The sequence below is a fragment of the Gorilla gorilla genome, chromosome 21 (genome assembly GCF_029281585.2).
Source record: "Gorilla gorilla gorilla isolate KB3781 chromosome 21, NHGRI_mGorGor1-v2.1_pri, whole genome shotgun sequence".
NCBI lineage: Eukaryota > Metazoa > Chordata > Mammalia > Primates > Hominidae > Gorilla > Gorilla gorilla.
The window spans coordinates 71439883-71584061 of NC_073245.2; the positions used below are offsets into that span (position 1 = coordinate 71439883).

The window sequence follows — 144179 nt, forward strand, 5'->3', positions numbered from 1 at the left end:
AACAAATAAGAAAGCAAACTCCTTACATAAGAAACTTCTGGGGCTGCAAGGAGGGGGAACCAGCTTTTCTTGTTGTAGCTGAAATATAAACATTTTTTCTTTCTGGTCCTGAAAAATTAATCTACAAAAACAGTGGGTGACACCAAAGGAATCACTTCAGGTGCTGGAAATGATTTCATTTTCTCACTCTATGATTAAAGTCGGTAGCCAAGTGCTCAGGAGCCACATCACATCTTCCTAAGCAGGAATATACCACACCCTGCTCTCCTCTGGCTTTGCTTCTGTTCCTCAGGCGCTTTCATTATCTGTGATGCAGTGAGACTGGCTCGCGGCGACAGGGAGCTGCAGAAGGCGATTACTCCGGGGGAGCATTGGGCACTGAGAGGCTGTGTGCCTTTCCCCCAGGACCCCACAGTCACAGCCTGGCGTGCGCAGGAAGCCAGCTTGATGGAGCCATCTCCGTCAATGTGACGGGAGCATTTCCAGAAAGGGTCCAGGGGGCATTTATTTCCAAACAGTCTGTGCTGCACAGGGAGAGGGGACGAGGCAACAGGTCAGCAGAGGTGAGGGGAGGACAGGATGCAGGGAACTTGTTTGTGGGTCAGGAGGACATTGTCTTGGCAAAGTTCTGCCCACTCTGTGCCCACTGAACCACAGGTGATGGTGACGTGGATTGTCTATTTTCTCTTTCTCACTTAGCCTTCCCTGGAGGAGTTTGGGCTGGAGAAATCAACCCAAACCCAGGCCATCCCTGTTGTTCAAAGTATCAGACCATTCAGACCTGCAGTCAGCCCATTTCCCAAAGGCTGGCATGCAACCCCTGGGGGCACTTTTGTTTGGTTTTTAACTTTTTACCTCATTTATTTGACATTAGGAGGGACTTTTTCTTTTTAATAAACTGTTTATTTTGGAATCGTTTGAGATGTACAGAAAAGCTGCACAGTTAGCACAGAAATTCCCACATCCCTTCAGCCAGTGAACCCCCACCCTGTAGCATCTTACATGCGCACGGGGCATTTGTCATGACTAAGAAACGCATGTGGGTACATTCCTATGAACTAAACTCCAGACTTTATGTGCATGTCACCAGTCTGTCAACTGATGTCTCTTTCTGTTCTAGGATCCAAGCCAGGGTGGGTGGTGATTTTTCATATAACTTTTTTTAAGTGCCATAATTATGGAGTTATTTTAATGAATATTACAAAAAATCACATCAATTATTATAGCTTGGGACAAATTAAATGATAAAAGCAAGTCAATTTGAAGAAGTGTGTTATGAAAATAAATAAAGATGACATGTGGTACAGCCCTTTACTTCACAGACCCACCAAGAAGCTCAGGCTTGCTTAACACCAAGCAAATCCCTAACAGGGGCCTCATGAGATAAGGACTAGCAACCCAGTACCCCTTCCATGGCCCAACAGCGCCCCTCTCCCTGTTTGGATGCTGCGGAAGGGAGGAGGGAGGTGGAGAGGAGAGGAACTTTCAGTGGGAATAAAGTTTCCTTTTCAATTATTCAGCTGATCCTTGACCCCCATTACCATGTATAATCAAAAACGGGGTGGATGCATCATGCCTTAAATAAAAACATCGCTGAGGTGGCCCTGAGGATGTGCAAGCAGATAATTGCATGGGGTGTTCATCCAATGACACTCCAGGGGGAGGTACTTTCCTATATGCACGGAGATGAGAGCGGTGGCCCTCAGCACAATGTCGCACATCTGAGGAGTGTTCCTTCCTGAGGGGGCTCCTCAGGTACAGCTTCCTGTTCCCTCGCACAGGGCTGGTGATGATCAACCTCTTCTGACAATGGAGAGAGCATGCGGTGGATGTTAGGGGAACCAAACCCCAAGAGGGAACCAGCTTCAGTGGAAAGCGGAGCGCGTGCCTCCCTGAGGCAGTTCATTGCTGAGCCCCAGAGAGGAGCCCTGGGTTCCACTGCCTCCCCCACAGGACAAGGCATGACAGCACCTGCATTGGAATATAGACTGTGCTTTGGAGCCTTTGGCATCAGCTTCCACCTGGTGTGTAAGTTTGTGGTCTCTCCAGCAAGTTCAGGGAAGTGAGGGAGTCGCAGTTCTCTGTCATTCAGCAGGTGTGGACTGAGGGCTGGCTCTGTGCCAGGCCCTGTGCTGGATGCTGGGTTCCATTGTGAGGCCAGGCACAGCCAAGGCAGAGACGAACATTCCTACAGTCGCTCACGACACCAAGCTCCACAGACCAGAGAATGGACAGATCCACAGGAACGAAAGACAGGCTGCCAGGTGCCCAGCCCTGGGGAGCCTCCGGAAGAGGAGAGAGGACCACCCATCATGGCTGACCTTGGGAGGACTTGGGTCTTCACAAATTGTGTTCCTTGGTATATATAAGAGGGTTAAAATAGACACAAGAAATATCCATCTATTCCCATTCATTTATTTGACACATACTCTTGGGGCCATGAGTTCAATCCCCAGAAGAGGATCATGATGGTGGGGGGAGGAAGGATGTGGCGAGGGGCCGTGCAGGAGCCCAGGGGTCTTGTCTTATGGCCGCTCTTGATCGAACTCCTCTGAGGCCCCAGAGGTGCTCCTTCATCCCCAGCTTGCTTGTTAGGCTGCATCGGCTCCCCAAGGCCCAGTTTCCTGCTGAGACCTAGCCACACACTTAGCCTTGAGTGTACCAGGTGGCTCCACTCAGAGTGCTGCTCCAGCCCCTCTCCCTGGGGCTTCCTGCCATGTGACTGCACATTTGGGGTCTGGAGAAGGGCCCAGGGACTGAACTGCAAAGGCGAAGGGTGTCCCTGCTCCTCCTGACCACAGCTTCTGGACTGGCATGTGTGTCTGATGGTGCAAGACCAGAGGGGCATGGCCGATGAGAGAGTTATTCTTTCTACCCGTGAGTCTCCCTCGGACACACAGGATATCTCATGTCTCCTCCTGGTTTTGCTGCTTTTTTTTTTTCTAGCTGCATGAGGTAGTTTTGTTTGAAAGAATAGTCAATGCAGACTGCAGTTTTCCGAATGAGGCTTGCTTTTGGCAAGTGAGTGAGATATCTTTGTGTTTGTTTGTTTCCTTCGGAAAAAAGGGCCCGAGAAAGCAAGTTAACAATTCTTTGGAAATGATTTTTCTTTTTCTTTGGTGACTATTGCCACATGCTTAGTTCGTTGGTTATTGGTTACGTGCTCTGGAGAGTCTATCTGTACCATGGTGCTTAGAAAAATTAGAATGGGAGTGATGGATTTTTATTTGTTATATTGAATTGATATAACTCACATACCATGCACTTCACCCTTTTAAAGTGTCAGATTCAGTGGCTTTTAGTATATTCACAAGGTTGTGCAACCATCACTGTGATCTAATTCCAGAACATTTTCAACACCCCCAAAGAAACCCCATACATTACAGTCACTCTCACTCTCTTTGTTTTTTTTGTTTTTTTTTGAGATGGAGTCCCGCTCTGTAGCCCGGGCTGGAGTGCAGTGGCATGATCTCATCTTGCTGCAACCTCTGGCTCCTGGGTTCAAGCTATTATTCTGCCTCAGCCTCCTGAGTACCTAGGACTACAGGTGCGCACCACCACACCCGGCTAATTTTTTGTATTTTTAGTAGAAATGGGGTTTCACCATGTTGGCCAGGCTAGTCTCAAACTCCTGGCCTCAAGTGTTCCGCCCGCCTTGGCCTCCCAAAGTGCTGGGATTACAGGCATGGGATTACATGTTGCTGCATGGATACATGATTTTATTATTTTTATGGCTTTGTATATTCCGTGGTGTATATATGCCACTTTTTCTTAATCCAGTCTACCGTTGACAGGCACCCAGGTTGATTCCATGCCTTTGCTGTTTGTGAATAGTGCTGTGATAAACATACGAGTGCAGGTGTCTTTTTGGTAGAATGATTTATCTTCCTTTGGGTAGATACCCAGTAATGAGATTGCTGGGTCGAATGGTAGTTCTACTTTTAGTCCTTTAAGAAATATCCAAACTGTTTTCCACAGGGGTTGAACTAATTTACATTCCCACCAACAGTGTGTAAGTGTTCCCTTTTTTTTCTGCAACCTCACCAACATCTGTTATTTTTTGACTTTTTAGTCATAGCCATTCTGACTGCTGTGAGATGGTATCTCATTGTGGTTTTGATTTGCATTTCTCTGATAATCAGAGATGATGAGCATTTTAAAAATATGCTTGTTGGCTGCTCGCATGTCTTCTTTTGAGAAGTGTCTCTTCATGCCCTTTGCCCACTTTTTAATGGTTTTGTTGTTGTTGTTGTTTGTTTAAGTTCCTCATAGATTCTGAATATTAGACCTCTGTTGGCTGCATAGTTTGCAAATCGTTTCTCCCATTCCATAGGTTGTCTGTTTACATTGTTGATTATTTCTTTTGCTACATAGAAATACTTTGGTTTAGTTAGGTACCAGTTGTCAATATTTATTTTTGTTGCATTTGCTTTTGAGGACTTAGTCTTAAATTCTTTGTCTAGGCTGACATTCAGAAGAGTATTTCCTTGGTTTTCTTGTAGGATTTTTATAGTTTGAAGTCTTATATTTAAGTATTTAATTCATTTTGGGTTAATTTTTGTATATATTGAGAGGTAAGAGTCCAGTTTCGTTCTGGAATTAGAGTGGCACTAATCACTCTATTCAACATTCTTCTGCATATGGTTAGCTAGTTTCCCCAGCACCATTTATTGAATAGGGGATCCTTTCTTTCACTGTTTATTTTTGTTGACTTTGTTGCAAATCAGTTGGTTTTAGGTGTGCAGCTTTATTTCTGGGTTCCCTATTCTGTTCCATTGGTCTGTGTGTCTATTTTTATACCAATACCATGCTGTGTTGGTTATTGTAGCCTTGTAGTATAGTTTGAAGTCAGATAATGTGATGCCTTTGGCTTTGTTATTTTTGCTTAGGATTGCTTTGGCTATTTGGGCTCCTTTTTGGTTCCATATGAATTCTGGAATAGTTTTTTTCTAATTCTGTGAAAAATGACATTGGTAATTTGATAGGAATAGTGTTGAATTGCTTTGAGCAGTATGGACATTTTAATGATATTGAGTCTTATAATCCATGAGCATGGAATGTTTTATCATTAGTTTGTTTTCTTTCAGTAGTATTTTGTAGTTCTCCTTGTAGAGATCTTTCACCTCCTTGGTTAGATGTATTCCTAGGTTTGTGTGTGTGTGTGTGTGTTGCTATTGTAAATGGGATTGTGTTCTTGATTTGGCTCTTGGCTTGAACATTACTGGTGTATAGAAATGCTACTGATTTTTGTACATTGATTTTTGTATCCTTAAACTACTGAAGTCATTCATTGGGTCTAGGAGTCTTTTGGTGGCATCTTTAGGGTTTTCTAGATATAGAATCATATCATCAGTGAAGAGAGATAACTTGACTTCCTCTTTTCCTATTTGGATGCCTTTTATTTCTTTCTCTTGCCTGATTGCTCTGGCTAGGATTTCCAGTACTATGTGGAATAGAGTGATCAGTGCCATATCTTAAAAATAAAACCTAATTCAAACAAATCCATGTTGAACAAAATATCACCATTTTACATAAAGATAGCACTGCAGAAATCTTTCACTGGGACCTCCCACCATAGTCAATTGCAGTGGAAATGCTCATTCTGGGCCCTCAGGAACCTCTGGGGTTACATGTGGAGGTTCTGCAAACACTTGTTCCATCCACATCTCCAGGAAAACGACCACCTAGGCTCTAATTCTTAAACTTGCCTGCACAGAACAACCTCATCTCTAATGCAATGTTTTTTTGCACACCTACATTTCTGGGCAGCAGGCTCTGTTTATAGGTTGTTAGGTCAATAGTAACAATTACTAAAGAGCTGAGCGGTGGCTCTTTTTTTTTTTTTTCTGTCTGCGTCTATCTCTTCCTGTTTTCTAAGGGTTGCTACCGTGACGTTAGGTAATGTATAGGAAATAATTTACTTCCTATTTCTGGGCCATACCAAGTTTTATCTCTGCTTGAGTCTCTTCCAGGTTGCTTGAAATGGTGCTTTTCTCAGTTAAACGTGGACTTGACATAAAGGCCAAGCCACAGGAGGCTGCCCTCTTTTATTTTATTTTATTTTCTAAGGCTCAGGGAGCATCTCTCTGTTCTCTGAGATGCTGCCTGCAGAGTAGGAACTGGGAGAGAACACTAAAATGCCCTCTCAGCAAAGAGTAGCGAGCTCCCTACAGAGAGTGAGAGCACGGGCTCTTGAGCTCATCTCTTCTCTGTGGGGCCAGCCCAGTGGTCCTTTCTGGACCTGTGGGTGTCTTCTCTGGGCAACCAGATCATTGTGTTTGAATCAGAGCATCACTGGCTGAAAACACTCCACTGTTTATAAAGGTATGTAACATGCTCCATGACATAAGCATATATAAAATGTCAGTTAAAAAAAAAACTCTTTTACTCTATGTTCTTAATGATATATTTATCTTCAAGCACACAGTTCAAGGGAAAATGCTACGTAAAACTGTGTGTGACCCAGTTCAAGTAATTCTCTCATGTGCTTAATACTGCTGTTGCTTTTGTCAAAATATTTACTACAATTCATAATGGCTGTCAGAAACCAGGTCCACAATCCATGTTCTACTAAACAGAAAAACATTTATAAGAAAATTTATTGCTTTATAAACTGTTTTTTTCCCAATGATGAACCTAATTAAACTGAAAGTGTGAATTGGTTAGAACATATTAGCCCAAGTATGTGTGGTATATATATATACATATATATATATGTATGTTTTATTAGGCCAAGTTTTTTATTTATATATAATATAATTGAAATATCAAGGTATTTGATAGAGCTACTATTTATAGCAATTCTACTGATCAGCCACCCAAGGGTAGCATTTTTCAATAAGATTTACAAGGGCCAATAGTCCATGTATTTATACACATATCTGACTTCCCAGTGTCCAAAATAGCAAAGAGCTGGAGGCTATCTCAGATCAGCCATGGAAGCCACGCTCTGAGAGGTAATGTGTTTCTCCTTTCCCGTAGCAAATCTTTCTGTAGGAATGAAACCAGAGATGTTATCTACCAAAATGCAATGAAGGACAGGATGCAACTTAGAAAAATGGTAACATTAGCTGACTGGGAAAAACAGAATCAACGTCAGGGCCAGTTTAAAATAATATGCCTTTTAACCACCCTCGCTTTATTGCCCCAGCTAAGAGCAAGTATTTAGGACCATACGCTAATATTAATCAGAGAGAACACTTAGGTTCTGTGGCAATGTTGGGGTCTGTGAGATTTGCTTCCTTAGCTGTGCTTCCGCTGGGAAGCTGGGGAGGGTTGGTCCTGAAGGAGGAGTGCCATGTGAGCAGGATTACCTAAAAGCACCTGCCTAGGGGGATATGGGCTCACTATCAGGCGCCGTGGAGTTACCAGCTAGAGAGACTTTTCTCCTGGTAGAGACCATGAACATCATGTAGGCAGAGAACCAAGACTGTAAAAGGGAGGTAGGGTAGGCTGTTTGGTTAGGGGAGTGGGGCAGGAACAGACACAGGGAGAGTCTACCATGTCTGGACAAATCACATCTATGGTTTTATCCAATCCTTTGAAGAAATGAACATGAGCCCCACTTTTCAGATAAGGAAAACACAGCATGGAGAGTTTAAGTGACTTATTCCAGGTTACAGGGTTTATAGGTAGCAGAGCAAAGGTTCAAAGACAGGTCTTATCTCCAGGGTCTGGGAACTTTACCCACCATGCTGCCTGTCTGGGTGTGGCATGGCAGGGAAGGCTGAGTTATGCTGGAAGGTCACACTCAGGGATTTCTGCAGAGCGACTTTGGGGCATAGGTAGGAAGCTTGTTCTCAGTACTGGCTTGTTACCAAGTGAGAGATCTTTGTATGTTTTCATTGCTTTCCTTGTAGTTCCTTTTTTTTTCTTCTTTTTTTCTTTTTTGGAGCTGTAATCTCGCTCTGTCACCCAGGTTGGAGTGCAGTGTCATGATCGGCTCACTACAACCTCTACCTTCTGGGTTAAAGCGATTCTTCTGCCTCAGCCTCCTGAGTAGCTGGGATTATGGGTGCTCACCACCACACCTGGCTAATTTTTTTTGTATTTTTAGTAGAGAAGGGGTTTCGCCATTTTGGCTAGGCTGGTCTCTAACGCTTGGCCTCAGGTGATCTATCTGCCTCGGCCTCCCAAAGTGCTGAGATTACAGGCGTGAGCTGCCGCACCCAGCCCCTTGTAGTTTCTTTATGATCACTTTGTATTCATAGCAATGTTGGAGCTTTTCCAGATATGGTAAATGGTAGTGATGTCAATTTTCCTTTGAATATACAAGGGTACATAAGGAAAAGTGAGTTGATATAAAGAAAATGAAAGGAAAATGGTCTGTGCAGAGTCGGTGTTTCTCCAAGGGTAGGCTGTGGTACTCGTGGCTAGGGTCGGTTCTAGATACACTATGGAAGCTGCAGTAAATAACATTGACTCACACACTGGGAAGGTTGTTCCTGTTTCGATTCTATTTATGTATTTATTACTTTCATAAATTAGCCTCTTTGTTTTGAGAACATTGCAGATTCACCTGCAGTTGTAAGAAAAAAATACAGAGAGATCCCATGTGTTTTTTACCCGGTTTCCTCCAATAGCAACATCTTGCAAATCACAATCAAAATATTGACAGTGATATAGTCAAGATACAGAACATTTCTGTCACCGCAAGGATTCGTCGTGGACACCCCAAATCCCTCCTGCTCTCCCCCTCTCTCTCTCCCACCCCACCCCTTAACCCCAAGCAATCACTAGTCTGTCCTCCAGTTTTATAATTTGTCATTTCAAGAATGTTATATGAATGGAATCATTCAGTGTGGTGTGTAGCCTTTGGGGACTGACTTTTTTCATTCAGCATAATGCTCTAGAGAGTCATCCAAATGTTTCATGTGTCAACGGTATGCTTCTTTTTATTGCTCAGTAGTGTTCTGTGATATGGATGTACCACAGTTGGTTTAAATATTCATCGTTGAAGGGCATCTGGGCTGATGCCAATTTTTGACTATTACAAATAAAGCTTTAGAAACATTCATGTACAAGCTTTTGTGTGAACGTAAGTTTTCATTTTGAAATAAATGCCCAGGAGTGCAATTGCTGGGTTGAATAATAGTCCCATGTTTGATTTGTTAAGAAACGGCCACCCTTTTTTCCAGAATGGCTGTGCCACTTCACATCCACACCGAAATGGATCCTGGCAACGTGGGCAGTGTTTCCAGATCCTCCCCAGCATTTGCTGTTTCACTATTTTTTATTCTAGCCATTCTGACAGGTGTGAAGTGATATTTTATTGTGGCTTTAATTTATATTTCCCAGGTGGCTAAAGGTGTTGAACACCTTTCTGTGTGCTTATCTGCCATCTGTATACCTTTTTTGGTGATAACTTGCTTCATGTGTTTGCACACTTTCTAATTGGATTGTTGTTGGTTTTTTTTTTAACTGTTAAATTTTCATAGTTCTGTATAGATTTTAAATATAAGTCCCTTGTCAGATATGTTGTTTGTGAATACTTCCTCCAGATCTGTAGCTAGTTTTTTATTCTCTTATTATAAGCAGGGGTTTGCACAGAGCAAAAAAAAAAAAAAAATTAACTTTGATGAAGTCCATTTTATTATATTTTCCTTTTATGGCTCATACTTTTTGTTTCAAGTCTAGGAACTCTTTCCCACTTTAGAAGTCCTAAAGATTTTCTCCTGTGCTTTTTTTCCCCTAAGCTTTTACAGTTTTATATTTCACATTTAAGACTGTTTTAAATATTTTGAGTTAATTTCTATATAAGTAAGATGTGAGGTTTAGGTCAAGGTTTTTTTTTTCTTTTTTCTTTTGCCTGTGAAAGTCAATTGTTTCAGCATCATTTGTTGAAACATCTACACTCTCTCTACAGAACTGCTTTCAACCTTTGTCAAAAAATCAGTTGGCCGAGGCAGGAGAATTGCTTGAACCCAGGAGGCAGAGTTCGCACTGAGCTGAGATCGTGCCACTACACTCCAGCCTGGGTGACAGAGCAAGACTCCATCTCAAAAGAAAAAAAAATCAGTTGGGTATATTTGTGCAGATTTATTTATTTATTTTTTTAATTATTCTGTTCTACTCATGTCTGTGTCTATTCTGACAATACAGTCTTGATTACTTTGGCTATATAATAAGTTATCAAGTTAGGTAGACTGATTCTTTACACGTTATTATCTTTCTTCAAACTTGTTTGAGTTATTCCAGTTCTTTTGCCTTTCTATATAAATTTTAGAATAATCTTGTCTATGCCCACAAAAATATCTTACTAGGGTTTTGATAGGAATTGCATTAAACCTGTATATCAGTTTAGGGAGAATTGACATTTTTACTATGTTGAATCTTCCAATGCATGAACACAATATGCCTCTTTATTATTTAGACTTTATTTGAGTTAGTTCATCAGTGTTTTGTAGTTTTCAGTGTATAAGTCTTGTACATGTTTTATTAGATTTACAACTACATAGTTCGTTTTTCATTTAATTTTGGTTTTCAACCATTCATAGCTAGTATATAGAACTGTAATTGACTTTTGTGTGTTGATCTTGTATCCTGTGTCCTTGCTGCACTCACTTATTAGTGTGAGGAGGCTTTTTTTTTTTTTTTGTAGATTCTTTGAGAATTTGTATGTAGACAATAATCTCATCTGCAAATAGGGATAGTTTTATTTTTTCATTTCCTGCTTGCAAGTCTTTCCTTTCCCTGTATGTATTTTGTATTTCTTTCTTGCTTTATTGTACTGGCTAAAACTTTCAGTCATCTTCTGAATGAGAGTGATGAGAGTGGACATCTTTCTTTTTCCTGATCTTAGGGAGAAAACATTCAGTTTTTCACCGTTAAGTATAATGTAAACTTTGGTGTTTTGTAGATGCTTTTAATCACATTAAGAGATTTCCGTCTATTTCTATTTTCCAACGAGATTTTATTATGAATGGGTGTTGAATTTTGTCAGAAGCGTTTTCTACATCAATTGATATAATTATGTGATTTTTCTTTTTACCCTGTTAATATGGTGGATTATACTGAGTGCATTCCTGGAATCCTTGTTCAAGGTGTATAATTTTTTTCTTATCACAGAATTCCATTTGCTGATATTTTGGGAGAGGTTTTGAGTCTGTGTTCATGAGGGATATTCGTCTGTAGTTGTCTTTTCATGCTGTCTTTGTCTAGTTTGGTTGCAGGGTAATACCTAGGTGCTTAAAATTAACTGGGAAGTGTTATTTCCTTTTCTGTTTTCTGGATAAAGTTGTGTTGAATTTGTGTCAATTCTTCTTTTAAAGTTAGAATTCTCCACATCAGGGCCTGAAGACTTCTTAGTAGGGAGCTTCAAAATTGCAAATTCAATCTGATAAATAGTTATAGTGTGATTCTCATGTGATTCAAATGATCTGTTTCCCATTAGGTGGATCATGGTAGTTTGTGCTTTTTGAGGAATTGGTCCACTTCATCTAAGTCATCAAATTTATGTGAGCTGAGTTATTTACAGTATTCCCTTAAGGTCATTTTAATGTCTGCAGGGTCTGTAGTGATAGCCCATTTTCCTCCCTGACATTGATAGTTTGTCTTCTCTCATTTGTCCTTTGTCAGTTTTTGTAGAGATTCTAAAGACCAATTTTAGGCTGGGCACAGTGGCTCATGCCTATAATCCCAGCACTTCGGGAGGCTGAGATGGGTGGATCACTTGAGGCCAGGAGTTCGAAACCAGCCTGGCCAACGTGGTGAAATCCTGTCTCTACTAAAAATACAAAAATTAGCCCGGTGTGGTGGTGTGCACCTGTAATCCCAGCATGTTGCAAGCCAAGGCAGGAGGATCAGTTGAGGTCAGGAGTTTGAGACCAGCCTGGCCAACATGATGAAACCCTATCTCTACTAAAAATACAAAAATTAGCCAGGCATGATGGCAGACACCTGTAATCCCAGCTACTTGGGAGGCTGAGGCAGGAGAATCTCTTGAACCCAGGAGGCAGAGGTTGCAGTGAGCCAAGATCATGCCACTTCACTCTAGCTTGGGCAATAGAGCAAGACTCTGTCTCAAAAAAAAGGTGAATTTTATTAATCTTGTCTAAGAAAAAGCTCTTTCTTTCATTGATTTTCTCTATTATTTTTCTGTTTTGATTTGACCTATTTCTTCTCCTACCTTTATTATCTCCTTTCTTCCGCTTCCTCTGGATTTATTATGCTTTCCTTTTACTACAGTCAAGTGGGAGTCTAGAGTCTTGATTTGAAACCCTCCCTCTTTTTCTTTTTAAACAATTAATAGCAGTTTATTTTAAAACATTTTTGTGGGTACATAGTAGGTGTATATATTTGTGGGGTACATGAAATGTTTTGATACAGGCATGCAGTGTGAAATCATCACACTGTGGGAAATGCTCCTCTTTTCTAATGTAAACATTTAGTGCTATAAATTTCCCTCCCAGCACTGCTTTAGCTATGTGCCACAAATTTTGAGATGTATTTTTGTTTTCACACGTCAGTGTATTTTTTGATTACCCTGGGGGCTTCCTCTTTGACCCATGGATTATTTAGAACTGTGTGCCATTTCGTTTTCAAGTATATGAAGCTGTCCTGTTATCTTTCTGTTGTTGATTCATAGTTTGATTCCGTTGTGGTCAGAGAACATGCTTTGTATGATTTTAATTCTTTAAATTTGTTGAGGTTGATTTTATGGCCTGGAATGTGGTCTATCTTGATGTAGCAGTCTGGGTCCAATCAGGAAGTAGGAGCCATACAATAGGCTAAATGAGAAAAGCTGATGATAAGAATTACTAACTATAATGAAGAGGGACTATAAGACATAAGGGAACTCCATGTGGCACCCTAGGATTGAGATTCAGCTTCTCAACTGAAAGAGACAGCTTCCATTTCTCCCAGCAAGGACACACGTGGAAGGAGTCAGACCTCCTTGGAAGAGATGTGATTTGCCCACTGGATAGCAGAGGAGTTGGCTGGCTTAGCAAGACTGAAGCTTATCTGGAGTTGCTGGGCAAACAATGGGCAACTTTCTGGAGTACAGGTGGGAGGTGGCAGGCAATCTACAACCAGAGACGTGGGTGTGTTATGGGAGTCTGGCACTAGTGGGACAGAAGTCTCCAGAGCTCCCAGAAAGACAGTGTGCCGGCTGTGTGGTTGCAGAAGGAGCAGATCCATGTGAACCCCCCAGCCACAGGCAGGCTGTGCAACAGCTTTGGTTTTTATGTTGTGGGGGCTGCAGACAGATTACTGCTGGGCTGAGGCTGCAAGGTTTCAGAGGGAGTGAGTCCTGGGGCCTGTGGCTGGGAGGGGGAACTCCATGGCATGTCCTCATACCCACACCACTGGCCCTCTCGTGGGCCCCTCCTGGAAACTGCAGGAAGCCTCTTCCTCCTGCAATGACCTTCCAACATCCTCTGTTGGAAAAACTTAGCACTGTGTCCACTTTAAAGGCAAAAATCTTTAAAAGTTTGCATCCTTTATCATACAGCAGGTATTGAATGGCATTTTTTGGAGCTGAGAGGCAATAAATTTCTATCTGGCACAGTCTATCCCTTTGCCTATGCAGCCCCATGTGTACCCTTTACATGCATGTGAACTTTCTTACAACAGAATGGCTCTGTATTTCCACCTAACAAGATACATCCATGCTTCTAGCAAGTGAAGAGGTTCTCACTTGTTCGAAATGAGCAGATGCAGTCATTGTACTCAGCACAGGCTGTATCAATTGCTCTTCAAATTCAGTCAAGATCTCACTGAATATTCTGTTCCCTAAAGCCTAAATTGTAAAATTAACTTCCAATAACTCATATATAAAAATTTAAAACATGAAGTAGGAGAAAGAAGTAGAGAATGATTAGTAAAGATAAAATAAAACTCATTCATATAACACACATAAAGACCATACGCAAACCCCCTCCAGTCCTCGTTTATATAATTGATCATGAAGTTGTAGTTCACATCTGTGACTTTCTTCTTCCACCACCCATTCCACATCTTCCTTGACCTCAGCTGCCCTGGGTTCTTTACCTCTTGGAATATCTACTAACTCCTGAAAAGTTTGAGTATGTACTTTTCTCCCAAATTGCAGTTGTTCCAGTATGTGGCAACAGGTCCCTTTGAGAAGGCATAAAGAAAGATTTACAATGTATCCTTTTGGCAATAGTAGAGTGTCCTTTTCAAGGGGACCTGGGTTTCCCTTCAATCAAGGGCCTGTAGGTCTGCAAACTGCCTTAGTTCTGAAAACTGGGTAAAGGGCCGTGAGTCTCCATTTGATGACTGAGTCACGTTACTTGCCACCACACTTAGGACTTTTCCTATGATTTCCTATGATATCATAGTAGACTGACTGGTCTTTCCCTCCGAGGGACAACGTGATCAGTTAGTTACTGCTAAGATCTCTGCGAGCCAAAGAATTCGGATTCCTGCCATTCCCTGTTGCTCCCGTGGCACGCTCACCTTGTCTTTGGCAATGAAGTGATGCCACTTGGTCCTCTGCTATTCTGGGACCCCCCCAACAACCACAGTGAAATGAGGGAGCCTGTCTCAATAGTGGTGTCCCCTACAGCTCTTCCTGGCCTGGAAAAAGAGCAACCACAGATCTTTTTGGGGATGCGGATGCTCCCCTCATTAATGCATTTCTCAGTGCCCTCCTGAAGAGGGGCCTTCTGGGTCTTCTTGAGGCATGCCGCTGGGAGAGTTGAAGGTTGCCTGTGATACACCCGGCCCACCAGGCATATTTCCCATAGTCTTTAGATCCCCTCCTCTGTGTCACGCCAGGGAAGCTCCAGCATTCCAGCCTCACTAAATGCAGGTCACCATCATTTCCAGATTTCAGTCAACCAACCTAGGAAGCTGTTAAAGCCACATCCAGCTGCACAACTAATACATTAAATTGAGACTCTCTGGTAAGTGCACTCCTGTCAATGAATTTGGTCCAATGGCTGGTGGTGTTTTCTGCCCTCCTTGGTATAAACCCACAGAATCCATTTGCACACACATGTTCCCTAGGTTTCTGCTGACATATTAGCCAGGGCGTTCAGCTCTTCTGGTGTGTGAGCCATTTCCTTCTGGGTCATAGTGAGCACCTGTCTCCTTGGGCCATGCTGAGATTTGACTCAGTTAAATCTAGTTGAGTCTAGAGGGAGCAGGGGCTTGTTGTGGTGGGTTCTGAGAAGGATCAGTATTCCCTTTCAAGGCATCTACACTAAGTGAAGGCATCATAAGGTTTTCCAGCTCAGGAAGTCTGGCCTCTGTGGATAGTGGAGGGGAAGCTGTTGCCACTTGTACGGGAGGCTCAGAATGACCTGGAGGTCAATGTTGTCAGTTTCTCTACATCCAACAAGATGTCCTCACCTCGAGTTTTAGGATCCCATTTTTTCCTGATTAGTGCCCAAATTTTCACATGAGAAGCTTGGCATGACTGTGAATTCAACTGCCATTTTAATTCAGTAACTTGCACCATTAAATTTTTTGTTTGATTTTCAGCAACATCAGCCCTGTGGCTACAAAAATGAGACATTCTTTGAGGGCTGTCATGGAGGCTGTATGATCCTCAGATCATGACTCAAGGTGGGAATTAATGGACCTGAGCTTGTCATTTTGTCTCTGTAGGTGCTCAAGGACACCAAAAGAAATCCATTTCATACCACATCCCTTATGGTCATCATTCCTGCCATACAGCAGGAACAGAAGCCACTTGAGCTTCCAAGGCACATGTTCTAAATTGGCACTTTGCCACAATTGACCACAGGTGATGGCTTTATTAATTGTGATGCTTTTGTACCTCACAGGTTACAAGAGTCACATTTCTCATTGTCAAGGAGCTCAGCACTGTGCTCACATCCAAAAGCACAACCACACTAGTCCCTAAATCCCATCATTAGGGATCTCTTGGGACCATTCCCAGAGACAATTCTGTAGACTTCTGTGCCCAGTCAGAAGACAGAAACCACCCAGTGGGTTATGCAGGGGAAACTTAGCGTAGGAATGATTAGTTACAATGAAAGAGTGACTATTAGGTACAAGGAAACTCTATAGGGTACCCTAAGATTGAGGGAGAGTACTCAAGGAACAATACACTTAGAAGGCATTCAGGTCTCATCAGAGAAGCTGTGATTTTAGCCACCAGAAAGCAGAGAAGTTGGCTGATTCAGCTAGACTTGAGATTGTGTGGAGTTGCTAGGCAAACAGCTGACAACCCTCTGGGGTGCTGCTGGATAGCAGACCATGCACAAGCAGAGATGTGGGCGTGCATCTGGGAGCCTGGGCACAGCAGGACAGAAGGCTTTGGAGCTTGTGGCATGCATAGAGGAAGTGGGGCTTGCAGAGGAAACGGCCACTGTGTGTGGACTCCTGGCCACGGGAGGCTAGCTGGCTTTACGCGGCTTTAGTTTCCCTGTCTGGAAGGCTGCAGACGGATTATCCCCGATCTAAGGCTGTAGGCTGCACAGGGAGCACTTTTGCAGCCTGCGGTTCAGGCTGGTTCTCTCAGATACCACCGCATAATGGTTGCTCTAGGTATTACATTTTATATATATGGAACTTATCATAGTCTGCTGGTGTCGTTATTTTACCAGTTGGAGTGAAGAGTAGAAATCTCACCTGCATTTATGCCCTCACATTTAGAATTATCTTAAACATTTCCTTTACATACATTTAGAACCATATCAGACAGTGTTATAATTTTTGTTTCAGCCACCAAACATGATTAAGAAAACTTGCTCGGGAGTGTTGGCTCACGCCTGTAATCCCAGGACTTTGGGATGCCAAGGCAGGAGGATTGCTTGAGCCCAGGAGGTTGAGGCTGCAGTGATCCATGTATGCACCACCGATGAATGTATGTGCACTCCAGCCTGGGTGACAAAGCAAGACCCTGTCTCAAAAACAAAAAACAACAAAAAACAAAACAAACAAAAAAACACCCCAAAACAAAAAAGAAAAACTCAAAAGGGAATGTTTTTACCCACTTTTTTACTCTTTCCATTGTTCTTTTTTCCTTCCTTATGTTCCAAGTTTCTCTTTTTGTTACTTCCTTTCTGTTTAGAGAACTTCCATTCTTTGAGTGTGGGCCTGCTGGTGACAGGTTCTATTTGTTTTCATTTATTTGCGAATATCTTGATTTCCCCTTCATGCCAGGAGGATATTTTCATATTTTCACCGGATATAAAATTTTGGGCTGACACTTCCTTTCCATCAGCTCTTGAAAAATGTGATACCCTTTTCTACTTGCCTCCAAGTTTCTGATGAGAACCTGCTTTCATTAGAATTGTTTTTTCTGTAGCTAAGGCATTGTTTCTCACTTGCTTCTTTCAATATTTTTTATCTTTAGAGTTCAGGAGTTTGACTATGACGTGCTTCGGTGTGGATTTCTTTGGGTTTATCCTGGTGGTGGGGGTGGGGGTGGGTGGTTCTCTCAGCTTCCTGAACTTGTAGCTTTATGTCTTCTGCCAAATTGAAGCTCCTGAACATTATTTGAGCACTTTTAAAGCCCATCTTCTTTCTCTTCTCCTTCCCAGACTGATGATAGGAATATTAGATCTTTTGTTGGTGCCATGGGTCCCTGAGGCTGTTCTTTTTTTTTTTTTTTTTTTTTAATTTTCATCCTGTTTTCTCTCTGTTGCTCAGATTGGGTAATTTCTATTGTCCTATCTTCAAGTTCACTGATTCTTTTTTTCTGTCCTGTCCATTTTGCTGTTGAGGGCATCCACTGAGTTTTTACATTTTTGATTATAGTATTTTTCATTTCTATTATTTCCATGTTGTTCTTCTTTTATCTTCTATGTCTTTGCTGGGGCTTTCTATGTTTCCTTTGTTTCAAGCATATTTGTAAGTGTTCATGGAAACATTTTCATGATGGCTGCTTCACAGCTGTCAGGGACTCCCAGCACCTCTTGCATATTGGTGTTGGCATCTGTGCATTGTCTTTTTCCTTTCAGTTTGAGGTCTTCTTGGTTCGTGGTATGACAAATGATTTTTAATTGAGACTTGGACATTTTGGGCATTATCGTATGAGAGTCTGGGTTTAGTGACCCTTCTGTGTTAGCTGGCTTCCTTTGCTACTGCTCTGGCTGGGGAAGAGATGAGTGGAAGTTGAGGTTCCCCACTCAGCCTCTGTTGGTACTCGTTGGGAAGGCCCTGTTACCTCCTAGGAAGGATAGTAGTGCTGGCTTTCTGCCAGGCCTTTACTGACATTTCCCTGTCTGGAAGAGCTAGGAATGCCTTATTATTGCCTCCCACAGAAAGAGGGAGTGGATTAACACACTGTGGCACACCCACACCGTAAAACAGGACTTGGCAAGGAAAAGGAATGAATGATTGGAGCACATAACAGCTTGGATGGCTCTCAAAGGTATTGTCCTGAATGAAAGAAGCTGGACCAAAAAAGCCGCATAATATGTGGTTGCATTTATAGGACATTCTGGAAAAGACAAACTTATAGGGACAGAAAACAGATCTGTGGCTGTCAGAGGCTGGAGGTGGAGGAAGAGATTGACCAGAGAGGGAGGCATGATTTGGGGATGTGATGGCCTTCTTCATTTTGATTATGTTGGTTGTTACACGACTGTATTTACTTGTCAAAATTCACAGAACTGTACACTAAAGAGGGTGCATTTTACTGTATGTAAATTGTACCTTAATTAAAAAAAATACATCCCATTGAGAGATGGAGAAATTTGAGGAACATGATCTCTTGCCACCTGTCAGTCTGTAGCCATAGAATCATGTTGGGTCCTAACTGACATACCTTTTCTGAGTAACCCCCCTAGACCCGCTGTAACACGCATGTGTATTTCGCTTTAGTGCGTACATTATGTCCATTTATAAAGAGTGCCTATCCTTACCTTGTAGTTCTGACGTGGGCAGTTTAAGAGGTAGGGTTAACTCATATAATATTCTGAATCACGTCAGTATTTGGGACGCTTCTTCCTACCCTTTCTTTGAATTCAGCACTGCATCTGTTTGCTATTTTCCTGGATAATTATCGTAATTATATAAAAGAATAACCATCATCAATACAATATTCTGAATTCATTATTTCGCATCATAAACAAATCTGTTGATAGCCTGCTAGGCAATCACGAATCGTGGTGCTATGTAGCATTTTATTTTGTGTTCTAAGCCACGAGGAATCAAGATAAACCTCCAACACAGCCAGGCCCATACTGGAAAGATCTGCCCTTGGCACACACGACAGCCAGCAGAGGTCACCTTCCAAGTGGCCCTCAGTGGTGGAAGGAGAGCAGTTCTGGATGGCAGTTCTCATCCTTGTGCTGGCCTTGTCTTCTATCCAGCAATAAAGCTTTAGGCTTTGCTTTCTCCATTTGCCGTGGAGGAGAGTAACAGTCACAGCAGTAATCAAGACAGGCCTCTTGTCATTTAATTAAGCATGGCATCCCTAGTATCCATAATTTCAGGTCATTAGGTACCCAGACATTGTTCTCTCCATTTTGCAGATGAGGAAACAAAAGCCCAGGGAAATAGTATACTTGCCCAGAAAGAATTTAAAAAACTATTGTTGAGCAGGCTAGCGTCTGTGGGTGCAGTTCCTCTGATTCAGTGTGTCATGCCACAAACATGCCAGGCACATTCCCACCTCAGGGCCTTTGCACTGGCTGTTTGCATCCATTGGCCTTTGCATTGCAGGAAACACTCTTACCCCAGGTACCAGCATGGCTCATTCCACCACTAGGTTCCCATGTTAAAACCAGGCAAGTCTAGGACAAACTAGGACGAGTTGGTATACAGTACACCAGTAAATGAAAGAGCTTGTGTTATGGAGCTGACATTCTTGTTAGGGATGCTCACCTGGCCCAGCTCACTTAAAATTGCACTCTTCCCTCACTGGCTGGACAAGGAAGGTCTCTCCTGGGATTGCTCGGCTCAGCTCCACATGGTCGCTTATCCTCCTGGGAGCTCATCTGGGCTTGTTCTCATGGCAGAAGCAGAGCAGAAGCGTGCAAGCTTCTTGGGACCTAGGCACACCATCCCTAATGTGACATGATGTTGCCTGGAGTTGAGGAGTGGAGAAAAAGTCTCCAGATCTTGATGGGAGGAGTAGCAAAGTGCCCTTACAGAAGCCACAGAAACAAAAAGGTGTGAAGAAGCGAGGCTGTTTTTCCGATCTGCTCACAGTACTTCTCAGTACCTCCAACTCAGCCAGTTTTTCTTTTGGTTTTGAATTTTGTCTTATTTCCTTGTTTAATCAACAGATGCGGCGAGAAGCTTGTATGTTTGGCACACGTTGTACCAAAAATACTGGAAACACTGGAATCGTGTTTAGCAGTAGCTGTGAGGGCCATGTGGGGCTGAGCCTGCTTGAGGGAACCAGGGCTTCAAGCCCTCTCCTTTCACTTGGGCATTATGAGTTGACAGCTAGGAGCATTACGAAGTGGTGGAAATTGTTATTTTCTTGTGCAGCCTGTGAGGTTGAATTCAAGTGAATTAAATTTACATGTTAAGGGACTCTGGTGTATAAACCTTTGGGAATTTCCGAAAAATCGTAGACCAGAACAGCATGGCTTGGCTCAAATAAGTGAGGAACCTCTTCAGAGGAGTTTCACATAAAAATGCCTTCCCTATTTCTCAAATGTGATAATTTAAGTCAGGCCATTTCTTTATAGTCTTATCTGAGGCTATAATTCATTCACTCAACCAATATTTATTGAACACCTGCTATGTGCCAGGTAGTATACAGGGCCCTGGGCCATCCTGGGTCGATGATGGATACTATGCAGTCATTCAGTATAATGGTTCAGAAAGAGTCTCATGCCTTGAAAAAAATGTATTAATAACTCACTCTACAGCTTGGATATACTAAAAGAAAATATTCATTTACTTTTCCATAGCTGATCGGATCTTCTCTAAGATCAGTGGGAGTGGAAGAAAAAACATGTATTTATTGATTCCATTAGGCTTTTACTTTGGCCAGGCATGTTTACAGTTCATTTGAGTATCACATGATGCTATGGGGGAGGTGTCAATATTTTTCCATTTTACAAACAAGAAAACCGAGTCCCAGGGAGGCTGTGCAGCTCATCTGAGTCACAGGACTTGGAAATGCATGGTGGGATTTGGGTCGTCCTCCAGAGCCCGCTCTCTTTTAAACACTCTATGAAATAAACACCCAGTCTCCTTATGTCCCCATATGTCGTGTCCTTTTACCCATCCTCCACACCCAGCATGAAGGACTTGAAGGGCGGGGGGTCCACCCTGGAGCCCTCATTACAGAGTACCTCTTCCCACTAGTTGTCCCCGCCCTGGCACCCTGTGAGCTCCACGAGAGACTCTGTTCATATCATGGGAGGACCACAGTGGCTCAGGACAGTGCAGCCCTGGGGCCCCCACTGCCCGACCGTGCCTCACACCAGGTCACACATGGACAGCCTGTGAAGATGACTCTTTATAGGTCCATCAATGGGAAGTTGGGGGATAGCCCTGGTGTTACCCCCGCTTGTACCTGCTCCTCTCTGGTTGAAGCCTGACCCTCCCACTTGCCTTCCTCCTCCGCACCCATCCGCTTCTCACTACAGTCCAGCGAAGGGCAGAGCTTCCTTTCACATCCTGGATTTGTTTCCTGAGCCTGCAGTAACAAATGACCACACACTGGGGGGCTCACAGCAACAGAATGGATTTTCTCACAGTGCAGGAGACCAGCGGCCTGAAATCAAGGCATCCACAGGGCCACCGTCCCTCTAAACCTTTGGGTGGGGGAGGGCAAGGGAGGGTCCTTCCTGGCCTCTTTCAGTTCCTGGTGGCTCCAGGCATTCCCTGGCTTGTGGCTGGATTGTGCCCCATCTCTGCCTCTGTCCTCGCATGGGTCTTCGCATGGCCTACCCCCTGGGTCCCTGCATCCTCTCCTCTTCTTATAAGGATACCATCAGTCACTGGATTTAGGGACCCCACTAAATCCAGTGTGATACCATTTTGAGATCCTTAACTTAATGATATCTGCAAAGACCCTATTTCCAAATAAGGTCCCAATCGCAGGTAGTAGGGGCAGGACTTGGATGCTGTTTTGGAGAATACGATTCAACCCACCATGCTTCCCTTACATGAAGCTGCCCTCACCTATTGGGCAGCTAGGCCCATATCTTTGCTGTGCCACTGTTAGAGGGGCATCTTCTGTACAGGAGAGTTCTGGGCACAGGTCCTCCCTCCTTGGAGCGTGAAATATTAAACAAAGAGCGAAGGTAATTTTGAAAAACTCTTCACTCTCATAAACAATATCTGGCTTTCTAGATGATCATTTTATTTTATTTTATTTTATTTTATTTTGAGACAGAGTGTCACTCTCACCCAGGCTGGAGTGCAGTGGTGTGATCCTGGCTCACTGTAGCCTCGACCTCCTCAGTTCAAGCGGTTTTCCCACCTCAATCTCCTGAGTGGCTGGGACCACAGGTGTGTACCACCATGCCCGCCTAATTATTTATTTTTTGTAGAGATGGGGGTCTCACTATGTTGCCCAGGCTGGTCTCAAGCTCCCAGGCTCAAGCACAGATGATCATCTTATGAGAAATCTTTTTTATTTTTTATTTTATTTTAAAAGTTCTGGGATACATGTGCAGAACGTGCAGGCTTGTTACATAGGTATACGTGTGCCATGGTGGTTTGCTACACATATCAACTTGTCATCTAGGTTTTAAGCCCTGCATGCATTAGATATTTGTCCTAATGGTCTCCCTCCCCTTCCCCTCCGGCAACCCCACGACAGGCTCTGGTGTGTGATGTTCCCCTCCCTGTGTACATGTGTTCTCATTGTTCAACTCCCACTTATGAGTGAGAAAGTGAGAACATGAAGTGTTTGGTTTTCTGTTCCTGTGTTAGTTTGCTGAGAATGATGGCTTCCAGCTTCATCCATGTCCCTGCTAAGGACATGAACTCATTCTTTTTTATGGCTGCATAGTATTCCATGGTGTATATGTGCCACATTTTCTTTATCCAGTCTATCACTGATGCGCATTTGGGTTGGTTCCAAGTCTTTGCTATTGTAAATAGTGCTGCAATAAACATATGTGTGAATGTATCTTTATAGTAGAATGATTTATAATCCTTTGGGTATATACGCAGTCATGGGATTGCTGGGTCAAATGGTATTTCTGGTTCCAGATCCTTGAGGAATCGCCACATTGTCTTCCACAATGGTTGAACTAATTTACACTCCCACCAACAGTGTAAAAACATTCCTGTTTCTCCACAGCCTTGTCAGCATCTGCTGTTTCCTGACTTTTTAATAATTGCCATTCTAACTGGCATGAGATGGTATCTCATTGTGGTTTTGATTTGCATTTCTCTAATGACCAGTGATGATGATCTTTTTTTCATATGTTTGTTGGCCACATAAATGTTTTCTTTTGAGAAGTATCTGTTCATATCCTTCGCCCACTTTTTGATGGGGTTGTTTTCCTCTTGTAAATTTGTCTAAGTTCCTTGTGGATTCTGGATATTAGACCTTTGTCAGATGAGTAGCTTGCAAAAATTTTCTCCCATTCTGTAGGTTGCCTGTTCACCCTGATGATAGCTTCTGTTGTTGTGCAGAAGCTCTTTAGTTTGATTAGATCCCATCTGTCAATTTTGGCTTTTGTTGCAATTGCTTTTGGTGTTTTAGTCATAAAGTCTTTGCCCATGCCTGTGTCCTGAATGGTATTGCCTAGGTTTTCTTCTAGGGTTTTTATGGTTTTGGGTTTTACATTTAAGTCTTTAATCCATCTTAATTTTTGTATAATGTGTAAGGAAGGGGTCCAGTTTCTGCTTTTTGCATATGGCTAGCCAGTTTTCCCAGCACCATTTAATAAATAGGGAATCCTTTCCCCATTGCTTGTTTTTGTCAGGTTTGTCGAAGATCAGATGGTTGTAGATGTGTGGTGTTATTTCTGAGGTCTCTGTTCTGTTCCCTTGGTCTATATATCTGTTTTGGTACCAGTACTATGCTGTTTTGGTTACTGTAGCCTTGTAGTATAGTTTGAAGTCAGGTAGCATGATGGCTCCAGCTTTGTTCTTTTTGCTTAGGATTGACTTGGCTATACAGGCTTTTTTTTTTTTTTTTTTTGGTTCCACATGAAATTTAAAGTAGTTTTTTCTCATTCTGTGAAGAAAGTCACTGGTAGCTTGATGGGAATAACATTGAATCTATAAATTACTTTGGGCAGTATGGCCATCTTCATGATATTAATTTTTCCTTTCCATGAGCATGGAATGTTTTGCCATTTGTTTGTGTCCTCTCCTATTTCCTTGAGCAGTGGTTTGTAGTTCTCCTTGAAGAGGTCCTTTATGCCAATCTTATTCTGCATGCCAGCCCAGGCTTCCCTGTTCTCTCTGTCTTTCTTCACTGGAAGGAATATACTTCTCAACTCCTTGATCTTGGGTGAATCCCTCCATCTCTCAGTGCCTTATTCCTCTTGTTAGATTAATAACAGCACCTCCCTGCTGCGCGGATTAGATGGCTTAGGGCATGTGTAGACCTTGGGCCTGTGGCCTGGACATGGTGTCACATAAAGGTCAGCTCCCTGTGCTGTGAACCTGCAAAGCTTAGGCAGAAGATGTCTCAGGCAGATCAAGGTAATACTGATGGGCTTGGGAAAAAGAAAAAGAGAAAATTAGCTGAATAATTTTCAGCAGATTTTTCCCATTTTGCATTATGCTGTGATCAGTGCTTATAGGTAGCATCTGTTTAATCCTCGTTATCCACATTTTACAAATGAAAATCCTGAGGTTAGGGAACTTGCTGAGCCTCACAGGGAGGGGGTAAGTGGCAAAACCAGAACTCAAACGCAGGCTTTTTTCTTCTTCCACCAAGAAGACAGGGGACGGGGATGGCTGAGCGCAGCTGGCAGGCCCTCCCTCTTGCCAAAGCCAACCTGACATCAAGCTTCTCCTTCCACACATCTGCAACCAATTGACCATCTACAGGGAAACCACGTAATTTGTGTATGAAAATTAGGCAATTGCAGGAGACACTCCTCTCCTCCAACTTGCCTAAGCTTTCTGCACACTGTGTGTTTGTTTGTAAACTCTCTTCTGGCCTGCTCCTTTATCATAATTGTTTAGGCAAAACATATTTTGTCACTAAACAGAATGAATTTGGGTGAAGTCGTAGTGGGAACTAACATGTGTTTGGCCCTGACAGGAAGCGGGCAGCCTCCCCTGCTTTTAGGGAGGCGTTGTTTCTAAGCAGCTATTCTCACCCTCAGAGACCCTTCCAGACCCTTCTAGAATCTGACAAAAGTTAGCGCTGCTCTTGCTCTCTGGGAACATTCACCTGCGCACATAAGGTAAGTTGTAATTTCCCTTTGGGTCCTGGCTGGCCTAGATGCACATTCAAGTGGGTGGGCGACTGAGAGGGGTTTCAATGTGGGGCCATTTACAAAGTGTGGGCCTGGTTCTGGGAAGTTGGGGCACCTGAGGGCTGGCAGCAGTGGGGGAGTGTTACCCACTCCAGGCATGAGAGGCCAACGTGGGAACCGTGGTTGGACCTAGAGAGGGTCACCTAACGAAAGTCTGTCCCTGAGTAGAGGGACAAAGGCCACCTTGGAGCCAGGCCTGACCTTACCCTCCTGCCTGGACTTGCCAGCACCTCCCTTTGGGCAAGCCTAGCTGGGTGCTAGTGGACTAGGGAGCATGTTGCTGCAGCCTTGCAGGTACAGGGTCTGCACCAAGGGTGTATCAGGTGAAGACTGTAAGTTAGGGAGGTGCTTTTCAACGTAGAGGACCATACCACTCAGGTGTGCGAGAGCATACATGGTGGCCTACAGATACATATTTAAAAAAATTTAATAGGTGTTTATGTTAATGGTTCGCAGGGAAAATTGATCTTCTCTTTTTGGTGATGATTGATTTAGTATCCCCACCGCCCGCTTTTATGCCCAATTATTACAAGTATTTATTTCTTTTGGCCCCCTCGTTCCTGCAATAGGCAAAACATGACATTATGGTTTATACCTTGCATTTCTTGGCTGGTGAGGATAAATATCTTTTCACATCTCTTTTAAAAAACTGTTTTGATTTAAAACAGTTTTCGAAGTTAATAGACAATTTTTAAGAGTAGTTTTAGGTTTGTAGAAAAATGAGGAGAAAGTACAGAGACCTCCCATCCGCCTCTTTCAGCCTGTGTCCCCACTGTTTTCCCTGTTGTGAGCATCTTGCAAATGAGGGTGGTGCATTGGTTGCAACTGGTGAACCCACTGAGAGACACCAAAGTCCATAGTCTACACTAGGGTTCTCTCTTGGTATTGCATGTTCCATGAGTTTTGACAAACGTATAGTGGGAAGTATTTGGTATTACAGGATCAGAACAATCCCTTTCACTCCACCCACCTCTTCATCCCCTCCTCCCCCAACCCCTGGCAACCCCTGACCTTTTCACTGTCTCCATAGTTTTGCCTTTTCCAGAAGGTCATACAGTTGGAACCACACAAGACAAAGTCTTTTCAGATTGGCTTCTTTCACTTAGGAACATGCATTTAAGTTTCCTCTGTGTCTTTCTGTGGCTTGCCAGCTTATTTGCTAGCTTATTTCTTTTTATCGATGAATAATATTCCATTGTCTGGATGTGTGTTTACTGATGTTTACTGAAGGACATCTTGCTCATGTCCAGGTTTTTGCAACTACAATTGCTGATGTTTACATCAGTGTGCAGGTTTTTGTGTGAATGTCAGTTTTCAACTCACTGGGCAATGATATAGTTCCTCTTCCTCCCCCCCTTTTTTTTTTACTTTCTGAAAATTGCGATACAACATACATAAAATATAACACTTTCACCATTGTGAAGCATACAGTTCAGTGGCATGAAGTGCATTCACATTGCATGCATCCCTTTTAAAGCAATGGTGTTCTAGGCATGAGGCTCTACACAGGTAGGGTGGGGACTGAGTAACAGCGTAAGTGGTCCCCATACGTGGCGGAGTGGGTGATGGTGGTCCAGGATGAACGGAAGTTTGGGAAACTTGTAACTACACCAGCCATCTTAGTACCCAAGTTCTATCTGCTTAACGTATCCAATATGCTTCTCCATGGCCTTCTCTTTCGGGGCCCTAAATGTAAATTCTAAAAACCTACTTGTGGCATTTTCATGTTCTCTCTTTGCCCAGGCTCATTTGTGGTTTGCTTTTGCAAAGGAGGGCTTGGGAAATTGTCACTTCTTCTCTTCAAGTTTCTCCCACCTCTTTGTTCCCCTCTCCTCCATAAAGCTGCACATTTGCGCCAAAAGATATAACTGTTTGTGGGGGGGCATTGGGAGGAGGTGGGGAACTGCACACGCGGCAGATGAGGGATGCGCCAAGTTCCCTGCGTGCGGGAGCCTGGGGATGGCAACAGGGTGAGGACTTGGCATTCAGTCCAGGTGACCAAGGAGCTGTCCCGGACCCTTCCCTCGCTCATACAAAGAGGTAAGCCTTCTAGCGAGCTGCCTTCCCAGCCCTGGCCCCCAGCTTCCCCATCAGTCCAATGGGGACAATAGGACTTGCCATCTCCTTGATTCAGAGTGAGCAAAATTATCTGCAGCCTTTTGAGGTTTTCCTGAGAAAAGCGTCGTCTCCCTCGAGGAAGGTGTTAGTCAGCTGTCATCTTGCCAGCAGGGATCAGCTGTTACTCAAAGGCGTCAATTTCGCAGTGATCACAGAACAGGCTGCAGAGAGCACAAAATGATCATCGTGGCAGGTGTGTCAGAAACATAGCGCTCTTTTCCTGGCATTTCTATTTTGAAGCCCCAAGCCTCCCACCCTATGAGAGTCAGTTCTGGGCTCCTTTTCCTCCTCCCCCTACCCCCAGGTTGGGCTAAAGTTTTTGGGGGGCACGTGATACTCAGCCCTCAGCTCCCCAGGCAGGCCCCCACTGAGACACCCCTCGGGTGACAACCCCCTCAATTTGGCCCCATTTTCCCAGTCACTTCAGGGCCTTTCTGGGTGCTCTGAAATTCGTCCTGCAGCGAGAGCTCTGTGTGTGCCTCGTCCTCCTGCCTGGACGTGCACTCCGGGCTGTTGATGCTCTGTGTCCTGGCACCCCTCTTTCCAGACTGCCCTGGGGAATGGAGCAGGAATTGCCACTGAGGCAGGAGCTGGACGGACTTATTTCTCCCTTCCTCCCTTCTGTGACCTCCCCACCCGTGACCATTATAACTGGGGGATCAGGACAGGAGGCTTGTACTCATCCAGTTTCCTTAGGGTTTAGGGCTTTTGGAATTAAAACGCCTTTACTGAGTTTCTGCCACAGGAAGACAGAAACCCTGCCCACCTATTCTCCGACTCAGCATTTAAGAGCCAACTGCAGGCAGTGCTTCTGTGTCTGATGGCTCCCTGTGGCCACAGAGCCTACCCCGTGCATTCATGCATGCAGCTGGAAATGCCAGGACATGGCTGCTCCCAGAGGCAGCCCCGATGCAGGCAGCTCACTTGCCCCTGGGGTGCATGTTCTACATGATCTCCTGGTGTCTCCCAGTGGGATTAAGCTCCAGTCACCCACAGTGGGGACTTGCTGGACATTTTGTAGCCTCCTTCACCCCCAGCCTTCCCATTTCCTTACAAGTGTTTCCTGGGATCACCTCCCAAATAAAATACTTGGAATGGAATCCTTTTCTCAGGAACCCACCCCGAGACAGCATCCCTTGCTAGAGGCGATGCATGGAGACTGCTGAGCTGACGGATGGGGGAAGAGACAAGGGTAGGAGGAAGACAGGGTGGGGGAGGAACCGGTAGTTAATAGTTCAAAATATTATGGCGTATAATTGAAAACTGAAATAAATGGAGCGCTTATTCTGTGCTGGGCACAGCACTTGGTGTTTTCACATAACTTATTTCATCTGATCCTCCTGGTGGCTCTGCCCCAATGCCACTGTTCTTAGAGATGAGGAAACAGTCTCAGGGCCACCCTCTAGCAAGATGGTTAAGCAGAAACAGAAATTCAGGCCTACTGGTCTCCTGGGGAGGTTCCTGAAATTCTCAGCTAGTAGAAAGGTTGCACCGTTGAGGTAAGCCTTTATCTTCCATTCCTATTAGCTCTTATCCGTTCTAGTAGCCACCTGTTAATCTCTAAAGATTCCTGCCTTTACATCTTTCCTTAAACAATTAGAACGTCTCAGATTGTTTTGAAGCCAGGGGCTCTTGCAGATGGCGTGGTGTGATGAGATTCATAATGAGACCAGAGGTTTAGGAGAGGGACAGAGAGTGGGTGCAATGGTCTTCTGGGTCCTCCCTTCTGCTCAGTGGTGTGCTGGTAAATGTTGAAACTGGCTTTCAGGATGAAAAAAAAAAAAAAAGGACTGACTTGTAGCATTTGCTGATTTTTGTGGTGTCAGTGCTTCCACTGTGGCCGGTTCAAGCTGTGAACATGATGCTACTGATGCTGAGGTTGGGAAGAGCCAGAGGTGTGACGTTCCACACTGCCAGGAAGCGTTCCCACCACACCAGCACATCCCACATAAATGGCCCCAAGATCCCTGAGAATGGAAGATGCCATAGAATCCTTAGCAGTGGTGAGCTCTGAGTATGTAGGAGCTGGTGTGAACTGGATGTTTCTTCCCCCCAGCTCCAAATCGACATGTAAAATCCTCACTCCCCATGTGATGGTATTAGGAGGTGGGTCCTTTGGGAGGTGGTCAGGTCATGACGTGGAGCCCTCATGAGTGGAATGAGTGCCTTATAAAGGGGACCCCAGAGAGCTCTACTGGTCTTTCCGTGATGTGAGGGGGCAGCAAGAAGACAGCCATCTAGGAACCAGGATGCAGGCCCTCACCAGGCACTGAACCTGTCTTGGACTTGAACGTGATCTTGGACTTCCCGTCTCCAGAGCTGTGTGAAATAAATATTTGTCATTTAAGCCATGCAATCTAGGGTATTTTTGTGATAGCAGCCCAAAGTACTTTTACAAAATTGAGTACCTTTGCTCAATGAAGACAATACTTTTTAAAAAATTGAGACAGTACCTGTTTACAATTGAGGTAAAATTCACATAACATTAAATTCACCATTTTAACTATTTGAAAGTGTACAATTCTATGGCATTTAGTACATTCATAGTTTTACGAACTACCACCTCTGTCTGGTTCCAAAACATTTTCATCACCCCGGAAGGAAACGTACCCTGTTAAAGCCTCATTCCCCATTCTCCCCCTCCTCTGGCAACTGCTATAATTTGTTTTCTGTTTCCGTGAGTTTGTCTATTCCAGTTTCTTCATACAAATGCAATTATAAAACACGTGATATTTTGTGTCTGGCTTCTTTCATGTAGCATGATGTTTTCAAGGTGCATCCATGTTGTAGCATGTGCAAGCACTTCGTTGCTTTTTATGGCTGATTACGATTCTACAGTACTGTATACTGCCGTTTGTCTATCCACTCATCAGCTGATGGACATTTCTGTCATTTCTCTCTTTTGACTATTTTGAATAAAGCTACTGTGAACATGCATGTACAAGTTTTTGTTTGAATACCTGTTTTCAATTCTTTGGGGTATATACCTAGGCGTAGAGTTACTGGATCATATGGTAATACATGTTTAACTTTTTGAGGAACTACCCAATTGTTTTTAAAGTGGCTGCATCATTTTATATCCCCACCAGTCGTGTTTATGGGTTCTAAATTCTCCACATCCTCACCAACACTTGTTATTTTATTGCTTATTAGTTTATTATTATTATTTACTATAGCCATGGTTGGTGTGAAGTCCTATCTCATTGTGGTTTTGATTTACATTTCCCTAACAGCTGATGGGATGAAGCATCTTTTTATGTGCTTTTTGGGCATTTGGAGAAAAAAAATCTATTCATAGTCCTCTGCTCATTTTTAAATTGGGTTGTTACAAAAATTATCTGGGTGTGGTGGTGCACGCCTGTAGTCCCAGCTACTCAGGCGGCTGAGGCATGAGAATCGCTTGAACACGGGAGGCGGAGGTTGCAGTGAGCTGAGATCATGCCACTGCATTCCAGCCTGGGCGACAGAGTGAGACTCCATCTCAATAAATAAATAAATAAATAAATAAATAAATAAATAAATAAATTGGGTTGTCTTTTGTGTTGCATTGTAAGAGTTCTTTATATATTCTGGATATATCATGCATATAATTTGCAAATATTTTCTCCCATTCCGTGGACTGTTTTTTCACTTTCTTGAAAGTATCCTTTGATGAACCAAAGTTTTAGATTTTGAAGTCAAATTTATTTTTCTTTTGCTGCATGTACTTTTGGTGTCATATTTTAAAATCCATTGCAGCCGGGTGTGGTGGCTCATGCCTATAATTCCAGCACTTTGTGAGGCTGAGGCCAGTGGATCACCCGAAGTCAGGAGTTCCAGACCAGCCTGGTCAACATGGTGAAACCTGGTCTCTACTAAAAATACAAAAATTAGCTGGGCATGGTGGCGCACACCTGTAATCCCAGCTACTCAGGAGGCCGAGGCAAGAGAATAGCTTGAATCCAGGAGGCAGAGGTTGCAGTGAGCCGAGATCGCACCACTGCACTCCAGCCTGGGCAACAGAGCAGGACTCCATCTCAAAAAAAAAATAAAAAAATAAAAAAATAAAAAAATCCATTGCTAAATCCAAAAAGGTCATGAAGTTTTAATCCTTTGTCTTCTAAGAGTTTTATAACTTTAGTGCTTACATTTGAGACTGTAATCAATTTTAAATTATCCAGTTGTCATTTATTTCTTTTTAACATTATTTGATTGTAAGTTTATGTAACGTATCTTTTAATTATGGCTGTGTTTCACAACTGGCTTGCACAATTTTTGAAAATTTAACAATCAGCTCTGTTGAGCCAGTATGAGTGGTATGAGCCAGCTCAATGTGCCGCTACTTCTATGTTTTTTATTATTTTTAAATTTTTATTTATATATTTTTTGAGACAGAGTTTCACTCTCTCACCCAGGCTGGAGTGCAGTGGTGCGATATTGGCTCACTGCAACCTCCACCTCCAGGATTCTAGCAATTCTCCTGCCGTATCCTCCTGAGTAGCTGGGATTACAGGCTCCTGCCACCACGCCTGGCTAACTTTTGTATTTTTAGTAGAGATGGGGTTTCACCGTGTTGGCCAGGCTGGTCTTGAACTCCTGACCTCAGGTGATCTGCCCGCCTCGGCCTCCCAAAGTGCTGGGATTACAGGCGTGAGCCACCATGTCCAGCTGTGCTACTACTTCTACCACACCCTGCTTAGAACCCCTTGCTGCTAATGGCTGGAATGTGGTTGTTTTCTTGGGGAATGAAGCTGGGGATGGGTGAAATGTGCTTATGGAGCTCCTTGGTGATGGGTATCTGTGGAAAAAGGATCTGGGGACCCCTGATTCTCTAGTCACGGGCCTGTCCAGAATTTCCTTCTTGCATCTGGCTTTTCCTTTGTGATGTGAAGAGCATAGCTGGACCTCTCTTGCTCCCTCCCCTAGGATTTGCCAAGCTACTCCTCCTGGCTTAGAGGGAACCAGTTTTGTCCTAACTCAGTCTGGAGGGGCTTTGGAAGCTCCACCTTTGAGCAGAGACCTAAGTCTTGTCTTGAGGCTGAGGAAGTGCTCCTTTTCCTAGTGGTGTCACCAGATTAAATACAGGATGCCCAGCCACATTGGAATTTCAGATAAGCAGCGCTCAGTGTTTCCGTATAAGCATGGCACGTGTGAGATTTGGGACATACTTATACCAAAAGTAATTCTCATGCAATATTTGGGACATACTCCCACTAAAGAACTATGCATTGTTTATCAAATTTAACTGGGAGTCTTGGATTTTTGTTTGATAAATCTGGCAAGCCTTTCCTTGCGTCAGTTTTTTTTCTTGCTGTCTTCATCCTGCAGCAGAGACTCAGAACCTCAGAGTGGGAAGGCCCTGATTCCTTGCCCGTTTTGCAGATCTGGAAACAGTCCCAGAGAAGAAAAGGGATTTGTGCAAGTGCACGGAATCACTGTGAACTTCGAGGACCTTGACAAGCTGCATGACTTTTTCATGAAGTCAGCACATTTTCTGAGTGTCTCTGCATGTGGCACCGTGCTGGTGCCAGGGGATGATGGTGGCAAACCTGCCATGGACCTGTGCAGATGGCATGTTAAATAAGAGGCAGGATTCAGACAGATCTGGGTCCAAATCCCACTTTGCCACATGTCAGCTTGCATGACAAGTTACTTCACTGTCTGAGCCTCAGCTTTCCCTTTTGGATGAGAGTACCTTCCTCTCGCTTGGGATGAGAGTACATTCCTTAGGGGATTGTCAGGCTTCCGTTGGGTGATGAAGTGCTTGGTGCAGGGTAGGGAAGATTTATTGCATGAGGAGAGAGGAGAGGTGCCCATGGTAAAGTTTGGTTGTTGTCTGCAGGTTGTCCAGCATTGTGGGCCATCCAGATGATGCGGAATGGAGGTTCCAGAACCCACCTGCCCTGCCCCTCCTGCGAGGGACCAGCCAGCTCCCACTCCTGGCCCTCCAGGGGCCCCAGGTGGCCAGGCCTCACCTCACCTGACCCTGGGCCCTGTCCTTCTGCCGCCAGAGCAGGGCCTGGCCCCCACTGTGTTCCTGAAGGCCCTGCCCATCCCACTGTACCACACGGTGCCTCCCGGGGGCCTCCAGCCCCGCGCCCCGCTAGTGACTGGCAGCCTAGATGGGGGCAACGTGCCCTTCATACTCAGCCCTGTGCTGCAGCCTGAAGGGCCTGGCTCCACCCAGGTGGGGAAGCCGGCGGCCCCTACGCTGACGGTGAACATCGTGGGCACTCTGCCTGTCCTGTCGCCGGGCCTGGGCCCCACGCTGGGCAGCCCAGGCAAGGTGCGGAATGCGGGCAAGTACCTGTGTCCGCACTGTGGTCGCGACTGCCTGAAGCCCAGTGTTCTAGAGAAGCACATCCGGTCCCACACGGGTGAGAGGCCCTTCCCGTGTGCCACCTGCGGCATCGCCTTTAAGACCCAGAGCAATCTCTACAAGCACAGGCGGACGCAGACGCACCGCAACAACTCCCGGCTGTCCTCGGAGTCCGAGGGGGCCGGGGGCGGCCTCCTGGAGGAAGGGGACAAGGCCGGAGAGCCCCCCAGACCAGACGGCAGGGGCGAGAGCAGGAGCCAGGGGATGCACGAAGGCGCCTCGGAGAGACCCTTTTCTCCGGGTGCCCACGTGCCCCTACTTGCCAAGAACCTGGATGTGAGGACCGAAGCTGTTCCCTGTCCAGGGTCCGCATTTGCCGACAGAGAGGCTCCTTGGGACTCTGCCCCCATGGCGTCACCTGGGCTCCCGGCGGCCAGCACACAGCCCTGGCGCAAGTTGCCAGAGCAGAAATCGCCGACCGCCGGGAAGCCGTGCGCCCTGCAGCGGCAGCAGGCGACGGCAGCCGAGAAGCCCTGGGATGCCAAGGCCCGCGAAGGCCGGCTGCGGAAGTGTGAGAGCACCGACTCGGGGTACCTGTCGCGCTCCGACAGCGCGGAGCAGCCGCATGCGCCCTGCAGCCCCCTGCACAGCCTTTCGGAGCACAGCGCCGAGTCCGAGGGGGAGGGCGGCCCGGGCCCGGGGCCAGGGGTCGCAGGGGCCGAGCCCGGGGCGCGAGAAGCTGGCCTGGAGCTGGAGAAGAAGCGGCTGGAGGAGCGCATCGCCCAGCTCATCTCCCACAACCAGGCGGTGGTGGACGATGCCCAGCTGGACAACGTACGGCCCCGGAAGACCGGGCTGTCCAAACAGGGCAGCATCGACCTGCCCACGCCCTACACCTACAAGGACTCCTTCCACTTTGACATCCGCGCGCAGGAGCCAGGCCGTAGGAGGGCCCCGGGCCCCGTGCGCTCCACCTGGACGCCCCCAGACAAGTCTCGGCCCCTCTTCTTCCACTCCGTCCCCACTCAGCTCTCCACCACTGTGGAATGTGTCCCTGTCACCAGGAGCAACTCGCTGCCCTTCGTCGAGGGCTCCAGGACGTGGCTGGAGCCCAGGGAGCCCCAGGACCCCTGGTCCAGGACGCAGAAGCTTCTGAGCCCCAGGCCCGGCCCAGCCCACCTGGGCTGCCGCTCGGGACTAAGCTCGACTGACGTTCCCAGTGGGCATCCCCGGGCCCTGGTCAGACAGGCCGCGGTGGAGGACCTGCGAGTCACCCCCATTGGCGATGCCCTGGTGCCCGCAGAGGACACAGACGCAAAGAGAACTGCTGCGCGGGAGGCCACGGCCGGCAAGGGCAGAGCGGGCAGCAGGAAGTGCGGCCAGAGAAGGCTGAAGATGTTTTCCCAGGAGAAGTGGCAGGTGTACGGGGATGAGACGTTCAAAAGGATCTACCAGAAAATGAAAGCCAGTCCCCATGGAGGCAAGAAAGCCAGGGAGGTGGGAGTGGGCAGTGGGGCAGAACTGGGCTTTCCTCTGCAGAAAGAGACAGCAGGGAGCTCAGGCACAGTCCCCAACCAAGACAGGAGGACCCCTGTCCATGAGGACATATCCGCAGGGGCAACGCCAGAGCCTTGGGGAAATCCACCAGCCCTGGAGGCCTCCTTGGTGACCGAACCCACTAAGCATGGGGAGACAGTGGCCAGGAAAGGAGACAGTGACCGACCCAGGGTGGAAGAGGCTGTGTCATCCCCTGCACTGGGTGGCAGAGACAGTCCCTGTTCAGGCAGTAGGAGCCCCCTGGTCTCTCCAAATGGGAGGCTGGAACTGGGGTGGCAGATGCCCCCAGCACCTGGCCCCCTCAAAGGGGGTGACGTAGAGGCCCCCAGGCCAGTTTTGCCGGACCCCAAGCTGGAAGGAGGTGCCCAAGGTGCGGGGGATGTTCAGGAGACCTGCCTGTGGGCCCAGACTGTCCTGAGATGGCCCAGCAGTGGCTCTGGGGAGGACAAGCTCCCCTCGGAGAGGAAGAAGCTGAAAGTGGAGGACCTGCACAGCTGGAAGCAACCAGAGCCTGTGAGCGCAGAGACCCCAGGTGGGCCCATGCAGCCTGCCTCTTTGTCATCCCAGAAGCAGGATGCCGATTCCGGGGAGGTGCCAGGGGGCTCAAAGGAGAGTGCCAGGCAGGTGGGCGAGCCTCTGGAGTCCTCTGGAGCCTCCTTGGCTGCTGCTTCTGTTGCCCTGAAGAGGGTGGGGCCAAGGGACAAGGCCACCCCACTGCATCCTGCAGCCCCAGCCCCCACAGAGCACCCCCCGCTGGCCACCCCACCTCAGGCTCCTAGAGTGCTCTCTGCCCTGGCAGACAATGCCTTTTCCCCCAAGTACCTCCTCATGTTACCTCAGGCAGAGACCCCCTTACCACTGCCCATTCCCTGGGGACCAAGGCACAGCCAGGACTCTCTCTGCAGCAGTGGGTGGCCTGAAGAACGGGCATCATTTGTTGGGTCAGGCCTGGGGACCCCTCTTTCTCCCAGCCCAGCCTCAGGTCCCTCCCCAGGTGAGGCGGACAGCATCCTGGAGGACCCTAGCTGTTCCATGCCACGGGATGGGAGAAAAGGGGCACAGCTGGGGGGGGACAAGGGGGACAGGATGGCCACTAGCAGGCCAGCAGCCAGGGAGTTGCCCATCTCAGCACCAGGGGCTCCCAGGGAGGCCACCTCCTCCCCGCCCACTCCAACGTGTGAGGCACACTTAGTTCAGGACATGGAGGGTGACAGCCACCGTATCCATCGCCTCTGCATGGGCAGCACTTTGGCAAGGCCCAGGCTCTCTGGGGATGTCCTGAATCCCTGGGTACCCAACTGGGAGCTGGGGGAGCCTCCTGGGAATGCCCCAGAAGATCCTTCTTCAGGGCCCCTGGTGGGCCCCGACCCGTGTTCCCCCCTCCAGCCTGGCTCCTTCCTCACTGCCCTCACTCGGCCTCAGGGTGTGCCCCCAGGCTGGCCAAAGCTGGCCTTGTCTTCCCACTCAGGGATGTCCCGGAGTCACAGCACCCACAGTCCCCACAGCACCCAAAACCCCTTTCCCTCACTGAAGGCTGAGCCGCGGCTCACGTGGTGTTGCCTGAGCCGCAGTGTCCCTCTGCCCACGGAGCAGAAGGCAAAGGCGGCATCTGTGTACTTGGCGGTGCACTTTCCTGGTAGCAGCCTCCGAGATGAGGGCCCCAATGGCCCTCCTGGGAGCAATGGAGGATGGACCTGGACAAGCCCTGGAGAAGGAGGGCCGGCGCAGATGTCCAAGGTAAAGCTGGGCTTTGCCCCAGGGCCCGGGGTTGAGAGAGCATGTTGTTATCCCGTAAGACCTCTCGTGAGGGAAGGAAGTCTGAAGCTGTCCCATGTAGCATCTGCTGTTCACTGCTTGCTTGTTCCTGAGGGAGGCCGGGGATACCATATAGACAGCAGGAAGGAATAAAGGCCCAAATGCAAACCAAAACAGAGTTGCGGAAAACATAAATTCCAAAGGAAAGAATTACTGTACTCAAGACATGAGGTGAGATAGTCTTCATAACCAAATGTAAAATTTAACTGAGCTTCCTGGTAACAGAAGCAAAAAGTAAAATGAAACACTCCATCAGAGAGGTGAGCTCTCTGGATCATTCTAAGATTATAAACCAGAGACTCCCAATAATTGAGAGAGTCTTTATACTGGGGATTCTGGAGAACGAATTACTGTTGATTGGACTCAGCCCTCTCTCTGAGGTTCCTGGGAGCAGAGATAAAAGGGGGAAGGTGGTGGATGCTCACAGGTGTTCTCACTTGGTGAAGAAATGATAATGCAGAGCTCCGCCTTGAGAGGGGGTTCACGCACCTGGTTGTGATGACTGAGGGCTTAGTCCTGCTCTGGAGTGGCTTGGGCCACGGCTACTGAGGACGGTTCTGGAGCCTCAGCAGTCATTTAACCCTTGTGGACAGTGACAAAGGCCCAGAGAGCAGAGTCTTGCAGGCTGTTCGGCTTTCCCTAGGTGGAACCCAAAGTTGTGGGGAGTGCTGTTTTCATCTTGAGAGTAGCAGGTTAGTCAGTAGGGCCCCAGGGGTGCGGGGGCTCCCGGGGAGGTGGATTTAGGGGATAGTAAAGGGGCTGGTCACCGTGTTTCTTTGGCCTCCAGTTAACACCGATGGCATAGGCTTTCCTCTGCGGATCAAGCCCAGGCGGGGTTTCAGGAGGTTCTGTCCAGGAACGCTCTGCCGTTGCCTGGTTGAACTTCTCGGGGGCTCAGCCCATTTAGCAATGCAGTATTTCCGTTTTGATTTCTGAAGACAGGCATCTTGTCTGCAGAGCGAGAACCCTTTGGAGTTTTCTTCATCATGAGGACTTTGAGTAATGTGATGCCAACATGCTTGGTGTTTTCAGTTCTCCTACCCAACAGTCCCAGGGGTGATGCCCCAGCACCAGCTGTCTGAGCCAGAATGGAAGAAAGGCCTGCCTCGGAGGGCAAAGATGTCTCGTGGGAACAGCAAGCAGAGAAAACTGAGGATCAACCCTAAAAGGTAGGATGAGTGGCCACCTCTGTCATTTCCACAAAACCCCAAGAAGAATTTACTATGGGATTTGAAAGGTATCCGTGTGCTCCAGAGAAAGAGTTCCTGTTTCCTAGGGTTTAGAGCTTCATGATTAAAGGACTGAATTTGTTTCCCACCCCTTACAACTCACCACCTGTGTATTTTTTGATGGCACCTTTCTAAGGCCAGGAATCCAGCAAATCTTTGAAATAACTGGGTTGAAAACACATCCATTCAACTTAAGTCCGGAAGAGAGAGCCTGTTAATTATTTACAGCTTTTATTGTGTTTTTAATTATGCAAGCAATGAATGTCCTTTGCAGAAAAATTAGACAATACAGATGAGCAAAGAGAAGACAATAAAACATCCTAGTAATCTCGCCACGCAGAGATAATCACCGTGAACATTCAGGCGTGTGCCCTTCTAGACTTTTCTTTGCGGTATGCGTTTGCACATATCCACCCCCAATAAACGGGAGGCCCTGCGGATTTTCCTGCCACTCTTTCATTGTGCCTTTCTTGGATTGTCTTTCTCCTTTGCTTAAAACCCTTCAGGCTGCCCGTTACATACAAGTTGAAAAGCAAATTCTCTAACCCCTGCCCCCTTTCTACCCTCATTTTCCCTGTGGTCTCCTCCTCTCCTGCTCGTCCTCCACCCTCATCCCATTCTCTAATCCACATTCTAATCCCAGATCCCTGATGCATTTATACTCCACACCTCAGTTGTCAACCTGTCAACATTCTCCCCCTAGACTGTCAGTCCTTTTTTTTCTTTTTTTGAGACGGAGTCTCACTCTGTTGCCCAGGCTGGAGTGCAGTGGCGTGATCTCGGCTCACTGTAACCTCTGCCTCGGGGGTTCAAGCGATTTGCCTGCTCAGCCTCCTGAGTAGCTGGGATTACAGGCATGGGCCACCACGCCCAGCTATTTTTTTTTTTTTTTTTTTTGTATTTTTAGTAGAGACGGGGTTTTGCCATGTTGCCCAGGCTGGTCTCAAACTCCTGGCCTCAAGCGATCCTCTCGTCTTGGCCTCCCGAAGTGCTGGGATTATAGGCGGTGAGCCACTGCACTGTCAGTAATTTATCCAAAGCCTGGATATTCTTCAAGGGGCGATCCAAATTCCTAACTCTCCCCTGTAGCTGCTCAGACCCTCAGTGGCTAGAGATGACCTCTTCTCTTTTGGTTCCCCCTCCTGCCCTGCCTCTATCGATGGTCTGCCGGGACCATGTGTCCAGAGCTAACATTATGGGGCACTTGCTGTGTGCCAGGCTTTCCCTAATCGCTTTCTGGCATGCATTGTTTCAGGAGATCCCACAAGGTACTGCCCACGATGTGGATGGTATTATTAGCCCCATTTTTCTCATGAGGAAATGGAGACACAGAGAGCTTAGATAACCTCCCCAAGGACCCAGAGTTGAACCAGCCAGTCTCCTTCCATAGCCTGTGTGCCAGCTAGTCGCTTGTCTTGGTGCACCCCAGCCTGTCCTGGGCACGCTAGAGGCCTGGCATTTTCTAGATTTTTCTTGCAATGCTTGAGATTTTGCATTTCTGACACACCCAGGTGATGGTGCTTGCGTGGCCCCCGGAGCAGGCTTGGGGGAGTGGGGCTTTCCTTTCCAGCGTCCCTCCTTTCTCATGGATCACTCAGGGTCCTGAGACAGAAGCCTGACTCAAGGTAGTCTGAACAAAACAAGGCCTCCCTGCCTGTGTAATGGGGCCTCCAAGCCTCATCATCAGCCCTGGCCCAAACTTGGTGGTGTGGGAAGGACAGTCTTCCAAAGGAAAATTTGAGTGCTGCTCTTGGAGGAAAGGGGAATGCATGCCATCCAGACGGAGGAGCTGCATGCGGGGCTCTGGGAAACAAGGGACATCGGCTAGTGGTTGTGGTCCTCCTCAGTATCTCACCAATAAGGAGGAAGTGCTCAGTTACATCTGACTGACAGTTGATGAGCCTGAAGCCTCCAGGCATCATTGGAAAGATGTGGGGAGAGGGAAGAGGATGGGTTGCCTCATTAACAGCTCCCACTTTCCCAAGACTTCAGCTTGACTAATTCGAAAATATTTACCATGTACCTGCTGTGTGCCTGGTGCCCACACCTGGAGGTGGCCGAGGAAACTTTCTTAATCCAGGGTGAGGGTCCCAGACTGGAGCCCAGGAGGCTTGGAGATATCACTCCAGGACACCTTGCAAACCCACTAGCAGCTCTTGGGCCAAACACAGTGCATGTAAGACCCTTATTAGGCCAGTGCTCTAAAACTTTTGGCACTTAGCAGCCACATAATTAGATGTAAAGATTTCTCATAAAAATCTGGATTTCTAACTTTTCTTGAAATATGGGAAGCTCTGAAGACACTGGGCCTGCCTCCTTACATGGCAACAGCCAGATGGAGATGAGCAGTGGCCACCCCTTGTGGGTAAGAGCTGTGTTCCCTGCTGCGCTCTCTAGCTCACCTCTCCCTAATGTCTTACCCTCGGCCAGCCTCTCTCAGTTATGCTCTCTGCCTGGCCCCCATAGCATTTGAGTTTGCAAATTTTGGCCTTACTAGCTGGCCTTGTGGAACTAGACGGCCTCTCCACTCAACAAATCACAACAAGAGCCCATGGATGGGCACAGGACGGGGCAGGGGCATTGCAGAACAGGGAGGAGTCTGAACAAGGACTTAGAGCTCTAACCAAGAGCTCCTGCCTGGGTCAAATGAGGAGGGAGCTGTTGAGCTTTTTATATGCACAAACATTTATTGGTTGATTATGATTTGTTTATCAGTGATCCTTTTGTTGGCTCATGACTGTCTTTTGAGTTAATTCCAGCTTCAAGGCCTTTGCACCTGCTAGTCCCTCTACCTCCACCTGCACACTCCTCCTCTTGCTCCTCACATGGCTGGCTCCCCTGTCTCAGAAAAAGCATCAGCACCATGAAGGCATGGATATCTAGGCATGGACATCTTTGAGGGGAGGTATTACTCTGCCTACCACACTGTTTATCCAACCACCCACACACATATGTTTGTAGATATTTATCTGTCCATCTGCCCACCCACCCACCCACCCATCCACTTACATATCTATCTATCTATCTATCTATCTATCTATCTATCTATCTATCTATCTATCTATCTATCTATCACGTACCCCTTGTGTTCTCTCCTCAAGAAGGAAGCGTACTTCTTGATTCATTTTCCGACTTTCATTTCAGTTGTCTTAATGTTCTACAGAAAATGAAATACTGTAGCAGAGATTGCTCAATAGTCCTTAGCTCACAGAGAATGATACAGTTCTCTTCTAAGTAAAATATTACCTTAAATGTTATATAACAATATATAGAAAAGAAAAATTTAAAAGATTATTATGTTGTTTTATGTATTTGGCACAAATCATATCAATCTGTGTTTTCATACTTTGCAAATCACCAATAATATATAATATTGCTTGGTGTCTTTAAAGTACATATAAAAGTATCATAGTTATTTATCATTTATCATTCGTCAGCTTGATTTTTAAGGTCAACATTGTGTTTTTGAAGATCTCATCATGTCAGGACATACTGATCAAATTCATTCATTCTGATTGCTGTAGAGTGTCTCATCCATGAGTGAGAGTTTGCCCTTCATTCATATGCTTCCTAATATTTGTTGTTATCAGATTTTTAAAGTGATGAATATAATTTATAGGATTCTATATATATCCTAGATTTGTATGTATTATTTGCCTGTTATATATACTGCGAATATGTTTCCAAGTCTATTACTTGTCTTTTTAAGCCCCTTTATTTATATGTACCCACATAATTGCCCATCTCTTGTCTTTTCATTTGTTTCTGCATGTCAGATCTTCCTTCTGGGATTATTTACCTCTACCTAAATCATATTCTTTAGAATTTCCTTTATTAGAGAAGAAAATTCTCTTAGTTTTTATTACTCTGTAAATATATTTATTTCATCATTGTTGTTGAAAAATAGTTTGCTGGGTACACAATTCTAGGTTGACTGTTATTTTCTCAGCACATCAAAGCTATCATTGCACTATCCATCAGCTTCCATTTTGTGGTAAAGAAGCCAGCTGTTAGACTACTCATCTGTCTTTTGAAAGTCTTTTATCTCTGGCTACCTTTAAGATCTTCTTTTATCCTTTGGTGTTCCATAGTTTTACTTTGATGTATATAGATGTATGTTGCTTTTTATTTGTTCCATTAGGAATCCACAGGGCTATTTTGATTTGTGGATTGGTGTCTCTCTGTAAAAAATTCTTAGCCATCATTCTTCAAATATTGCCTCTGTCCTGTTCCCTCTCCTTCCTTTCTGAAATACTGAAATAATATATATTAGTCCTTTTCTATCTTTCATGTCTCTTAATACTTTTAATAACCTTGTTTCTCTGTGCTATAATCTGGATACTTTGTTCAAATCTGTCTTTAAAATTTTACCAGTTTTTTAATCTACTATTTTTTGTAAAGCTTTATTAAAGTATAATTAAATTTTAATAAATTGCACATATTTAAAACATACAATTAAATAATTTTTGACATATATATATACCTGTGAAACAATATAACCAGGATCATGAACATATCTGTCAAGCCCAAAAGTTTCCTCCTATCCTTTTGTAATTCCTCCCTTCTGCCCGTCCTGAAGTCCTTCCATCCCCAGGTAACCGCTGATGTGCTTTCTGTCACATAGGAGAGTTTGCTTTTTCTAGAATTTTATAGAAACAGAATCATACAATATATGCTGTCTTTTTTTTTGCCTGGCTTTATTCACTCAGTATTACTATTTTGAGGTTCATCCACGTTGTGTTTATCAAGAACACATTCCTTTTTATTGCTAACTAGTATGCCATTGAGTGAGTATGTCACAATTTGTATACATGTTCACTTGTTTATAGACATTTGGTTTGTTTCAGTTTGGGGCTATTACAAATAAAATAACTGTAAATATTCATATGCAAACCTTTGTATGGACATATGCCTTAAATTATCTTGGGAAAATACCTAGAGGTGAAAAGCCTGGATCATATGGTAGATGTATTATTAACTTTTAAAGAAGCTGCCAAATTGTTTTCCAAAGTGGTTGTATTATTTTACGTCTGCACTATCAGAGTATGAGAGTTCCATTTCTCTACATTATTGCCAACACTTGGTATGGTAATTCTTTTTAGTTTTAGTCATTTGAATAGTTATGTAGTGGTATCTCTTTATAGTTTGAATTTGCATTTCCCTAACAAGTGATGATATTCAGCATCTTTTTTTGTGTGCTTATTTAGCATTTGTGTATCTTCTTTGGCGAAGTGTCTCTTCAAATCTTTTGCGCATCAAAAATGGGTTGTTTTCTTATTGAGTTTTAAGAATTTTTTTAATATACTCTGATTATAAGTTCCTTATCGGAGATGTGATTTGTAACTATTTTCTTTCAATCTATGGCTTATCTTTCTATTCTTTTAGTAGCATCTTTTAAAAAGCAACTGTCTTTCACTTTGATGATATTTAATTTACCTTTTTTTGTTATGTTTTTAGTGTCGTAGCTTAAAAAATTGTGTCTAAACAGCTTCAAAGCTTTTCTTCTAAATTTTTCTCTAAAGTTTTATATTTAGGTTTATAATTCATTTTCACTTAGTGTTTACATATGGTGTGATGTATGGATCGAAGTTCTTATTTTTGTATGTGGATATCTTATCTAGTTGTTCCAGCATCATTTGTTGATCTATTTGTCTATTTCAGTGCAAATACCACACTGACTTGATTACGCCGCTTGACTCTAAGACTTATTATAAAGCTAAAGTATTCCAAAGAGTGTGGTATTTGCGTCAAAATGGATACGTAGATCAATGGAGCAAAATAGAGAATACAGAAATAGACCACGCTGTGGTCAATTGATTTTTCATACAGGCTCAAAGGAAATTCAGCGGAAAAAGTATAGTCTTTTCAACAAATGGTTCCAGACCTGGGAAATTTCTCCATCAATAAGTTGAGGTGTCATCAGGCTTACCTCATCTGTTTCTCTTCTTTCATGGATCACTGCCTTTATTGCTCAGTGTCCAATACCCTGAACACTATTGTTTTGTATCTTTATTCAGTTTTTTACTTGGGATGGTAAATCTGGTTACTTTTGCAAAGTCTTGGTCAGAAGTCCCTGGCCTATTGCAGTGCCTCCTAGTTGATCTCCCCTGCTTTTATTGGTCTGCTAAAGTTTAAGTTCAATTGTTGATGTGAATTATATTTTATTTCCAAAAAGTTTTATTTAATTATTTTTTTAATTTGCTTGATCATTTTATAGTCTCTTGCACTTGACTCTTATTTTCAACATTTTTTTTTTTTTTAAAAAAAAAAACCACATCTAATGTTTTGCATCTGACAATGACAACATATGAAGTCTTGGCACATCTGACTCTGTTTTATATATTTTCTCTCACATATGTTAACTTATTTCCTTGTTTGTGTTAAAATTTTTGACTGTGAGTTGATATTTTTGGAACTTTGAGATGTGGGTTGAAGGTGGATTCCTCCAATAAATATTTGTTTTGCTTCCACTGGGTGCCTAGGGGTGCTCGTTTGTTTGTTGTTATGTTCCCCGGGCAGATGGTGGGGGTAGGGAGTATTTATTTCTAATTCACCCACATACTGAGAGTATGCCTTTCAGAGGTCTCTGCTTTATGCAGGAAAGGAGGCTGGGTCTTCCACGTGCCTCTCACTGAAGAACATTCTGGGCTTTGAGTCCTGTACCCTCAGCTGCACCAGAGCATGAAAATGGGAAGGTCATCCTCATCTGGTTTGGCAGATTCCTCAAAGTGAAAGCAATCTCACTTTTCCAGGGCGCAGCTCTCACTTGGTTTTTGCCTTTGAACTATTTCTTATCTTTTAATCAGAACATACATAAATTTAAATATAAGTTTAAAAAAGTTTTACATTTTACGCTGCATTTTTAATTGTTTTCAGTATAAGGATAAATTTGGTGGTAATCAGTCGGAGTACTGAGTCCACTGTGCTGTTGGAAATGGAGTTCTTATTTTTTAACCTTGATAATGATGGTTTTTTCATTAAGAATTCGTAAATTTTGATGTAGTCAAATGGGGCTGTCTTTTCCTTTATGGTTATTACTTTTTGGTATATCTAAGAAGTCTTTCTTTACTCTCAATTTCCTACTTTCAAAAATATGCAGATATGTTATCTTATGTTTTCTTCTTATATGAATTCATATATATAGAAGGATTTATTTTTATTTTTGTTTATAAAGACAACTATGGACCACGGGTTAAATATGGTTTTTAACTTATTTTAACCATGAGCAATGCATTATTTATATACATATATATTTGATCGACAGGGTCTCACTATGTTGCCCAGGCTGCAGGGCAGTGGCTATTCACAGGTGTGATCATAGCACACCACAGCCTCACACTCCTGGCCTCAGTGGTCTTCCTGCCTCAGCTTCTGGAGTAGCTGGGAGTACAGGCATGCACCACCATGCCTGGCTTTGTTTTTATATTTTTAAAAGCTTGTCCATATAAAAACAGAAGAAGAATATGTGGCACAGATTGTCTGTGGCATACAAAGTCTAAAATATTTATTAGCTGGACCTTTGTATAAAAATCAAGCAGACCCCTGCATTAATCCACTTTTGCCCACTTACATGTTAAATTTTAGCTTCCCGTTTATACTTGAAGTTTTTTTCAGGGCCTTTCATTCTGCTTTCATTCATCTCTATGTTTTTTGCCAACTGCAAATACCACACTGTAATGAAAATGGTTGTTTTCATTAACAAAACTACATGAGTTAAAGAAGAGAGATTAGAAAATGCAGGATCCACTTCCAGAGTGGAAATGGAAAAACGCAGAAAATTTATACTCAGAAGCCTAATTGCCCTGACATTAACTAGAGGCATAGAGATCCGGAGCACTCACCTCCTCGCCTTGCCCAAAGCAAGTGCGGGATCATGGAATTAGATTTTATTGATTAATTTATAACTGTGTACCGTGCTGTATGAAGCATGAAACATTCAGAGACTTGTTCCTAGGAAGCTTCCAACAAATGGAACAATGAATTGTGAAGCCCCAAGTGAATGGAAATGAGCGAGGAGAAGATTGCAGGTTGTATGGGAGAAGGGCACTCTATAAAACCCTAAAATATACATTAGTCATTGAAGGGGAGAGTGGAGAAGAAAAAAATCCTGGGATTTGAGAATGCAATTCTGTTAGCAGATAGTGTTTTTCCTTATGGAGCAGATGTTTATCTGTCTAAGCCATGTGTCTATTCACTTTAGTCATCACACAATTTACTTATTCAATGAGATAGCACTCTCAGTAATGAGAGCACAATCTCTGCAGTGAGGTAAAGACAAAGACCTACAGATGTGGCCCTGAGTCCACGTGGCCTCTGCTGCATGTGGCCCCCACCACACGTGGCTGAGACTCTTTGTCACGTCGGCCAGAGCCCCAGAGCTTTGACAGCAGTCCCAGGTCCTGCTTAGCAGGATACAGAAGCTCTGCCATCCACACCTCCACTGCTCTTCTCTTTGCTTTGTTCTTCTCTGTGGGGTCAAGAGAGGAAAGTGAGGGAAATAGCAGGTCAGATCTCATAGTTTCGCCCCAGAAAGGAGTGTGTGTGGAGTGGGCTGTGTACACCTGCAAGACCCACTCCTTGGGTCTACTGTCCTTCCCTGAGAGAGCCTGACAAAGGGGGCAAGGGGGTGACGAGTGTATCACCCTCACAGCCGGGTGCGGAGGTGCAGCCTGACGAAAGTGTCCTGGATGGGGCCCCAACAGCACTGGCCACACCTTGAGGGGACTTGCATGGCTGGTGATGGAGATGAGCTTGCAAAACCTTCCTAAGCCAGGATGCTGCTTCTCCAGGAGGGGCTGCACACAGAACGTTTTGGGAGAACCAGGAGAGAGAGAAACGTACCCTGCCCATGACTAAACTAAACAGTCCTTTGAAGACATTGCCAAGGTCCACTTGGGCTCTTCTCGAAGGCAAAAAGTTTGAAATTCCACCTTGATGAAGTGCGAATTCAGAGGCTGGGCCTTTCCTAGCTCTCTCCTTGTTATTTTGCTTGAGTAGAAAGCCCCCCGCTTGCTAATTTTCTGAAAGTAAAACCTCCCTGCAGTTCAAACTGTGCTGTTCTTAACACCTGCAGGTGTGTGGCAGCCACCCACTGACTTGCGCAAAGGTGACCCAGCAGCAGGTGGAAGAAGAATTCTCTCCATGTGCCACCCCTTCCTTCCTCCCTTTGTCTCTGCACTTTGAAATCTCTCTCCACCCAGGCCTTGCAGGATTTGGTTCAGGGGTTTGTCGCTCCCCACCCTGGCTCAGATAGCTCTTTCAGGAACCTGTGTTCTTGACAACTGCTTCAAAGAACAAACCAGCCACCACTGCCTCCCCCACCAAACTAACCTCCCCTCCCCCCCCCACCGGGGAATGACAGCTCCTGCCCCAGACAGGGGAGGCAATCATGCCCAGTTGAGGGGAGCTTCTCCCAAACACAGAGGCCGGAAAAGATGAACAAAATGTCACTTTCTCATTGTTGCTGCCAGGAAAAACCAGCGCCCAAGAGGATACTGCATTCTGCAGATCTTATTTAAAATTCTGTGAGCGGCCCTGGTGATTAGGGGACTGCGGCTGGATCTTGGCGGTGGCTCAGATAAATGAGAAAGGAAAATAGCCGGTTCTGAGGAGCACTGTGGAGTAGAAATATTGTAAACTGAGGCTTGTAAAGGGAAAGGATTACTTGTGGCTTGACCAGGCAGTTAGAAGCAGTGCCAAGATTTTCTAAAAGAGCTTAAGGCATATTGCAGGCCTGGCTCTTCGTCTCATTCTTTTGCCTATATAATGGGGGTGCTATACTAGGTTGATGGCCTGTTTGTGGTTGCACATTCCTATTAGTAAAATAATTTGTAGCCTGCACCTATTAAATGTGTATTTGTTCATTTACAAATTATACATATATTCTACTCTATGACATGAAACAATAGAAACAAGAAAGGACATGAAACAATAGAAATAAGAAAGACTAGATGAAAATAAATGTAAATAGAAGCTCTAGTATTTTTCTTTCTCTACTGTCATCATGCCTTCCCTCTGAGATGTGAATACTTCGTGTTGAAGACAAATAAATCAGATGATCTGGTAGGGCTCCTCCAGATGGAAGGTCTATGAAGAATATTGTCCAATATGGTGGTCACAAATAAGAAAGACTAGATGAAAATAAATATAAATAGAAGCTCTAGTGTTTTTCTTTCTCTACCCTCATCACATCCCTCTGAGATGTGAATACTTTGTTTTGAAGACAAATACATTTTATTTGAAGACAAATAAATCAGATGATCCAGTAGGGCTCCTCCAGATGGAAGGTCTACGAAGAATGCTGTCCAGTACGGTGGTCACTAGCCACACGTGGCTATTTAAATTCATTAAAGTGAAATACAATTTAAGACTCAGTTTCTCAGACACACTAACTACATTTCAAATGCACAGTAGCTACATGGGCCTAATGGCTACTGTATTTGTCAGTGCAGATTACAGAACATTTCCATCATTGAAGAATAAACTGTTGGACAGTCTGTGAAGCAAGTAGTCAAGACCACGTAGCTTAAAACCTAATTGCAGCAACTATCCTTGACTAAGCCCTTGCTATGACTAAGCATCCTGGGAAGCATTTTGTGACCACCTCATTTAGTTCCTACAACAACCTCTGAAGCTAGGCGCATTATCCTGGGGAGGTGGGGGATGAGGTATGGAGGGATCAGGAGTTGCTCAGAGCTGACCAGCTAGTTAGAGGTTGAGCCCCGTGTTCTCCTGGGCACCCCACAGTGACTTTCCAGATTTTTCCAGGCATGTGCTCTCCAGGCTGGTTACTGCAAGCATGCTTCTCTCTTCTACAGGTACAAAGGGAATTTCTTGCAGAGCTGTGTTCAGCTGAGAGCCAGTAGACTTCGCACACCAACCTGGGTGCGAAGAAGAAGCCGCCACCCTCCCGCACTTGAGGGACTGAAGCCATGCAGGACCCCTGGGCAGACCTCTTCAGAAATAGCAGGTAATGTTCTCTTTGGAGGTGCATCCAGACTGGGCACTCGAAGGCACCCGCCCAAGGCATAGACACTGGGGATTTGGGATGGGCAGGAGTCAGCCCCAAGTGCCACAGGGGTCAGGCCCAAAAGGGAGAGTAACAGAGGCATGACGTCTATGAGACAATCAAAGTGACCCTAAACTAGTGGGGAGGGCATGCGGTAGAAGACGGAGAATTCAATATTGAGAAGTCACTAATATCCTTGAGTACTGGCCACCTGTGCCAAGCTCTGAACCAGGTGCACGTTCCCTCCAGGACCCAGGAGAACATGAATCACAGCTCTTGGTGCCTCTACTTTCACTATTTCTAAAAAGCTCACTCAGTTCTCTCTGCAGGGTCATTGTAAAGCTAAAGTGGGTCTGTGGATGGGCTTGAGAGCCCATGTGAAATAGAAAGATGAGTAGTTACGTGAGGCTGCAGGGTACATTGCTTACATGTGAAGCGGTAAGAGGCACACTCTTCATCATGCTTGGAAATAAATAAAGGGCGAACTAAGTGGGGCTGCTTCCTGGAAAAATGGCTATTTTAAGCTGCAATCACTGGGCAACCGGGGCAAATGGCTCAACTTCTCTGGACCTCAATTTCCTCTTCCTTTCTCCCCTCTCCCCAGCATTAAGGAGCTCAGCCTTAGCCTTGCTTGATTGTTGATTGGGAAAAATGAATACCCTGTGGGAAAGGCTGCAGGGTCCCATCTGGCCAGCAGTGCCTGAATTACCATCCTTTTGTGGTTCATTGTTGTCTGTTTGGCTCAAGGGCTAACCCTGGGCTCTGTCTCATGCCTGAGGTCTTTGGCCCTGGGGGATCCTTTGCTGGGGCAACTCTGCCTCCACCTTTGTGTAGCTCCAGTGCCCCCTACAGGCAGATGGCACTTGAGTGCTCTCCCCACACCTCTGCTCCCCAACCGCCAAAGCCTTCCAGGGTAGGCAAGGACATGGAGTAGTCTTGTTTCCCAGAGAGAATTTAAATCCAGGCAAGAATTCATCTTACAGTTGGGGCCAGTTGTTGAAGAAGAAAGGTTGTTTTTGTTAAGGAAGGTCAAGGGTCAAGCCCCATGTGGGAGAGGCTGGGATGCAGGGCGTTGGGTAGGTGGAAATTCCATCAAGGAACTGGCTCTGAGCTCTCTTCCTCATCTGTGGCTCTCAACCTCACCTCCATCTCCCTCCTCTGTATCCAGCGAAATTGCCCATTGAGCTGTGCTTGATACTGCCACGCCCCATGGAGGGCATCTCAGGGCTAAATGCTGGTCTGTACCACCAGGACAAGAGGATGTCTCCCCCATGCAAAGGCCAGGGGACCATGCAACTCTCTGCTTTCTCATTGGGCCTTCCTGTGACAGGCACAGGTGCCATCGATGTCACCTCTGTGCTCTCCAGGTGCCCTGTGGATGCCCCTCCTCTCTCCTTAAGAGTTTTCCAATGTATAACCCACAGCTGGGAATCCAGGTCCAGCCCAGCACCCTCTGAAGTGCCAACTCAGGGTACCTGGGAATTGTGCACAGAATTGTGTGTGTGTGGGTGACTTCCAGAAGCATGGGAACTCCAAGTACGAAGTGAGTCTCGGGGGTCATGGTACTTGCTGGCTGACTCCTCGTTCCCTGTTCGCATGGACTCTTTCCTCACTTTTGCCCCCATCAGCTCCAGTTCTTGAATTTTCCTTTATGGGGTAGAGCTTGGATGGAACCCCTGCTGAGATGCTGGCAGAGAGCTGGTAGCCCCCGCTACCTGGGAGGTTCTGATGGTCACTGGTGGAATCCAACAGAATCAGCCAGAGCTCTGCCAGTTGCCCCCATGGAGGAGCTTACCACCAGCTCTCTTCCCAGCACCTTAAGGATAGCCAAATGGAGCTGCTCCTGGAACTCCCCATCAGCCTCCCTGCTTAGCTCCCCAGGCACTGGACTTGGCACTGTGACAGGGAGGGGAACTAAGGTGACCCCTGGTCTCGATAAATGTGGTACAGGACAAAGACAGACAGACTGACCCACTGTCCACCCCTTAGCTCAGATGCCACCGGGAACGACATTGGCAGATCTGTTTGCTTCCCCGGGACATCTCATATCTGTCTGTCTAGGATGTCGACGGTCTGTCAGTGTTGAGATTCAAGGTGCAGCAATGCCTTGCAGACTCCAGCACGGATGACCAAGTATCATCATATGCTCAGCATTATAAACACACGTGCATGACAGTTAGCACATGCGGAGTGCCCATGAGTGTGCATGTGGGTAATGAGTGTTTTCTTGTTGTTCAGCAGAGGACGAGGTCATCTCATTAGTGTTGGCGGAGGAACACAAAAAGGAGGCTCTTTCTGGAAAGATGGGGGTTCTTTTGGAAATCTGGATGTACGGAGAACAGGCAGAGGCTTTCTGGACTGGGGATTGAGTGGATAAAGTCTCAGGGTCAAGAAGAGGGAACATGGGGAGTTCAGATAGAGTGTAGGTGGGCTGGGCACATGCTGGGCCCCCAGAAGTTGTGGGACAGCCATTGATGACAGTGTCTCCACTTGGGTGTCACCTGTATTGGTTTCCTAGGGTTGCTGTAAGAAATTGCCACAAATGTGGTGGCTTTGAACAGTAAAACTGGATTCTCTCCCAGTTTTGGAGGCCAAGAGAGGCTGATGCTCCCTCTGGACTTTCTAGGGGTGATCCTTCCTGGCCTCTTTTGGCTTCTGGGGCCTCCAGCTATTTCCTTGGTTTGTTGCCTCATCTACGTCTTGTGGCCCTCTGCCTACATCTTCATGTGGACTTCTCCCTGTGTCACTGTGGATCATATCTTCTTCTGTCTTTCTCTTATAAAGACACTTGTCATTGGATTTAGGAGCCTCACTAAATGTGGGCTTATCTCATTTCAAGATCCTTAATTTGATTACTGCTTCTGAGACCCTTTTTCTAACTCAGGTCATACCCATCCACAGGTTCCATGGACTAGGACCTCAGGGCCACTATTCAACCATCCTTACAGGTTTTATCCTATCTGTGAACCAACAGAAGTGGCCTTAAAATGTGTTTGTAAACAAAAAAGGCAGGGACACACATGGACACTCAGTGCACAATAATGCACTGCACATCATCTGGGCTCTCATTGTTTGTAAATCATTTTTGCAGGAAAGTTCTATTATAAACCTAATACAATTAAAACAGAATTGCCCCAGCCACTGCCAGCAGGACATGCTCCACACTTGGGGGAACAGTTGTCCAAGTGACCACGGGTAGCCTCGATGCTGATAGCTATGGGGCCCACTGGCTTCCCTTCAGGAAGAAAGCCCAGTGGCCGGCGGGATGGGGCTCCGCGGAGCCGCCATGTGTGTGGATTGTGTGTGTTGGAGCTGAAATCCGTCTGTGGCCTGACTTGTCCAGCTCACACGCTGGCCCTGAGCATGAGGCTGTGTCAGCTGCAGCAGGGACACCTGCTCCTCTCTCCCCCTCCACAGGGGACACAGTTCCCAACGTGTTCCATGGAAGTTGGCACCCCTGCCTCATCTGCAGCTTATCCTGCATGCTCATGGTGACCCTGGGGGCCTCAGCATGAGCAGAGAGCCCAGAATGAAAAGCCCTTTCACCCCTTCTTCCCTTCAGCCTCAGGGAAGGGTCCTGCACACTCACCCCATGGACTAATGGAGGAGTCCCAGAGATCCTGAGCTCCCTCCATGTGGGGGAAATCCCACTTCCATAAACATCCTGTTTCAACATCAGCATTTCATTGCTTTCTTCACACCTAAATCCCAAGAGCAAACTGGGGGCACCAATGAATGGTGAATAAAACCAAATCCAAGGAGAAAAAAAAATTCAGAAACAAAACCTGAATATAGATCTAAGAAACAAGTGGCTTTCCATAGCTCAGATTCCTGCTGGGAACACAGCTCCACCACCCCATCCCCTTACACAGGTAATAAGGCCCCAGCAACAGCCTGGAATGGTGACAAATATCTATGCTTTCATGTTTGTTATTTGAGCATCCAGTTGAACCAGGGGCATAGGTCCCTGGCTCCCATTTTCAAAGGCCCTCCTCTCCAGCAATTAGGAAGGACATGGAGAATGTCCACTGCAGGGCAGCTGTGAGCTGCAGGATGTGGTAGAAGCCCTAGCCCAGAGAATATCAATCACCGCCTGCTCCTTATTGAAGTGTCAGAGAGGGAACCGGGAAGGCTAGTAGGGCAAACCAGCAAGCTGGGGTTGACAGATCATGATGGACACCATGGAGTTGGAGGGTGGAAGAATGCTTTAAAATAAATACCACTGGAAATCAAAGGGGCACAGGGGTTTTATTACCAGCACTTGCCAATACCAATATTTCACAGTAGAGTGACAGGCACTCTGAGGGCACTGGGTGTTTGAAGACAAAGCACTGTCACTTCAAAGGAACCCAGAGCTGAGCCTGGCGGTCCACCACTTATAAACAACTTTCTCGAGTCTCCTTTGACCTGGCGCGTCCTGGATGGAGAGATCAGAGCTGGGTCCTCGGTGAGGGAGCTGACCTTGTGTGTGTGTGTGTGTGTGTGTGTGTGTGTGTGCGCTCGTGAGTGTGCCTGTGTTTTTTTCTTTCTGAGGAGAGATGACCTGTTTTCCATGGCAGGACAATGATGGGGTAATCTGTTTTGGGTGACCCAAAGGGCTGTAACTTGGGGAAACTTGGTAGAATCCAACAAAGAAATTGAGAATGACCTTTGTGTAGGTGGAGGTGGGTGGGATTTCTCAATTTAAAGGCAGAGAAAAACTTTAGATACTAATCCTTATAGGCCAGCTAGAATCAGTAAAATATTCAGAAATAAGAAGTCATGAATACTTGTGTCCAGGGACTGAAATAAGATGTGATAACTGATAATTTTGTCTTCTTTATTTTTTGGAGACACTTCCTGTCAATAACTTGGGAGTATGATGGAGAGAGATTTTTTTAAAAAAACATTTTTAAAAAAGATGTTTAATTTCCCTCTCTCCTAAACTATTCCAAAAGCATGGTTCTAATCATTTGAATTAACAGATGGCTTGGCAGTGAAGTCATCTGTAAGCAGAAGGCCAGAGGAGTTATGAAGGATAAAGACCTACTGTGTAAGATTGTACATTGATTGGAGTCTGTGAGACTGCCCGGACAACTGAGTCTTTTTTCCCTAATCCTAAATCCGGTAGTCCATTCCATCCAAGTTTCCAGCTAGTGGGTGCAGGAAACTTGAAATTTCTTTTTAAATATCAACTAAGGTGTATTTCCCAGGCACCCCAGGCTGAGTGTGACTAAGAATGGACAGAAGTTTTGCCATTTTAAAGAACATCCGTCCTCATCCCATTTGCTTTAGGATCAGGGCTGAGGGGTGCACTTAATCTCCTAGACTAGGGCTGTCTCATTGAAGGGATTGGTAAGAAAGTTCTTAGATATCAAGTCATTGATGTACCAGGGAAAACAGGCATCTACCTTATAATCCAGATGTTCTTTATGGAGCACTCCAGTCATAAGGTTGGCTGGTTAGGTGGGAACATAAGAACTTTCCCTAATAGACTGACTGCTGGTAAATTTAGACCCCATTCAATTCTCTCTCTCCTTGCCTACCATCACATCCATCCATGCCCTTCAGATTAATTTTCGCAATATCATGGAAATTGATTGCTAAGTGAAATTGCAAATTGTGCTCAAGATGTTGCATTTTGTGAAATTGATAGAAAAGACCATTGGCAGCCTGCTGATTCACACCCATTGGCAGAATCAGACTAGGTGACAAATGAACAAGAGAAAAGTGACAAAGATGATAACTCTAGGAGAGTGACTTGAATATCAGAGGCTTAAGAGAAGTCTTCGGAAAGATTGATAAAGCTCTATAATATTTTTTTGGGGGGTGGGAGTCCTTCTTGATGACCTAGCAATTAAAGTAAATGCGAGGTAAATAGTCCATTGGTCTACCCTACAATTTTATGTAAAAATGTATGTCCTCATCAATACTTGACTAAGTTTTGTTGATTTTTAACAATTAGCTCATAGTTTGCCATTATAACCTCCAAAATGGAGGTTTATTTTTATTTTATCGTTGTGGGCATATTAGCTTATTTTCACAACTTTTGGTTTTGTCATTTTTCCAGATAAATTCTCAAAGTCCTTAATACTATTCACTGTGAAATTGTGGTACTGCGAATGAATTGTGAATGAATTCATTTTAGGTGGCCTTTCCCCTGTAGCAATGATCTCAACTAAAGAAGACCTTGTTTACCAAGCTGCTAGGTCATCTCCTCCATGTTTGCATCCAGGGGCCTAGCATTGTAGCAGGTCCTCAATAAAGTTTGTTGAATGAACAATTTAACAAACATAAGTTTCTTTACCTTGAGGTTCCTGAAGCTTAGTTTCAGGTGAAAGCACGAGCAAAGACCAGCCCCCAAATCTTCTTTGAGCATGAACAAGAGCAAGCATGCCACTTGGAGTCTTGGTTTCTGATTGTGCGTTGTGTCAATAATGGAAAGATCCAGTGGGTTACCAGTGGGATGGCAGTGGAGTAACCGCAAAATTCAACTCTATGGAATCACCATTTTCAACCTTAGGGGTCATCTTATGTCACCTCCGTTTTATGGATGGAAGCTCTGGGGAGGTAAAAGTAGTAACCGAACTGCGAATGTCCTTTCCATGCCTTTTAACCTGACATCCTCTCCCACACTACAGTGGGGCCATGTTGTAAAGTGTGGTGAGGTTTGTTTCCAAAGCTGGCCCCCAAGGCACAATCCCTATTGTCAAAATTATCTTCGAGAATCCTGCAAATCTATCATAAGGGTACGATTTGTTTATATAACTCTGAACAGAAATTCTCGTGCACAATATGCGTGAGGACTGCTGAGATGAAAGAAGGAAAGAAAAAAGGCCATCCATCCATGCAGGCAGCTTTGAAGATAAACAGCAAATCCTCCCGCTGAAGAGAGGTTAGAAAAATTCCCACGTGTCCCTGCTTCACTGCATGGTGTGTGCCATTTGGTTTTAGCATTAAGCCTCTAAAACTGCTGTGACATCTTAATGGATTGAGTTGTTATGGTGAGGATTAAGCAAGATAGTGGAGTTGTGTCTTCTTGGGTCAGGGAAGGGTGAGCTTCAACAGTCAGCGTGTAGGTTAAATGCATGTGTGATGGGACTGTGCTGCCGTTTCATTTCTCACTTGGAATGCCTTTCTTACTCTAGCGTAGGAGCTGGGGGGCAGTTTTCCACTGGACAGCTACTCCATGTCATCTTGAGTCAGCTGGTGCCACTCAGTCAAAGACCATCCCTTCTAGCCCAAGGAGAAATTCACAGCAAATCATGTCTTGAAAATGCTCTTCCCACTATTTTCCCAGTTAGAGTCTCACTTAGGAAGACAAGCTTCGCATGTATGTGTGTGTGTGTCTGCACATGTGCTCACATGCTCTTGTGTCAGTTTTCCATTAGAAAAAGCAATTGAACATCACACATCCATATGAAGGGTGATGCCACCTAAGCAAAAGCTGCCGAAGATTCTCTGTTGTTGTGGTTACACAATTTCTGATGAGGTCACTGATCTGAAATGATTATTATTCAGAATGTAGGGAGGTAGGGGGATGAAGGCAACATCGATTTTGTTTGTATTTCAACTGGGACATCCTGTTCTCTGTGATCCTAATGCCCATCAACATACAGCCTTATTATCATTCTCCTAATATGACAGTTATTGACCCTTGGGCTGCAAAAAATAATCTCATAAATAGATTTTCCCTGTTTTTATATTTATCTGCACATCTCTTTCTAGCCGATGACATATCAGCTTTGTAAAAAATTATTATTATTGAAAACCTCTGTGCTAAAAGTTCCATTAACTGAGACCTGTTCTATTTACTCGAATGCTTGGGTACATTAAAACATTCCGTGGTATAAAGAGTGCTCTTATATATTTCCTTAGAAACACATTTTGCAGAACTGAATGGAGAACATTGATGTGGTTGAGGTTAATTATTTGGGCTTTTGCTGGGCACATTGGAAGTCGTGCCGCTTCTCCTGGTACACAGACTAAAATTGGAACAGTGAAGAGGAGCTGAGCATGGCCCTGTGCCCAGATGACACATCTGAAGTCTTATTGATTGAGGGAGATGTTTTATTGAACGATAAGAACTACATTGAGTTTATGGTTTTGCAATTTCCTGCAGCTGGCATGGTTTATAACAGTAAACACAGCAAGGTTCAGGGCTATATTTCCAATGGAGATTTTAGAAAACTCTCTCAATAACTAAACTCAGGAGGCACTTTCGATTTAGGAAGCTCATACGCATTTATTCCCTTGGACACACTTGTGATGAGTGACTTTTATCCTCTTTTGGCAGATGGAGAAACTGAGGCTTAGAGAGTTGTCCAGTGACTTGCCCAGAGGCACCCAGATGATTGATCTGGGGATCAGCACTGATACCTAAATTGAAATCATCTAGGTGCCACCTTCAGAACGTTTGTTGCGTCTACATGTCACCTATGTGATTCTTTACTTATTTTTTCTCCTAGATGCACTTACAAAAAAACTTAAGTCCAATTATTTCAAGAGAAGCTGTTTATCGATACTGAAAATGAAAAGTTAATATTATGTGCCATTAAGGGAACATGGCAAAAATATCAACCCTACAATGTTTTTGGTAAATAAGTTCTAGCCAGAATCTGTTGTGAGCTGAAGTCCGTGAGCCCTAGGAATACCCCTTCTGCTAAAAAGAGATTTGGAAGTGTTAGGGAGGCATTCAAGATGCATTAGCACCTAGTCGAGACTGTCTTCTTTCCTTAATCAGAAGATTAAAAGAGAATAGAAGAGAGAACAGCTTCATCATTGTGCAATTCAGTTTTATTTAACTTTTTGCTTATCAATCACCTAAAATAACCACCAACCCCCACACCCTTCCCTGGGCCCCTCTCTTGGAGAGCCATACCCCCTTTTTTTCTGTCAGTAGGATCCTCATTGGCTTGCATTGTCTCATCTAGAATTTTCTCAATTTTTGTAAGGCCTTGACCTGTATGGATTTAAACCACTGAACCAATTCAGCAGAATTGACTGCAGAGGCCATGGGCAACATTCTGCAAAGACCCTCCTGGAAGAGCCTTCCCTTCTCTGCTTCACTGGGCAAGGGTGAGAGGCACTTGCCAAGAGTTTCGGAGGCAGCCTGAATCCCTGCATTTCTTATTGATTGATTGACTGAGATGGAGTTTCACTCTGTCGCCCAGGCTGGAGTGCAGTGGCATGATCTCGGCTCACTGCAACCTCTGGCTCCCGGAAACCCTGCATTTCTAAGATTCTGGGGCACTGATTGGGAGCCCATGGTGGGCATGCTGCCTGTGCCAGGAGGAGGTGGTACACACATGATAGAGAGATGGCCAGTGTGCCAGGGTGAGTGGGGGACGGGCACAGGTGCAGTGGGGGCTCACAGGATGGAATGCATGATAGACAGATGGCTAGTGTGCCAGGTGCATGGGGGACGGGCGCAGGCGCAGTGGAGGCTCACAGGACAGGGCATCACCTGCAGGACTTCTCAGGCCTCAGTCAGGGCCTGAAATTTTTTTCCTGAGAACAACAGGATTATGCAGATAATCCCATTTAGGTTTTCTAAAGATCACTCTAGACGCAGAGTGGAGCAAGAATTGGGGTAAATAGAGTGGGTATGAGGTGACTGGTTAGAAGACCACTGACAGGTGGGGCACCTGTGTTCTTAAAAAAAAAAAAACTTGGCAAAAGTGATGCTCCACCTAGAGGGGCAAAAAAGTTAATTATTAGTTTTTAATTACACGTGTAATCATGAATAATACTTAACACATAAAAATGCAATAGATAAGGCTGATGTTCAGTTTCAGTTTCACCCCATCCCAATACCATCCTCAGGTAAAATGACAGTTTGGAGTCTGGAGTGCATCTGACAGATCTTCATCTCTCTCTCCGTGTGTGTGTGTGTGTGTGTGTGTAACACAGCAGCAGCACACTGCACATCTCATTGCACAACTTGCTCTTTTTACTCAAAAATGTTTTGTGGTTCCACACTGTGAAAACATGTAGCTCTATCTCAATTTCCTGAGCAGGGACAGAGCCCCTCTGGGTGGGAATACTCTTATTTATGAAGCCATTCTCCTATTAACGAAGAGTTTGGTCATCACCAGTGTTTCACACTTGCATGATGCTCCTTGGACACACTGTTTATACCTCCTTAGCCCAGGCAGGGTTTGCTCTAGGGAATAACCAAGAAGAGAAATTGCTGGGTCTTTGAGTGTTGTGTTGCACATTTTTAATAGCCATTTTCAAATTGCTTCCCAATTTATACCCCTACCAGTAGCATATTAAATACCTCTCTTTTCCTCCAGTTTATAAAACTTTTTCTTCTTTTCCCCTTGGATGAGTAAAAGATGCTACCTTCTATGCCTGTGGATGGGAGGGCCTTTCCAGCCCTCCTTGATTCTCACTAGGGGTCTGTTATCCATTCTGTCCGTGGAAGGCTGGCATTCTCTAGTAGAAAAAAGAACATGGAGGGACGATAAGACTTGTTTATTTATTTATTTATTTATTTAAAATCACAGAGAAGTAAGTTTCTCTTGACCAGATGTTATGTCCACTGGGCACAATTTGATATTCTCACCAAATATTAATAGATTTGTTCCTCAGCAGAGGCACGATGGATCAGCCTGCTCTGGGGGGACTCTGTCACTGCAAAGGACATCAAGGCCTTCCTCTGTGCCCAGCCAATTCATTAGACCCAGTTAGCAATTTGCAAAAGAGATGAGTTGATCTGCAGGCTGCCAAGCCCCAGTGTTACTCAGCTACCTCCCAGAAAGCTCAGAGAAGCCCTGGCCCCCCAGGAGCCTGAGAGAGCAAATAGTAATATGTGAGGCTTTAGGCAGAGGCTGAGCAGAGTCGTCATTCCTCATTATAAACAGAAGCCAGAGAGATGAATTTCTCAGCCCTTCCTGGGTTAGGGTGGGATTTGGGGCCATAGTCCAGACTCCCGGGATAAAATGAGAAGGCTCACAAAGCTGGGGCTCCCAATATGAGAACAGTGTTTCTTTTTTCAAGCTTTTATTATTCCCAAACAGATTCCCTGGTTATCTTATTTTGAAATGTTGCTACTGGAGGCAGAACTTTAAACTCTGCATGGCTGTATTAGGAGGGACTCTTTGGGGTGTGAGGAAAAGAAGCTTGATTCAAATTGGCTTAGACAAACAAACAGAACCCAATTCATTATCTCACAGAACAGAGAGAATTGCTTCAAGCTCAGCTGGGTTCAGAGGCTCTGCAGGTGGGTGTGTTCGTCTCTCTCCATCTCTGGGCAGCTCTGGTCCTGCCCAGCTGTTCCATGCTTGTGTTAGCGTGACCGTTTTTTTTTTTTTTTTTATATATAACTGAGTCCCTAAACTCAATCTAACTGGCCTGGTTTGGTCATGTGGCTGTCCTTGACCCTGTCACTGGGGATGTTGAGCGGCCAGGTATGGGTCCTGCACCTGTCCTTGTACTGAGGGTTGGGTTGGGGCCACCTTTGCTACAGCCATTAAGAGGAGGCCAAGGAGGGCAGATCACCTGCGGTCACGAGTTCAAGACCAGCCTGGGCAACGTGGTGAAACCCCTCTCTACTAAAAATATAAAAATTAGCCGGGTGTAGTGGCATGCACCTGTAGTCCCAGCTACTTGGGAGGCTGAGGTAAGAAAATTGCTTGAACCCAGGAGGCGGAGGTTGCAGTGAGCCTAGATTGCGCTACTACACTCCAGCCTGGGTGACAGAGTGAGACTCTGTCTCAAAATAAAAAATACAAAATAAAAAGAGTAAATGAGAGATGGTTCCCCCTAAAGAAGTGGGGGTCAGGCAAGTAATCACAGCAGATGTCCCCTCTTCCTCCATGCAGACATGGGGAAACCATCTTACTCATGGCTTAATGCAGTTAGGTATGCATTTGTGAGCCACTGAGTGTCTTTTGAAGCCCCATGAGAGGAGAGGAACAGAAGATGGCTTGAGCCCTCACCTCAAGGAGCTTAGGAACCAGTTGGTGGACCAAGACACCTTTGTGAGACAGATGAGAGTCACGTGGCCTGAGGGTCCCAGGCAATTACTGGGGCCTGTTCTGTGCCAGGCAATGTGTGGGAGCAGGAAGAGAGGCAAACAAGAACATGACATGGCCCTTGTCCTTAGGGAGAGCCCAGTGTGGCAAGGGGAGCTGGCACAGACTGGTAAACAAGTCATTACAAATGCAGTGCGGTGAGCTCGCTGATATGATTAAGCTTCCAAATGAGGGATCCTGACAAGGCCTGCTGGAGCGGAGAGGGGAGAGTGTGCTAGCATAAACAGGAGCATAGCAGGGGGTGGGGCACGCTTCCGACGCTCACCCCAAAGGCTTCTCCATCCGGCCCCCCACTGCAGAAAGGAATGTCAGCAGGGCACGTGGGAGAACCGAAGGCCGTCACTCTTTATCATGCCTTCTTTCATCCCTCGATCATAAAGAATTTTTGCCATACACTCTAAACTGCTGGGAATGGAGCACTTAACTACTATGTACTTATTTATCTAAAATGCTAAGTGTTTCCCTTAGCAATCACTAATAGATTCCTGTAGAAACGGAGTGCCATGATTAGAATTCTGATGTCTGTGCCGACGGAAGGTGGGAAGGCAACAATAGGTAGTGCACTAATGATGGGTTCAGTGGGGAGGTGGGTGGGTAGGACGATATAGTCATTGAAGGAGAAGGTTGAAATATGGGCATTTTAAAGATAAATATGTGTTTATGTTAAAAGTTGAGAGAGAGAGAAATGAGGAGAGGGAGGGAGAGAAACTCTTATACCTTCAATCCCACACCTGAAATGGGGACGGTTCTGCTTTTGAAAGACTTTCTGAAAACCGTTCTCATATTTGAGTTGGAAGACCCCCTTCTCAGCAGAGGGCCACAAATGAATCCTGAGTTTTGTTCTGGAATTTTCCTATGCAACGTGCTGGAACCAGTAGCCAAATAGAATCAGTGGATGAGGCAGGAAGAAAAATGAGGATCTCAGGGATGGAACTCAACAGGCTACAAATGGGACACAAAAGGCAAGACTCACCCTCAACAAAATCACGGAGGCACCAGGTGCACCTTGCGGGGTCTGTTTCCCCGACACCCACCTGCTGCCTGGTCTTCACAAGGGGCCAGGCCCTTTTGGTTTGGAGGCAGATGAGCCTGTAGGATTAATTCTAACTAAGGTGTGAGTGGAACCTAGGGGAGAAGTAACTTTAGGGGCTACAGAGAGAAACCTTCAGTGGCACTGACTCATAACGGGAAGGCGATTCTCCTCTCAGCTCCCTCTCAAGCCTCTTGATCATGCCATGGAGAAAGTCTTGTTTTGATTCCATCTTTAACACTTGCCTAAACCCCTTCCTAACCTCCCTTTTAATCAGAGAGAAAGAGGTTAGGTCTCAACATCCAGCTAGAATTTGAGAACACAATTCTGTTTTTATTGTTATTTTTAAAGAAGAATCTGCTCCTTCTGATGCCAGACACTCCAAAGTCTCCTCAACCACCTTACTCCATTAATCTTGGAAAGCCTAATGTTTCCCTTTCTCTCTCTCAACCTCCTTTGAGGCCAACGCTGGTACAGGATAAATAATTTTGCTTTCTGGATTTAGAGGAATTGGTTTGAGTCTTGACTTTTACTAGTTCTTTGGGCAAGATTTGTTCCTTCTCATTGTCTCAGGTCCTCATCTGTAGAATGGGGCTGGAGTTTCTGTGTCCATAATTCATTTAATCTGGTGCCCAAGAACCCCATGAAGCCTGTCCAGGAATACCTGACTCATTTGCCCTTGAGATTGAGGAGAGGCTCAAGTTACATGAGACAGTGACTGTGAAAGTGCTGTGTGAACTACAAAGGACTTTACAGTGTGTGGTTATCATGGCTGGGAGGTGGCAGGGGTGAGCATACACTGAATTTTCCCCCCAGGTCTGGACAAGACGTCTTCAAGCCAAAGGAGGGAGGCAGTGAATGGTGCAGGTCCATATTTTCCCCAGCAGGGAGCTCGTGGGGATTCGGGAGTACATTCTGGGCCCTTGAGTTTGTGCTACATGCATGCCTATGGTGCTCTTCCTGCCGGGGTGAGACTTGCCCTCCAGGTTGAGAAAATGACGAAACTGGAATAATCCTCCAAGCTCCAACTCGTCCCAGAGGCCTCCCTGGCAATACTGTGCTCTTGTAGGGACCCCATCGTCCTCTAGGTAAATGGTTCACACTGGCCCTCACCCCACTGCTGGCTGCTGGCAGGGAGCATGGGGAATCTGCTCCAAAAACAACCATTGCTTCCTGCAGTAGCATTTTGAGAGTTTCCTCCAAATGTTTTTCCTCATCTAATTTTCAGTATGGCCCCGTGGGGTCAGGAGGTGATGTGTGGCCAGCCCTGCCCTAATTAGGAGTCTTGCCCAAGTTCATACGTTGAGGAAAAGAAATGCAAGCTCAGTTCCAAGGTTTTTCCCTTGCTAAAACTCTTCAAATTTTGGCTTGCTTATTTCCTTAACTTCCAAAGGACATGAAAAAGTGATTTTTGTACCACCCTCCACATAGACATTAGCGATCATTTTCAGTCATTTTCAGCTTTCCGGTTTTGCTAGGAGGCACCTGGCGTGCCGGGAACGGACAAAAGCCATTTTTCTAAGTACTAGCGTTTGAAATTATTAAGTGTTCATTAAGCACCCCCGGGTGCAAAGCACTCTCAGAGATGTTTATTTCTCAATTTTCCATAATTTCCTTATTTTTTTTCCCCTAGCTAAAGGCAGATTGAAAAATGAACTCAGTGCATTGGAGTCTGAATCATAGTTAATGTGCGACGCCCCCTCCCTTAACTGCGCTGTTTTCTTTCTGCCTCCTCCTGTCTCCCGGCTTATCAATCTGATAAAGTTCTTTTTAACCCCTACTCAGGGGCTGTAACTTTTGCTTTATTCCCACGGGCATGGCAGGAAGCGATCAACGCAGAGCCCCGAACCCCACTCGCCCCACGGGCTGGGCTGGGCTGGGCTGGGGGTCGAGCTCAGCGAACCCTCGGGAAGGCTGCAGGGTGCCCGGGCGGGCGGCGGGGTGGGTGCGGACCCCTGGCTGGGCGCTCCCGAGACCCCCCTACCCTGGTGGGTGGGCGCCCGGGGGCCTGGAGAGCCGCCTAGCCACGTGGATGCTTCTGGAAGAACACAAAGCCCGGGCCCCCTCCGCCCCCGCCGGCGCCGAGCCTCAATCTTGCAGGAGCAGAGGAAAAAGGCTGTTTTTCTCTCTCTCTCTTTTTTTTTTTTTTTGGTGACAACAACCTCACATAACCTCAAAAGTTACCCATGAATTTACCAAAACTTTTTATGAAACTATTTTAACCTCTGGTGGGGGTTAAAAAACAAGCCTTGTGAATTTATTACCCGGAAAAAAGCGCAGAGGGCTGGGATTTACAGCAAAGCCGCCTTCCAAGCTCCGCGGGGGCCCCCTAGTGCCCATCGCGGGCACCGCCGACGCCCGGCTCCCTCCTCGCTCCGCGGCGCAGCACGGCCTGGGGTCGGTCTGGGAGGGAGGCGGGCGGACCCCAGACTCGTGCAATCAGGCGCACCTGCTCTGAACACCAGGGACCTGGCGGTACAAATTTATTTTATGTTCGTAGGGGTTTCCGTGGTAGAACCAAGGGAGCAGGCTGAAGCCGAAGGAAGGGAGAGCAGGGTTGTGATCCTAGTTCCTTGGCTTCTGGAAATCGGCTGGGACCCCCCGCTGAGCAAGCGACTGTCGTCACGGCCCCCGCACCAGACGACCCCAGCCTGTGGATAATGTTTCACTGCCCTCACATAAACGCCACCCAGAAATGCAAGAGTAAGAATGTTCACGAAGAGGGGAGGCAGAAGCCCCAGCTGAGAACAGGAGGAGGCAGGAAGGGGGCCTTGGAGGAGGTCGGAGGGGGGACATTATTTCAGTTTCCCAGGACCAGGGTGAGAGATGGGGGTGAAAGAAGAAAAAGGACAAAACGAGGTGCCGAAGGCTCTATTGGGTGCTCTCTGTCCGCAGGGATGTAAAGCAGAATCCAGGATTCTGCCGCAAAATGCAGGCTCCCAATCGCTGCACGGTGACCAGGACTCCCGGACCCTTCGCTTGCCAAGTGTGTGCGATGTTTCCTTCCTCTCCAGCTTGCAGACACACTGGTTCTCTTTCAGAACTAGCCATGTTTTTTAAAAGCACATGGAAAAATGTTAATAAGCAAACGTTTTAACAGAGAGATGCAGGAGGAGCGAGCCGGCAGCAGCCTCCCAGCAGAGGCAGCGGTGCTCCAGCGGCTATGGGAACGGGCCTCGGAGGACAGCACTCAGGCTCGCGGCCGAGTTTCACCACCTGTAGTCATGTCATCGTAGGGACGTGTCTCAGCTCTTCTGTGCCTCGGTTTCCCCATCTGTAAAATGGGGTGATAGTAACACTACACAAAATATATCTAGAATTTGAAAGAGTGCTTTGAATCATATAACCTTGGCTGTTGTGTGGTGAGAAGGCCAGCTGGCTGGTATTCATCTAGCTCTATGGGGAAGGCAGAACCCAGATTTTACGTTAAATAAAATCTCTCAGTTTTTACAGGGTGCTAATTTAAACACACATACACACACGCACGGACGTGCACTTGCACACATACCCCATCTGGGCCCAAATACAGTCAGCTAGTTTGAGACCTTTACTTCAAAGGCTGTCAGGAGGCCACGGGACAGGAGGGAGGAAGGAAGCAGTCATCTCTCCCTGTCATCCACCACCCCCACATCAAGGCCACTTGAGCCAAACACTGAAACCAGTGTGGCCAGCGCTCTTTTGGGGGTGGATGGATTATGGGGAAACATGTCCTTCTTTTCTGTTCCCCCTGGGAGAATATAGGAGGGCACCCACTTTGAGTACCCTCGCACCAGGAGGCCTTCAGAAGCCACCTTGGAAATGTGATGGTGCGTGGCGGGTGGGGGGACTTCCTCTTGTTCCTGGAGACCTGCTTTCTCTCCCAACAAGTGTGTGCTCTGCACGCCCGGCTTCTTACCAGCCCAGGTACCTCGCCACCTGGGTGCTTTGAGGTGCCCGTGGGCTTCTCATCCGTGGTTTGGTAGCATCCTCTTCCAAGCTGACTTCTCATGTATTCCAGGAGGCCAACACTCTCCTGCACCCTAGGGCAGAAGAGCACTGGGTGGGGGGGCGCCTCTTCTGCCTCGTCCCATCCCAGCCTTCTTTTGTTTCCTCCTGATGGCTTACCCTGATGCCCTGATCATCTGATATACTCTAATTGCCCCATTGCCTTGACGAATCCGACTGTTCTTTGCACTTCATCCAGCCCTGCTAGCTTCACTCCTTCAAGCATCCATGCATTCAGTAGCTGTTTGCTGGGCAACTACTAGGCATTAGACATTGTTTCTTGAGAGGCAAATCAGGCACATTCCTCTGACTTTCGATTGTTTCTTAAAATGTTGAGGCTTTACAGTTGAACAGAGAAGGTTTAATAGTCGTTCAATCTAATTGAGGAAACAACAACAGGAATTACTTGCTACAGTGATTCCAAAAGGGCAGCCCAGAGAGAATACTGAGAACCAAAGACATGTATTCTCATTCATCTTTGTCCAAACAAATTAAATATGTTATTCATTTTTAAAAGTCCCTGCATTAGTGGTTGAAAAGTAATTGGTTTTGTATGTTTTAATATGAAAACAATATTTTTAAAAATTGCTTCCTGGATTTGTAGGGTTTTAAAATTTTGTGATTTTTTTTTTTTCCTTTTTCATTCTGTAGAGTAGAATACTGCATGCTTTTAACTGGCGGGGGAAAAGCTCTTTATTAGTCTTTTCAGTAGTCTATATCTGTTGTGTTCCATTGTGTTTAATTTCAATTAATCTGGATTCATTTAAGTAATATTCCATTATAGGTTCAATGCATGTATTTTTTTTTAACTTAAGAAATGGGGAACATTTTTTGGTCAATTTTGAGTGACTCTGCATTAAAGCTAAGAAAACCCACTTAACGTGGTTTACTCTGGAAGTCTCCTTGAAGAAGAAGTTGTTCTTTTTTATTTTGTTAGGTTTTGTGTTTACCTTTCCCAGTCTCGCCTTGGATTTTCCACGGCTGGTTTAGCAAGACTTGCTTTGGTCCTGACAGCTCAAGTCTTTCAGTGCTTCTGAGGACGCAGGGCATATTTCTTCTTTGCTTCCAGTTTCACTACTCAATAAATTTGTGGAGTCACCAAGCAGTCATCTGTGTAGTTTGATAAGGCAGAAAATGATGATTTCTCTATTATTTTGCTTAGAAGGATGAGAAACTAGATTAATCAACGTCTGTTGGAAATGCCTCTTTATAGAAAAGACTGGCTTCTTTCATCAGAGTCATGATTTGTGGCTCATATGCAGACACATTAGATGGTTTTCCAGGGGACAGGAGCAGACGATCAAACTCTGAATTTTAAGTCTGTCATTAGATGACGTGAGGTAAACTTTAGTCCACCATTATTATGGTTAGGAGGGTGGTGGGGGCCAGCAGGCCTCCATGGAGTTCACCCATCTCATTCTCTGGGGCATCAGGGAAATCGTGCAATGTCTGTAAGAGTTAGGAGAATGGTGTGGGTTACCATTCTTGGTAGAAAGAGACTAAAACCCAGCTCAAAAAGGTTTAAGCACAAAAGGGAATTTGTTTGCTCATGTGATGAAAGAGCCCAGGGTAGCTCCAGCTGGATCCAGGGATGTAAACAATGTGACCAGGGCTCTGTTGATCCCTCTTCAAATCAGAGTAGACGTTCCTTTGGGTTGCCTTCATCCCTAGGCACGTGGTGGCCCCATGGCCCTGGCTTATATCCTACCTACTTTCTGTTCAAAATCCCAGCATCAGTGTGGGTCTTATGCCTGGCCCTGAACCTTCTACTTGGCCAGGTGGGTGGAATATGCTCACTCCGAGAGATGAAAAGGAGTGGTCATAAGTCACCCAGCTTATATTGAGGAGGGATGTTCTCTAAAGGAGAACTGAGGTGGGGCATGGCTGCTGAACACACAGCACAGATGTCGATCACAACCTGATCTGCTTCCTAATGGGTAGAGGTGCTCAGTGAGTTGCTCGGCCAGCAAGCTGCCTTCTCCATGTTTTGTACTACAAGTGATGTTGGTAGTGGATGCTGTTGGTGTCCTGTCTAGAACCCCTCTCCACCAGGCCAGGCCTCCACCCTCCCATCTTTTTCTTACCCCTCCCTGCTTCTCTTATTCCCTCCACATTTTTCTTGGGAGTACCCCTTTAATAAAGAACTTTCACAAGAGCCCAAGTTGTACGTAAATCATGAAATGCAGCTCTTTCTCGTTCATGCCCGATATAAGGCTATCACCTATTTTCTCAACACAAAGACTGAAAATTTTGGGGCCAACCCGAAATATATAAAGATGTAGAAGAAAAAGGCAAATTTCTACTGTAGTTTATTAATCTAGTTGCCTCTGTCCCTTTAAATCATGCATTACATAAAATCTTAGTTTGGGGACATTATGTTTTCTGCTCACATTTTGCAAAGCAATTCTAGCTGAACTTGTAGCATGCATCTTTGATAATGTCTTTGTCATCATCACCAGAGCCACTTGTTTGAGTCATCTAATGGAGTTTTCAGAGCGTAGCATTTCACTTTCATCCCAGCTCTTTGAGATTTAGTCCTTTTAGAATCCAAGTACAATGTCATAATAGAAATCTATCCATAGCCATAAGCACCCATTCACCTGACATTAGGACAGTCACTTTCATTTCTCCCGTAGGTGCCTATTTGCAATTTCCAGCAAGTAAACATGTTCCCTTTTACTTTTTAAATCAGTCTTTAAGAGACTTGTTTACAATAGCATCCAGTGCTCGCTTATAATTGTATCCCAAATGCTCAAGAATAATGACTAAATTTGTGTTAAAGGTTCCCCTTCTGTCACCTTTTTCTAAACCAATTTTCTCAGATGATGTCTATAAGTGACCCAGACCAGCACTGAATGGCGTCATTTCAGGCTAATGTATCTTCCCAAACAGTATTTTGTAATTCAAAATGAAGTAATTGAGAGAGTTCTCTGTAAAATGGGAGACTTTGTATGGATTTGATTTTTAAGGGAACTATTTTCTGAGATAAATTTTGGAGGAAAAATCTCTTACACTGAGACATATCTGCTCCTTAGTGTCATAGGTGCTCTGAGATCTCATTAGAGGGATTGAAATGGGACCAACTCCACTTGCTTGACTCAGATGTAACATTTGGAAAGTAAAATAACATTTGGCTGGATATGGAGAAATGCCTTCTTTATTTTAATACAAACAGAAGTAGAAAAAGACCTAGTATCTAATTGGAGGATCCAGTCATACAGGGATATTTGGGAGCAACTCTATCTTCTCATGCATTATTTTAAACAAGCATTTGTTTTAACTTTCATTGTTTTGAATACCCTCAAACTTCAGTTATATTGATTCCTCATCCATATTATAATTGGTTTCCATTGTCTTATATTATGTAATAAGAATAGTAGTAGGAATAGTCTTAGCTAACACCATCATAAACACCTCAGTGGGGTTTATGTTTCTGATGGATCAGTCACTATTATGGGCCCATTTTTTTTCTCTTTTTGAAAAAAATATAAGCGCCATAATGATAGTCACTTTAAAGATGAAAAAACATGCATAGAGAAGTTAAGTGACTTTACTGGAGGTTACAGGAAAAGCAAGAGCTATGAATCTAGGAAGTCTGACTCCAGACCCTTGTTAGGAAACACTGGGCTTTCCATTTCAACCACATAGGTTATAGTGATAATTGCAAATAAATATTCAGAAAAAATTTTAATAAAAATATGCATATTAATCATCATAAATATATAACATATGCATGTTATATATCAAAGGTACCATGGGTATATTTGTAACACAGCAGTATCTGCTTTCTATCAAATGTATGTTTACCTGTGATGTAAGTTAGATATTGTTGTGTAGCAAACCACGCTAAAACTCAGTGTCTCGTGGCAACATGTGTTTATTACTGCTCATGGATCTCTGAGTCAGCTAGGTATTGGCTGGTTTGAGCCAGGCTCAGCTGATCTTGCTGGGTTTGCTCATTCATCTGTGGAGCCAGCTGGGGGAAATGCTGGCAGCTTGATGGGAAATTGGCTGGTCTAGGATGGCCTCACTCACAGACATGGAAGTTAGTTGGCTGCTGACAGCCAACTAACTTCCATGCTGCCAACCAACTTCCATGCTGCCAACCAACTTCCATGCTTGTGAGTGATACCATTCTAGACCAGCCAGTGGGTGTAGAAGACCGGCCAATGGAAACATCCTAGGCCTAGTGAGGCCATCCTAGACCAGCCAATGGGGGTGAAAGAACTTTACGTCTTCCATCCTCCCATGAAGGCTGGGCATGGTGACAGAGAGAGGAGAGAGAGAGGGCAAGCGAGTGAGCACAGCAGCACAAAGGGCTCTTTAAAAAGTGATTATATATTAGTTGCACATTTTTTGCAGTCCATGTGATATTTTGATACCTGCCTACAATGTGTAATGACCAAGTCGGGGAAATTGGGATTTCCATCACCTCAAACGTTTATCTTTTCTTTGTGTTGGGAACATTATAAATCTTCTAGCTATTTTGAAATATACAGTAAATTGTCATGTAATTCAAATTTCATTACTGTACTATCAAATACTAGATTTTATTCTTTCTGACTATATTTTTTTGTACGCCTTCAGAAGTTTTTCTTTATCTGCCCCTCTCCTTCCCTTCCCAGCCTCTGTTAACCACCATTCTACTCTCTACCTCTGTGAGATCTACTTCTTTAGTCTCACGTGAGTGAGAACATGTGATGTTTTTCTTTCTGTGCCTGACTTATTTCACTTAACATAATGACCTCCAGTTCCATCCATGTGGCTGCAAATGATAGAATTGTATTCCTTTTTAATGGCTGAATAATATTCCATTGTGTATACATACCACATTTTCTTTATCCATTCATCCAGGTATGGGCTCTTAGGTTGATTCCACATCTTGGCTGTTGTGAATAGCGTGGCAGTAAACATGGGAGTGCAACTATCTCTTTGGTTTAATGATTTCCCTTCTTTTGGCTAAACACCTAGCAGTGCAAGAGAGCTGGCATGGCATCACCTCTGTTGCATTCTGCTGGCCAAGGAGAGTCACAGGACCAGCTGAGATCTGAGGCGTGGGAAAATCAGCCCCACCTCCTGATGGTCCTGATGGGAGACCCTGAAAATCACATTGCAAAGGGCATGAATACAGGGAGTGGTGAAGAATGGAAGCTCTTTTTCCCCAAGCAGTCAACCATACCTTCTACTTTAGGCATGTGTAGCAATTTAGAACACATTTGCTAGAAACTTTTAATAAACAAGTGATTTATTTTTCCATATAACAAGGCGTCTGGGTATAGGTGGTCTGGTTACTATAGCTGGTCCAGGATATTACCATTGACCTAGGATCTTTCTCTGTTCCTGCCCCACCCACCCCTACTCTTTTCATTTAATTTTTTGGGTGGCATGATTGCAGCAGCAGGGTGAGGCACCATGCTTGCATTTCAGGCAGGGGGGAAGAAAAGAACCCGAAGCCCTAAGGGGTATGCCTTTCAAAAGCTCTCTGGAGGGCTTCCAGCAATTCCTCTGTACAGCTCATTGTCTAGAACTGGGTCACAAGACTAGCCTGGCTTTGGGGAATCCTGGAGAAAAGTATTCTAGAGGGGCACTAAACATCACTGGAGTCTTATTGGTGAGAAAGAAAGGGGAGAATGAGAGTAGGTTGACATCTCACAGTGTCTTTCCCCAGCATGTAATACTAGTTTTCCATCTGAGACAATAATATAAAATTAATGTTTAAAATAATCTTATTTAAGTGAAAAAAGGAATTCATTAAACACTTGAATGTAATTACTAGTCTAAATCATACGTTGGCAAACTTTTGCTGTAAAAGACCAGATAATTAAATTTTTTTTGTCTCTGCTAGCCATGCCGTCCTGTCGCAACTATTCAATACCATTGTGGGGAGAAAACAGCTACAGACAAAAATGTAAACAAATGGAACCCCACCTCTACTAAAAATACAAAAATTAGCTGAGCATGGTGGCGGGTGCCTGTAATCCCAGCCACTTAGTAGGCTGAGGCAGGAGGATCGCTTGAACCCAGGAGGTGGAGGTTGCAGTGAGCTGATATCAAGCCAGTACACTCCAGCCTGGATGACAGAACAACAGAGTGAGACTCTGTCTCACAAAAATAAATAAATAAATAAATAAATAAATAAATAAATAAATAAATAAATAGAAATAAACATGGACATGGCTATGTTTCAATAAAACTTTATTTAAAGATAAATGGACATGGCTGCGTTTCAATAAAACTTTATTTACATAAACAGAACGCAAAAGAGATTTGGCCTGTAGGCTATAGTTTGTTGATGCCTGGTCCACATAATTTGCAGATATAACAAAACAATGAAGGCTTAATTTGGTGGTTGACAGACATAGCAAATTTACCAAGGAGATATGGGGATAGCCAAAGTTTAGGAACTAGGCTAAAGTTTAGAGCTCACACTGTAACCTTTCACATTACCATGGTATTAAGTACAATACAGTTTTGGCACTCTCATGAAGACTGAAAATGCCAATGAGTTTAAATAGATACATAAAGTTTGTTTCTCTCACAAATAACCACCGGGTGAGAGCAGTCTGGGTCTATTATGGAAGCTCCATTGTGTGCTGGAGGCCAGGTTTCTTCTGTCCTGTTCCTCTGCTCTCTTCACCATAGGTTTTCCCCTTATTTTTTTGTGGTCAAGGATGGCTGCTCCAGCTCCTGCCATTAGATCGGCATTCCAGCTGAAAGAAAGAAGAAAAGAGGAAGGAGAGAGTACCTACTTCCCTGTAAGGACATGCGGTGGATATTGCATGTATCACTGCCTCTCATATCGCTTTAGCCAGAAATGAGTTACCCGGTCATACTTAGCTGTAAGGAAACCTGGGAAATGTAGTTTTCAGCAGAACAACAATGTCCTGTAGCTGGAAAGTAGGTTCTTATTTCTGAGGAAAAGGATCAGAAATAGGCAACTTGCATGCTCTGCCACATGAGCTAGAGATCTAGATAAGGTGAAAGTCCGCATGTGCTTTTCCTTAGAAAGACTAATTTCAGTTTGTCTTCATGCCAGAATGACATTTTCCAGGCACCACTTTCAGGCTAAGATTTCCCTTATGCTTCAACCATTAGTCTCTCGAGGCAGTAGTAAAATCTTATTCATTATTGTGCTCCCCAGCACGGTGTAAAAAGTCAAGTTAAAAAAAAAGACAGACTTTTAAATTCTAGTTAGAGAAAAACGTGTTTTTGCTTGTTTGTCTGAAGAAAGCAAGTGATACTGTTTCAAGAGTCTTATGCCTAAGCACCCATGTTCCATGTTCATGTTTATGAGCCTGGAGATGCACACTGCTCTCAGTTTCTTCCGCTTTCAAACACTTCTGTTTGCAACCTCTCTGCACATTCTCCCCACCGTCTGCCCCTTGCCATTTGTAAAAGAAGGAGCAAGGTCTCCCCTTTGTCAAGGCAGCTATGGGTGCTGCACCTGGGGAGGTTAGTTTTCTTCCTTGTCACTTTCAGTCAGTTATTGCTGCTTTTCCACTATTGCCCACTGAAGAATTCTCAAATTATATGGTGAGCTACGGTAATAACAGAAGTAAAAACACCTTGCTGTGATTTACACAGAACAAGGCGTGAGAGATTGTCACCACTGCATGAAGTGTCCCATTATTTGTATATATTTTGCTGTTCCTTCCCAGTGGACCCCACTGATTACTGAGGGAGAGCTTATGGATAGACCCGTACACCCTTCCAGAAAGTTAACAGTGTATGTAACGAGAGAAGAGAAACTCTGGCACAAGGAATACACAAACCTGGGTTGGCTTTCACTTTCCGTTACAGCAACACTCCCTGCTGAAACAGGGCTGAAATGTATGGACACCTTTAATCCATTTCTTCTTGGAAATACCTTCAAAATTCATATTTAGCTTTTAAAGGGAACTACCTTTTTAAAGAAGAAAAAACCGCTTGATAAGTGCAAATTGACATTAAATGGAGTATAAAAAATGATCAGGGTTTTAAAATATGATTATAATCAGTAAGAATAGTGGAGCAGAGTCAAATCATTATTGATCTCGCTCATGGGGGTGGGAGGAAAGAACTGCTGTGAATTAATCAGAAAAGGAGATTTTCTGTAAAGCTGTCCATCTGTGAATTCTCCCCAGAGTCCGCCTCAGCCCTGGGACCCCCAAGACACTGGACACTTAGTTAACCCTTTGATAAACCTTCCAACAGGATCTACCATCATGTTAAAGGAGAAAACATCTCTGTGCAGGGATTGTATTTGAGATTTTGAAGTGGAAAAGTAGTCAATGGTATAAGTTTTGGAGTCAGACTAGTTTTCATTCATTCATTTCAGTAGCTATCTCATGAGCATCTATTTTGTGCCTCACACAGTGTTTTAGGTGTTGGAAAAACTGATGATCATGGCAGATTACTCTTGGAGCTGATATCCCAGCTAGTGGGAGATGAGCCACGGACCACAAATGAGTGAATCAGATAACAACATACAATGATGTCATAAAGACAGCACTAACAGGAATAACAGCCCCACGTTTTTGGAGCACTATGTTTCAGATCCTAAACTTGGTGCTTGTAGTATCAACTCATTTAACTTTCTCCACCTTCCTTGCAGGAAGTTCTAGGATTCCTCTCATTTTATAGGTGAGGACCCTGAGGCACACACACACACACACACACACACACACACACACACACACACACAGAGACAGACAGACAGACAGAGACAGAGACAGACAGACAGACTTGCCCCAGGTTACACGGCTTGGTGTTGGCAGAGGCAGGATTTAAACCCAGCAACTGGCTCTGAGGTCCAAGTTCTTAGCGGTTGCATTGTTACGTGCCTCTGTATGAAGTTGAGAGTCATCATTGTCTTTACAACCCAGAGGCACAGGAGCTGTTGTCTCTTCCCTTCCCATTCAGTACTGGGCACAGGACAGTGGCTGGCGCAGTGAGCTCACCCAAATCATGGCCAAGGTGCACCATTTTGGCCTAGGCTCTTCTCCCAACATTTGCCTTTGAGTCCCTCCTGGTGTGTTGGGGGAAAAAATCTGAGTAGCAAGAACACAGGTGGCCTGAGAATGAAGGGGAACTCAATAGGGTCTGTTTCCCCACTGGACAATAGTAAAGCCAAAACGCAAAGCAAATGACAGACCAACAAACACACACAAGAAAAAACCTCAGTCTTATCGGGAAACAGCAAAGAATTGAGATTCTGTGAAAGCCAAAGCCTCCATAAATGATTATTTCAGTGGAAGGAGAGTAAACAAGTGGCCATCCAACCTCTTCTCCATCCAAAATACCTTGCATTCAATAAATATGGAAGTATCATGTCCCCTTTAGGGGACTGTGGCCATTTGAAAGTTTTATTTTTCAGACCTACATCACTCCTCTGCTTTATCCCAAACACATGACAGGAATCAGGACAAGAACCTTAAAGAATTTTCTCAAGTCCTCTCTAATTTTCTTGGGGATCAGAGCTGACAACTCTGATCTGACAATTGCATGCCTGCTGTTGAGGAGCTGATCCTAGGGTGGGTCACGCATGCATGTGCACACATGCATGCAGCCACCTTCATCCCCACCTACTCGAAAGGAATAGAAGAGAAAACAACCCCGATGGGCCATCCTCTCCTGTCTGCTTCTTCTACTTCTGATGATGAGCAGCTTTTTCTACTATGGGCTTTTAGGTTCCTTTCTAAGAAGAGAAGTCAGCCGGGGCTCATGGTGGGCCACCTTGGGGTAGCCGCAGAACGTAGAGGGGTGCAGTGCTGTTGGCAGGTGGGGCTTGTCTTTAAGGAGCAGCCTCACCTTGCTGCACATGCTTTCACGAGAGTTTCATTCCTTGGTTCTTCCTGTCTTTGCAGAGTTGTTGGATTGGTTGTCATGGTTGGTATTAAGAACTGCTTCATAATAAGCAATAAACATCTTCCAAACTAGAGTTTAGAACAATATCCAGGGCCATCTTGATGGGTGTGTGACCAAGGTCCCATGCTCAGTTTGATGCTCCCCTGTTGTGGGCTTGAAATTCTTAATAATGTTGAGTAAAGGCCCTCCATTTTCATTTGCACTGGGCTCTGCCCATTAGAGAGTTTGTCCCGACAGTACAATACCCCAAATACTGTTAAAGAAAGTGGCTTGAAATGAGAGAACTGAAAAAATAATGTGTTGATTTCACAGCCTATCAGGGAAGGAATGATACCCTGATGGTAACATCCTAGAAGAAGAGCTGTATTGTCCAAGTCCCAGAGAATAAGGGAGAAAGTGCAGACTTCCAGAAGGGTTTTAGAGACAGTCTAGGTTTTGAGACACTCAAAGTGACAGAAGTGAAAGATCCCCCCTGCAAGCACAAATCCCTTCCCCAAGAGAAAGGAGTTTTCATGATCTTTTGAAGAGCACCTAAGGAATTGGGCAGTTGTTGTTGTTTTTAATAAACTCTTAATTTTCTAACAGTTTTAAATGTACAGAAAAGTTGTAAAGATACTACAGGGAAGTCCCATAAACTCTGCACCTAGTTTCCCCTATTATTAACATCTTACATTCGTATGGCACATTTTTTACAATTAATGACCCATTAACTATTGACCCATTATTGTTACCTAAATTCACCGTTTGTTGAGATTCCCCTGGTTTTTCCCTAATGCCCTCTTCTTGCCATTCAGGGTCCCACATGACATTTAGTCATCGTGGCTCCTAAGGCTCCTCTCAGCCCCGGCTCTCAGTCACTGTCCTTATTTTTATGGCACTTTGGAGGACTGGTCAGGTGCCTTGTAGGATGTCCCTTTACTGGGATAGGTCTGATATTTTCCTCATGATGAGTCTGGGGCTGTGGGTGTTGAGGAGGAAGACCACACGGATGAAGTGCCATTTTCATCGTGCCACAGCCAGGGTCCCCGCTGCCAACATGATGTTTCCCTGTTGTGATGCTGACCTCGAGCACCCTGCCACAGTCATTTTCTGCTTCTCTTGGGAGACTTTTGACCCACAGGGGTTCTGCTTTTCTCTGCCAAAAGTATCTGGTACCTGCCTCATCTCTCTGCTGCTGCATGCGTTTCCTTTCGTTGTAACCTCTGCCCCCTGCCCCCAGGAGTTTCCCCACTCACCCCACTTATGTTTCCTGTGATGCAGGGTGCAATTAGTGTTTCCAGAGCAGAGTTAACCTAGGCCCTTATCAGAGCTGCTGTGTGAGACTAAGTTCATTATAGTCTTTACCCAAACCAGAACTTTATTGGAGACATAAATTACTTTTATTTTCATTGAAAATATTTGAGATGAACTGTATTAGAATCCTTACTGAGAAAATATACCCTGGACCTATAATCAGAGGAGAGGTGCTACCTATAAAAAAAAAAAAAGAAAAGAACCGTAGGGTAGACTTTTGCACTGACACCTATTTTATATTTTATTATTTGCCCTGTACTATTTCACCAACTTCCATCTCCTCTCCTGGTATTTATTAGCAGATGGGCATAACTTTCTCCCCCTCAGAGAACCTTCAAAAGAGTGAAGCACATGGCAGATTCTCTCCCAGTGAGCAAAAGGCCAGCTGATGCTCGGTGTTGAAAGACAGATAGCCTTGGGTCCTCACATGTAGGGGAGAAATATTTCCAAGGTAAATAGACTAATAATTTTTAAGATAGAATTTTTGAAGGTTGCCTTTGCATAGTGAGGTTAAAAATGTCTCAGACAGGAAGGATAGAGGATACCAATTTTTCACCCTGGACCTCTGTCAGTCCCTTGCCTTCTGTTGATGTACTGTGGCCTCCCAAGTGTGTCTGACATCCTTGTAAATTCATTCTTCCTTCCTGTTCTGTTCGAGATCCCTCCAAAGTCAGGAGACACTGGTGATGTGGCTGCATCTTTCTCTGCCTCTGTGCAGCCAGGTGAGGAACAAAAAGCGTAGGGTGTCTGTCCATCCCTGCCTAGCCAACGAGTCTCTTGGGCCAAACATGCCCTTTTGTCCTCTTATATTTCATCTCTCTCCTCTCCCAGGTACAGAGGACAAATGAATGTAGAAGGGTCTTCCTGGCTTGCTTGATTTCTCCCTTTGAAGAGCTTTCACCTTGAGGGCCGATTCCTCTCCTCTGCATGAGGGGCCATTTTCTTTTATCCTTTTTTTGTTTTTGTTTTTTGTTTTTTGAGACAGAGTCTCACTGTGTTGCCCACTCTGGAGTGCAGTGGTGCAATCTATAGGCATGCACCACCACGCTTGGCTAGTTTTTTGCTTTTTTTTTTTTTCAGAGGTGAGGTTGCACCATGTTGTCCAGTGTGGTCTCTAACTCTTGGGCTCAAGTGATCCCCCTTCCCAAAGTGCTGGGATTGCAGGCCTGAACCACCCACCATGCCTGGCTTAGGGCCATTTTCTTATGAGCCCTTTGCCTTCAAGTGGATGACAAAGATGTTTTTGGTGGAAAAAAGTCAACTCCTGCCCTTCTCTGAAGTCCATGCTATTGACAACTTTAATAATAAAAGCCAAAGTTTATGCTCTTTTTCTCCCCCATCCCAGCTTAAGACAAGAAGAAAAAGATTTTTCCCCCTTTTTTTCTTCCTTTTAAAATTGAGGGAGAAGTTATGAGCATAACAAAACTCTCATCTACAAAATGTTCCCGAACCTGCAATTACTGGAGTGTGGCCACCTCATCCGGAACTCCAGGACGCATTTCCACATAATGTCCCTTTTAAAGGTTATTATCTACATCATGCCATTTCTGTTCCCCTCATCTTTTCCCAGTCTCATTTCTTAGAGGCTACCTAAGGTTTCTCACCCAGAAAGAACCTTCATAATAATGAACTATACCTAAAAGCCTTTCCTAGTTAGGGGACCATTTGGGGAAGAAAATGGATAGAGTGGGAGAAGTACTTTTGAGATGAGATAGACTAATGATTTTTCAAAGTAGATTTTTAGAAGGTTATTTGTCATGGTGGTCCTAAAAACTTCCTAAGAGGATAGCAGGGCTGTGGGGTGCTGGTTTTCTCCACAGACCTGTCCCTGTCTTAGCTTTTGCTTGTGAGCTTTTTATTTTGAGACAGGGTCTCGCTCTGTCACCCAGGCTGGAGTGCAGTGGTGCGATCTCAGCTCACTACAACCTCTGCCTCCCAGGTTCAAGCGCTTCTCCTGCCTCAGCCTCCCAAGTAGCTGGAATTACAGGTGCCCTCCACCACACTCGGCTAATTTTTCTATTTTTAGTAGAGACGGGGTTTCACCATATTGGCCAGGCTGGTCTCGTGCTCTTGACCTCAGGTGATGCATCCCAAGTGTTGGGATTATGGGCGTGAGCCGCTGTGGAGCTTCGTCTGCTGAGTTTCGGGAGCTCATGGAAGTTATTCTCCTTTGAGGGCTGTCAGGGCCATCTCCATGCTTGGGATATTTGTGAGGTGCTCCCCCCATGAAGATGTCTTTATTGATGATAATTACTCATCCCAAACCACAGCCCGCAGCCATCCTTGGATGTACAGCTTGTAGTGCTGTAGTGCCCGGAGCTGGGAGGAGGTGCTGACTGCCAGGCCTGATGTCTTCAGACTGATTCGTCTAAGCTCGGCCAGCCCCTGCCCTGCTTCCTCTTCCACCTCCCTAAAGTTGGATGGCCAAATTTTGCAAATAACAATACAGAACTCCCAGAATACATATTTTTTTTTAGCATAAGTATGCCCTGAACATTGCATAAGACATATTTATGCTAAAAATGATTTGTTGTTCACCTGAAACTCATATGGAACCAGGCATCCATATTTTATCTGCCAACCCTTCCCTAAGGCAAAGCTGTAGAGACCTCGGACCCTCATCCTTTCTGGCATATTCCTCTCTGGGGGACTTCATCTGCTTGAAAATTTCCCAAATCTGATTTTTTCTTCTTAATCCTGATCAGTTTGGGCATTCCTGTTCATCCCTGCTCAGTCGGCCTGGGGCCTTTCTCACAGCTGGGTTGATTTCTGGGCCTTCTGTTTTTCAAACACTAAACTGGTTACCTCTGAAGAGCTGGGAAGCTGGTTCCCATCCACCAAGTGTCCTGACCCCCCAGTTTCCTATGGAATCAGTGCATCTCGATTTCTCTCTCTCTTCCTCTCTACTTCTCATGTGGTCTCTGCCCACCCCTCTGCCTGGGGCTGCTTGGCTTAGGTAAGGCCTGGCCTTTTCAAGACCTGGGGCACTTTAGCCAAACACCCTGACCAGAGGAGAGGAGCAGCCAGTCGCCTGGATTGTCCAACCTTGACTTCGCCACAAAGGAAAGGCCACATTTGCTTTCTTTGTTTTCAAAGCTAATACATGGAAGAAGAAGGGTTAACTTTCTTTTCTCTTTGAAATTCGTGAGGGAGACAGCATCAAAGCTGCACCCTTCTGGCTTAGAAAATACACCCAGAAGCTATAATGAGCACCGAGACGAGATCTTATATACAGGGTACATTTCTACACTAAAACTATTTTAAATTTTATTATCCACCTCATGCTATTTCATCTCCTCTCATCCTCTCCCCCTTGTATCTATTAGAGCCTGGGTATGGATTTCTTTCCCTGAGATAAGTTTCATAATCATGAAGCATACTTGACAGTCACACACAGCAGACGCAGGGCCGGAAGAGGTTCAGCAAGGAAAATGGTAGCTTTGTTTTCCTCTCTGTGAGAGAAATATTGGAATATTGGAGGTAAAATGGATGAATACATTCCCCCAAATAGAAGTTTTGAAGGTTGCTTTTGCATAGAGAAGTTGAAGACTCCATGAAGTGATAGAAAGCATGTAGATATGACAATTATTTTTCTTTTGTTCCCCTCACCCAGCATCCTTTGGGGTACAGGCCCACTTCCCATTTTTCTTCCCCTTTCTCCACATTGAATTTTTTTTTCTTTAATAAATTTTTATGATGGCCTGAGTGAGAAAACCAAACCAAACCCATTCCCAGCGCTTCCAGCCCTCAGGTTTTGTTGGATGTTCATGCAATTTTCTCATTATTTTTCTGTCAGTGTTCATAGAAACAGTGTAAACTACTTGATTTCAAAACCATTATGTTAGTTTACTGCATGATCATTTAAGCTGTGTATTCTTTTCTGATTTGAATTTAGTCATAACATATTTTAAAAGATAAGCCAAGAAGATTTCTCGAATACATTTTTGATGACAACTGCTTACAGTTCAAGTTTCCCCCCTTCTTTCATCTTTTCTTATTTGACTTTCATTTTACATCCTTGATTTAGTTATTCTTTCTTTCTGTAAACACTTTTTTTTTTTTTTTTTTGAGATGGAGTCTCGCTCTGTCGCCCAGGCTGCAGTATAGTGACCTTGGCTCACTGCAACCTCTTCCTCCTGGGTTCAAGCGATTCTCCTGCCTCAGCCTCCCGAGTAGCTGGGATTACAGGCGTGCACCACCACACCTGGCTAGTTTTTGTATTTTTAGTAGAGACAGCGTTTCACCATGTTGGCCAGGCTGGTCTTGAACTCCTGACCTCAGGCGATCCGCCCACCTTGGCCTCCCAGAGTGCTGGGATTACAGGCGTGAGCCACCGCACCTGGCCATGTGTAAGCATTTTAAGCAGACTTTGTGACTTCTATTGAGAGAAGATTCTGGGGCAGCACAGTCTTACTTCTCCAGTTTTGTCTCACTCAAGAAAATACCCAGGTAGACAGCCCTGTGCTATGGTGAACTGGTTCCTCCAGCCCCCACCGCTGCCTAAGACCACCCCCAGGGGAGGATTCGGGGAAGTGGAAGCCTGGAAGACTCTAAAGATTACCTTCTCTCCCCTTGGGGAAGGTTTGTGTAGTTTTTATTCTGTTCTTCTCACCCCCACCCCCACCTACCCCCCCAGTCCCCCAGCTGCTGTCTATCCTCTGTGCAGAATTGTGTGCCTGCCACAAGATTCCCCTCCTGCGGCATTCTCCACCCCTTCTCCAGTTGGAATTTTCTGGATGCTTGACATTGTTTACACTCTTCTTTCGACAAGAGTTAAAGGCTACCTCCCATTTTCTGTCAGATCATAGATGTCCTTTCCTCTATTGCTTTAGAATTGCCAAAGAGACTCCTTTTGTGAGTGGTAGAATAGAATCCTTCAGGAAAGATGTAAAGGCTTTTTCTACACCTCAAAAATGGACTTTCTAGGCAGTTCTAATAATACATCAATTGCTGCTCTTTTAAAAACATCTAGAAATGAGATTTGCTGATTGATTTGATTGGTTTGAAAATTATTTCTAGGGGCCGGGCGCGGTGGCTCACGCCTGTAATCCCAGCACTTTGGGAGGCTGAGGCGGGCAGATCATGAGGTCAGGAGATGGAGACCATCCTGGCTAACACGGTGAAACCCCGTCTCTACTAAAAATACAAAAAATTAGCCGGGCGTGGTGGCGGGCGCCTGTAGTCCCAGCTACTCCGGAGGCTGAGGCAGGAGAATGGCGTGAACCCGGGAGGCGGAGCTTGCAGTGAGCCGAGATCGCGCCGCTGCACTCCAGCCTGGGCGACAGAGCGAGACTCCGTCTCAATCAATCAATCAATCAATCAACCAATAAAAATATTTCTAGGGAAATACTCTTCCTTTTTTATTCCCTCTCTTTCCTAAATGTTGCTTTTGTCGTCCTACCTGTATTTTCAGGTAAGCTTTTGGGTTTGTGTGTAAGTGAGCTTGTAAATTTTTAATGCATTTTAACCAGACTGAAGAAATTTACAGGAAGATAGAGATGCTACCGTGCGTCTAGGAGATAGTTTCTGAGGTAAAAAAGAAAAAAAGTCCTATAATTAAAGTTTTATATTATAAAATAATTTCTACAGCTGGTGTGAGGACAAAGGAGAGACTTCTTAGAATTCTGTAAGAATTTGGCCCCTCTCTTCCTATTATTCCTCCATTCCTCTTTGTTACCCCACGTCTCAGCTTCCAAGTTATATGCGACCTTGAGGTTCAAGTCTCCATGATCTCTTCATAGCAGAGCAGAGCTAAGTCTTGATATTTTATTCCTTGCTTTGGTCTAAAAGAACTCATAACCGGCCCCCTCTATTTTTTTTTAATCAGAACCCACAGAAACCATTGAGAGGCTTTTGCTGAAAAAAAATGCCACTTGAGCTGCATTGCTAAGGATTGCAGTTCCCGACGTACTCTTTCTTTTGAGGTGGAAATCTTGAGAAAAGAAGCCAAGTTGAAAGCATTTCAGTGACCCCACAGTCCACCCGGTTGAGTTTCTTTTATTACAAATTTTTATACGTTTATAAGAAACATATATAAGAAAACTTTTGTAAGAAACGTTTATAAGAAAATGACACTTGTAAAATAAGCCAGAAAGCGTAGATTCTTGAGTAAATTTCTGTATGTGAAAGTTTTTAAAGAGTATTTTGGGCAATGTTTATTTCTTTCCTCTTCATCTCAGTCCTCTTGTCTTAAACAGTATTTAAGAAATGCTGTTGAATTTGGTACCTGAATAGGATTTTATATTACTGAAATATTCAAATTGACTGTTCCTTTAGTATTGTTTAGAAGAAATATCTGGGTGAAAAGAAGTTTTCTGCTTTCCAAATGCTTCACTTTCCTCTACGCCACAAAAAATAAGAGAACTGAAAGAGAAGAAAGAAAAGTACAATCACCTAAGTACTCCACGAGATAGAATATCTAAACACGTTATGAAAACAGAACAATATTCCCCCATCGTCTTTTGCTGGTTTTCTTGTCGAATTAAGTTTTACTCGTCTGAAGTCTTGGTTTGAGCGAAGCCCTAAATGCTCCTTCAATATTTGTTGCTTCACAAAGGCTGGACTTAGAATGTTTTCTTTCCTAAGGTGATTAGAAAACCAAAATTGATGACGCCAACTCTAATATTTTCTTTCTTGTTTCTGTTTCTAGTTTGACAAGAGCCCATTTTCCCCCCCTCAGGATTAATGAAGGAGAGAAGGGGAGATCTTTCTTCCCAGCTATTATTATTGAAATGGATCAATTTCTCCTTTTTAAGGATGCAAATCTTGAGGAAAAATGAGCTCTCTCCAATACCTTAATTATATTTCAAGAAATGGGCTGTTGTTTATGAACTCATCCAGTATTGAGAAACATTGAAAATAATCATTCAAACAGTAGATACTCTTGATTTCAATTTTGGCATCATATATTTCAGAAGGTATTTTCACTAATTATATTTTTTCTCCTCATATATCCTTTTGCTGTCTAAATTTTAGATACACACTTGTGGTCTAGGCACAAATATTAACGATTGATTTTAAATATGACTTTCCACTAAATATTGTTTAGAAAAAGAAAAACAAATCTCTAAATGGGGAATCTTAAATTGATTACCTTTTATCAAAGAAATAAGAGAAATGAGTACCACTAAGAAAAGTAATTTCTGAAATAAAATGTATGATTACTTTAGAAGAGACAAACTTTCAAAAAATTGCACTAGGAAAGAGAAATACCCTGGTATGGGTTGCTAGATTTTGATAAATGTATTTTTCTGCTGTTTCGATGAGTCCTTCAGCCACATCTCTCTGAGGAATCAGGGCTGAGGCTTCATCACCAAGTCAACCCTCCTTAGATGGTTTTGTGAGGTGGCATTTTAGCGATTCCTCAGGCTGGTCACCTCAGACTCTCAAAGCAGATGAAGCGCCCTGGTGGTGTGGAGATGGGATGATTCATAACCCATCTCCTCTGTGGCATTTACCACAATACCAATCATTGTGTAATTCTGTCCTGTTTTGTTTTATCTTCAGCTACGTGTATACTACAACAAGTACATAGAATAGAGCTTCTTAATTATTAGCAATAAACCTGTATTTAACTCCAGGGCAAGGCAGGGCAGGGGATGAGGGAGACCTCTATTCTTTCCCCTTGTCTTATTTACTTTCCCTCTTACTGGAATCTCTTCTTTTGAATTCAGCACATACCTAAGGTTTTAAGTGATTGAAATATTTTAACTGGATTTTTTTCCCCCACTAACATAGTTTAGGAAAATTCCTCTGAGGCTGAAGTTATCAACGCAGCTGCCTTTCATTGAAAAAATAGAAAAGCAAAGAAAACTGCTCAGACAGGTACTTTTCGAGGTAAAAGGTTTACCTAATCACGTTGAAGAGGTCGAATAGCTAAGTATTATGTGAGGATGGTGACGTAATTCTCTGAAATCAAGTAGATGAGAGTTATTTCTTCTTTTTATCCTTTGCACTTGTGTTACTCTGCCATGAGTAGACAGAGGGAGGTGGGAGGAGACACCCTTGGTGTTTCTTGTGCCCCATTTCTCTGTCACAAATCGCCTCAAAATGTTTTCCCAAGGAGAAACAAAATGGCAGCCTGAACTCTAGGACTCCCTCATCCACTCACTCCCTCCTTGTTTCTCTGACTAGAACTAATGGCTCTGTACCATTATTTTTCCTGTAAGAATTAATAGGGAGATATTCTTTTCCTAAAGCCATTAGTTAAGTAATATTGCTTACAGAATTGCTGAAACAGGATAACATCTCCTTCCCCAGAGTGTAAATCTTAAGAAATGATGAGGCAATTGCTTAAACACATCAATTATATCCCAAAACCTGAACTTTTCTCTCTACAGTTTTCATTTAGAGTTAAGAAAGTTTGAAATTAATGATCCATAAAGTAGATTCTCCTGATTCAATTTTGGCACTGAAGAATGCAAATAATATTAACAATTTTTTCCCTTCATTTAGTTTTCTTTCTTCCTCACAATTTATCCTCTCTTTATTTTAGCTCATTCTCTTCTTGTCTGGGCATGATTAAAGTTTTGACTTACCAAAAGATTTTAAGCATACTTTCCCCACTAAAAATGTTTTTTTGGAGAAAATGGTAAGTGAAGTGTTCTTCAACTGATTGCCTTTCATCAAAGAAAGAGAAGACGAATGAGAACCATAGAGAAAAGTGGTTTCTGGGGAAAAAAAAAAGAGATTTAAAATTATTACTGAGAGAGGCAGTTTCAAAAAAAATACGATAGTACAGAAATACTCTAGATTTGGCTAGAGGTGGAAAAAATATATTTTTCTCTTCCTTTCATGAATCTCTCAGTTTTTCTGTGCCTGAAAAACTAAATTTTAGTTACTGGTGTGTGAGGATTTATCTCTATCTTTCAGCAACCTGTTCTGATCTTCTGGTAAGAGGACTGATTTGACTTTTAGTTTTGCCTGAGCATATTCAGGTATAATACACTTTGGGGGTTTTCCTCATTATTTTGAGTCTGAATTTTAGAACCAATATGATTATGTGTCTCTTATTTTTCTTTCCAACTTATAAGGCAATATCATGTTTGTTGCAAAAAAGAAAGCAGCATTGACTTATCCAAGGAAAGCCTGACAACTTCCAGCCACACTGCCCCTGAGGCCATCAGAGTTAGGTTGGCACACATCCTTCTACATCTTTCTCCACTGACAAACAAATACAGACAGACACCTTTTGTTGTTGTTTTTTACACAAAGGCTCATACCAGATGTAGTAATCGCCAATTCTTTTCTTCTTAATATGTTTTGTATATAACTCTAGGCCGATATGTATATAGATTGTTTTAATAGTGGCGTACAATCCCCTAGTTTGGATGTACTACTATTTATCTGTTCATCCCTTCCTTTATTGATGGATGTTTATGTTGATGCCTATTGTTTTTCCTACCACAACTATTGCTGCAGTACACATTCTTGCCTGATTTCCCAAAGAGCAATTGCTGGATCAATGGTTTTATACTTACTTATTTCACTTTATAAGATACCACCAAATTACTTTTCAAAAACGGACTTACTCTCCCATCAATACTTTTAACAGTATTTTTAAAAAGAAACTTTGCTTCAGCAAGAGAGCAAACAAAGCCACAGAGAAGCTTTGCTATCAGAGTGGGCGGAGCATGTGAGTTTCTTAAATAACAAGAGGTCACCACCAACCGGCCTCTCATTAGCAAATTCAGGCCACAGATGTATTGGGTAGCACAATGCTACTGTCATTTTGAAAACTAATTAGTTATGAATGTTTGAAAGCATGTGAAATACAGATTTTGATTTTTCTCCTGAAAAACAAACAGACCTGGTGAGCTGGACCCTCCGGCCTTCATTGTCTCAGTTGGCTGGAGCTAGGGGTCAGCCGCCCCTGGGGCCTGGGCTTGCTGTTTGGCCATCCCCAGGCAGGCACCCGAATTAGCAATTTGTCTGGCTCCTGTAGCATTTGGGTTTGTGATCTTTGGTTTAAACTAGGGTTTCTCAACCTGGGCACTGCTGACATTTGGCGACACTCCATTCTTTGTCGCAGTGTGGGATGTGTAGCAGGGTCGCTGGTCTCCACCCACAACATGCCAGGAGCATCCGCTCCACTCCGAGTCAGGACCACCCAAAATTTCTCCAGACATCACCCTTGCTTCGGAACCACTGGTTTTTAACAAACCCACAAAATGCATTTTCCTCAGTCAATTTTGAAATAACTTTTCAAAGACTGTTCCTGGGCAGTTTTCATTATTTCATTTGATGAAGGAACACTGTTGAATTCTGTACACGACCAAGCTTTAAAGTCACTGAAATGTTTCAAATCAGCCCCGTTCACTGAATTTGGAGAAAGTATCTGAGAGGAAAAAGTGATCAAAACACGTTCCTTTCATCTCAGGAGCAGAAATGGAGAGACGACGGTGATTACAGATGGTTTCTGAAGTAAAACCTTTACCTAATTACACACACATAAAAGATACAATTTCTAAATACTGTATGAAGAGGGTTGAATACATTTCTGGCACAAAGGTAGACATTGGCTTTGTTCACTTTGGTTTTCTTCAGTGGTTTCTTTTGTTTGTTCATCACGGGCCTGGGCGAGCTCACCTCTCCCTCTGCAGTCTGTCTCCTTGGGCTCACATAATCCTCCTCTGAAGGGATTTCTGAGGTATTTGGAGCCAGCAAGAGGCCGGGGATGGGTCTGGGGGTCTCTCCAGAGCCCTCTTCTCTCTCTGTGCCTTCACTCTCCTTCTCTGACAGGACTTCCGACATCTTTTCTCATTAGAATTAATGGAGAACTATCCCCAAAGCTATTAAGTCATAGTGCTCTGAAATTGCTGAAACAGAATAATTTCTCTTTCATTCTAGGGTGTAAATCTTGAGGAAAGATGAGAAGCTGTTTCAGGTATATCAATGTCCCAGGGAAGAGACTCACACAGACAATTTTCATTTAGCAACAAGAAACTTTTAAAAGAATGATACACAAAGTAGATCAGCCAGTTTCTGTTTTGACTTTCAATCTTTCAAATAGTATTTTCTTTTTTATTGTCTTTTTTCCTTCTCTAATTTCATAATCCTATTTTCAGTCTATATTTTAAGGGCACACACTTGATGTCTGGACATGACAGAATTTTTAAAGCAAAATTTTAAACACCGCTTTGCACTGAATTCAGGATTTCTGTCAGGGGAGGGTGGTTATCTTGATTGCCTTTCATCAGAGAAATAGAAAAGAGATGAAAATTACTAAGAAAAATGGTTGTTGAAATAAAAGATTTGTTTATGATTACTTAGAGGCAAACTTTCAAAAGATTGCATTAGGATAGTGCAGAAATACCCGAGGCTGTACTTGATAAATCCCTTTCTGGTCCTCTCCCCCAACCCTCCCTGCCTGTGCAGCTGAAGTCGGGGCTGCTTCTCACTGCTCACCGCCCACTGACTTCTGATTATTTTTTGATTGGCATTGACATCCAACGTCTCCCATTCTCTCTGCCTGAGAGGAATAAAACCTCTTTCTTCCATCATTTTTAGCCATTTTTTTTGTAAAGAGGCTTCATAAACAAAAAATGTAATAGGATTGCAGAAACAAATGAATTTACTGTCAAAGAAACTTTAGCATAACGTCAGGTATGCAACAGAGACTTAAAGAAAATTGGTTGAATAATTACATGAATAGATGATTCAGACTTAGAAAGCCATCCAGGACAGGGGTGATGTCAGATGATTTACTGTGCGCATAGTTTTGCTCTTTTCCATAGATATAGGTTGGGTTGGGGTCCTATTTCATGGCCACCCAGCACCTTCGTGCTTTTTCTTTCATGCTATTTACTATATTTGCTTGGTGAATTTTTTATATAATTATTTGCTTACTGAATTTCTCCCCCATTGAACTATAATTATCATGTGGGTGTGTCTGCCTCATTTTCCACAGAACAAATGCCCTGTGTTTAGCATAGTTCTTGGCACGGTTGTTGGTTGTGCTTGGTGCTCAGTAAATATTTAGGCTCAATAACATAGGCTCGAAAACAGGCTTAAAAATATTTGAATAAATAACTGTCCACAAAGTTATTACTTTTAGAGATCTGCCCAGCTTTCTTTAAGTAAATGCTAGCACATTGTGGATCTGTTAATTCCAGGGATGCTTCTAAACAATTTAATCACAGATTAATTAATAGTCTAGGAAATTACTCCTATATTCTTGTTTATATTTGCAGCTTGCTTAGAAGGTTGATTTTATAGACTCATTTTTAACCCTTTTTTTAAATAATAATTCAGTCTTTGGAATCCACATTCATGGAGTTTTGGTGTATTGGGACAAACCAAAAGAAATATATCAAATTACTTACATTTTTAGTTAATGATATTTGAGCAGTGCGTTTATAGCATTTTAATAAGGCCTAGACATTAGGCAGCTGGAAGAAGATTTGGCATTAAAGATGTCTACAGTTATGTTGTAAGTTTCATCATGTTGTTTATTTCATTTTCTTTCTAAGTATTTTACAGTTTCCTGTAGCCTTTGCAAGATGGCCACATTTAAAATTGCTGTAACACTTTAAGTGGCCTCTTCCTCTAAATGCAGTCTGGCAATTATTTCTGAGGGAAGTTATTAAAAACACAGCCTTTAATCAGGGAAAGAACAGCATGGCACAGAGAGCTGTGATGAGAGATGGTCTCTCTAATAAGAGTCCCATAATTGTGTAAAAGCGATCGAATTTCTGAAGATGGCATTAAGACAGTGGAGTTTGTAATTTCTGAGGATGTAGGAAGTGATTCATACAGTGTGATGCTGAAGCCTCAATGGAATCACATTCTGTGATTTAAAATTTGGCCAGGCAACTACTTCCTTTTTGAAAAGGGCCATTCATTTAAAAGCAAGTTAGTGTCCTTCCTCAATAATCCAAATCAGTTTAACACACTTCAGTGACATTATTTGAGCATTTTTCACAATTATTAAAGATAATTCACTTTTCTCTGTAGACTGCAGGGTCAAAAACAAATTAGATCAGTGGATTTTCTTCCTTTACTTTCATAGATGAGTCAGAAGTTATTGGTCAAATGTGCACATGACCTTTCTACTTAAGCTTAAAAACCACAACAACCTGTTGGGAAGACATTTGGCCAATCTGATTATTTTCTCTACACTAATTGGTTTTACTTCTTCATTGAATTGAATGAATTGCATGGTTGTTTTGTCACTGTGGGGACAGAGCTTAATTCACTTAGAGTGAGCACTTGTGCTTGGTGAATGATGAGGCTAAGGAAATGCATATCGTCACCATTAATTTTTGATATTTTTTCATGGGTGAGAATGAAAACATATCTTGAATCCATCCCTTTTTTCCCTTTCTATTTCTGGTGCCCTAGTCAAGCCATCTCATCTGGCCCCTAGATTATCCTAGTAAGCTTGTAACTGTTTTTCCCACCTCTCCTCACCTCTCTCCCGAGTTTGGCTTCAACATTTAAACTTCTTACCACAGTCACTTGTACCCCACAAGATCTGAGTCCCTGTTGACTTCCCCACCATCATCTTGCCCCTGCCCCTGCATTCACGACTGTCCTTCCACATTGGCCCCCCATGGGTCTCTTGCTCCCCCAAGCTGCTTTCCCCTTTAAGGTCTCTGTATTGTTCCTTCTTTTTTCTAGAACATCCTTTGTGGGCTTGTTCTTTCTCACTCTGAAGGTCTCATTTCTGATGTCGCCTTTCTGAGAAGTCTTCCTTGACTATATAAAAGAGTCGTCCCTGGCTACTCTTTGGATTAAGCCCCCTCGTTACTCTCTTTACTACCCCCTGCTTATCATGAGTCTGTAGTATGCTCCCCTCCATTTCTCATTAGTGTCTGGAATAGCCTCTTGGTAATTGTTACTGCCTATAATACTCTCATTTTCACTCTCGGTAATATCCCCGTCCTCGATTTATTTCCTTTGCGACCCCATCACAATAGGCGTCTGCTTCCTTGTCTTTGCTTCTCTTTCCCCATTACGGTAGAAGCTCTTGAGGGCCAGCGTCACCTTTGTTTTGTTCTTCTCAGACTCTTCAAGGTGGAGCATGGTGCCTGGGTCATTGAAGGGGCCCAGGATGTGGTTGTTGAACAGGTGAATGGAGTACCAAAAGCCTGGTTCTGTGCCATTAGATTACCCGAGAATACAGGAGGGTCAAGAAAGATTGTGTGGAAGAAAAAAGCATTGCTATCTTTCCTAAACTGTGCACTTCTCTACGGATTTTCAAAGTTGATTTGCTCAGGATTAGCACACTTAGTAATCTAGTAACTTACCCCTTGAGATATAAGAAGTGGAACTGTTCTTTTGGTTTAAGATGGAGGATGGAACACATTTATTTACCTCAACTTTTCTCTAACAACCCACAAGAGGTTAGTAATTAAAGGTGTTTATAATATATAAGCTCACAAGGAGAAACGACTTGGAGAAGAAATGATGCCACCAGTTTGAAAACTGGAGTGCAGAGTCTGAATGGGAACTGATGTAGCTGACCCCAAGGAATGGAATCCTGATTTAACAGTGAGAAGACTCCCCACAACTCAGATATTCATGGTACCAGGTGTGGCTGAAAACAAGATTGATTGAAAGACTAAGAAGCAATCAGACTTCATTCCCACTCCGTTTCTACTTCTCAGAGTTTGGTAACTTCCCTCACCCTTGGAGAAGACTAGGGGCTTAGTCTCTGGACAGCATACAAAATGCTGGGGGACACTTGGCATAATTAGTTCAGCAGGGGAGTGAGGGGACTAGATTGAAAATGGGGTTTGAGCAAATGTGAATACTGCATATGAGCCCCCAGAATCTCTTCTCTAATTTTAACTCCAGAATGCCGGCAGCCTGGCTTCTATTTTCCAGTCAGGAGACCTGAGGACTCTTCTTGTAGAAGCTGACCAGTACACGTGGAGACCTGCAGATAACTACTTCAGGCTTCCCACTTAAACAGGGCAACCACATAACCTAACAGTAGGGCCCATGGTTGACAGATTGCACTTGTAAAGAACACCAAGTCAGCTTTTTTGTGCCCATTTCCTAAACATAAGCAGCTAAGATTGCTGTATTTCTCAGGAAAGCCACCAACCTAAAGAGAGAAATAAAAACAAACCAATGGAAACAAAGGAACTTGGAAGAGGAACTATGTAGGGGGAGGCAAACTTCAACAACGACAACAACAACAACCCATTATTAACATTGCTGGGGGTAAAAGAGAGGATGTTAGAGCTATGAAGTAAGAACAGGATGCTATAAAAAAAGAACATGGGAAAGAACTCTTAGAAATTAAAAGCATAATAGCAGAAATAGAAACTCATTGGAATATAAAGTTGAGGAAATTCCCCCAAAAGTGAAGCAAAAAGACCAAGAAATAGAACATCAGAGCGAAAAGATAAGAAAAATAGAAGATTATACCAGGAGATCCAATAACCCAATAAGGGCAGTTCTAGAAAGAGAGAGAAGACAAAACAGAAGGGAAAAAAAATCAGAAATAACAGGTAAGTTCAAGAGTTATATTGTACAATGTGGTAACTATAGTTAATAACAATGTTTTGTATTCTTAAAAATTGCTGAGAGTATAAGTGTTCTTGCCAAAAAAAGATAAGCCTAATACATATGTTATTAATAATAAGCTAATTTAGCCAACTTACAATGTGTATATATTTCCAAACAATGCATTGTACATGAGGAAGGAAAAGGAAATAAAGAAAAACAGAACCACATTTTTCTAAAACCTGAGGACATGATTCAGATTGAAAGAATTGATTGAGTGCCCAGACAGTGAATGAAGATAGACCCAGGCTGTGGTGACACCAGAAATAAAGAAGAGCCTCGGGGATTCCAGAGAACGACATACAAAAAGATTTCATCCAAAGGACCATGAATCATAAATCATATTGTCTCCAGACTTTTCAACAACTGGAACACAATAGAGCCATGTCTGCAACCCCAAAGGGAAATGATTTCCGATTTTGAATGTCATACCCAGCCAAGCTGCCAATTACATCTAAAGAGTTATACTTCATGTACCCTTTCTCATGAAACTACTAGAAGTTTTGTGTTAGAAAGCAGGAGTGTAAACCAAGAAAAAAGAAGTTGTAGAGGTTCAGGAACCAGGAAAGAGGTGAAGAGAATCAGCACAGCGGGGATGAAGGGAGACCCCAGGGGCACAGTCATGCTGCAGAGAAACATGGTCCACTTGCAGCAGATCAGAAAGTTTCAAGGAAACATTTCTCACAGAATGAAATGAAACCTCAGACAATTGGAGAAGTGGTTGGAAAATGATTTTAGAAATGAGTCCATAGAAAACTCAGCAAAATTTTTAAAAAGCAAAATCGTCATTAATTCCAGGGAAAGCACTTTTCACAAGAAAGGCAACATAATCGTAGTATACTACAAGATTCAGTGCTGACAGGTATTCTCCTAAACATACTAATATAAACATGGAATATTCGCCTAAATGAAAACAGGCCATAGGGGTTAGAGAACTGTTGAGAAGATAGAGAGGTGGAAAGTGTGCTTGTGTGGGGGGTCATGAAGTTTGAAGAGAAGGAGAACTGGAAGAAGAGGGAAACCCTCCTCTCTCCCCATGAGAAGTCACAGCTACTACTTCCACAAGATGTAGTTCTATAACAATGTTATCAGACATGAAGGAGCTAAAAGTCAAAAGACTCCCAAATGGGAAAAGATGGATGGGTTGGCAGGGGTTGCTGTTTTTCTTAATACACAGTTAGGCTTGACTTTTCAGACTGCACATGTGTACCTTTCATCAAAATAAAAGCAAATTTAAAAGTGGGTCTAGTGCTTCTTCTCTAGTGACACAGTCGTTTTAAGATATTTCTCTGATCTCATAGCATGATGGAACCTGCCCTCTCTGAAATTTTGTGATCCTTTTGACTGGTATGCCAGGTCATCAGTGCGGGTGAAGGATGAAGGAAAGACAGGTATGAGAAGTGCTGTTTTGTGGATATTGTCAGGGCCCTTCTTTCCTTCCACAATCACAACAATAACCACCACAACAAAACAACAGCATCACGAAAGCCAACCTCATCCCTTGCTGCCCAGCACTCTAGTGGGAATTAAGACATGGTTTATATTTCTGGGTTCCCACCATGCATCGAGTGAAACGTCTATTCTGACTACTTGGTAGTATGTCAGAGAATTCAAGCTGATCTAACATTTACCTAAACAGACATGACCAGGAATACAACTCTGATGAGAAGAAGCAACATGAAATATAGATATATTTTATGATATGTATCATTCAGGGATTTTTCTACTTTGAGAATTGGTTTTGTCATTTCCTTCCTTCATAGAGTGGATATATTTTATTTGACCAAATGTGAATTGGTTGGAGATAAATTGAGTTCTTGCACACACCCTGTGAGATGAGGGTTAATGAGCTCAGAGGCGATCAAGAAGTCATGGACAACCTCCTAGGAAATTGCTCTTTGCTAATTTTATAATTCCAGTCGTATGTAAATGTGCCTCTCCCCTTGCAGGTCTGAATCTGCAAGAGGACCCATCTCGTGCCACCTCAGAATCACCTCCTTGTTGTGGGAAGGAAGAGAAGAAGGAAGGTGACTGCAGACAAACCTTAGGAACCCTCTCTCTTGGTACAAGTTCAAGAATTGTCAGGGAAATGGACAAACGAACTGTGAAGGTGGGCATGATGATTTTGAGCTGCCTCTACCTATTCCTGGTCTAGATTTATAGCCCTGCTTGTTCTTGCTGCTCTTGTTCAGTGTGGCAGAACTTGCTCGGATCACCTTATGAAGATTAGTGGCACAGAAAGCCCATTAAGACAAACAAATAACTCAAAACATTCTGTATCGAATGAGTAGCTTTGGTAGTGCAAACATTGGGATGATTTCTGATGGTTTCTTTAAAAAAAACCCAAGTATGTTATTACTGCACACCTGAATAGAGAGATGGCTGACAGACGCCACTGCAACATGAAGCCCCCCCAGACAGATTGTGGGGCTGCGTGTTGAAAACCACTAAAATATGTATCCAGACCACACTTGGAAAAACACTTATCTGGAAAAAACAAAAAAAACAAAAAACCCTTCAATACACAGTCCTATAAAATGTACATCCGCTTCATGAGCGGTAGTGACTTAAAAAAGGAAGCTGAGAACTGGTTAGATAATTGAGTGGTTTTGTTTTTCACAAAGCCAGATAAAAGCACAGGATGTCAGCAACCTATTTTGTATCAATCAGGAGCTTTATTCGAGTTAATGCACCAATTAGTTATTAATGGAAACTTATTGAGGGCGTCATATTGAAGTTCGCGCTTGGTAAAGAATCATTAAGACCTCAAGACCTGTTTTCATTGAGGACCACGTTTCTGACCACATTTTTCTTTGTACCAATTAACCTTCCACCCCCTCCCCCCCATTTTTTTCCTTTGCACTTTGTTGCAGGATATTTCTCCATCTGCTGGTGAGCATGGTGACTGTACTACTCACAGCACTGCTGCCACATCAGGATTATCTCTGCAATCTGACACCTGCCTGGCAGTGGTTAATGACGTGCCTCTACCCCCTGGCAAAAGTCTTGACCTTGGGTTGCTGGAGACTCAGCTGCTGGCCTCCCAGGATTCAGTCTCAACAGATCCCAAACCATGCATCTTCTCAGATGCTCAAAGGCCTTCTTCCTTTGGGTCCAAAGGAACTTTTCCCCACCATGACATTGCTACCTCTGTGGCTGCCGTTTGTATTTCTCTGCCAGTGAGAACAGATCACATAGCCCAGGAAATTCACAGCGCTGAACCACGAGACCACAGCCAGACTGCAGGGAGGACTCTGACATCAAGCTCCCCAGACAGCGAAGTCACAGAAGAGGGCAGAGCACAGACCCTCTTGCCAGGAAGACCTTCCTCTGGACAAAGAACTTCAGATTCGGTTCCACTGGAGTCAACTGAAAAAACTCATCTTGAAATACCAGCTTCAGGACCAAGTTCAGCTAGTTCACACCACAAGGAAGGGAGACACAAGACGTTTTTTCCTTCCAGAGGCCAGTATGGGTGTGGGGAAATGACTGTCCCCTGCCCCTCTTTAGGAAGTGACGGTAGGAAACGTCAGGTATCTGGATTAATCACTCGGAAAGATTCTGTGGTTCCTTCTAAGCCAGAGCAGCCCATAGAAATTCCTGGAGCCCCTTCTAAATCTCTCAAGAAGAGGAGTCTGGAAGGAATGAGAAAGCAAACTCGAGTAGAGTTCAGTGACACCAGCAGCGACGATGAAGACCGATTAGTTATAGAAATATGAAGCTTCCAGAGAAACATGGTGTCTTTGGTCAAAAAGACTGTTGACGCTTCACAAGTAAATGTTGTCAGGCTGGCGGAAGAACTAAACTCTATCCGTGAATCACCTACAGATTAGGAAAGCCATTTTGAGTTATTTACAAGCCAACTGCAACCAACTTCTGACCCCCAACTCAGCCGCAGCGTTCCCCAGCTCCCCTTGGGAGTGCTCTGCTCATCTTCAAATGGTGCCAGGCAGGGCAGACATGGCAAGGAAGCAAACTCTGCAAATGGTCAACGTGCACAGTGACTGGGCCTTGACTCCCAGCCTCGTCTTCTGCACCTGTCCCCCACTGCCTCTCTGCAATCAAATGGCACTAACCAAGAAAGCCACCATCAACACATTTCTCCGCAAGTGGACCCCACACAGTCGAGGCAACTGGCTTTCTCCATTAGTAAACTGAGGGTTTGCTTCCAAGGTGGAGAGCACACTTGGGATAATTGGAGTAGCTTGACAAAGAGACGGGGGTGTGAACTGGGCACAAAGATACTTCTGTTCATTTTGGAGACAAAATTCAGATACATTAAAAAACTGAAGCTTGTTCAGAGTAATTCACGTCCTTAGTGGAGTTGTAAATACACTTCAAAATGCCTATGATCCGGTGATATGCTGATTACTTTTAAATGTTGCACAAATGGTCAATGCTTATTTATGGTCAGATGATGCAAGCACATGCTCTTGTGCCTGGTGCGTTTGCTGTGGAGATCTCTGAGACTGTCGATTTTTCTAGTTCTTGCAAAGGAACGGTGTTAAAAGTTAATAGAACTGTCTCTCTGTAATGAGTCATTTTTTGAGAGGGAAAAATTCACTTATTTTCCTCTGATTCTTCTTGTCATATTGTGCTCTGAGCAATTTCAATTAGAGGGTTACATTTTAGTAATCTGTACAGCTTCAACTGATGCCTGCTCGTCGTGACGGGAGCCTTTTAGATTTCCTTCAGAAGCTTCAAGGATACAAAACTAATTGGAGTTTTGACGCTGTTTTACATCTCGGTAATTTTATTTTCGGGGCTTAGTGTTACTTTGCTGTCAAATTAAATCAGCCTCTGTATTGTGCACGTCAGAACTGCACAGAGAAAATTCCCCAGTATTCCAAGCCGGTGCGCCCCTGTGCAGAAGAAAACAGATCTACGTCAGCCAGCCCAGGGGGCAAAGCCTCAGTTCCACTGCCTTCCTCTCCCCCTCCTTCCACGGGAGAGGAGAAACTTAAAGAGGTTTACATTGCTGCATTTCAATAAAATTTTATACTTGCTTTTGGTATGATTTTGTACAATTTGAAATTTGTAGTTGAGCTCTTTTGGTGTAACTTTGATGTAATGATGTTCATATGACATCTTGTACTTCAGAGACACAGCAGCAATGCAGAGCATCTCACACATATGAATACACTTCAGTCAGTCTGTGCCTGTGACTAAGTATGGTCAAATTTCAAGTATCTTCATGTGAATTTTCCAATTTTGGTGTTTTTCATAGAAAACTTCAATGCCAGACCAGCTTCCCTGGTTACTTAGCATATATTTGTGACCATTTCATATGCACTCATAAATATCCAAGGATTTCAGGCCCAGCCAAGAAAAACATAAGAAGGGAGGTAAAAAGGATGTTGGACATTCACTTAGTGTACTTTTTAAACCCAACAAAAGCGATGTGGTGATTATCTCCCTTTTCGAATGATTCATGCCACTGTAATGAGAGAGGCAGTGTAGGCAAATGGTCTGAGCCTTGGATGGAGATTGAAGTCGTGACTTTAGCTGGGAAATCTTGGTTAAGAGTCTTTCTGTACCTTAGTTTCCCTAAGTGAGAATAAGAGAGTTGGACCAGATGAATGTATCTCCAGGTTCCAATTTTTCTGAGAATGGTTGATAGAGAAGCTGCTCTCTCCTTAAAATGCATGGACTCAATGGCTTGAAGGTATTCCCCATGGGGAACCATTGCCACGGAGGCCTTGCATGCAAGAAGTTTGGGTGGGGACAGTGAGGAACTGTCCTCACAAGCACCTTCCACCAATTATTGCTGTGAAGAACCTGAGCCTGAAGAAGCTCCATCTAATTTTTTCCCCAGAGTTCCAGATTTTAGGGTGCAATCATCCAGCCTATACATGTGGCTCATAGTTCAAAAAATTAAAAGCAAAACCAGAACTCTCCAGTAGGAATGGAGAAAACCTATCTGTAGGCTGAACTGGCTCCTTTGTCTTAGGAGGCACTGGCCAGGGGAAAAAAACTGTCTTCCAGACCCCTCCTTTCTGGGTGGCTACTGTGGAATCAACGGGGTCACCGGCTGTAAATCAGTAAGTCATAGCTCCAAACAGCACCAGCTTCAGGATGATGGTGGAAGCTCTGTCCCTCTAGGAGCCACCGTTGCCAGCTGTCACATCCCAACCTAGGTCAAATATGGCGGAATATTGATTTCGTCTCTAACTCCCCGTATCTCTTACAAAGGTAAAGCAGGTAGCCAAGCCACCTTGCTTCCCTGGTCTTTGCCTAGTGGCTGGCAATGTTTACAAGTGTACCTTACTTTATAGCAACATGAATTTGTGAAAAAGCTGTATGTCAATGGATTTTTTTAAAATTAAAAATGTATTTTGAATGACCCTAAGGGAGCTGGCTCTTAAAAAGCATCCTAAGGTAAAGATTTTTTTTAAATGAAGAATCTTTTTATAAAGCAATGAACAATCTCTGATTTTATAAATCTTAATTTTCCTATGGGTTTTCTTAAAGTGAAATACAATTATAAGAATACATTTTAAGGGTAACATTAACAACCTAGAACCCAGTTTGGGTTACTAAAAATAAAATGTCAGTATTATCAATTGATAACTACCATAGTTTTATACTCCGCAAGTGTGTACTGCATGATGGTTAAGGAAAAACAAATTTATTTTAGAACAAAGCAAACCAGAGTTTAAAGATCAGGGATTTCCTTCTTTCCCCAGTGCTAATTTTCCCAGTGTTAATTGTATTATATCTTTAGGTAAGGGTCTTAACCAACTGATGCCTCAGTTTCTTCCACAGAGAATAGTTAGAGGGATGCTGTCATGAACTAAGGGAAGGGCACTGAATTTTTTTTTGCCAATCTCAAAAGTGACATTTCCCCATGATGTTCAAGACTCACCAGGTTTCTCTCTCCACCTGTACCTACACCCAGCTAGATCTTGTCGTTAAAGATGTATGGAGGGAAGAGGTTTCAATCCTTCCCTCCTTGGCAACCTACATTGTTAAGTGACTCAAAGTCATGTGATTTTTGGTGGACAACTGGAATCCTCCTTCTTGTAAAACACATTGAAAAACAGCTCATCTCTCCTGTTAGGCTTAACCCTTGAGATTTGAGACAAAGCTAATAACCCCTTTGGTTCACATCTCACAGTAACCAGGAGAACCTATGGTTCATTTGCCAAGCGATTAAAAAAAAGATGGAGGAGGGTGTCTCTGAATTTTAATGAAAACACTGCCAATAGCATGGTGGGTAACCTAGGGCAAGACAGACTTTTTCTTCCTGAAATCACTCTTCTAAAGCTGAGACCGGAAGAGGAACCTTGCAGAAGTACACTGTGACCACAGTTCTTGGCATGAAAGATAAACAATTTGCAGTCTCATGCCAAAAAGTATTTCCTTGCATTTACATTCATTACTTAGAATGATCACATTATTCATTTTTTTCCCCAGCACAGAAATTTGCATTTTGCACAAAATTTGCCTGGTGCAGCAGATCTTTATAGTTACGGAAACTGTCATCATTATCGGAATGTGCTGCTGCTCAACTCCCCAGACATAATTTAATATGGTGAGGAGAATATGACCTGCCTGGCTCTATGGGTGATCATATTTCTACTACTGCAGCAAGCTGGGCTTGTGTATTTTTCCTCACTTCAGTTGTTCTTCCCATAGTTCATGTAGGGAGGCACTTTGGCTTTTGAAACACTACATTTCTCAATATTTAGGCATAATTTATTGTCCTTATTTTTCAGAACCCATTAAATATAAGGGTCAGAACCTAGAAAATCTTATGTGCTGGATTTCTACCCTGTATGATTCTTTTCATCCATGCTTTGCACTTACGTAGGAATATACATAATTTGGTCTGAAGAAGTATAGGAACAGTTGAGCACATTACTTCACCACTGGAAGAATAGGAACCAGGGAAAAACATCAGCCTCTGCCACTTGGAGCACTAGAGGATGACGGAATGTCTTGTATATGCGGTCAACTGTTCAGGATTTACTACTCAATTGGTTGTTCACAATCAGGGAAATGATTGGCTTCTTGGTTGTTTGTTGAACTTTCTTTCTTTATATGGTTAAATTATTTTGTTTTGATAAAAATAAAACTTAAAATGCAAATGTCTCACGTGACTTGTTAACATTTTGACCAAAACCCCTGCAAATCATATGCTTTATGAATTGGACATCTGATTATTCCTAATCATTGACCCAATGCCTCGTTGGCCATATTGGTATCCCATTCCACTCAACAAAGGAATTAGGTCATGTCAAATGATCTCACTTTCTTGTGGTGCTTTTCACACACAGCTCGTTTGTCATTATCTGCCATATTTTATAGTCTGTAACTTAGGAATCTGGTTTTAGATTCTTAAATGTAGCGAAACTCTAAAGCCACAGGAGGGCACGAACCACAGTGCAATAATCCAGAATCTTTTTCCCTTGGATTTGATGTTTTCTGGACATTTAGCATTATTCATTAACAGAGAAGACATCCTTAAATCAAAATCATAGCTTCTTATGAAGGTGATTTATGTACTCCTTGCAAGAATAAGTAGACTTACTTTTACAGCCCAACACAATGTTATTAGTCTATTTACATACCTCTTGAAGACACTTGAAGTCAGTGGGGCACAATTCACTGGAGGGAAAAGTGGGATTGAGGATATGGAAGGAACAGATATACTAATTGATGGCTGTTAATAGCTTTTTTTCCCAAACTCATCAAACTGTAATCGCCGTTATTATAATTAATCTGTTTGTTCCAAACTTCAGTCATTTGAGAACCATCTTAATGCTTTTTGCCATATGTATCAAGATGCCACATGTGGGTCTATTTTTTACTTAATACTTTTATTTAAATTATCTCTGTGTTGAAGAAGCAATTATTGCCCTAAGCGATAACGTCTATGAAAACTTGTTGAATTTTCTAGTTAAGTATATTTTCAAATATGCATTAAAATGTAGTAAAACTATTAAAAATTGTTCGTGTGCCAGTTAAATATCATCTTCATATTACCAGTGGTCTACCCAGTGCACTTGGGTAAACATCGAGCTAACCTAAACAGTATGTTTGCTGTTAGGTTTTCTAGTTATTCTAGCTTCTATTAAGCAGAGCTCTGTCTCCATTTTTTCTCCAAGACAATAGAACTGGTGACCACAAACAGAATTGTGGGATTATTGGGTAAGTTTCTTTGGTCAAACTGTAGAGTTAAATAACTGACATTTCAAATCAAAGGATTTTGGTCTCAAAGGAATAATCACATAATGTTTTGTTGCATAAAAATGTTTTTTGTTTGTTTGTTTTGGTGTTTTGAGTGTTGGCTGATTAGTCGGTGAGTACAGAATGATGTATAGGAATGCGTAGTTAGGAATTCATGCCCAACCAGAAGCACCGACATAAGTTCTGCTGAAATAACTGCTTCCATACTTCTAAATGTGAGGGAAATGGATTTGGCTGTACTAAGAACCACAGAGAGCAACTTTCAAGTCTTCTTAGCGTCAGCTTGTTGATCTTTGGGCTGTGTATGCAGAAAGAATTGCTCAGTGGCATCTGCGACCTTTGTTTCCAGCGGTGACAGACACAGTCTGCCTTCAGTTTCCTTCCGTTTCTGCCAGAGGCAAATTCAACAGCCTCTACCATTGAGCATCTTGGGATTAGTCCATGGCTATTTCAGCCCAGAAATAAGTGAATTATTTTTCTGTATGAGGTATGAGTGAATGGATATCTCATTCCTATTGGGAATGAGAGGTTTGTACCTGCAGCACCTGGGAAAGAGTGGCCCAGTTCTGTCTGTGGCCACAGAGATCTGGTTGCCTTCTGTGTGTATATTGTGTGCAATGGGGTATTAATGCAGCATGATTGAGGCTTCTTGGCTCCATCATACATGAAAGGCCAGATATCTAGCCTTGCTTTTTCTACATGGTGTGTAAACCACAAATGCGAATACTCTAGTTGGACATATTTGCCTGAAGGAACCCTCCTTACACACACACACACACACACACACACACACACACTGAACATATTGAAAACTTCCTCAAAAGTCCTCCCCTTGTTAAAATAACTGGGTGGACTAGGGCTGATGAGTTAGGAAATGAGATGACTATGTATATGGCCCAAAAGGGAGCTCCCTGGAGGTAGAGCCCATGGTGTCTTTATCTTGGTTTTCTTAGCTGCTGGAAGAGTGCCTGGCTCATAGCAGGCATTAGTGCACTTTTGCTGAGTAAACAAATGAAAATGGCTCACCGAGAGTAAACAGAGAAGAAAGAAAGAGTCTAAGATAATTAATATAGCCCAACCCCTTCCTTTTTTTTTTTTTTTTTTTTTTTTGAGATGGAGTCTCACTCTGTTGCCCCAGACTGGAGTGCAGTGGTGTGATCTTGGCTCACTGCAACCTCCACCTCCCTGGTTCAAGCAATTCTTCTGCCTCAACCTCCCGAGTAGCTGAGATTACAGGTGCATGCCACCACACCGGGCTAATTTTTGTATTTTCAGTAGAGACGGGGTTTCACCATGTCCTTAAACCAAAATCATAGCTTCTTATGAAGGTGATTTATGTACTCCTTGCAGGAATAGGTAGACTTACAGCCCAACACAATATTATTAGTCTATTTACATACCTCTTGAAGACACTTGAAGTCAGTGGGGCACAATTCGTTGGAGGGAAAAGTGGGATTGAGGATACGGAAGGAACAGATATACTAATTGATGGCTCTTAATAGCTTTTTTCCACTCATCAAACTGTAATCACCATTATTATAATTAATCTATTTGTTCCAAACTTCAGTCATTTGAGAACCATCTTAATGCTTTTTGCCATATGCATCAAGATGCCACATGTGGGTATGTTATTTACTTAATACTTTTATTTAAGTTATCTCTGTTAAAGAAGCAATTATTGCTCTAAGCAATAATGTCTATGAAAACTTGCTGAATTTTTGAGTTATTTTCGAATATGCATTAAAATGTAGTAAAACTATCAAAAATTGTTCATGTGCCAGTTAAGTATCATTTTCAAATTACCAGTGGTGTACCCAGTGCACTTGGGGAAACATCAAGCTAACCTAAACGGTGTATTTGCTGTTAGGTTCCCTAGTTATTCTAGCTCTTGTTAAGCAGAACTCTGTCTCCATTTTTTCTCCAAGACAATAGAACTAATGACCACGGATAGAATTGTGGGTTTCTTGAATAAGTTTCTTTGGTCAAACTGTACAGTTAAATAATTGACATTTCAAATCAAAGGATTTTGGTCTCAAAGGAATAATCACATAATGTTTCAGCCAGGTTGGTCTTGAACTCCTGACCTGAAGTGATGCATCCACCTCGGCCTCCCAAGGTGCTGGGATTACAGGCGTGAGCCACCACACCTGGCCGCAACCCCTTTCTTTATGAAGATCCATCTCATTATCAGAGATGAACAATGGCATTATTTATCCATTTCAGAATTTAGCAACTATTTCCCATTACTTACTCCATCTTGTTAGTTCAGCCAATAGTTGTTGAGTGCTTAAGTCTGTAGCAGGCACATGAGGATATAGGAGTGAAAAAGACATACAGGATCCGTGGAGCTTTTATCTGGGGGCGGGGGAGGAAGTGTCATTTCAGGAGTCAGGCAGACACATATGTAAACTACATAATATCAGATGGTGCTAAGGGTGAAGAACGTGAAGGGAATGTTAGAAAGTGTATCTTTACCCTAATTCAAAACAATGCAAATAAAATGTTTAAAAATTGTCCTCAGTAGAGAAGAAGAAATCATTCTGTGCCTTCAGATGTGGCTCCTCCTCTGTTTCATGCCAGCAGCCTCATTTCTCCTTACGTGGAGCACAGAAGCTTGAAAGATGCTTCCCACTAGTCTTGTGCTTATAGTTTTTATTATCCTCCTGGTAGCTTCAATCCGTGTCAGTGTCTTCTCTACCTGAGCATGGTAACTTGGGACTACTTTTGCTAAAAGGTAATTTCCAGGCACCTCAGCATAAAGGAAATGAATGCGTCTTTGATCCCACATAGCAAGGAAACCCAGGTCGACACTATTTCAGACCTAACTTCCTTGGGAGGAACCATCAAATATTTGATGCCTGATGTTGTCATTCCCAAATTCTTTTTCTCAAGAAAGATGAAGATATCATGCTTTAAGGCAGTGGTTCTCAGAGGGGGCAATTTTATTTCCCAGGCATCTGTATGCAGAGGGCAGGGATTCTGCTCAACATCCTGCAGTGCATAACACAAGGCAGTTCCCATAACAAAGATGTATCCAGTCTATAGTGCCAGTGGTGCTGAGGTTGAGAAGCTCTGGTCTCAGGAGTTAGGGTGACAGTGTAGTGCCGGCCCCAGAAACAGCTCAGCCCTCATGCTGACGATGAGACTGGAGTGGAGAGAAAGACGTACCCTGGCAGGACCAGAGGCAGAGTCCAGGGCCCACAGTCCGGTATTTCTTCACAGCTGCAATAGGACATGTTTCTAGAGCCTACACACAGCAGGACATTAACTGATGAAAATTTAAACCCCAAAATCATCCCCCTGCCCTGCTCCATTCCACCTCGAGGAGAAAGAGCCAGGAGAAAGGATGACACGTCTATGGGAATAGATGCTGTTTATTGCTTTACCATCCCCAAGCACACTTGAACACTGAGTAGACACTAAGGAAATATTTACATAGGGAAGGACAGGATTTTGCTGTGAAAGTAGATGCAACCCAAACGCTCTACAAACTTCTATAGCCAACTGGAATGAAAAAGAATGAACATCAATGCTGGGCATCAAGTTGAGAAAATCGAGAGTATTGGTTTGCTCCTTCTTCCTTTTAGGGGAAATCAAGGACCAGAGGGTTTTGCCCAAGCTTGAGTCAGAGGCAAAGTGGTGACTGACACCAGGACTTCACCCCTAAACTCCAACATTTTTGCCATGACACCACCACCTTCTGCTTCCAAAATTTTCCATTATGCTCTACCGTCTTTCCTAGAAGTGGAAAGAAGGACATTTTTGTCAAGATTTTCTGCATCAGGGTTTGAAAATTTTGATGACTTTTTGGTTAACTGAAAATTACCCAGAAAATCAAATTATCTAGACTGCTCATCCCCCAAACGTTCTAGTTAATCAAGGTTTGATTGTGTTTGTTTTGCAAAAAGAAAACTTCTCTCCTAAGACATTTAGACTCAAATAGATGTGCCCGGTGCCTATGTGGTCTCATAATTTATGCACTTGAGTTGCTGTTCCGTGGGCAATTTGGCAGGGATCACAGGCATAGACAAAGAAGATGTTAACAGCAAAAAAGACATCACCAGAAAGCCTTTGGAAGACAAACACTTCACATCTTCAATTATAAGACAACCTGATGCAGAAAGAGAATAAATTAATTTAAAAACCTCCTGCACAAAGAAAATAATGGAAAAATACATCACAAGTAGTTATCCCTTTTGTGCTAAAAACAAGTGATTCGGAGAAAATAACTGCATGGGGCTGAATGTGTTAGTCTTATAATCTTCTAGTTTTAAATTCTTAGGGGAGAAACAGAGAATAAGAAAAAAGAAGCTTTCATTGTTGCAACAAACATTTATTGGATATTTAGTATGTTGCCAGGCACCAGGCTACACTCTCTGTGACTTTTTCTACTCTTAAAATTACTTTCAATCATGTGAAAGACACTTCTAGATGTCTCATTACTGATTCCAACAGTGGCTCTAGAAAGACCATTTTTTTCTGAGGTTTTTGCAAAAACTGTTTTGGCTCAACTTAGAAGTGCAGCTGGGAATATCACTTGGTGTTTTTCACCCTGGGAGCCTGAGTTCTCTGCGACTGGTTTATCCTAAGGTTTGGGGGCCACCCATTTGCAAGGAGAGGGCCTTAGATTACTAGAGATTATGAATATTTCAGGTTGAGTTCTCTGGGAAGTAGGCTCTGAAATGGAGCTCAGTGTGCCAGGGGTTTATTAGGGAGTTACCATGGACAACCACATCTGTGTAGAGGAGGAGGAAATGGATACAGGCAACAGCAGCCTTGGCCAACCCATGGGATGCTCTGCAGCTAGAATGGGCCTTTAAAGTTGGCTAGACCAGGGCTTTAGACTCCTGCATTCATCAGTCACTGGATGTGGGCTACCTGGGGCTACCTGAGAAAGTTGTGACCTTGAGGGAGGCAGCTCTTTGCAACTGAAGCAATCTCTGAAGGGACAGATTGCTGAAGGCTGCTTGCTGACAATCTTTCACTAAAGGGGCTCTGGGTGGCATATCATAGCATTCACTACTGTGAGGCTCCATTGAGGACTGACCTGCCTTCCTTCCTTTCTTCCTTCCTCCCTTCATTCCTTCCCTCCTTCTTTCCTTCCTTCCATTCTCCCTCTCTCCTTTTCTTCCTTATTTTCTTCCTTTCTTTCCTCCATTCTTCCTATCTTCCTTCCTTCCTTCCTCCCTTCCTCCCTCCCTCCCTCCCTTCCCTCCTTCTTTCTTCCTTCCTTCCTTCTTTCTTTTGTTCCATCCATGCATCCAACATGTATTTATTTTGTGTCTGCCAGGCACAACCTGATGGAGAAGATGTCATTAAACAAAATATTATACATTATTTATTTACAACTTGATACATACTAGAAAGAGACCACACCAAGTGAGGTGAGAGAAGATAATTGGGGGAACCAGGAACCAACAGAATCAGGGAATGTTTAGGCTGAACTCTGAGGAATGAATTAGGATGAAAAAGAAATGGGTTTTCCAGGTGGAGGGAGCTTTGAGTTGGAGGAATTGGCAGCACAATGGGGGTGCCCCAGGGATAGTGGGGAGGGGAGAGAAGGAAGAGATGAGACAAGATCTGGGGATTGCACAGGCAGAGCTCAGGAGTTTCATCCTAAACACTGGGACCAAAAAATCTATACTGTGTCTGGAGATCTAGGAATGAGGTTCTGCTGGGACCAGAAAGCTAGAAGTTAGTTTAAAATTGAAATGCACACTCCTACCTACAAGGTTTATATTATTCTTGAAAATGGGAGCTAACTAAAATTAAAATAGCTTCATTCAGTGTGAGCTGCACAATATTCCACACAGACTCGTTGGGTTTTTGTCTCAGCATCCCATTTTCCTGAGCTTTGTAATTCTCAGACCTCATCTCCATGGAATAATCCAAACTGTGAAATGAAACACTTACAGGGCCAGTCAACCACAAGATTTGAGAACTGCAGTCCATTAACCCTTGGATGAAGGAGTAGATGACTTGAATCATCTTGTAATTTTTGCCTTCCTGTAGGTGAAAAGATAAAAAAGTCTCAAGACCACATCCAGATGAGTCCAAATACCTGCTGAAAACTGTTGTGTCTATGGAATTTACAGAGAAAGAAGTTTCTCTTCTGACTTACTTAGAAACAGAATTTTATTTTTTCTTATTTTTTTCAAATAGATAAGATGGTAAATTTTATGTTATATGAATATATGTGAATATATATGAACATATATATAATATATATTTTACCATTTTATCCACTCTTAAGCATATAGTTCAGTGATACTAAGTATATTCATATCATTGCAAAACCATCCATCTCCAGAACTCTTTTCATCCTGCAAAACTGAAGCTTTGTAATCATTTAAACAACTCCCCAATCCGTCCTTTCAGGAAGAGTTGACCTCCCTCTCCTTTCAGGAAGGAGGGGTTGGGGAGTTGTTTAAATTATTTCCCTGGAAACCCCTATTCTACTTTCTGTCACTAAGAATTTGACAGCTCTACGTCCCTCATGTAAATGGCATCATATAGAATTTGTCTTTTTATGACTGGATTATTTCACTTAACATAATGTTCTCAAGGTTCATCCATGTTATAGCATATGTCAGAACTTCCTCTCTTTTAAAAATTGAATAATATACCATTGTGTGTATATACTGCATTTTACCATTCATCTGTTGATGGACAATTGGGTTGATCTTCATTTTCATGATTGTGAGTAATTCTGTGAACATGGATGTACAAATATCCTTTCACTTTCAATCTATTTGTGTCTTTGGATCTAAAGTGAGTCTCTTGTAGGCAACATGTAGATAGATCATGTTTTTAATGCACTTTGTCAATCTCTTTGATTGGAATGTTTATCCATTTACATTTAAAGTAATTATCAATAAAATCTACCATTTTGTGATTTGTTTTCTATATGCCTTATAGCTTTTTTTGTCCCTGATTTCCTGCATTACTGTATCTTTTGTGTTGAGGTATATATATATATATATATGTATATATATATTTTATAGAGAGGGTCTCCCTCTGTTGCCCAGGCTAGAACGCAGTGGTGCAATCATAACTCATTACAGCCTCAATCTCCTGGGCTCAAGCTATCTTCTCACCTCAGCCTCCTGAGTAGCTGGTACCCCAGGCATGTACCACCACACCCACCTATTTTTTTATTTAATTTTATTTTGTACTGAAAGTGTCTCCCTCTGTTGCCCAGGCTGGTCTCGAGCTCCTCTTGCCTTGGCCTCAAAGTGCTGGGATTACAGGCTGGAGCCACTGCACCCCACCTGTGTTGGTTTTTTGCAGTGAAATGTTTTAATTCCCTTCTTATTTTCTATTTTTTTTTTTAATTTCTGTTTCCAACTTTTACTTCAGATTCAGGGGATACATGTGCAGGTTTGTTACATGAGTAAATTGTGTGTCATGGGGGTTTGGTGTACAGATTATTTTGTCACCCAGGTAATGAGCAGAGTACTTGATAGGTAGTTTTTTGATTCGCACCCTCCTTCCACTCTCCACTCTCAAGTAAACCCTGGTGTCTATTGTTCTTTTTTGTGTGTCCGTGTGGACTCAGTGTTTAGCTCCCACTTATAAGTGAGAGCACGTGGTATTTGGTTTTCTGTTTCTGTGTTAATTTGCTTAGGGTAATGGCCTCCAGCTCCATCTGTATTGCCGCAAAGGACATGATTTCATTCTTTTCTACAGCTGTGTAGTATTTCATGGTGTATATGTACCACACATTTTTTATCCAGTCTACTGTTGATGGGCATCTAGGTTGATTCCATGTCTTTGCTACTGTGATTCATGCTGTGATCAACATATGCATGCATGTGTCTTTATGGTGGAATGATTTATATTCCTTTGGGTATACACCCAGTAGTGGGATTGCTGGGTCAAGTGGTAGTTTTGTTTTAAGTTCTTTGAGAAATTTCCAGACTGTTTGAGGAAGAGAATTGAAAGGACTTGGGATCTGATACAATTTTAGAAACTTTGATTCATATTTGGTGTTTCTCCCTGCCACTCTCTACTCCCATCTTGTTGTCTCTCACTCACTGTTCATTCCGAAAGAATGGTGGAGGAGCATTTGAAAAACACACCTCTTCCGTCTTGAGGAAGAACAGGCTGTAACAACTTTGCAATCTTGCTTGGGCTTCACTCGGAACTCCTCACCTGCTTGGGCTGCTTTATTTTGTTCATCAGTTGTGGTCCTTATTTAACATAAAGTTTGAAAAGCTTAACCTTTTCAATTAGTAACTGAGCTCTCCCCCATAGAGATCATCCAGTTAAAAACCCAATTCCTGGGTTGGTGTCTACGAGTTGGCTTTTATTTGGTTCTTATGAAAAAGGTCCATATCCAAGAAGGAGCACATCAGGGAAAAGCACCTCAAAATGTCCTGTCCTGAAAGTGTCTTCAGAAGATAACACTTCAGGCTTGGAGCCTGGGAACAGAAGGTGCCTATTGGTCTTTAATTAAGGAAACTGTTGCAAATGAAGGGCATTTAACATCTTAAACCACCAGTGGCTCAAAGGCAGCATGAAGCCCGTGGGTAACAAAGATGCATTTGTTGTCCCAGCTGTCCTGGTACCTGCATTGGCCTATACAGCTGACCTACAGCTAAATGCTTCCCAGCAGGGGAGATTATAAGTGATCTTGGACTCCTTGGGCTGTGACAACTCAATTTTCACAAGTGGCAAAGAAAGTCAAGCCACCGTCCCCTCCCGTGCGACACATCTGCCACAATAACAGAGCTGGAGAAGAAGCAGTCCTCTGTCAAGAGAGACCCCTAGACATGGGGACATGCAAGGAATGCTGAAGAATCAGAATGGCATTGTGCAGATTTCATTACTATTTCATCTGGGGGAAAAAGAGCCTATAAGGAGCAGGAAAGAAAACCCCTACACATTGTGCTCTGATTTTATAACCAGATTGTTGGAAATTACTGACAGATTGAATAAAATAATATGCTTTGGAGCAGGAGGGAACATAAAGGTGGAAATTTAATTGACTTCTATCCTAAACCTAGCAGCTAGGGGGTAGGGGAAGGTATATTATTAATCACCACTGTGGTCATGCCTGGTGGTTTCATGTGCAGTGAGAGGAAATGTAGCTTTCAATTACATACATATGAATTTCAAATGACTACCTGGTGCACCAGAGAGGAGAAAGCGTGCAGACCAGGAGCTGTACCCCATGTGTGTATGCACTTGAGCAGAACCACACCACCCTGTAAAAAATGCAATTAGAGAACGGGGGGTGAGTGCCATGGGTGGGGGGGTAAAGCCGTAATCTGTGTGGGCCCCACCTTATCTGTTCTCTTTGAACCACATGTTCTTTTTCTTCCTGCAAAGTGCTTGCAATAGCCCTGGCCTGAATGGATTTCAGATCTGCCTTGAATATGAAATACCTCTGGATGCATTCAACCATTTTCTACCCTGAAAGTCAGAGGGACAAAAGGTGGATTGTGTGTGGCCTTAAATGATATTTCAGGAGTTCACTAAATGTCAAGATAAGGTGAGGGGTAGCCTAGGAAGGGAATTCTCCTAATTAATGGGAATTCTTTAGCATACAGTGTTGCAAGATCCTCCTTTGTTAAGCTTCCAGAGTTTTTTCCTCTAGTGTTCAAACAAAAGACAAGATTTTTGTGTTGGGGTTGTTATAAGAATTATTGAGGTTTTTCTTTAACAAGAAATACTTTTACTTTCACGGAGAAGAGACCCCCCACCCCCCAAAATTAAAAAAAAAAACAACTTTGTCTTGCTTATTTGCATATTGAATAGCTACTGTGAGTCCAGCCTGTGCTGGACATCAGAGTCCTAGAGGTCAATAAAGACATGTCCCCGGTCTCAGAAAGTGTATTTCAGTCCCAGTGTAGGCACAAAATAAGGTCTGCTGAATTATATTGCCTAAGCTGGAACTCTAGCACGTTCATTGATTCATTCAACAAACCTTTCAAAGGCCTCATATAGGCAGACTAATAGTCAACTAGCCACCAGATTAAAAAAAAAAAAAAGGATTGAATTAGAATCAATTCTATCACCGGATTAAAAAAAAGGATTGAATTAGAATCAGTTCTATCTGTGACTAAACACGCAGGCTTTTTACTCAGACAGACCTGGACTTGAGTCTGGCTCTGCTGTGAATCTGTCTGGCTTTGCAATTTCTCCATGCCTCAGTTTTTCCTTCTATAGAATGGGGACAGGAAGAACCATCTCCCAGGTTTATTGCATTAAATGAAATACTAATGCCTACTATTTAGTACTGTTCTGAGTGCTTTGCATCTACTCTTAAATATGAATGACTTATTTCCTCAGCTGCTTCTGATTGAACCTGGAGTGTGTTTATTCATGATTTGGGGGCATACGGCTCTTTAATACCTTAAAAGTGATTGAGAACCTCAAAGAGTTCCTGTTACACAGTCTCTATTACAAAATAGCTACCCATATTTATTGTATTATAAATTAAAACGGAAAGCATTTGAAGCCACTTGTTAATTCATTAAAATATAACAATAATAAACCCATTACATGTTTTAAAATAAAAAACATTTTTCAGAACAAGGATTTCGTAAAAACAGGGCATTGTTTTCCACGTTCTGCATATCTTCTTTCATGTCTGTTGCAAATCACATTTCATGTAGTCTTTCAAAAACTCCGCTGTGAGCTTCTAAGAGAATCTGAGTATAAAGGGCCAATATCTTAGCATTATTGTGACGATCATGAGCCAAACTCCCCGACAGGGTCTGAGGGACCTCAGGTCACACCTTGAGCAGCCCTGTATTAAGTCACTTGCTCCTCAACACAACCCTCCAGGGTAAGTGCTATTTTCATTCCCATTTCATAGATGAAGAAATAAAGGCACAAACGTTTAAGGAGCTTGCCCAAGGCTATGCAAGTAAGAGTAGCAGAGCTGGCGTTGAGACCCAGCTGGTTGTCCTCAGGGTCTGTGTCCCCACCACCACGCCATGGTTCACGCAGAGAACCCAGAACAGTGCTGGCCGCAGGAGGCTCTGGGCAAACGTGAGCAGCTGGACGTCCTTCTGTGATGAAGGTGATATCACCCCATTCTCCGACGGTCAGTTCACTTCCTACCGAAGGCACTGGCATAGCTCTTTGAAATCCATGTACAGGGCTTTGGAAATAGCCACTCATAATCTGAACATTTCTTCGATTGCCTGAATGTTCGTTCTAAAGCTTCTACAGGGCCTGCAGCCACTCACAGAGGAAGACTATGTCTGTCTGATCACCTAGAAACCATTAGAATCCCCCGGCTATCAGGGCAGCTCTCCTCACCTTGTGGTGAGGCCAAACCCTCATGCATGTTTGCAGACAACAAAGAAAGCGGGTACATTGAAGGGAGAATGTGGAAAATATAACTTCAGCGTAGACCTCTCCTGCTTTATCTCATGTGACCAAAAAGGTTGGGAGTTGACTGAAATGACTTGCATCTGGGACTACACCAGGAGGCCGAGCAGACACAGGAGTGTTTCTCACTCTTAAAAAAAAAATCCATATACCATTTACTCTTTTCAGCTCAAAATACTCCACAGACTTTGCAACTTACCTCTTCCCATTTGCCCGTTAAAAAGGCGGGGGGGAGGAAAGGAGAAGTGGGGGAAAGCCACATTAGAATTCATGGGAAGAAATGAGATTGTTTTTAAGACACAGGCACCTGGATTTCTTTGTTTAATTAGCATCAGTGAATTATTAATTCAGCGCAAAAAAGCATAGCTCTTTGTCATATAAAAAATCATCAATACCACAAGAGACCCTCACAAACCAGGATGATGATAACTTACTTATATTTGCACAGTGCTTTGCAATTTACAAGGCCCTGCTCTGTACTTCACGGATTTAACTCTGTTAACTGTGTGGAATGGAGTTTTTGCCCTGGCTGGAGCCAGCAGGACAGTACAGAGATTTTACTTCCTCACCATCACGCCCCAAATTATGGAGAAACACTCCAGATTTAATCAGAAGTGCCTGGGACAAGAAGTCATTAATATTCAACAATTTTTAAAATTGCATTCCCAAACTATGTCAAACTTTTTGAGAATTCACCTTGAAGAATCAAGAGGTGCAGGCCCAGCTCTGGGGAGTGATCCAAGCAGGGTCTTCTGTGAGCTTCGTTCTTTTCCTTAATTGGATGGAGCTATTCACTACGGTGAGGTGACCCATCTGTTCTGATTTGCTTAGGACTTCCCCACTTTTAGCACTGAAAGTCCAGTGTCCTGGGATCCCCCACTTCCAAGTCCCAGGCAAACCAGGATGATTGGTCATCCTACGTGCGACAAATGCCTGAAAGCATCACATACTCCGAGTCTACACCCCTCTTTTCTTCATCTCCGTGGTTTTTCTCCTGGCAGAGTTGCTTGGAGCTTCACATTTGACAAGTGCATTTGGTTTTGCTGGCCAGGACTGGCCTTACAGCCTAACCCAGGACCTGTGTCCTTTCCCAGTCTTCCTTTCCCAGCTCTGTCAGAGCAGTGGGGCACACTCATCCTCTTTGGGGGATATCCCCTTAGTGTGTCAGTCCCTACCAGAGCCAAGGGGCAGTAGAGGCTCTTGTTCCTCCTCTGCCTCCCTGTGGCAATGGCTCAACCACCTGTCTTTGCTTGGCCAATCTTATACTGTCAGTGAGGGCTTGGAATCTTGGGAGTGACAGGTAAAGACTTTGGGACCACTGGAGCCTGCTCATGACATGAAGGGGGAGTTCTGAGTGTGCAGCAGAAGAGCTGGCTGCGGGGTCCAGATTCATGGTCTCTGTGGCGACTCAGCTTCCCTGGAACTGGCTTGCTTTCTGAGTCCGATGCACGAACATTTTTGTCAGTTCTGTGAGCTCATTGATGTCCTGCTGATCCATTCCTTCAGTGCTTAAGCAAGCCGGAGTCAGTTCTGATGGCTGCAACTTAGAACCCTGCCAGCTATGCTGGGTCAAGAATGGTAACATTATCCGTCTCCACCCACTAGTTTTATCTATCAATTTATCTATCCACCCATCTATCCATCCAACCAGTCATCCATCCTTCTATCCCCATTAATATCCTACTCCAGTCCCTTTTCCCTCTGCCCCACTGACCACCATACAGATGCGTTAATCATTTGTTTTCATTTTTGCAAAATGTGTATTATTGCTTTGTATGCATATACACATAGATATACAAATATTAAGTGTATCTCTTGATGGACCTCACATATGTCTATACTCACAGCCACCAACAAGATCAGGATACAGAAGACATCCAGTACCCAGAAAGGTCTCTCATGCCCCATCAGTCCATTACTATCTCCCCCATCCAGAAGTAACCACTTTCTGATGTCTATCACCATAGATAAATTTTGGGCATGTATTTTTTATGTACATACATGGTCTTGTTATATATCTTGCCTGTTTCTTCATATTTTTCAAGTCCTATGTTGTTAAAACCCAATGTGTTACTAGGTTTTCACCTTGGCAACTCCTGACTTCTAACTCATGTGTGCTACTCAGCAGGCAGGCTTCACCTGCTTAGCCTCGTCCATCCCCCAAGCTGCCTCCACGGCTGGTCACGGCATTGTGGTCATCTCCGGAGTCCTCATGCGTGGGAGTCTGCTGGATGTCTCAGTTTGCCGACACTCCAGAAGGTCAAGTTTTAAACCTGGGAGATGTGGGGGAGGGAGATTAATGGGTGAGCCTTTTTTTGTATTATGTCCTTGATGTGTTTGCTGAATCTTCAGTACCTCCCAGACAAGGGTGGTGTGGCCACATTCTGGATATAGAATGCTCCTCCCAGCCTTCTATCTGATGCATGGCGCCTGCCACTTCCTCTTAGGCGTGCTGCAGGATGACACTAGTGAGCCACAAGAAGGTCAAGTGTGTTCACTGGTCCTTCCTGTGAGGGGCTGCTCATCCTTCCTGACACAAAGCAGCTTAGAAATCCTAAGAAAAGTAAAGAAAGCCACAGAGAGGAAACAAAAGTGAGGGACAGTAAAGCCAAGTTTGCCTGTAAAATCTTTCATGTTTTCTCATTATGTGTCATCTGGCTGGGAACATGGTTCTCACAGCCCAGGAGGGCACAACTTGCTTTTATTTGGCTTCAGAGGCATCCAGTTTGTGAAAGTTTATGGGAGCATTGCAGAAATGTGTTTTCTCTGTGGAGCCAAAAGTCTGTGGACAAAATAGACCAAAAGACAAAGACCGTGGAAGTGTCTGACCCACCCCAATGGAGCCGACTTGCTTAGGAAACAGAAAATCCTTCTCATCCTGTGCAATTTTAGGAAGATCAGGAAGGCTGTACTGAGGAGGATTTCAGAGCTGAAGCTGATACAAAAAGAAAATAAATGAATGAAAGAAAATAATCACTGTCATCTGAGTATAGCATGAAAAATATCAACATGACCCTGATTTCATAACTCAAACCAGATGAAAAAAAAACTTCACACCCAACCCCATACCAATTCCTCTGATTTCTTTCTTTTTTTTGTTTTCTTGAGACAGAGTCTCACTCTGTCTCCCAGGCTGGAGTGCAGTGGCGTGTCTTGGCTCACTGCAACCTCCGCTTCCCGAGTTCAAGAATTCTCCTGCTTCAGCCTCCCAAGTAGCTGGGATTACAGGCACCTGCCACCATGCCCAGCTAATTTTTGTATGTTTAGTAGAGACAGGGTTTCGCCATGTTGGCCAGGCTGGTCTCTAGCTCCTGACCTCAAGTGATCCACCCATGTCAGCCTCCCAAGGTGCTGGGATTACAGGTGCGAGCCACCGCGCCTGGCCAATTCCTCTGATTTCTAATCAATTTTTGTGGAGGTGGCATTTACAGAGTTCATGGGGGTGGAGGGGACTGTGACAGTGCAACCAGCTCCAAGGCACACAGCTGCCAGGAGGGACAGTGGGGGTGATGGGCCCAGGCTCCAGAGTTAGGAAGGAAGGGAGCCGAGTCTGTATTTTTCCATGTATCATCGACGTGATTTTGGGAAAATTACCTACCTTCCCAGACCTTCAATTCTACATCTGTAAAATGGGGTTATAATTGCAGGTCCTTCACAGAGTTAAACACACATGAAATTCTAGAAGCAAAGAGGCATCAGAGAGCCTGACATGCTGACGTGCCCACTGAATGTGAGCTCTGTGTTCACAGGACAAGCTACAAAGTCCCAGTGGGGAGTGACCACAGAAACCCTGGGTCAAGGTGAGTGATGCTGGAGCCACTTGAGGTCTGTCCCCAGGGAGGTACTGCACATTTTCCCTTTCAGGTAATATGCCCATCCACTTCTAGGCACTTGTCCTAGAGAAACAAGCGCGCGGAGACTTTTGTAGGAGGATGCAGCACTGTTTGTAACAGTGACTGAGTGGGAATAACCTAAACGTCCATCCAAAAGTCAATGTTAGATATGCCATGGTGTGTTCATTCAATGGATACTCTGCAGTGTCCAAAAGAACAAGTAAACCCGTAAGTATGGCACGGAAGGGTGACTGGGTCCAAAAAGAAAAGTGTATACAAGTATTAATAAGATGTCTGCATTTTTTTTTTTTGAGACAAAGTCTTGCTCTATTGCCCAGCGGCTGGAGTGCAGTGGCGCCATCACAGCTCACTGCAGCCTCGACCTCCTAGGCTCAAGTGATCCTCCCACCTGAGCCTCCTGAGTGGCTGGGACCACAGGTGCACACCACCATGCCCAGCTAATTAAAAAAATTTTTTTTTTTGTAGGGATGGAGTCTTGCTATGTTGCCCAGGCTGGTCTCAAACTCCTAGGCTCAAGTGATCCTTCCATCTCATCCTCCCAAATTGTTGGGATTACAGGTGTGAGCCACTGTGCCCGGCCCAGATATTTGCATTTTTGTAGAAATAAGAAAGAAACAATACTGTGTTTAAGTTGAGTATAGAAGAACATAGTGAGAAGAACGTTTATCAAACAGCTGGTGGTGATTTTCTGGGAAGAAGGTGGTATCCTAAGTAACATGGTCATGTAATTGGTCCACATGGGGTACTTTGGGAAATGAAAGAGGCAGGCACTTTGCTAAAGCTGTGCAATGGGTACTGACCTGCAGCCATGCAGGCAATCTAGGAGACATCATAGAGGACTTACCCTTTGTTCGCAGAGCACTCAGGACTCTTGTTTGTTAGTGGCAAATCCAAGTCAAATATGCTTGGTTCATATTCCCTTTCCCTGAGTCCAGCATTCACTGGGACTGTGAATAAGCTGGGACTGGACAGGGGAGGTGGGACCTTTTTTATGAGAACCTCAGAGATGAGAGCCAGCTCATGGGGGATGCAGTGTTGACCAAGTTGCTGTGGGAGGCAGGGAGAACAGATGTTGGGAAGGTCAAGCACAGAGATGTCTGCCTTGCAGTCCACTGTGTATCTGGATAGCATGCGAACGTATAAGGCTGAATGTTATGGGGAAATCTAGCTGGTAGAGGTGAGCACTGGGACAAAGGGGACCTTTCGTGAAGTCCCTGTGTGTGATGCCGGAGGCATCTGAGGACTTGGGGAACCCTCCCCCCCGCCCACTATGAGAAATGCAACAGCATTATCAAAGAGAGGAGAAGAAAGGGAAGAAGATGGGCCAGGGATCTTGAAAGGATGTGGTTTTTTCCCTGCACTGGGTGTGTGAAGGAACTGTGCTTGAAGGGCCAGCAGTGGGAATGTGTGAGCATGTGGTGCCCTGGATAGTTTGCTTTCCTTGATTGGAAGCAGCTGTGGGCCTTTGACTTTTGAGAGGGACAGAAAGTTTGGTGTCTTTATGGTGTTAGAGGTTATGCCTGAAGATTTCCTGCCTTCTGGGCCCCACTGAATTGGAACCATTTTTCATCCCACTCAGACATCCAAGACTTACAGGGTTCTAAAGAGGTCCCCAAATGCCCCTCTAACTCAATCTCCAGACGTTTTCTCCCTGGGAGTGTTCAAACGATTCAATTATGGTGTGAAACTTTCATAGCCAGACCTCACAAGCTCCTTCCCTCTCTCCCCTCCCAGCGATTTGGGTCACTCATGATTCTGAGCAGAGAAACTATCCCTTGGAAATCTTTCATGATCTAATTCTCAGGGGCCCTGGTGTAAACAGGAGCCTTAAAGCAGGGTCCCAGAAGATACTAGAATGATCATCAGCTTAGGAGACAATGATTCTGAACTCACCTTGACCGTTTCCTTACCTGTCAATTGGGAAAAACAATAGTAGCTGCCTTAGAAGGTTATTTTTTCTTTTTTTTTTTAACAAATGTTTTTACTTAAATACATTTTTAATTTTAAAGTCACTTTAGGGTTACAGAAAAGTTGCAAAGAAAGTACAGGGAGTTCCTGTAAGCCTCTCACACAGGTTCTTCTCTTGTTGTATATATGTCATCTTACATTTCTGTAGTGCGTCTGCCACAGCTGCAAAGCTAACATCGGCACATTACTATTAATTGAACTCTATGGCTAATTCAAACTGCACTCATTTTTTCCTAATGTCCCTCTCTGGTCCAGGGTCCCATCGAGGACACCACCTTACATTTAGTTTTCTCCTTAGGCCTTTTTGATCTGTGACAGTTTTCTCAGACTTGTCTTGGTCTTGATGACGTTGACAGTTTTTTGTTTTTTTTTTTTGAGGTGGAGTGTTGTTCTGTTGCCTGGGCTGGAGTGCAGTGGTGTGATCTTGGCTCACTGCAACTTCTGCCTCCCAGGCTCAAGCTATTCTCCTGGCTCAGCCTCCCGAGTAACTGGTATTACGGACACCTGCCACCATGCCTGGCTAACTTTTGTATTTCTGGTAGAGACAGGGTTTCTCCATGGTGGCCAGGCTGGTCTCAAACTCCTGACCTCAAGTGATCTACCTGCCTTGGCCTCCCAAAGTGCTGGGATTCAGACGTGAGCCATTGTGCCCGGCCTACATTGACAGTTTTAAAAGGTATAGTCAGGTGTTTTGTGGAATGTCCCTCAATTTGGGTTTTTGCAAGATGTTTTCCTCGTATTAGATTGAGCTTATTGATTTTGGGGAGGAAGATGTCAGAAGGGAAGTGTGCTTCTCATTAGCCTATCAGAGGTCCAGGCCGTCAATGGTAATGTTGGCCTTGATCGTATAGGATTATATTGAGAATTCAGTGACATCACCCAAGTAAGGTGCTTAGGGCACATAGCAAACCCATGGTTAGACAAATGGGTTAATTGAGTAAGTGGTTATTGAGGATTTTGACTTTGTCAGGTAATGTGTCGGTTTCAGACAAAGAAGAATCAGACCTGATTCCTGTCCTCAAGGACCCTTCGGCCTGAGGTGTCGATGCATCCTTCATCTCCCATCCAGTGACCTTGATCCACTTTGCTTTGTTCAGCTGCTTTCCAGTGGTCACTTCCTGCTTGGAGTTAGGGCTATAGCTGTTGGCAACTGGGGTGTGTAGAAAACCAGAAAGCGAAGAACTGTGGCAATTTCTGGCTGGGGATGAAAAGCCCAGTAAACAAAGGGACAGTCTTTCAGAGAGTGATGGCTCAGCATGCGGCGGGGAAAGTGAACTACAAGAAGGGAGGAGATTCTCAGGGGAGCAATATGGCCCAAACAGACATCTGCTGTGGATCTTTTAAGACCTTCCTATGTAATGTGGCAGGATCCCTCCAAACGCCAATTCTTGGTTTTCTTGTATGGACAATGAGGACAGTGACATTTGACTGGCTTTTCTCAGAAACTTCTACTCAACCTAAGTTGATGTCCAAGACCTTTGGGTACACACAGGTGCAAAGCCAAAGCCCCAGCCCTCAAGAAGCTCACAGTCTCAGAATGTTGTAAGGCTCCAAAGGCCCAGCGTATGGCCATGGAAGTCCCGCGGCCACTGAGTGGCTGGCTGTGCAGAACGAGGAAAAACCTCCTTCATTTTTTACAAGAAATAGGTGCTTTTTAAAGGACAAGCCTCCAACCAAGCCAACAACATGGTCAGCGTGTCTCCTCAGAACTCCTATGAATCATGTCCTCATGCTTTTCCATTGAAATCTCTTAGGAAACAGCTCAGCAATTTGCTTCAATTCTGCAAATTTCATGGTTTCAAAGAAGGCATCTAAAGAATTTCTGATGCTTGTTTTGTTGGGTTCTTTTGCTCCAGTGAACGTCTGGTTGAAGTCAAATGGTTTCTGTGGCTGAGGAAGAAGCAGTGATGTGTATGTGTGCACATTGTCTTTTGCTCTTTTCAATGATTGGAACATATTTAGTCACACCCTTCTAATCAGTAAAGAGCCCACAGCACATTTAGGGCTGTAGGCGAACCACGGAGACTAGGGAAAACCAGTTTTGTTTTTTTTTACTTTTGAGGAAAAGTGGAAGATGCTAGCTTAGCACTACGCTTGGCCTGATCTCTTAGGATTTATAGATGCTCCAAATCTTACCAAAGAGCCTCTCAGCACTGTGCTGCCCAGCAGGGCTGTATGCAACATCTCCAAGTGGCACCATATTGCACAGTGCATGTGCTCAAGCTCCAGAAGTTTTAAATTTATGCTGTTTACAAATTGCATTTATGTTAGCCACTGTTTTCCATGAAAAGTTCAAACCCGAGAGGAACGTTAAACAGTCTTACAGCAAATCTATAAGACAATAGAAAATCAGAGGGCTCTACACTCTTTTTTCCTCCTCCTCCATTGATGAGAAACACAAGTTCTGCTTGGAGAAGGCAGATGGCCTCAAAAGGATAACACACATGAAAAGGTGCAAACCTGAGCTTTCATTTGTAGACATGTTGGTGCGTCTGAACAGAATCCATGTGTGGAACCAGGTGTACTTAACTCATTAAAGGTTCCTGCCATGCGTATTAGTTACTAGGGCCAATGGATTCCCTGTTCTGTCTGAGCTTATGAGTTGGGTTTTGTCCTTTGTAAGCCACGGTCCCCTCTGAGTATTATACACAGTGCTTGGCGTACAAAGGGTTGCTCAGGAAGGTTTGTTGTCTGACCCGCTGAATGCTCTAAAATGCACAGTCCACTGGACAAGGGTTTTCCAACCTTGGCATATTGACATCAGGGCCAGATCTTTCTTTATAGGGGCTGTCCTGTGTGTTGCAGGATGGTGAGCCGGGTCCCTGGGCTCTACCCTTTAGATTGCAGCAGCCAGCAACACTCCCTCCATATTAGTTGTGACCATCAAAAATGTTTGCAGACATTGGTAAGCATTCCCTGGGGGTCAAATCATCCCCAGCTGAGTACCACTGATGTACATAAATCTACAATTCTAATTTTGAATAATTTATTGACCATCTTCTATAAAAAACATTGGATTGGATGAGAACACCAAAACATAAAATAAGATGAAATGAAAGTCAAGATTTTGCTGCCCGAACTATTTATGATTTAGAAGAGATTTGCCATCCTCAAATGCTGAAGTGGAGCCAAGCCATGTGCATTCCAGGGGCTTCTGGGAGATAAATTGGTTTCATTCATCCAAAGCCATCAGTCACCATTCACCCGCTTTTCTGTTTGGAGTTATTTAATTTCTTCTTGAATGCTTCCCATCTTGCTCAAATTTTCACCCTGTCTCTGTCCTTCTCTCTCTTCAAAATGAAGGAGGTTGAAGTAGGTAGAAGTTTGCTCATCACCCTAATCGCACTTATTTATTTAGAACAGCAAAATCCTCTCGAGATGACGAATTTGCTTTCTGCCAAAGTTATGCAGCTGACTGTTTATAACAGATCCTGTAATTAATTGGATTTTGTCACTAGAATGCATGCTTTTTTCCTTTTGCTTTGCAGGTGTGAAAATCTCAGAAATGGCCTTGCAAGGTTGTAGCTTCCAGCCACGTTAGCCAGAGGGGACCAGACCTTCATCACCTTCATTTTTTAATTGGCTTTTGACGTTGGACATAATTTCTTAATGACACAACCATCTCCTCTGTTGAATCTGCACAGCTTTGAATGTTCATTATGCCACAGAGTTGGTCTCAGCTTATTTTGGAATTATTGTTTCTCCAAGCTTACTTAGACAACCTCTGGCCTCCTTTTTGGGTTATGTAATTATTTTCTCATGCAGCCCATAACTTGCTTCCCCACATGTCTAAGGCTACTGCTAACCATGAGATCTTATTCATAACTCTATTGTGAGACAGAACAAAGGCGCCCAGTCTACATAACCTCACCAGAGGTAAAAAGCAACTCTATCCTTACCCAGCCTTTCCCACAAGGCTTTTCTGTTTGCCAGAAGTGTCGGCATTCTTGACTCCATTGGGGAAATGTACCTATAGCAAAAAACAAATCTAAAAATCACGTAACTGACTGCACTCGTTCTATTTTGTCTTAAATTTTATTAACCCTGATTTGCCCAGAATTTTTTTAATCTCTTGAGGTAAGTTTCCAATCATCTCTCCTCCCTCCTTCCTACCCCGAACACACAAACTTTGGGGATAAGGGAAGGAGGGCTGTATCAAGAGAAAATGTCAGGCAACAAGAGGAGGTGATCATCTATCCCTCAGTGCCACATACAAAGACTGATTTTAAATTAATTAGCCAATGCAGGAAAACAACAACAACAATAAAATCCCCAGCAAGATCAATTGCTCAATATGCCCTGTTTTTAAACTGATTTGATCAAATCAGTGGTTGATCTGAGGTCCTGCTTAGACGAACCCATGTAAACATACATTACAAAACAGATTTTTCAAGGAAATCTAAGGGGCTGATACACAATAAATATTTAAGTTAAACCCAAAACTGTGTAAATAGTAAATAATTTTGTTTCCTGTCGCTCACAGCTCTCTGGAACAGTTTACTATTTAATGTATCTGAACATCAAAAGAATCCCTTAACTTGAAATATTTTCCAAAAAGTCATTAAATAACATATTTCTTCCAAACAAAACCCAAGCTGGAATGGAAACCCTCACACATATACCTATTGGTTAATTAAGGTTAGGATTCCCTCAAGACAAAAGAGCTGGTCAAAAGAGGTTGGTTCTGTCCAAAGACAAGTTTAAACATTATAATTCAGGTGACCCCAAAGGAAAGGAGAGGACCTGCTAGAGGACTCTCAGTCAGAAGTTGGCACAGATGTTTTTTCTTCTGCTGCAGGTGTGAAATGGAATGGTAGTATCCGCTTACCTTTGTGCAGAGACCATTCCTCCCAGGACATCAGCCTCTATGCATCTATTGAACCAACATGACCCAAGTTTGCAATGTTCCTCCCAGAGAAAGAAAGAGTTTAGTCTGTAACAAAATGGCGTAGTTTGATCCTTGGGGTCATAGCCCCACTGCGGCACCTCGGCTTTGCATTTGCGCAGAGAGGATGCTGGCAATCTGATACAGGACTTAAATGCAAAATGAATGCCACCTTGGGGTTTGTGCCCTTCCATTTCATAATCACGTGACCTTTATTTCCTTTCTTTTCTGTTGACAATTTTTTCTAAGAGATTTGGAGCATCTCTTTCGCTTGAAATTTTTATGACCTTTAAAACTCCTGCCTCCATTCTCCCTAAGACTGCCTTCAGAAAAGCTGCAGCTGATCCCAGCACGTGACTCACACAGCATCTACTGGTCACCTTCCAAGTGCCTCGCTGTGTCCTGGGCATCAAGTGGCAAAATGAGCAAAGATCGAATGTCAGGAGGCCCTATCCAGGGTCACATGCTTGGCCGCACTTCCCCTTTCAAGAGCTGGTGGGAGAAAGATTTTGAGCAGGGTCACCGAAGACAGTTATGCTCTGTAGGAGAGCAAAGAGAAGGAAGAAATGCTTTGCCTTAATGACTTTTTCAAAGACTCAGGATTTCCCTGGATGCCTTTCTGGCTTTGAACTAAAGTGCTCTGAAAAATCAACTTGCTTGGCTATATTGCCCTTGGTAACTTTTCTTGGGGAAGACAGGAAGCTTCCCCACTACCTTTTTTTTAAAGAAAAGTATTTTTTAAATTGTGGAAGCCGGGCGGGAAGCCAGCCTCCTGAGTAGCTGGGATTACAGGGACGCACCACCACACTCAGCTATTTTTTATATTTTTAGTAAAGACGGGGTTTCACTATGTTGGCCAGACTGATCGGAACTCCTGACCTCGTGATCTGCCCGTCTTGGCCTCCCAAAGTGCTGGGATTACAGGCATGAGCCACCCTGCCCGGCTGTCATTATTCTATTTTTAGTCTTCTGAGGAGCTGCCATACTGTTTTTCACAGCAGCTGTAGCATTTGCATTTTCACCAGTGGTGCTCAAGTGTACCGATTTCTCCATATCCTCACCAACACTGGTTACTTTCTGTTATTTTGATAATAGCCATCCTAATGGGTGTGAAGTGGTATCTCATTGTGGTTTTGATCTGTTTTTCCCTAATAAGGAGTGATGTTGAGCGTCTGGTCCTGTGCTTATTGGCCATTAGTACATACTCTTTGGAGAAAAGTCTTCAAATCCTTTGCCATATTTTAATTGAGTTTGCTTTTTGGTTGTTGCATTTTGGTTTTTTACATATTCTGGATGTTAATCCCTTAAGAGATAAGCAATTTGCAAATACTTTCTTCCAGTCTGTGGGCTGCCTTATTACTCTGTTGAGGGGTCCTTTGATGCACAAGTTTTTAATTTTTATGAAGTCCAATTTGCTTATTTTTTCTTTTGTTGTCTGTGCCTTTGGTGTCAATAAATCATTGCTAAATCCTTTGTCATGGATTTAGCATGGAAAAAGCTTTCTCCATATGTTGTCTTCTAAGAGTTTCAGAATTGTAGCTCCTACGTTTAGGTCTTTGGTCAATTTTGAGCTAATTTTTGTATGTGGTGTTAGCTAAGGGTCCACTTTTATTCTTTTGAATGTGGATTTCCTGTTTTTCCAGGACCATTTGTTGAAAAGATTGTCTTTTCCTCTATTGAATGGGTTGGCATCCTTGTTGAAAATCATTTTCACATATATTTGATGGTTTATTCTTAGGCATACCATCAGGAACTTTTACTGTATTCATGCATTCTTTCTTTGAATTTGCCATATTTTTGTGTTATCCATGTTCTCTGTGCCTGTCTCACTGTTCCACCAGATTACAAACTTCTTGAGAATGGTTTCTAGATTGTTTTCACTAGTTTGTGTATTGCCATTGCCTAGTGGCTTTATTTATTTACTGGGGCTAATCTGATCAATGTAGTCAGGCCGGCTATATTAGCATAAATGACCTGGCAAGTGGGTTTGCATTGATCCCCATTTGAAGCTTGCCCATCCTGAGCACGTTGTAGGACGATTATGAGTATTCTAATGATTTTGCTCTACCAGCCTCCTTCTCTAGCCAGTGAGCATCTTGGTGGTGCCTGGCCCATTGCTCACTTCTTAATAAGTGTTTTGAGCAAACAGATAAGCCCGTGGATAAATAGCTGTTGAGAATGTGGAGTAGCCACTGGAGTCTGCTACACTCATCGGGGGAGCGTGGCCCAGAGGGGTTGAATCACAGGTGGATTCTCCTTTTCAGTCCCCTTTTCTGGATCTTCTTTCTCTTTCTGGATCTAAACTTTGGATCACCTCAGGTCTCAGCCTCAGATCTCTTCTCCATCCACATTTATTTCCAGGCTAAGCTTATCCTGAAGCTTTAAATGCAATCCATTTGCTGACAGCTGCTGAGTCCAAATCTCCAGACCCACCCTCTCTCGTAAGACTAGTGAAGCCACCGAGCCCTTCTGAGCCAGTGTCCTCATCTGCAAACAAGGGATACCATGATCTTCCTTGCTGCTGTGTATTATAGATACTGTGTGCCAATGCCGGGCACCTAGAAGTGGTCAGCATTATTTCAGTTTATCTTATTAAGAGTCAGCTGTAGGAAGCCCCTAAAGACTACTTATATTATCAGATATTCCACAATAAAGAACATTTGGAAAAAATTAAAACAAGAGTTAAAATGTGGAAATCTGCATGCGTGGCAGGCAGCTGAAAGCCACCCTAGACTCCTCAAAGTGTGGAGGGTGTATACTGTTTGTACTTTTCCATGTTAATCTGTTTTCCCAAAGGGTTTGTTTTGTTTTGTTTTGAGGCAGAGTTTCACTCTTGTTGCCCAGGCTGGAGTGTAATGGCACAATCTTGGCTCACCACAACCTCCACCTCCCGGGTTCAAGTGATTCTCCTGCCTCAGCCTCCCGAGTACCTGGGATTACAGGCATGCACCACCATGCATGGCTAATTTTTGTATTTTTAGTAGATATGGGGTTTCTCCATGTGGGTCAGGCTGGTCTTGAACTCCTGACCTCAGGTGATCCGCCTGCCTCAGCCTCCCAAACTGCCGGGATTACAGGTGTCAGCCACTGCGCCCGGTCCTCCCAAAGGTTTTTGTTTGTCAATTCCTTTTGTCTTCAACCAGTTGAGAGCAGCCATATCAACAGAGGCCAGAGTGATTTCAAACTGAAAATGACTGTGGTGTTGAGATATAGGCCTGGTGATGCTGCAGAGCAGGAGAGCCCCAAAATTGGGGCTTAGCCCTGGAGGGTTCTTGGCTTAGCCCAGGAAAGACTTTAAGGGTGAGCCAGTGATGTTCAACAACAGCTTTGATTGAAGGGGCCGTGCACAGCAGTGGCAGAGGGACTGCACCTTGCAGAGCAGGGCTCCCCCATAGGCAGTGAGGTTAGAGCAACAGCTCAGAGCTCTGTGGTCATAGTTATACTCACTTTTAATTATATGCAAATTAAGGGGTAGATTATGTAGAAATTTCTAGGAAAGGGTGGCAACTTCTAGATCACTGGTTTGCTGTGACGGAAAGGGCGATAACTTTCAGGTGCTGCCAAGGCAATGGTAAACTGACATGGCACATTGCTGGGCATGTCTTACGGAAAGCAGCTTCTACCCTGTCCCTGTTTTAGTTAGTTCTCAATTTGGTCTGATGTCCAAGCCCCACCTCCACAGTGGAGTCCCATCTCCTACCTCAGTGAAAAATGAGTGGGTTATGTAACCAATGCCCGGAGTCCATTTGCTGGGCTGGTGGTAGTGGGTTGGGGTGGTCCAGCCAAGAAAAGTGTGTCTAAAGAATGAAGGTGGGGGCCGGGCGCGGTGGTTCACGCCTGTAATCCCAGCACTTTGGGAGGCCGAGGCGGGCGGATCACGAGGTCAGGAGATCGAGACCATCCTGGCTAACACGGTGAAACCCCGTCTCTACTAAAAATACAAAAAACTAGCCGGGCGTGGTAGTGGGCGCCTGTAGTCCCAGCTACTCGGGAGGCTGAGGCAGGAGAATGGCGTGAACCCGGGAGGTGGAGCTTGCAGTGAGCCGAGATCGCGCCACTGCACTCCAGCCTGGGCGACAAAGCAAGACTCCGTCTCAAAAAAAAAAAAAAAGAATGAAGGTGGGATGGGGCAAGGGGCCCAGCAGCTGGGGGAAGGCCCTCTCAGCATGCTGGGTTATGGGGAAGGCCTCCAGGAATAACTCTTTTCCTCGTTTTATCCCCAGAACTCTTCTATGGCAAATGCGCTTTGAGTTTGAAGTAGAGATGAAGGTTGGAATAGAAACTAGTTGAGCACTAAAGGAAAGGCTTTTGAGATATGACCTTATCTTGCATGCAGGGGCTGCCTACTCTCTAGCTGCAAGGACTATGGGGTATGAAGAATTCCCTTCACTCACACAGAACTTCCTACATTTTAAAGAACTTCCACATCTTTCCCTCTTACCAAGTTGCCCACCAAAATCCTAGAAGGCATTTTGATTCCTTTTCATCACTATTCTCCTGCCTCCAAACTTCAATTTGTTGCAAAATCCAGTTGGTTCTGCCCCCAAAATATTTTCTGAATCTCAGCTGACCACAGTGCTTTTTTCCCTATCACTGTAACCCCAGGTTAAGCCATCTCCTATTGGCCTACACAAGCATCCCACCTGGTTTCCTGGCTTTTATCTTAGATCAGTACAACCCATTCTCTATATGCAGCTAGAGGACCCAGAGGGCTGAGCTGAGAGTCACAGTGGGTGGGGCCTGGGCCTGGAGGATGGAGCTAAGAACCAAAGAGGCAGAACCTAGCCTAGACAAGGGAGTGGAAAACCACAGAGTGCTGTTCCCAAGTCCTTGCAACTTCTTGAAATTTGTCCTGCTGCGTCTCTAATTTGGTTGGGGTAAGTGACCCCTTTACTTAGTACAATTTCTCCCTTGTGGATTGGAAATGTCTACCCTATCCTATCACTGTATTTTGCCTGTCCTACCACAGTATTTTGGAAGCAGGTAGCTTGCTTTCTAGGTTCACAGACGCACAGATGAAGAGGAATTTTGTCTGAGGATGGACTGTACAAAATGTCTCACCCATACTGATTTAGATGAAGAGGAATTTTGTCTGAGGATGGACTGTACAAAATGTCTCACCCATACTGATTTAGATGAAGAGATTTGGCACTTTTGACCTGATGATATTTAGATGAGATTTTGGACATAGAGTTGATGCTGTAATGAGTTGAGCTGGTGAGGATGGGATGTTTTGCACGTGGGACAAATATGCATTTTTGGGAACCAGAGAGCAGACTCTAGTGGACTGAAGTGTGGTCTCCCACAAGATATCCACAGGTTCCACCTGGAATCTGTGAATGTGAGCTTATTTGAAAGAAAGGATCTTTGTGGATGTAATTACACTAAGCAATGAGATCATTCTGGATAGGAGTGGGACCTAAATCCAATGAAAAATGTTCTTAGAAGAAAAGAGAAAGAGAAAGGATGGGGAGGAGCAGGCCACGTGAGGATGGTGGCAGAGATTAGAGTTATGCTGCCCTCAACCTGGAACCACTAGAACCTGAAAGAGGCCAGGAAGTCTTCTCCCCTGGAGTCTCTAGAGCAAGTGCAGCCCTGCCGACACCCTGATTTCATATTAACTGTGAGAGAATACATTTCTGTTTAAATGCAGCAATTTTGTGACAGTATGTTATAGCAGCCGTGCTAACACACTCCCCGTCAGCCTAGAAAGGGTTGTCAAATGTCAAGCTTGATTCCAGCCCTGCCTGGGGCTTCGCACTTGCCGTCTCCTTTGCCTGGAATACCTTTTCCTCAGGGATGTAAATGCCTGGCTCCCTCCCATCCTTGGGACCTGCTCAAACCTCAACCACCTTTGAGGCCTTCACAGACCACCCATTGTAAACGGCCTCCCCTAGTTACTCGATGTGGCCTCACCCTGTCCAATCCCTTTATGGAAACTTTCAGAGTCTGTAGTTTTGTTCTACCATGTTATTTACCTGTTTATTGCTTCTATTCCCCAACCAGAACCATAAGCATCACAAGGGCTGGGATCTTGTTCCCTGGTGCCAAAAACAGTACCTGGCTCACAGATGGTCTTTAGTAAATTTGCTGATGGAATGAAAGCAGGGAAGACCTCCTTCTTTGCAGAGCGCATCTTGCCTTACCTTTGTGTACAGAGGAAGAAATGGGCTGAAAACCATCAGCAAGACTGGGACAAAGCTCACGCTCTCCCCTCCACCACCCTGGGGGCCCCTGGGTTCTTGCAGGGCCCCTGCTCCGTCACTAGGCTCTATTCTTTCCTTTTCCGGCTGTGGACTTTTTTCTAGGGACCCAGGGTCCCATCTTGCTTGGTCCCTGGCTCTCCTGTGTCCCTGTCACCCACCACTGCCCTGGACTCTTGACTGTAGGGTCCAATGAGGTCCTGCAGGTGTTATTTGCCCCTCCCCCAATTCTGGCCTCAGTCTTGTTCTTCCTTCTTTCCTCCTCTCCAGGAGCAGGCTCCCTCAGGGTCCAGATCACCTTTGTCAGCTTCACAAAGTCATGGTATCAAGGACCTGTGTTCTCTCCAGGTCTGTGTAGCTCTGTGTTGGGTGGGCCATTGCCAGGCCCCTGTGTGGAACCCACAGGTAAATGAGTGAATAAGTCAACAGGACCAAACCTGCAAATAGCACAGCTATTCACAAAGCATGTGTGATGTTTGGAAGTCATGTAAAGTTATGACCCATTGACCTTCCACCTCCTGGGGAATCCCCAGTCTAGCCAGGAGGTTGGGGAGCCCTCAGGCCTCTACAGAAACCAGAGATATTTCGGCTGGCCCCAGTAGCTCCACGGGCTTGTAGCTGCCTTACAGGTGGTGTGCCTTGCTTCTGAACAAAGACCCAGAGGCAATGGAGGGGAGGGGTGGCCGGAGAAAGCCTCATAACATGAGGCAGCATTGCCATAGGGTCCTTTGATCCCACCTGCATGCTCCCAGCCTCTGCTCCCAAGGTGGTGCCCTTGTTAAGTTGGCTTCAGGTGGTGACAGGCACACAGATCCCCAAGGCAGGGGATTCCTGCTTTCTCCTCTAGAGAAGGGCACTTTCTAGTGCCCCTTCTTTCACTTCTATTTGAAAGAAACCCCATCTGTTGGAGGACATCTTGACACCAACCACTCCTTGTTCACGTGCTTGCAGATGTTTGCTCAGTTCAGCAAACTCATTCGATGAGCTTCAGTCGGGTGCCAACACCTGCCAGATACTGCAAGAAGCTGAGGACATGAGGGTGTTGATGGCATGTACCTTGAAATCGAGGGGCTCCCCTGTCGTCAGGGGGATGTGCCAGGGCAAGGACATGCTACCACAGAGAAGGGAGTGCAAGACAGCGATGAAATGCCTGGAATTGGCATCAGATAGACCTCAATTCTGGCCCTCACACCCCCATTTACGTAGCTTTGTGGCCCGAGTCCAGGTACTTAATTTGTCCAGACCTCAGTTCCCCAGATAGCGACAAGGGATTGTAAGAGTACCTATCCAACGGTTGACATGAAGATAAAATGAGATCAGACATGGAAGAGCTTAGTGTGGTGCCTGGCACATAGTGGAGACTCAAGAAATTGTGGCTTTTAAACACAATAATGGGTTATGGTTCATCTACAGATTTGCAGAAACCCACCTCCGGTGTTTTCTATCTGGCCATGTGGAAGGTAAACTGCATCCTGCCTGTGCTTGCGTCACACTCAGGAATCACTGCAGCAGAAAGCTCCTCCTAAGATGTCCTTCAAGAGCCAAAGTAGAATTCTCGGCTGAGAGACGGACTGTTGCTAGAGCTGCCTCCAGACTGTATCTCGGTCTCCTTGCAGCAGACATGATACAAAGTTTTTCACTTTACAAATAATTCCTCTACTTTGCAAAAGGAGTGATTTTTTGCAAACTAGGGTTGCTTTAGAGTCAATCTCTAGTAGTGCAGTGAGCAAGCAGCTCTTGTTGGGGGAAGGAAGCTTCGTTGGGCGATGGGAACAGAGGGGTGGTGGCAGCGCTTCACCACTTCACTGGGGCAGCAGCCAGGCAGCACTCAGGTAGCCCTTTGGAACATGGGCCACACCCTCAACTGTGATCACCCACGTCCTGGTGAGACCTGCCTGGCCTTTGCCAGAGTGGAGGGACACTGGCTGGAAATCCTCAGGCCTGAAGCTGGGTCCTGCCTCAGAAGCAGCCCCACCAGCCAGCCAGATGCTGGGAGCTGCTCTCCCACTGGCTGCCCAGACCTGCCCTCCTATGTAACGGGATGTTCCCTCTTACCTGTTCTCTTCTTCACCTCTCAGCACTGGAGCACTTCCTCAGGGACCAAGGTTGCATTGCCCTGTTCTAACACCTTGGACTTGTCCTTCCAGCCACTGTCACATTTGTCAATTTACTTTGGCCAGACAAATGTTGCCTCCCTGCTAAAATATAAACTCCTAGAGGGTAGGGGCAAGGCCTGTCAGCATTGTGCCTGATACCAAGGAGGCATTCAAGTGTTTGCTGGATGCATAAACATGGAACAGAACTAGGGCCAGCCACTCAACCAGTCAGGTGGAGTGGGGTTGGGGAGGGTGGGTCTCCAAATATTTTTATCACTGTGGTCATTGTAACAAGAATAATAACAGCTTATTTTTTTGGAGTTATTAGGATGTGCATATTATCGTACACATGTATCTCACTTAAGGTCCTCCCAATCAGGATCTTAGCGAGCTAGCTAGTATCATTATGGTGATTATTTTTCCAAGGAGGAAACTAAGCAATATGCTCACAGCGAATACTTTGAGTGGCATCTGAACCCAAGCTGTGATGCACAGGCCCTTGCCACCAGCTACCCTGCAGGCAAGCTCAAGAGTGGAGCCTGAGATAATGTTATAAGGTGCATGGACATGACACTGATACTAAATCGCATAATGATAAGGCTGCTGCCTCCTTCTGTTCCAATCCCGATTGCCCCAGGACAGCCTCCCTTTGATGAAAGCATATTTTTAACACCTCCCCAACACAGAGAGAGAAGGCCAGCCAGGAACTCCACAGCCCACAGTCATATCTTGTTAGAATGTTAATGATGGAGTTCTGTGCTTTCATTATATGTATTTTTATTTTTGTGAGACAGGTTCTCACTCTATTGCTCAGGCTGGAGCGGCACAGTCACTCATCTTTTGTGGGCTTAACTGCCATCATATGCCTGACTTTAGCATCTGGCATGAATTAATCCCTTATTCATGGTATTGAGGAAAAGGCAGATATGGGCTTAGAATTTTCCTATTATGAGCCTCACCAGGCATCTCATTCCTTCTGGGCTGATTTGGTCCTGATGGCCACAGCAGGGAGTGGGGACAGCTGGTCTAGCAGGGTAGCTAAGCTACATATGGAGAAGACTGGAGAACTAGGGCAGAAGAGGAAACCAAGGGTAACCTCTCTAGAACACTTGATATATAACCAGCTCTGGTAACATATATGCAGTACATACATATTTTAACCTACTTTATGTGTTTAATTTCCATAAAAACAACCACCCCAGTGGTGATGACAATAACCACCACTAACACGTTTTATCAATTAGAAAGTATTGTTGTTCCAAGTGAAAGATAGATGGAAATGGGCTTAGAACATAGGGATTGGGGTGCCTGGATGCATGTCTCGTTCAGGTGAGGCGTGATGCAGTGCCTCTGACGATGCCACCGCGGGCCTGATCCCCTCCAGGCTCTGGTCCGTCTTCCACGGCTTCGCCTTCAACCCGAGGCTCTCCAGTGGGGCAGATGGCATCTCTTTCCTGGAAGCTCCAACCAACGTTGCTGATGAGTCACTGACTCTGACTGGGTGACATGCTCATGCCTGTTTAAACACCTGTCCAGAGGGTGAGGCATGCTGTTCGGACTTTGGAGTCAAAAAGACCTGGGTTAAAATCGTGATTCCCACCATTCTCCCCACCCCTTGCCTACCTGCCTGGCTCTGGCAAGCCACCTCCCCTTCTGAGTCTCGGTTTCTGCATTCAGAAAATGGGGATAACGGCAGCACTCACACAGTGGAGCTGTGAAGATGAAACAAGAGAATGCGGGGAAGGCAGCGAGCACCTCTGTGGAGCATCTACCACGTGTCAGGCCCCAGCCTAGGTACTGGGGCCACAGCGGTGGACAAGGAGATGGTGACCTGCAGCTTCTAGTAATGTCACAGGGGTGACAGACACTCTCCACATCAGCCCAGAAACAGGATCAGAGAAAGTGGTATCTTCAGAAATGCTGAAGTATGCTCTAAGGAGAAGTCCTGGGTCTTCTCCGGAGCATCAGCAATGGGTGACTCAACCTAGCCTGAGAGGTCAGAGTTTTCCCCAAGAAGCTGTCCTTGACCTGTAATCTGAAAAGAGAGTTGATGGTGCAGCGGAGCGTCCCTCATAGGGTCGCCGTATTGCTCCTCCCAGAACCCAGGAAGTCCATTCCTACCGTGTGCTTCCACCTGTGTGGAACACTCCCCATGACTGCGTGGGTTCACCTCTTTGAGTCTCTGCTCAAATTTCCTCTTCACTCCAGTCAAAATGGTGCCAGTTTCTTCATGCTACACATCTTTCTCTGCCCTTCCCATTACTGTCTTTTTCATCAAGCCCAAAGTCATATTAGTTAATTCTTTGTTTTGTCTTAGTTCTTGGAGGCATCTCCTGGAGGCACCATCTTGTTCCCAGGGGTAATCTTAGTACTTAGAAAAAGTGTCTGACTCCCAGTAGGTGCTTAATAAATAGTTGAATGAATAAAGGGACAAACACAGAACCCTTTTACATGACTTTCATAGTGATGCGAGTTGCGACATCTCAGTAACTAAGAGTTTAATTCTAAGGTTTTTTTTTGTTTGTTTGTTTGTTTGTTTGTTTTTTTAAAGCCAAATGATTCCCATTTCCTCCCCAATCCATCAGCACGTTCCGGCAGGAGATTTTGCTCTCTTGGAGTCCTACGTCTCTGAGAAGGTATCAGGTCAAATCCTGCCCCCTGCATTTCTGAACCTGAATTATGACTTCGGGGCTTGATTGTGTTACTCTTTTGTTTAACTGTGTCCTGCTAAAGTGGTTTGAGCTCATTAAAAACACAATTGTGAAATTTCTTTCAGAAGAAAATGCATCTGTGCCCTAGCTTGAGAAGTTCTGTGAAGTCCATTCCTTATTCTAGGTTTTGAAAGTTCCAGCATCCGGCAGCCAGCTTCGATTTCTGTTCTTCCTTCCCCCACCCGCAGTGGCTTCTCCTCCGTCCCATTGGTTTTTGCTGCCCTCTCTCCGTTCATTTCCTTACTTCTCTTTCAAGTTTGAACTGTTCCCAGGTGTGAGGGAGGAGGAAAAGTAGGTGACATACTAGGAATGCAGAACCTTCAATATCTTTTTTTCTCTAACGCTGGGGACAGAAGTTTAAATAGTTTCATGTAAGGAAAAAAAGCTAGCTGTTTTTTTTGGGGGGGGGGGTGGCCCACAAGCCTCAACAACAATGGATCACCTGCACTCTATAAATTCCTCTATTTTTAACCACTGCTTTTGATGTTTAACAGTGGCAACTTAGGTTTGGAGCCCAACTTCATGTTCAACTCAGCCAGCATCTACAAATGGATTTCTCAGGACCACGACAGCACTTTAGGCTGTTGTAGGACTTCATTTCCTGCTTGTGGTAGATTGCAAATAGCCCCAATTCTTCACACCTCTCTTACTACACCCTTTGCCATGGTGTGCCCTCCTGAGTCACAACAGCTTGGCCATGGGACTTGGTTTGGCTATTGGGATGTTCATGGAGCCAACAGAGGCTTGCATGGGGCCCGTGTGTTAAGCTTTCATCTCTGGAGCCCCTTCTCCTGCTATGAGAAGGACATACCTGGCTGGCCTGCTGGAGGAAAAGAGACTTGGGGAGTAGAGGTGAGTAATTCTCATTGTCTCAGTCAAGGTCAACCCGGATCCTCCAGCAGCTATCCCCAGACAAATGATTGAGTCCAGCAGGGGGTCTAGGCAGTCCACAGAGCTGCCTAGCCACTGGATGCTTTGCTGACCATCATTGCAGTTTGAGGAACGCTTGTAATGCACATTACGTGGCAATGGGTAACTCATACACCATCCTCAAAGGACTTCCAATCTGGTGAGAGGCAAAAGTTTGCACATAACCATAATTACTACAACTACTATCACTGCTGGGTAACATTTATCCAATGCTTATTTATTTTGCTCCAGGTCCTATAGTCAATGCTTCACTGTCATTTAATCTGTGCGACAACGCTTATCCTCAGTTCACAGATGAGGAAACTGAGTCTCAAAGAGGTGCAGTGACTTGCCCAAGGTCACACAGCTAGGCAAGGGGGATGTCAGTATTTTGATCCAGGTCTGTTTGACTTCAAAGCCCATGAGTGAGGCCATTATGCTTTCCTGCAAGTCTAAATGTTTTAGCAGCTACAGGAGGATCTCAACATATTATTTTTTTAAACAGGCAAATCAGGTTGCTAGAAGGGGCAGCATTTGATCTGGGACTTAAAGTGGCTTTGGTCAGGATTTCATGCAATGAGGTGAGAATGAAGGAGTGCTTATGTGAATATTTTTATTCTGCAAACAGATCAAGGTATTTGGCAGCTGCTGGAAAGTTTTCCACATCCAGTGATTGGCTGCATTTGGTGGACGCAGGGACTCATCACTATATGAACTTTAAAGGGATACAGCTTGTGAAAAATTCCTCTGATAAAAGTCAAGGCTACTTCAAGGTAATTAAAACACACAGGTGTGTTTGTGGCATGTTGACTTAACTTATTCAAAAGCATCTCTCCCATGTATCTGCTGAGGTGCTTGAAATTCCCAACTTTGGCTGAGGCATTGAAGGCTCCAGTTAAAGTACACACATGTTGTTTGAGATAAGTTGAGACTGTGTTTGTGTGTGTGTGTGTGTGTGTGTGTGTGTGTGTGTGCGTGCACGCGGTCTGGGTCAGGGCTCCTAGGAGGGATGGGAAAGGTATGAGTTAGAGGCATTGCTGAAATAAAACAAATACCAAAATGCAAGAGATTCCAAAAACAAATCGACTTCCTTTACCTTTTTCCCCCAAGGGCTGGGTGCTGTTGAGAGATGGAATCTGTGCCCTTCCATCGGGAAGTGGTCTGTCTATGGGTATGAGGCTCCAGGTTCGCATTGCATTGGATGATTGTATAATGTGCTGCTTTGGGGTCCAAATAGCCACTCTTTCTCTCTTCCCTGCATAGTTTCTACTCCCACCAGAGATGGTTTTGAACGAGCACTTATGTCTTGCCTGCTAGAACTGTGAAATTTCAGACTTTCTAGAAAAAACTAAGCATTTATTTCAGTAGCTTTTCTCATTCCCTGACCAATGAACCAACATAGCCATTCTGCTGCTGGTTCTGGAGACAATTACCATTAACAGCATCCATGTTCTTTACAGCCTACTCCACTCTCACAGTAAGTTGAGACAAAACACGTCGGGATGCTTTTGACTGCAAGTGGAAGAAACCTAACTTGAACTGGTGTCAGCAAAGATGGAGATGTCTTGGCTGATGTAGGTGAAAGGTCCAAGGAGCCATGTTGGGTCCAGGGCTTATGACTTAGCCTTGATTCCCTACTTCTACTTTCTACTTTCTACTGATTACTCTGTGTTGGCACCATTCCCGGAGAGACTTTTCACCTCATGATGACAATTACTGCTGGCACCAGCAAGCTTTCATCTGATTTTCTCAGCAGCTCCCCAGAAAAACAGAAGAGCCTCTTTTCAAAGTCCCAGAACTGAATCTCCTGGGTCCTGAGCAGCCAGGCTTGGCTCATGGGCCTATCTCTGGACAAATCACTATATTTAAAGTTGTATTAATTTCTTATTGCTGCTGCAACAAATCATCATGAACTTAACGGTTTAAAACAATACCAATTGATTATCTTATAGTTCTGGAGGTCAGCAGTCTAAAAATAGGTTGGAAGGGCTATGTGCCTTCTGGAGGCTGAAGGAAAGAATTCATTCCCTTGCCTTTTCCATTTTCTAGACATTGCCTGTGTTCCTCTGCTCATAGCCTTGTACCAGCCCAACTTCTGTTTCCATTGTCACAGCTTCTCTGACTCTGACCCTCCCCCTCCCTCTTATAAGAACATTTTAAAAAATTACATTGCCCACCGCCCCCCACCCCCGATAATCCAGGGTCATCTCCCATCTCAATGTCTTTAATCACACCCTTAAAATCCCTTTTGCCATGTTAGTTGACATATTCACAGGTTCTGAGGATTAGGACATGGACATCTTTGGGGATACCATTATTCTTCCTATCTCAAAGATGATGTATGGTCTGATTAGTTAATCCATAGTCACAAGCCTGGCCCTGGAGCGTCCCCTGAAACCACTTGGACAGAGAAGGGGAGGGGTGGTTCCCCAGGGGAAGATGTGGTCCATTACCAGACCTGGAGGGATGGGATGCTGGCAGGGCAACAACAGCAAATGTCCACAGCAGAAAACACAGGAAAAAACTTCAGGACTCTTTTGAACAAGTTTTGTTGCTTTTGGGATCACCCGATTTCTCTTAGGCTTTGAGCACATTTTATTGATAGCACTAAAGTTCAGAATGCATTGTGATCATTTTATTTCACTGAGAATATTATATACAGTGTACGTCATTTGTAAAGCAAGGGATTTGGAGCCTGGCACTTCCTCCAGTGCATCTTAGAATGAACCACGTGCCAGTGAGGGGAGACATAGCTAAGAGTTGGACAACATGGAAAAGCACTTAATTACTTGGTTTTTGAGTAAGTCCAGAGTTCCTGCTGCTGTGGGTGGGTGGGGAGAAGAAATTCCAGCATGATGGAAAACTACATAATGTATTATGTTACTCTCCCTTAAATCCCTTAAATTAAAGGAAAAACAATCTTCAAAGAATCATAAAGCACATAAAGAGACAACTTGAGGGGATGCTTATCTGAGATAAATTGCAACATTCTTAACGGCTGGGTTTTGAATCAAAATGTAAGTGGTAAGGTCTCAAAGTATCAGTCGCACATCTGCTGACTTGGAAAAAGTTGAGGAAAAATAAACACAATGACCAAGCCGTGCACTTGGCCGAGCCCCAGCAGTGTCCTGATACGTGACTTCTCCTAGGGGCACATTGGATGCTGAGGCAGTGAAGGAGGATCAAGGAATATTGGCAGATGTCTGCGGAGAAGAACGCCTATTCATTCGTGTCCTCTGTAGAGGTCATCATTCCTTTACATGACCTTCCATCAGAGATTATGGAATGGAAACTAGACAGATGGAGAGGCAGTGAGTTGTCAATGATACACAGAAGAAAATGGGAACCATTAAAACCTTGGGTATGAGTTCCAGAGGCAGTGCTGCTTAAGCATTATGAACTCTGTCCCTGGAATCATGTGGAGTCATATTTGAATCCTGATAGACTGCCACTTAATAGATGCATGGTTGTAGGCTGGTTACTTTGACCTTTTCGAGCCTTAGTTTTTTAATCTGTGAGATGGGGATAATGTTAGTATAAATTTTGTTGAGTTGTCACAAGGGCAAAACAATGATGGAAACCACCAGCTTGCCATTGAGTTACATGAATTGTATGTTTCCTTTGCATATTTCTTAGCCTGGAACCCAGGAGGCTTTGTGATCTTGCCAAGTCTCCAAGCCGGCTTTACAATGAATTACTTCATATTGTAATTGAGGTTACCTTTACTTGACTTAAGTGTATTAATTTAGAAAGGAATTTTATGTCAATCACTACCATGCACAGTAAGCTCGATTCCACAGCCTGACAAAGGCTCCAAGCCTATGGCCTGCTATCCCTTTGTACAAGTCTATGGCCTGCTATATTCCTTTTGTATCCCTTTGTACAAAAATCCCTTTGTACAGCTCTCTCTCTGTTCGAGAGCTGTTAAAGACACAGCGAGTCATTGCCCTGGCCATCGTCAGAAGCCAGAAGAACAGTAGGAAAGGGAGCTCTTTCGCTTGAGAGCTGGTGTTGGCGAGTGTCACTGCAGGCTGCTACCTCAAATCATGGCACCCGGCTTGCTTTAGGGACCAAGGACAATGCTGCCTCCTCTGATCATCCAGCTGAACACACTGTCTTCTTCTCTTAGCTCTGTGCAGCGTTTTATGTTCTCAGCATCCTGGATCCTTGGCGATCTATCTCTGAACTTCCTTATCTCAACTAGAGTAGAAGACCCAGAGGGCAGGGCCAGCTCCATCCTGGTATTTGGCTAGCACCTCCTGGTGCCTGAGAGGCTCATCCAGGGTTTGTTGATTTTTAGTCCCAGTGAAGACAAGTGGTGGTCGGCTTCGAGCTGCTGAAGGCCATAGACCCAGAGAGTGGTCTAAGCAGCCATGATACCTCCTGTGTCTGAACATGGTACCCGGAAACCTCCTCCTACTCCTTTTCTCGTTTTAGCTGATTAGTATATTTTCTATTCCTCCAGCCATCCCCTAATCCAAGAACTTTTTATTTTGTTGGAGATGGAAATTTTAATTCCAAAGAGATAGTAATTATTATGGTCTGAATATTTGTCCTCTCCAGATTTATCTGTTGAAATCCTATCCATGAAGGTGACGATGTCAGGAGGTGGGGCCTTTGAGGGGTGATTAAGTCATGAGGGGTGCAGCCCTCATGAATGGGGTTGGTGTCCTTAGAAAAGAGACCCCCAGAGAGCTGCCTTGACCCTTCCACATCTGAGGATGCAGTGAGAAGTCACCATCCATGATCAGAAATGGAGCCCTCATTAAACACCGAACCTGCCAGCACCTTGATCTTGGTTTTCCAGACCCCAAAAATGTGAAAAATAAAACTCTGTGGTTTATCAGCCACCCAGCTTGTGGCGTTTTGTTATAGTAGCCCGAACAAACAAAGATAATACTAAAATGATCCAAATTCTAGCCCAGCAGGAACAGAAGATATTGTGAGTCTTGGGTTTTTCTTATTTTCAAAGCATCAAGTGCAAAAACAAACAAACAAACAAATAAACACTTGGATTCAAGGGCTAGGCAGGATGGGATGGGAGTGGGGGGATGGAGAACTTCAGCATCAGCTTCAATGCTGGAAGCTTGAGTGCTACTCTAGTTACTGCAGCTCTGTACCAATTTACCCAGAGTTTAGTGCTGTAAAACAACCATTTATTATGCTCATGGATTGTGTGTGTGGGAAGTTCAGACAGGGTACAGCGGGACAGCTATTCCTCAGTTGGAAGTCTTGAGGGCTGGGAGCTCAAATCATCAGAAGGCACATTCACTCAGGTCAGTGGCTGACACTGGTGGTCGGCTGGGAGGCCTCGGTTTCTCTCCACGTAGGTTTCTCCAGGTGATCTCTCCAAGTGGGCTTGTTAGGGCTTCCTCCTGGTACAGCAGCTGTGTTCAGAGAACAGGTGTCCTGAGCTATCAAGCCAGGTGGATGTTGTAGCACTTTTTTGGACTGTCCTCAGGAACTGCTCTGGTCACTTCAGCTGCTTTCTAGTTTTCAGAAGCTGGTCGTTAAGGCTAGTAGAGGGCAGGACCCAATTCAACCCCATTTTTTAGAGATGAGGTCTCGCTATGTTGCCCAGGCTGGTCTTGAACTCCCAGGCTCAAGCAGTCCATCCACCTTGGCCTCTCAAAGAGCTGGAATTACAGATGTGAAGCACTGCCCCTCCCCCAACCCCATCTGTTATGAAAGGAGGGTCCTTTGACCACAAGTGCCCTGAGAAGTCAGGACTTCCCAGTCTCAGACATTTTTATCTGAGCCTGAGATGGGGACAGCCTCCCACACATAGGACTTGGAAGGCTATGAAGGAAGTAGGGGACTCTTGGGAGGTCATTTCCCATGGTAGGGACGGTTGTGTGAATGAACTTGGCCTTTAGGGAGAGGAGCCCGACTCTCACCTGAAGCCACCCAACCTGTGCAGATGGCTGAGGAAGCCCTGGACACCACAGGACCGCTAACCCAGGATCTTTGTTGACTTTGCTCCCAGGCCACTGCCCCACACGCAGGCTCTGAACTCCTGGGAGAGGTAGGGAGCCAGCCCGAGGCGTGAGTCAAGAGTGTAAAGTACACTGAGCTCCTTGGCAAGCAGGCTCTTCAAGGGGAAGGTGTCACTCGGGGAACAATGAGAAATGTGTCTTTCCCTCAGCCCCTGATAGAAAAGATAACACCCCTTGAACACAGCCTTTTCTCATCTGTTCTTGCTCTTGGATGGGGGGCTGCTACTCCGGAGCGGCGAACTGGCGGGCGGGGGTGCGCCTGTGAGTGCGCGTGTGCGTGTGTGCGCGCGCTCTCGTGGCCTTCCGGCAGCTGGCAGCTGTCCCGGCCCCCACCCCACCCTACCCTACCCCACCCAGCCGCGCCACGCCACGCCGCCCCCGCCCCTCGCTGTCCTGGGTGCGCCTCGGGCCGCTGCGCTCCTGGCCAGCTCCCCCCAGCGCCTGGGAGGCGACCCCCAGTGCGCCCGGGTTCAAAGGCCCGGCGAGGCAGCTCCAGCCCCTCTGGGGGGCGGGGAGGCGACGGGGGTGGTGCAGAAGCCAGAAAAGCCCGAGCCACAGCCGGCCAGCTCCGCGCAGGGATGGGCAGCGCGCTCTGAAAGTTTATGACCGCCGCAGCCAACTCCTGGCCGGAGCTGGAGACGCAGCGAGCGATCGGCCGGCCTCGAACCCCCACAGCTGGAGGGCGAGGCCAGCTGTACCCGGCCCCAGTGCCCTTTCGCGGCCACAAGCGGCCGTCCTCCTGGTACTGTGCTCCGGCGCCTGATCTAGGTTCATGGAGCCGGGGCTGTGGCTCCTTTTCGGGCTCACAGTGACCTCCGCCGCAGGTAAGCGCACGGGGCGGCGCGCCTCTCCTGGCGCGAGCGCACACAAAAGGACCCAGGGCGGGGGACCCGAGGCGCGGAGAAGATGTGCGTCGCGGGGAGCAAACTCTTGCCTGGGCTCTGCACTCCTGAAGACGCCTGGGGGAGGGCTGGGGAGCAGAAGCGGCGCGCAACGACTACCCGCACGGGCTCTGGGGGTTGCAGCCCGCGCACTGGCTGGAGACCTGCTGCCTGGGCCGACTTGGTCAATTTTTCATGAAACTGGGGACTTTTCAGAAAGTTTGCGAACTATTCAGAGGCTGTGCCAAACGCTGGCAAAGTTTTCAGAAAGTATGCAAAATGCATGCAAGTTTTCAACGGGTGCAAATAGCTTGCAAGCTTTTCACAGAGTGTGCAGATAGCTTGGAAACTTTTCAGAAACTGCGCAGAGCTTTGGAAACTTTGCAGACATTTTGCTTGCTCCACCCCCCTCCTCAGGTGTTTGGGGGTGGCGGGTGTTGAGGGGTCTGCACACTCAGCTTAGGAGCCCCTCAATCTGCCTTCTGCAGGATTCGTGCCTTGCTCCCAGTCTGGGGATGCTGGCAGGCGCGGCGTGTCCCAGGCCCCCACTGCAGCCAGATCTGAGGGGGACTGTGAGGAGACTGTGGCTGGCCCTGGCAAGGAGACTGTGGCTGGCCCTGGCGAGGGGACTGTGGCCCCGACAGCACTGCAGGGTCCAAGCCCTGGAAGCCCTGGGCAGGAGCAGGCGGCCGAGGGGGCCCCTGAGCACCACCGATCCAGGCGCTGCACGTGCTTCACCTACAAGGACAAGGAGTGTGTCTACTATTGCCACCTGGACATCATTTGGATCAACACTCCCGAGTAAGTCAGCCTTTTGTGGTGAGGAACGTGGCTCCCGGACCAGGCCCACATCTGCTCATTCCCAGGAGGACCTCACTCCACCCCAGCCCCGCTCAGTTAGCCCAGAGCCTGCCCTGGCACAGCCTTTAGCTCTTGCTGGGGCCTCTTGCCAGCCCAGGTCTCTTCTGCAGGTCAGGGGCGTGACCCACATCCCCCCTGAGGGCCTGGCCCAAGAGAAACTCAATCCTGAGTTTGATCCTGTGGAAGGAGGAGCCCTCCCTCTGAATGAAGTGAACTGACCAGGGGGATTAGATACCTGAGAAGTCTCTCTGAGCCTCTT

At 44.4% G+C, this 144179-nt stretch overlaps 2 protein-coding genes across 5 annotated transcripts in view; both read left to right on the plus strand.

Moving 5' to 3' along the window:
• Window positions 1-33243: 33243 nt before the first annotated feature.
• Window positions 33244-101957, plus strand: ZNF831 (zinc finger protein 831). Its single transcript, XM_031004937.3, has 5 exons — window positions 33244-37014; window positions 38125-38261; window positions 49139-49290; window positions 94968-95128; window positions 95892-101957. The coding sequence occupies exons 1-5, from the start codon at window positions 33280-33282 to the stop codon at window positions 96735-96737; spliced, it is 5031 nt and encodes a 1676-aa protein (XP_030860797.3). The 5' UTR covers window positions 33244-33279; the 3' UTR covers window positions 96738-101957.
• Window positions 101958-142464: 40507 nt separating this feature from the next.
• The window catches only part of EDN3 (endothelin 3), a 25716-nt gene continuing 24001 nt past the window's right edge, over window positions 142465-144179 (plus strand). For 2 of the 4 annotated variants that reach the window (XM_019016821.4, XM_063702387.1), the window contains exons 1-2: window positions 142582-143002; window positions 143548-143860. In XM_019016821.4, the coding sequence (XP_018872366.4) occupies window positions 142951-143002; window positions 143548-143860 (365 nt within the window). In that variant the 5' untranslated portion in view covers window positions 142582-142950. Of the gene's footprint in view, window positions 143003-143547; window positions 143861-144179 lie in introns of all 4 variants that reach the window. The other 2 variants (XM_004062453.5, XM_004062454.5) reach the window with 2 other exon arrangements.

Bases quoted from the DNA above. Each gene is read 5' to 3' on its own strand.
- ZNF831 (XM_031004937.3), top strand. From the start codon at position 33,280: ATGGAGGTTCCAGAACCCACCTGCCCTGCCCCTCCTGCGAGGGACCAG. The intron at 38,262-49,138 runs GTAGGATGAGTG...TCTCTTCTACAG, and splicing joins CTGAGGATCAACCCTAAAAG to GTACAAAGGGAATTTCTTGC. The intron at 95,129-95,891 runs GTGGGCATGATG...ACTTTGTTGCAG, and splicing joins TGGACAAACGAACTGTGAAG to GATATTTCTCCATCTGCTGG.